General features: G+C 38.2%; 1 protein-coding gene across 2 annotated transcripts; it reads left to right on the top strand.

The window, feature by feature from the left end:
- Nucleotides 1–1992: 1992 nt before the first annotated feature.
- Nucleotides 1993–120053, top strand: rngtt (RNA guanylyltransferase and 5'-phosphatase). 2 transcript variants are annotated; one of them, XM_081378856.1, is made up of 16 exons: nt 1993–2355; nt 3469–3578; nt 3662–3765; nt 4497–4585; nt 21487–21562; nt 30861–31113; nt 31258–31367; nt 32587–32688; nt 40145–40280; nt 43203–43274; nt 58629–58793; nt 68843–68911; nt 99082–99182; nt 111226–111292; nt 117465–117588; nt 118685–120053. In XM_081378856.1, the coding sequence occupies exons 1-16, from the start codon at nt 2292–2294 to the stop codon at nt 118837–118839; spliced, it is 1797 nt and encodes a 598-aa protein (XP_081234982.1). In that variant the 5' UTR covers nt 1993–2291; the 3' UTR covers nt 118840–120053. The 2 variants fall into 2 exon arrangements, 1 of the variants encoding a protein (XP_081234982.1); XR_014031089.1 differs by lacking the exons at nt 117465–117588; nt 118685–120053 and adding an exon at nt 111986–112307 and having other exon boundaries at nt 1997–2355; nt 111226–111668.
- The last annotated feature ends 2673 nt before the right edge of the window (nt 120054–122726 follow it).

Genomic DNA, 122726 nt, shown 5'->3' with positions numbered 1-122726 from the left:
AAGTATTTTACTGTTATTTGTCAACAAGATTCAACAAGACATTTTCACCCAATGTTTAGATCTGTTGTGGTATTTATGCAAATTAGCACATAGGCCTACATAATTAGATTATGCACCGTTTGTCCATGTTAACAAACAACTACAAAAAACTTGTAATACATTTTTTGTTTGTCTTGATGTAAGTAATCAACTCAGTAATTTTCATGGTGATATCTAAAGGTTAAATTTTTTACCCTATTCACGTAAAGCCTGTTTTATACAGGCTTTACGTGAGTATAACGAGGCCTTAAAGGCCTCATTATACTTCTGCGTCGGACCTACGCCGGAGCCTATACGCCGTAGGCAACGTGTTGGTTTTAATTTATACTTCTGTGTCGTTGTCCGCGTTGACGCGCACCTAGGGAGCATGTGAAACCCCGAGGGAGGGGTTCTGGCAGACCAATCACCGCGCTTGTGTCCGCGTAGAATTGACGCGTTGTTACATTTTTGGAGAGGTGCACGTCAGGGTACGCCGTAGGGTACGCGCGCTACACAAAGCCTACGACGTAGCTACGGCGGCAGTTCGACGCAGAAGTATAAAACAGGCTTTAGAAGAAGAATGAATAGGCGTAGGCTATGAATGGCTATATTTGGGTATTTTTTGAAACTTTCCCCTAATGGGAATATTCTGGGCTTTTTTTTCCTTACTCAGGCAATATTGAGGATACAAAATCAGTTGAGTTTGCTTCAAATGTCAGAGGAGTGTTTTAAATTGGCTGAGCAGCTTTTATGGTGGCTCAATAGTAACATATATATATATATATATTTATGTATAAAATACAGGCATATTTATAAATATCCACATTAGTAAAGTGCATATAGATATATGAGAAGGGCCAACAGGGCGTTGGGGTAAGATAATATTTTTTTTTTCTAAACAAATATCTCAGCACTTTTGATGAATGGCTCTGGCTTGTCATTTCATCTGAATATCAACATTAGTGAGATCTAGTCAGCCGAAATCGTTCTGAAGTTAATTGATCTAATTTTGTGTCTCTTGAAAAGAGGCATCATGTTGAATATCAAAGTTTTTTTTGTGTCTATTTGTTCATGAGAAATTTGGGGACACATTGATTTGCATTTGTGGAGTAAAAGTTGTAGCTTTTATTTTGAAGTAAAAAATATAAAATTAGACCCTTGGGGTAAGATGGGCCACTCATAGGCCACCCAAGTGGCATAGTGTTTTTAAATTGAATAATCATTGTAATCAATGGGGTTATTATTCAGTACACTGAATATAAATAATTCACATATTTCCATGAATTAAATGTATATGTCAGACATCTTTGCTTTCATTAAATATGTGAAATCAGTAAATTTGCATTCATAGTGTTGCTATTATTACATATCTTTAATTAAAAATGGTCAATTAAATAAATAATATTCATATGCTTATATAAGTCACAGCATAATTTTACCTTTCAGATGAATCTATTTAACTGGGATTCTGCATCGGTTACTCAATTATTATCAACTCATTTGTGAAAATAAAATGTATAGAGTAGTTGATTTAGTAATTTACATTAATAGCACTTTAAATATATATATAAATATTAATAAGAATTATATTAAAAGTAATTTATACATGCGGTAAAAGTTTATCCAGGTAGGGACCATCTTATCCCTCTTTTAATATTTGACATTGTGTGCTTTAACAACTAAATTAGACTCTCTCTATCTATCTATCTATCTATCTATCTATCTATCTATCTATCTATCTATCTATCTATCTATCTATCTATCTATCTATCTATCTATCTATCTATCTATCTATCTATCTATCTGTATGTTCGTATATCTATCTATCTATCTATCTATCTATCTATCTATCTATCTATCTATCTATCTATCTATCTATCTATCTATCTATCTATCTATCTATCTATCTATCTATCTATCTATCTATCTATCTATCTATCTATCTATCTATCTGGAGGTGTAGCGCCCCCTGCTGCCCGCCTGGAGTCACTGCTGTCGGTTGTAGATGCAAGTAACGCACAGAACTGCGGGACAGTGAGCGTGGGGAATATTACGGTTTACTTCTGAACAGGATTTGGGAAGCGCTCGCCTCATGGAGCTCATCTCATGAAAGTTATCCTTTCTACCGCACGGAGCTCTTGATACAGCGGGTTAACGACAACAGCACTGGGAGTGTGTGTCAAAGGCCCAGGCAGCGGCTCACAGAAGCTCCTCCAGCCCGCCCGACAGGCTTGAGCCCCGGGGCAGCTGAACGCGGAGTCCCGCTCGAGAGCATGGCTCAAACCGGAGCGCCTCCTCGGTGGAGGAATTGTCCCAGAAGAGGACAACCTGTGGCTGGTGAGCATATACCAGACTGTTGTCAACAAAGCTGCTCTGCTAATCCGCACTCAGTCTCATTAATGCAATGGTTTAGTTTCTTAGAGTTATGCTATCATGGAGAGCATGAACGCACTCAATCACTGAACTGTGCGACTGCAGCTTCAGTGAAACCAGATTAAACTGCTTTCAGTCTAACAGAAAGCTACCGTTAGCCTGTGCTTGGTTATAGCACTGACCAGTGCACTGCGTCGTTTGCCCAAATTAACCAATGATAACTTTGCCTAAATTAACTAATAATGACTTAGTTTGCGTGTGTTTTAAAATGGGAGCGTATACGACGTCAAGATATATACTAGGGCCACTCTAAACTTGTTTGTTGGGTCTGTTTTTTTAAATGGAGTGGCTAGCCAGATTAGCTCGCTACACGCAGATCAACACAATTTACGTCACTGGACAAGAAAGAGGCGGGAGCTGCGTGTTCGAATTCTACTACGGCGAGGGCTTGAATCATGAATATTAATCACGCAATGTTACGTTTGGCCTCCTGATTCGCTGAGAGCCAGACGTCGGCGGGATTGTAACGAATCGCACTATGGTGTAGGACTTACTTGACCTCTATGTACGCTATGGCTTAATTAATATTAAAGAGATAAGACTTCAACTTGTAGTGTTTTGCACAGCAGCGGTTCCTAACCTATTTGGTCAGCTGAACAGTTACAAAAAATATTTAAATGGATGTATTCCCTGGTATTTCATGCAGTGTTCTTACTTTTCCTTGAACATTTATGCTTATGGTTATTTTTTTGGGCATCCATCAGAGGAAAGTATTAAACTTAAAGGGAAAGTTCACTTAAAAATGAACACAAAAGAAGATATTTTTAAGAATATTTGATGTTAATGGACCACATAGACTTACATAGTAGGAAAAAAACCTCTGTGTTCAGCAGAAGAAAGAAACTCATACATATTCCTTTAAATGCGCTATATGTCATGAATATTATTATTAATACCATGGTATTACCGCCCGACACCAACATTCTGTTGTCAAGTACTTTCTGTAAAGATTTCACTGAACCAAGCCATCATCGTGAGTGTCATGACGTGAACTTGTGTGATGATTTCTCTCTTTAGGTAAATTTCTGCCCATGAAAACCATGCTTGGACCTCGGTATGATGATAAAGTGCCCGAGGAGAACCGGTTTCATCCCAGCATGCTGTCCAACTATCTCAAAAGCTTGAAGGTACATGAAGGTTCCTCTTAAACGCATCTGTAATGCTCTTGTTCTGACTGAGCTGTGTTGATGTGATGCTCACCTGTCCGCAGGTGAAGATGGGTTTGCTGGTGGACCTGACCAACACCAGCCGCTTCTATGATCGAGCCGAGATCGAAAAAGAAGGAATCAAATACGTCAAACTTTCCTGTAAAGGGTACGTGAACCTCAGCATATGAATACTGTGTTTATTTGTCCCTTGCATCTGAAATGTAACAGTGCATAAGAGAAGATCCCAGCATGCATGTATACATTTAAGAAATATTTGCATGTATAATCTGTATATTTATATATGATTTAATATAATTTAATAATAGTTTTTTTCTTAAATATATAAATGCATGCATGCATACAAAATAATTTTACACAGTACACACCCACATATATAATGTAAACACAAACTTTTATTTTGGACGCGATTACTCGTTTCACAGCCCTAATATATAAGTTATTAACCAAAACATGGCATCTAGTTAACATATTCAAATCACAAAAAAGTTATTGGGTTACAAACTGTAAACTTCAACTAAGTCACAAATTTGTCTTGTTTGTGTTTTTTTTTAACAACCAAAATAATATAAAATAAAATAATATAATTTGTAAACTTATTTTTTTGATAGAATGAAATGTTAAAATATAATACAAAACAACAGTGTTTTTAAACAGAATTAGAAGTTTTATTATAATTAAATTGTATAATGAATTAGCATGAAAGCGTGTGCGTGCTCAGACTGCCTTTTCGTTTTAATCTTAGTATGAATAGACCATCAGGTGTCACTTTTATTCTGTGTGAACATGGGTCAATGGATGTGTGTGTGCCACTGTAGCTGACATGCTAGTGTTGATCTGTCATGCTAAAATCATGTTGTGTGTGTGTGTCTCATTCAGCCACGGTGAATGCCCCACAGCAGAGACTACAGAGATGTTCATCAGACTGTGTGAACACTTCATAGAGAAGACGCCCACCGAGCTCATCGGTAAGACCAGCCGGCTCAGCTTTGACACTTTTGCTTGATTTTGTTTTTGCAAACCCTTATTCCAACAATTACACTGTGTACTATCTAGTCCCGACGCAACATGCAGTTCTTCTTGCTGAAAGTACTGTCAGTCATCTATATATGACTTTTATGCTGATTTCCAGTGTCTGAGAGTTATGTTTCTCACTTGAGGAACAGACTGCAGTTTATTTTAAAGTGCCCTTATTATGTGATCTTTCATGCAGTGTGTAATACAGCTGTTTGTACACATAAACGGTCTGCAAAGTTTTAAAGATCAAAGTGCAGATAAATGGAGTTCCCAGAAGAAAGCCGTGATTCTGACCTGCCTGAAATGAGTCGTCAGCATTACTATTTCCAGTCTTACTTCTTGCTTGAACCTACATTCAAACACTGTAGTTGTAGCTGAGGCTTGAAAGAGTTTGTTTTGTTTTGTTCTGTTCATATCCAAAGGATGAGATTGATATTGGTAAAACCATTGCCATAGTTACTGTTCATATCACTGTATCAAGTGCTGAGGAAGATCTGGAGCTGAAATTCAGATATGGTAAAGGGCATTTGTTTTCCGACATGGGCTGTTAGCGGTTTACCAGTCACAACAGACTGGACCATCTGACCAATCAGAGCAGAGTAGACCAATCACAACAGGCTGGGTCATGTGACCAATCACAACAGACTGGACCATCTGACCAATCAGAGCAGAGTAGACCAATCACAACAGACTGGATCATGTGACCAATCAGAGCAGAGTAGACCAATCACAACAGACTGGATCATGTGACCAATCAGAGCAGAGTAGACCAATCACAACAGACTGGATCATCTGACCAATCAGAGCAGAGTAGACCAATCACAACAGACTGGGCCGTCTGACCAATCAGAGCAGAGTAGACCAATCACAACAGACTGGATCATGTGACCAATCAGAGCAGAGTAGACCAATCACAACAGACTGGATCATGTGACCAATCAGAGCAGAGTAGGCCATTCACAACAGACTGGACCATCTGACCAATCAGAGCAGAGTAGACCAATCACAACAGACTGGACCGTCTGACCAATCAGAGCAGAGTAGACCGATCACAACAGACTGGATCATGTGACCAATCAGAGCAGAGTAGACCAATCACAACAGACTGGACCATCTGACCAATCAGAGCAGAGTAGACCAATCACAACAGACTGGATCATGTGACCAATCAGAGCAGAGTAGACCAATCACAACAGACTGGATCATGTGACCAATCAGAGCAGAGTAGACCAATCACAACAGACTGGGCCATCTGACCAATCAGAGCAGAGTAGACCAATCACAACAGACTGGATCATGTGACCAATCAGAGCAGAGTAGACCAATCACAACAGACTGGGCCATCTGACCAATCAGAGCAGAGTAGACCAATCACAACAGACTGGACCGTCTGACCAATCAGAGCAGAGTAGACCAATCACAACAGACTGGATCATGTGACCAATCAGAGCAGAGTAGACCAATCACAACAGACTGGGCCATCTGACCAATCAGAGCAGAGTAGACCAATCACAACAGACTGGGCCATCTGACCAATCAGAGCAGAGTAGACCAATCACAACAGACTGGACCGTCTGACCAATCAGAGCAGAGTAGACCAATCACAACAGACTGGGCCATCTGACCAATCAGAGCAGAGTAGACCAATCACAACAGACTGGACCGTCTGACCAATCAGAGCAGAGTAGACCAATCACAACAGACTGGACCGTCTGACCAATCAGAGCAGAGTAGACCAATCACAACAGACTGGGTCATCTGACCAATCAGAGCAGAGTAGACCAATCACAACAGACTGGATCATGTGACCAATCAGAGCAGAGTAGACCAATCACAACAGACTGGGCCATCTGACCAATCAGAGCAGAGTAGACCAATCACAACAGACTGGACCGTCTGACCAATCAGAGCAGAGTAGACCAATCACAACAGACTGGATCATGTGACCAATCAGAGCAGAGTAGACCAATCACAACAGACTGGACCATCTGACCAATCAGAGCAGAGTAGACCAATCACAACAGACTGGATCATGTGACCAATCAGAGCAGAGTAGACCAATCACAACAGACTGGATCATGTGACCAATCAGAGCAGAGTAGACCAATCACAACAGACTGGGCCATCTGACCAATCAGAGCAGAGTAGACCAATCACAACAGACTGGACCGTCTGACCAATCAGAGCAGAGTAGACCAATCACAACAGACTGGGTCATCTGACCAATCAGAGCAGAGTAGACCAATCACAACAGACTGGATCATGTGACCAATCAGAGCAGAGTAGACCAATCACAACAGACTGGACCGTCTGACCAATCAGAGCAGAGTAGACCAATCACAACAGACTGGACCGTCTGACCAATCAGAGCAGAGTAGACCAATCACAACAGACTGGGTCATCTGACCAATCAGAGCAGAGTAGACCAATCACAACAGACTGGATCATGTGACCAATCAGAGCAGAGTAGACCAATCACAACAGACTGGGCCATCTGACCAATCAGAGCAGAGTAGACCAATCACAACAGACTGGACCGTCTGACCAATCAGAGCAGAGTAGACCAATCACAACAGACTGGGTCATCTGACCAATCAGAGCAGAGTAGACCAATCACAACAGACTGGATCATGTGACCAATCAGAGCAGAGTAGACCAATCACAACAGACTGGACCGTCTGACCAATCAGAGCAGAGTAGACCAATCACAACAGACTGGACCGTCTGACCAATCAGAGCAGAGTAGACCAATCACAACAGACTGGGTCATCTGACCAATCAGAGCAGAGTAGACCAATCACAACAGACTGGATCATGTGACCAATCAGAGCAGAGTAGACCAATCACAACAGACTGGGCCATCTGACCAATCAGAGCAGAGTAGACCAATCACAACAGACTGGACCGTCTGACCAATCAGAGCAGAGTAGACCAATCACAACAGACTGGATCATGTGACCAATCAGAGCAGAGTAGACCAATCACAACAGACTGGACCATCTGACCAATCAGAGCAGAGTAGACCAATCACAACAGACTGGATCATGTGACCAATCAGAGCAGAGTAGACCAATCACAACAGACTGGATCATGTGACCAATCAGAGCAGAGTAGACCAATCACAACAGACTGGGCCATCTGACCAATCAGAGCAGAGTAGACCAATCACAACAGACTGGATCATGTGACCAATCAGAGCAGAGTAGACCAATCACAACAGACTGGGCCATCTGACCAATCAGAGCAGAGTAGACCAATCACAACAGACTGGACCGTCTGACCAATCAGAGCAGAGTAGACCAATCACAACAGACTGGGTCATCTGACCAATCAGAGCAGAGTAGACCAATCACAACAGACTGGATCATGTGACCAATCAGAGCAGAGTAGACCAATCACAACAGACTGGGCCATCTGACCAATCAGAGCAGAGTAGACCAATCACAACAGACTGGACCGTCTGACCAATCAGAGCAGAGTAGACCAATCACAACAGACTGGATCATGTGACCAATCAGAGCAGAGTAGACCAATCACAACAGACTGGATCATGTGACCAATCAGAGCAGAGTAGACCAATCACAACAGACTGGACCGTCTGACCAATCAGAGCAGAGTAGACCAATCACAACAGACTGGGTCTTCTGACCAATCAGAGCAGAGTAGACCAATGACATTTATTGTAGGAGACACTATAGTTTGACAGTAAAGGCCACTGGTTCAGGGTGTGTAATAATTTAATGTGCGTGTCGAAGTGTGAATGACATTTTAGAGTTACTGAAAGTGAAAAGGCTGTGCTAACCAACACATTTAAAGCCAGCCGGAATATATTTATTATTTAATATTTAACAGAAATAGAGAATGACAGTAAAATTACATTACATGTAATGCTTAAATATGTGAAAGATCCAGTCGAGTGATAACAGTCACTCATAATGACCTGATGAATGAGGCATCATGGGAGATCAGTGACAGATGCAGACGTTATTGAACTCTATGAATAATTATCTTCAGTGCTTATGTGCAGAAATGACTGCGGTGAGATATGAAGTACAGATGTGGCGGAGTGAGACATCTCAGGCGTTCATATTCACAGTGACTGCCAATAACAAGCAGAAGTCACAAAATCAGATGAAAAATGACTAATTACTCATTAGATGCTTTACTAAGTTTGGGGTCGGTGAAGTTTTTAATGTTTTTGAAGTCTCTTCTGCTCATCTATGCGATCAAAAAAGCAGTAAAGTTCAGTAATACTGTTACAATTTTAAAGAAATGTTTATTTTTTATGTGGATATATTTTAAAATGTCATTTATTCCTGTGAATTTCAGGATCATTACTCCAGTCTTCAGTGTCACATGATCCTTCTAATATGAGGATTTAATGCCCAAGACACATTTCTGATTATTGCTGATTCATATTTCTGTGGAAACCATTTTTTTTCAGGATTCTTTGATGAATAGAAGGTTCAAATGAACAGCATTTATTTGAAATAGAAATAGTCTGAAACATGTCTTTTTGATCAATTTAATGTGAAAAAAATCTTGCTGACCCCAAACATTAGTTTAAATCCAGATATATCAGTACAAATATAATAATGATAATATAAAGTTTACTTTGGGTTTGTGATTGTGCACACTGAGCTCGTCCTGTTGGAGGCGCTCTTGAGTCGCTCAGATCCTGCTGAACGAGATGAGGCTGAGAAAGGACCATTATGAAAGTCATTGTTATCGCCACGGCAACAGTGTGATTGACACTGCAGGGATCATGGGCAGCAGAGGAACACATGTGAACTCTTATTGATTATTCATCAGGTAAATTAGCTACACTTACAGCACGGGACATGATGTATTTAACCCGGAATATTCATTATTCATCAAAGCACTCTAGATAATTATTCACTTTAAACAGGCACAAAATAACACAATCCTGTTGACTTTCACCGAAGGTCTCACGAGTCGATGAAAACACAATAATTATTAATTAATTTGAATGTAACGTTAAAATAAATAAGCGGGCTGCACAATTAATCTAAATTAAACTGAAATGTATGTGTGATGTAATATCGGATTGTGATATCAAAGCAAAGGTTGCGCTGTATGTTTCAGTGTGTGTTTTACAGGCGCGTGCTCAGCATATAATGGTGTGTTTTCAGATCAGCGCTGTTTCTGCAAGCGCTGTGAGTGTGAGTTTAACTAACACACATCTGGGAACATCAGGTTCTCTTACTTTTTCACATTTCCAACATGAAATATTTACAGCATTTCAGCCAAATTTTCCAAATTACAAGATTTGAATCATAATTTGTAGTGTTGGTAGGCTCTCGTAAAGATTGATCACCCTTGAAAGTAAGTGTCCATAAGCGGTAGAGTCTTTGTTGTGTGTGTGTGGATGTTTCATTGCAATAGCAACACAAGACATTTTCATATGAAATGATATGACGAAATAATAACAAAAACATTATGACCAAACACAGGTGAAGCGAATATCATCTAACATATAAACCGTATCGTATACTTAGGCTTCTTCAAGATTGCCACTCTTTGTCTAGTTTCCAGCTCTGCTCACTCTGGACGTTTGCAATCAAGATGCATCATGGGATGCTTTTAAATCAGAAATGGCGCCCGGCTTTTCTTCCCTATTGACGTATACCAAGTGAAACAGCTTAACAGGGGGAAAGGGACACACGGGACATGACTTGATTTCGTCCATTGAGAACTGATTGTATTTTGATGTGATGAGGTGCAGTTACCAGTGACATCATGCCAGTGATAAGCTGCATTAGTGCAGCGCTGTATGCGGCACTGCTCACACACACGTCAAACCAAGCAGCGAACCCAATGCAGAATTCACGATTGCGTAGATTCCTGTTCAAATGAACTGGTTTTGACTGAAATCTCACTGTGAATGTGACTGGATCCTGGAGGGGAGGGACTGGCATCAATCTCGGATGAATGTATTGCCCAGCCGTTGTACGCATCATCAGAGAAGAGATGTCATTGCGAGGGGGCGGACATTATTTATGCTTTATTATGAGGGCGTAATAATCAGTTATGATAAACACTGCAGTATTCCAGTTGTTAAAAAGTAAGAATTGTCAATTTTGATTTTGTTGTTAACTTGTTACTAAACCATATGGTCCATTCTCATTAAAAAAAATATATACACTACCGTTCAAAAGTTTGGGGTCAGTAAGATTTTTAATGTTTTTAAAAGAAGTATCTTCTGTTCACCAAGGCTGCATTTATTTGATTAAAAATACAAAAATAGTAATATTGCGAAATATTATTCTACTGTAAATCAGCTGTTTTCTATGTGAATTTACAGTCAAGTGTAATTTATTCCTGTGATATGATGACTTGATGCTCAAGAAACATTTATGGTTATTATCATTGTTGAAAACAGTTTTTTACATTTTTATTTCATGATGCCATGATAAATAGAAAGTTCAGAAGAACAGCATTTATCTGAAATCTAAAGCTTTTGTAACATTAAACACTACCCTTCATAAGTTTGGGGTCAGTAAGAATTTAAATTTTATTTTTGGGGGAAAGAAATAAAATAAATCAATACTTTTATTCATCAAGGATGAGTTAAACTGATCAAAAGTTACAGTAAAGACATTTATAATGTTAGAAAATATTCTATTTTAAATAAATGCTGTTCTTTTGAACTTTCCATTCATCAAAGAATTTTGAAAAAAAATTGTACACAACAGTTTTCATAATAATAATGTTTCTTGAGCATCAAATCATCATATTAGAGTGATTTCTGAAGGATCATGTGACACTGAAGACTGGAGTAATGATGCTGAACATTCAGTTTTGATCACAAGAATAAATTACAGTTTAAAATGTATTAAAATAGAAAACAGTCATTTTAAATTGTCATAATATTTCACAATATTACTGTTTTTTTTATTGTTTATCAAATAAATGCAGCCTTGGTGAGCAGAAGAGACTTCTTTTAAAAACATTAAAAGTCTTACTGACCCAAACTTTTGAACAGTAGTGTATATATAAATTGTAGTTTTGAAACTATTTTCAGGCATATAAGCGTTTATATCTGGAAGTTTTTAAATCCGCCATGAAAAGGAAGTTGCGCGAGTCTTTTCGTTCCCAATCGTGTCGGATACGGAAACAGCTTCTGGAACAAGAACAAATGTGGGCGGGGCTTGGTTTTGAATGTTGGGAATTGATTGGATGGTTGTGGTTTGCTATAGAGCTGGTAAGTCCCGCCCATCCGTAAAACCCCAAGTGGACCTCTAGGTTGAAAATCGTCAATGCAAGTGAATGGGAGAAAATAATTATTTTCTGGTCCCGTTTGAATTGTGCCATGAATTGAACATATGTTGTCTGTGAATTTTTTATATAACTTTTCATGTTACGAGTTTGACAGTATATGGTATGATTCTTCGGCTAGCAGTTGTGGAAAAGACATAACGAGAAAGACTACATGTCGCCTATGTGACGTCACCCCATAAAGTTGACTTACCCGTGGTTTTCGCCAACATCAACGATTTTGTCCTCTCCCTGAAAGAAGGCGGTGAAGTGCACCAAAGACACAGCCATGTTTAGCGGGATCCGTGAGCTAGTGTCCGTGTGCTAGTGGTGTTGACGTTTCAAACGCGTCGAAAGCAGCGAGTAATTGTAGTCCACAAAGTGCTCTCACACAAAGTCTAACCGTATCAAACTTCTACCCGCTAAATTCTAGCATTCTTTACACGAAAAGTTATATAAAATTTTCACAGACAACATATCGTCCCCTTGGAATTATAAAGTTCTATCTGACATTTTTGTCAAAATTGAGTTATTCACATATTCTTATTCTGTGATAACTTATTTACATTATGTGATGTTTTTTTTTAAGTTGTGTACATTTTGGGACTTTTTATTGAAAAAACAAAAAGGTTCTATCTACAAAGTCGAACTCTAACTTGGCTCTATAAGGTTCTATCTGCGTGAGCCAATCAGCACTTCGAATGGACAGAAGAGGACCAATCAAAAAATGAGTCATAGAGAGTACAAGTCTGTGTTTTAAAAAACGAGTCACAGAGAGTATTATAGTTCTGTGTTTTAAAAAATGAGTTTTTGAGACCTTGAAAAAATGAAAAAAATTGACCTTTTTTGTGATTATATAGTCAGTGAATCATTTTTCAATGATTATTAAACTTTATGAATTAATTTGCTGATGCATGTCTGTTTTCTTGCAGTTTTTAAAGTCTTAAAATGTCTTAATTTTTACAATATTAAGCCTTAAAGGTGAAATAGTCAATTTAATTGATGGGGTCTTAATTACAACAATAAACATTAGCATGTTATTTCAGCCATACTGATGTCTGGAAAGCCATTTTACCTGGCCCACTTTAGGTGGAATAAAGTCCTGCTCAGATTTATTACAGTAGCTGCTTTTTGTCTAAACAAAAGAAAGATTAAAGTAACAATTTCTGCAATAATGTGTTTAATTACCCACCAAATTGGTACCAAAAATTAACATCTGCACTGGACAAAATATTTAGACCTACCTTGCTTAATTTGAAATGTCCTAAATACATGGAAGTGCTAAAAATATGAAATAAATGTCATAGAAAAGATCAAATTTTACTTTCTAACACATGTTGAGACATTGTTACAACATTAATAATTTTATATTTAGTGTTCAAATAATGTTTTGGCAGATAGAACCTTATAATTCTAAGCGAAAAGTGTTTTTTTAGAATTAGAAGGTTCTATCTGCATTTGACCCATTCCAAAAATCCCCATTTACAAATTTGAGAGGATTTTGATATTGTATATTTAGAATACATTTAGGGTCCCTGTTATTTTCATGTTTGAAAGAAACTTGTTCCCCATATACATTTTCCTATATGTAATGCAAAAACTTTGAAGCTCAATATCTCAAAACTGCTCAGAACGCAGATAGAACCTTATAATTCCAAGGGGACGATATGTTCACATTCATGGCACAATTCAAACGGGACCAGAAAATAATTATTTTCTCCCATTCACTTGCATTGACGATTTTTCAACCTAGAGGTCCAGCGGGGATTAGCGGAAGGGGCGGGACTTACCAGCTCTATTGGTGGATGTCATATAAGTGACAGGTTATTGCTCCGCCCTCGTCTTCAAAGAAGAAATTAGATGCTGCAAGAGGGAGGGGAAGATATTTTAGTTAAAGATTATGAGTGAATTTAACACAACAATGATGTGCACGGATAAATCATTTAGAATAAACACTATAAAAAAATAAGAAATGCCAGTTTAGATTTCATGCTGACTTTAAGCTGGTGAGAAGCGTGCAGACGCGTGTGTGTTTGCGGATTAGCAGAGGTAATTATTCTCCATGATCATTCCTCGATGATGTGAGCTGCGTGATGAATGAACTTCAGGTAGTTTATTCTCAGGAAAGCAAAGGTTTTTTCATGTCTGGCGTGGTTTCATCAGTTGTAGGAAGGTGTATGTATGTAAAATTGTCACATGACTTGTGAGGCTGTGGGAGTGTGAAGCGTAACGCTGGCGAAGAGTAGCGAGCGCTTCAGTTTTCAGCACTTCTCTTCAATGAGAAATGAAGACTTCCATCCAGGAGAAATGTTCTGTACGGACTCCCACTTTATTAGGTGTCTTTAACTACTTTGAACTACAGTGTACATATTGTGTCCATGTTGTATTGCTAAACACTTATGCTGCTAATGAGATGAGATTATTAGATGTAATTACAGAAATTAATTACATGCAGGTATATTTAAAAAAATATATAATATTTAAAAATATATATACAATGTAAAAACATGTACATGATAAAACATTTATCAGCAAATGATTAATTTAAATGTTAGTACACAGTCAAGAGTAAAGACACTCAATTATCTTTATTGTTGTACTTTTTTTTGTTTGCCATTGATTTACATTTAAACCGTTGTTTTTGTTTTGTTTTATGCTCTCATTGCTTTTACACAAACAGCAGAAACCACAAAAACCGCTCAACCTTGCACAGTTTTTATATTGTTTGAAGATGCAAGCGGTTCACACACACAACTTGACTCTGGCTTAAGGCACCCACACACTACAAGATTTAGGACCGATTTCTCATTTTCTCCCCTTCCGACTATTCTAGGTAACGTCCTGATAATCTCGTTGGTTCTGTGGATTATCTCATCAGATTTTCCTCTGGTGTGTGAGGTGTGTTTAGAGTGATTGAGTCTGCTCAGAAGAACGTCGGAGTTATTATTTTCAATAAAACATATTCAACATGTTTAATATTTACTATCAGAAATCCTGTTGTGTGTGAGGAACCTTGAGGACGAATGCGCTCCTACAGATTGTCACGTGAAACGAAACAATACCCAATCAAAGCGAGCTGACTGAAGCATAACACAACATCATCCAACTTTAGTATAGTATAGTTTAGTATAGAAACTGTTTATGCTGCCTATGAGAAGGTTGTGATGTGTAACACACCTTACTGCTTTTCCACACGGCCACACCTTTTCTGTTTTTTACAGAAAAGACAAACCTGCTAACTGGTTATCTGCAAGCTATTTTACCATGTACGGCGATTGTAAATGGTTTAACGTATATGTAATTTGACTAGAGATGCACTGATGTATCGGACGCTGATATTTATCGGCAGATTTTTGATCAGTTGGCATATTGGCTATAACATGAAAAAGGCCAAACGGATGGTTTAGGAAGGCACTGAGTTGTATAATGTCTGTTGCATAATCTAACGTTTTTCTGTGGGTAAGATAATTAAATCCTTGCTAAAACAAAATGAAATATGTACAAAATACAGCAGGGCTCGACAATAAAGACAATAAAGCCTGGTGCCGGCGTGAACAATGCTTGGTACAATTGACAGAGCTCTCACTGTCCCGATCGGGCTGCATCTTCACGTTTTTCCATTGCACATGTTTTTAAGCCTTGTCAATTTAAATGTTTAAAAGCAAGAAGAGAACTCAATTCCACTCGCTGTGTGAGAAGTGTTTGGCGCACTGATCCAAAGAGACCAACCAGAAAGCAGCGTTTTAGCACAAATACTGAATCGAGTTCTCTTTCACTTCTTCTAAGTCACACACAGTTCATCCACGGGTTCTTTGGGAATCTGTGCAGGGATGTCTTGCCCTGGCAACTAAAAACCCACTTCTTTGGTGACACTGACTTCCCTAAAGCCGAGCACAGCACTGTGATGATGGGCGAACTGCTTTCCGCTCTCTCGCTCTGGTCTACGGGCGCGCCCGCGCTCTTCCGGGAGAAGTGCCCTTAGGACCCGTATAAGGAAATTCCGCCCCATCTGACGTCACACATGCCCATACTCGAAAAAAACTTTCCGAAACTTGTGACAAACCGGAAGGAGCATTTTTGGCACAGAAATACTCCTTCAAACTTACAATTTAATTTTTGAAACTTTGTCCATGTTTAGCATGGGAATCCAACTCTTTAACAGTGTAAAAAACTCAGTATGCATGAAATAGCATTTCACCCCCCCTTTAAGTAAACAGCTGAGAAATAAAGCGCATGTGTAACAGTATATTGGTTCCGTGCAGCTCTTAAAGTGACATCAGCCTAATATTCCTGCAGCTGTCTGTGTTTTAATGTTAATTCAAACAACAAAAGGCAAAAAATTGCTCACTACTAAATAACTTAATAATAACTTTTTCTTTTTTTTGTAATCAGTAATGCACATAAGGGTGTTTTGTGTTACATTTTAGTTAATGTTTATTGCATTATTTTATTGCAGTGTGTCACCCTGACACGTACATGAGTATTCGCCATGTTTTATGGACAGGCTACTTATGATGAATTATCATGAGGCTTTTATATTCGTCGGTAATTTAGGGAATGAACTTGCGCTCCCGGGGGCGGTTCAGTGAAAAGAGGAGGTGTGTTTTGGCGCAAACATTCCCTGGTGCTATTTTGCAGTTTCAGAAAACAATTCCGCCACTGACCAGGAAAAACCGAGTCTAAAGTCAGTGGCGCGTTGCGCATGTTATTAATATGCTATTTTAAGGGCGCATGCTTGGCCATTAATGTAGCGTGTGCACAACGCACACACACTTTGCTTCTCTACTCTACACAGACGCAGCAGTTTTCATTTTTAGAAAACCATACATTATTACAAGGAAAAATATTACCACACGAGGGAAATCACTGTTGTGTCCATGAAGATGTGAAAAAATAGGCATAAATCTAGCTTACACATTTACTCAAATTATTATACGCCTGTTTAACCGAAGCTAATCTGGGTGTGTTTCTCCATCCCCAATGTCACTTCTCTGTGTTTTACGGCCCTGGCGAGAACGTCGGTCTCCTCTGCTGTGAACCGCTCCTGGCAAATCCGCCGTTATAATAGCAACCCGCCATGGAACAAGCGCGCCTGCTCTTAAAGGGAATGTGAGATGAGGCTCTGATTGGTTTATTTCACGTTACGCCCAAACCACACCTATGAGTAATGAAGCTACTAAGTCATTTATCCCGCCGGTATAATAGCAACAGAGATCCACCCACAAAGTTACTTGTGTTTCGCGCTTGATACTTGCGTTTCAGATCGTTAAAATAGGGCCCAATATCACTTAATGAAATATATGGTTAGAAGTTGTAAAATATGCAGATACCAATAAATAAGGAATACCTGAAACAGTATTTATTGCTCTGGGTTTCTGGGCACCGCAGATGCCTGTTTTTACTCTTAAAACGATGCGTCTTTCACAGTCCAGGTGATGAATCTGACCTCAGTGCTGCAGCTAATGGCAGATCACTGTTGCTTCAACCCTTTCAGAGCGTTTCTGTTGTGTTTGGGAGTCTTCTCAGACCTCACCGTGATGCTGTAAGCGAAAACCCTCTCGGTAGATGTTCAAGTGTATAAATAACACAGTAAATCCCTACAAAGACGCCCATCAAAGCCCAGACATCAATGGAGTCGAGCATCTGTGGAGTGGCTTAGACTTCGCTGTTTGCATCAGTGTGGTCTGAAAGTTTTTTGTTAAATCACTATCTAGTGTCTGGGACAGCTGTGGGGTTTGATATGAAATCACACTGACGAGTGTGTGGCATTTGCCGTGTGATGAAATCTTTATTTTTCTATTGCCAGAGGATATAATCCCAGAAATACCAATACAGCTGCACCCATGTGACAGCGCTTCGATAAGAAATCTCATTTGGTGATACTTCGTCGAGTCATTGTAAGTGTAAATATGATGTTCATGTGAAGGCAGGCTGATCAAGAACTAATAGATGTTACGCTTGGTTGAATCTGTTCATTTTGCCATCATTTGACATTTGGCAAGCGTCCATTTTGGAGAAAAGAAAATACTTCCTGTTTTTGCCTATGATTTACTAATAAAGACACTTTATCAAGGTCTGTAGATAATATGTGAAATTCTTTTCCACTTGTACAGATGAAAGGACAGTTTCACTCCCAGGGGAATGAGAGATGGTGTATGTCTTATTGGAAACGTTTCATCAGGGCACATTATTATGTTATTATTCGTAATATTTCATCAAAATGTAATAACTCGCGCCACCTCTGAAACGACTCTTATTTTCATCTAACCTTTCCTAGACTGTGCTGGCTATTGGTTAGTCGAACACAGATGCAGGACAGTATATGTAAACCCTTTTCTGTGTTAGGGATCATCTGAGTTTGTCTCTGTTTTAGCACTTGTTTAGTTCTGTGACCTCAGTTGTTTCCATGTGTTTTCATTAGTTGATCACCAGTTGCTGTTATTTTCATTGATTGGTTTGTCTATTTAAACTCTGAGTTTCCTGTAGTTTAGCAGTTCTCATCGAGTTAGGTTTGGTTGTTTAGTTCCTGTGTTTTCTGAATACCTTGAGTTCTGTCTGCTGCGATTAGATCCGTTTCATTAACTATACTGCAACCCCACCGTGACATTACGTTGATTTCTGCATAAATTAATCATAATTCTTATTTTTTTTTTTTTTTGAGTCACAACATTAGACTAAGATCATATGCTCAAACAATACACAAGCATTGTTTTTACATCCTTATTGAACACACCCTTGTACACATTCACAATGCATATTGGGGAAAAATACTCTAACATTCAAAAGTTTCAGTAACATTTTTTACATTTTTTGAAAGCCAACGTCAGCAAGGCTGCATTTATTTGATCAAAAATACAGTAAAAACTGTACATTCTGAAAAATTATTACAATTTAGAATAGTTATATTCTATGTGGATATATTGTAAAATGTAATTTATTCCTGTGATCAAATCTGTATTTTCAGCATCATTACTCCAGTCTTCAGTGTCACATGATCCTTCAGAAATCATTCTGATATGATGATTTGATGCTCAAGAAACATTTCTCATTATTATCAGTGTTGAATATAGTTGTGCTGCTTCATATTTCTGTCGAAACAATGATACTTTTACTTTTTTAGGATTCTTTGATGAATAGAAAGAACATTATAACATTGTAACATTATATAAGTCTTTACTCTCACTTTAGTATTTCATTAACTTTTAGTATTAACTAAAACATCCCCAAACTTTTTGGACGGTAGTGTATGTGAACCTTCAGATTTAATAAACGGTTGATAGCAATAACCTCCGCCAAACATGTCCTGTAGTTGCTGCTCAGACCTTCACAGCCGGTCCCCTGTTTTATTGCAGACCTTATCACCAAAGCCGGGCGGAGGCCAGGAGTCTCTGACCTTTTCAAGAGTCCCTCCATCGCATGCAGTGCCTTGACAAATGCTACACACTAACAGAACAACACAGTATGAGCCATCTGATGTTATATTTGGTTTTCCCCCGGTAATAGAGAAGGGAGTTGAGAAGCCTGGCTGTCTCAAATGTTGCACCTAGGGTTATTATAGTTAACTAAAATAAATGATTTTGTGGGCAGTAGTAGCTACACACTGCGTCGTCATCTTTTTTGACTTTTTTACTACGGTTGGCAACCTGCATTAAGCCCCCAATATACATAAAATCGAAGAATGAACTGGTGTGAAAACACTTCGAACTAAATCAGGCCTAAACGAAGTTTGTTTGAAGTTTTTTTTTTTTTTTTGGAGTTCGAATTTGTCAAAGCAAACTTAAACCCCTTTGAATTACCATTGGTCAGTGGTGATGATGATGTAATTGGTGGGCGTGGCTCTGTGACTCCGCCTCTTTTGAGATGTAAATCTTCTCCGGTTGATGTCTTCTGTTTGGTCCGTCGAGCTCAGACCTGAGTGATAACGTGAACATACTGGAGAGCCGCTTTATAGGAGAGACTAAAGTTTTAATTATAATTGAAAGCAACACTGACCCTGTTTTTTTAATGTTTAATACTGTAAAGCTTCTTATTCTAAGCAATCTATTGTATAAAGTGCTAAATAATAAATGTGATTTGACTGGAGTACCGAATTTCTATGATCAGATGCTTTCTTAAAGGAACACTCCGACTTTTTGGGACTTTAGCTTATTCACAGTATCCCCCAGAGTTAGATAAGTCCATACATACCTTTTTAATTTCTGTGCGTTCTGTAAGTGTTATTTGACGCACACACCGCTAGCCTAGCTTAGCACAAAGACTGGATGTAAATGGATAAGGTAGCATACTAATCCGTAGGAGCACAGCTACTTGGGCGGAGTGGCTACTTTGTTTACGGAACCATCAACAGGGCGTCTCGTGTGCTGCGCTAATCACTCCGCCCAAGTAGCTGTGCTCCTACGCCTAGTGAGAATATAGTTCCCAGTATTTATACGATTAAAAATGGTCTCTGTCTCATATAGCCTTGTTATTTGTACACGCTGTGACTATACAGATCACAACATGTAAATAGGAAAATGTTTGCATTATTTTGTCACTTATTGGGATTAGTATGCTACCTTATCCATTTACATCCAGTCTTTGTGCTAAGCTAGGCTAGCGGTGGGTGCGTCAAATAACACTTACAGAACGCACAGAAATGAAAAAGGTATGTATGGACTTATCTAACTCTGGGGGATACTGTGAATAAGCTAAAGTCCCAAAAAGTCGGAGTGTTCCTTTAACTGCTGTTTTCTCACTGATGTCATATTTGTTGGGTTTATTGTATTATTGAGAGTAAAGTGCTCAGTACATAATCACATATTCATCTAAATGCCGCTCTTAGCAGAGTAGGATAGGTGTTGGGATGTTTGCTAACTGTATATCGCTGAATTTTTCCCCCAAAGTTAAGAATGAAAAATAATTTCTCTGTAACTATATAGGGATCTTTAAGATGTCATACCGCCACCTACTGTGTAGGAGTAACTGGCGCTGGATTAATTACAATATCATTGTATATTTAGTGTTAATACAATATCAGTATTGAACTTTTTTAATATATCAGTCAGTGCCAATATATTGTGATGCCCCTACTATGTTCATGTGCATTAGATGGATGGCTATGGCCTTTGCATCTCACTGTTTTTCATTGCTATGTTGGATCAGTACCCTGTCACAAAAATGGCAAACTCAAAACAAAAGGCCAGCTCTATGAAAGAAGCGCTCGTAAAGCCCGTCTCTCGCCACATCCCTCTGATGACTGTAATTATCTTAATAAGTTCACAGCTATTTTCAAGCTGCGGCTGGCTTGAGCAGAGTTCAGCACTCAGTGCTGCATATTTAATATGTGTATCAATGAAGAGGAGAGCAGTCCTCCCAGAATGAAGGGCTTTGTTTTGTCATCAATTACCACTGCATCTTTCCAAAGGCCAGTGTCTCGATCCGCCCATGCACACAGACTGCATAAATAACCAAAAATGATGATATTGATTCCAGTAAAGGAGGAAAATCGTTCATGTGCCCAGAAATGATTGGTCTGGCAGGTGGGTGGTCTGTGTGACGCAGTTTTAAGTCACTTGTTGTGTTCTGTCTCCCGCAGGCGTTCACTGCACACATGGCTTCAACCGCACGGGCTTCTTAATATGTGCCTACCTGGTGGAGAAAATGGACTGGAGGTTAGAAAACACACACGAGCACTCACCCAATGAACACACACGAGAAGCACTCACCAATGAACACACACGAGTACTCACCAATGAACACACACGAGAAGCACTCACCAATGAACACACACGAGTACTCACCAATGAACACACACGAGCACTCACCAATGAACACACACGAGTACTCACCAATGAACATACACGAGCACTCACCCAATGAACACACACGAGCACTCACCAATGAACACACACGAGTACTCACCAATGAACACACACGAGCACTCACCCAATGAACACACACGAGTACTCACCAATGAACACACACGAGTACTCACCAATGAACACACACGAGCACTCACCAATGAACACACACGAGCACTCACCCAATGAACACACACGAGAAGCACTCACCAATGAACACACACGAGCACTCATTTAATGAACACACACGAGAAGCACTCACCAATGAACACACACGAGTACTCACCAATGAACACACACGAGCACTCACCAATGAACACACACGAGTACTCACCAATGAACACACACGAGCACTCACCCAATGAACACACACGAGTACTCGCCAATGAACACACACGAGCACTCACCCAATGAACACACACGAGCACTCACCCAATGAACACACACGAGCACTCACCAATGAACACACACGAGCACTCACCAATGAACACACACGAGCACTCACCAATGAACACACACGAGCACTCACCCAATGAACACACACGAGCACTCACCCAATGAACACACACGAGCACTCACCAATGAACACACACGAGCACTCACCAATGAACACACACGAGCAGCACTCACCAATGAACACACACGAGAAGCACTCACCAATGAACACACACGAGCACTCACCAATGAACACACACGAGCACTCACCAATGAACACACACGAGCACTCACCAATGAACACACACGAGCACTCACCAATGAACACACACGAGCACTCACCAATGAACACACAAGCACTCACCAATGAACACACACGAGCACTCACCAATGAACACACACGAGCACTCACCAATGAACACACATGAGAAGCACTCACCAATGAACACACACGAGCACTCACCAATAAACACACACAAGCACTCACCAATGAACACACATGAGAAGCACTCACCAGTGAACACACACGAACACTCACCAATGAGCACACACGAGCACTCACACACGAGCACTCACCAATAAACACACACAAGCACTCACCAATGAACACACATGAGAAGCACTCACCAGTGAACACACACGAACACTCACCAATGAACACACACGAGAAGCACCCATGAACACACACGAGTACTCACCCATGAACACACACGAGTACTCACCCATGAACACACACAAGCACTCACCCAGTGAACACACACGAGCACTCTCCAATGAACACACACGAGTACTCACCCATGAACACACACGAGTACTCACCATTGAACACACACGAGTACTCACCATTGAACACACACGAGTACTCACCAATGAACACACACGAGTACTCACCAATGAACACACACGAGTACTCACCAATGAACACACGTAGACTGGCCACTAAATGAACCTTTTTTGGTGACCAGCCACAGTAGCCGGAGGATACCAAGCCAAGCAAACCTAAAAATAGCTCTTTTTGCACACACATCAATTACCTAAAATATCACTCATTACAAAATAAATTAAAATATTTGGTTACACTTTATTTTAAGGTGTTACTGTTATATATTTAAGTACTGAGTAAATATTAAGTAACTGCATGTACTTACTATAGGGTTAGGGTAGGATTAGGGTTTGGTTGAGGGTTAGTTGCATGTAATTATGCATAATTTACTGTTATTACTATGGTAAGTACATGTAACATATGTAACAAGGACACTGTAAAATAAAGTTCTACCAAATAAATGAATACTCTCATCAGTGAATTATTTGACAGACTAATTTAAACTGTAACTAAAAGAACAGATTCATTAGGATGATTTGTTTGTGCATCAGACTTCATGCTGTGTGTTTGTCTTTCTGTGCAGCCCACGAGGACTTCATGATAGAAAGACATTTTCTTGCTACTATTTTTTTCTCTCGTCACATTTAATACAGACTGCAAACTTACAAATCACACAAAATATAATTTACTCATGTCTATGCACTAAAATGTAAGGTTAAACCTGCCACAGCCTAATAAGTACCCACATTTGTCTGGTGCTAGATGATAATTTCAACTATTTGAAGTTTGGGGTCATTTAAGATTTAAAAATAAATAAATAAATACTTTTATTCAGCAAGCACACTTTAAATGATTGAAAGTGTTAGACATTTTTAATGTTACAAATGATTTCTATTAATGCTGCTCTTTAATAATAAACTTTCTATACATTAAATAATCCTGAAAGACAAATAAAAAACAGTCACGGTTTCCACAGAAATATGACCTGTTTTCAACACTGATAATAATCACAAATGTTTCTTGAGCATCAAATCATCATATTATCATGATTTCTGAAGGATCATGTGACACTGAAGACTGGAGTAATGATGCTGAAAATACAGCTTTACTCTCACAGGAATAAATTACATTTTAAAATAATGTAATTAATGGATTAATGCTTTAAAATATTGTAAAAAATATGGACTTGGTGAGCATAAGGCCGTGTGTCCACCAAAGTGTTTTTTCACACGGCTGGCGTATTTTTTCAATTGTTTTCAATGGGAGCGCCACGTTTTTAAAACGCCAAGAGCGTAACGAGGCGCTGAGCGTTTTTTTCACGCTGAAGCGCTGGGCGTACAGGTCGCCGAGAGTTGAAGAATGTTCAACTTTGGGTAAAACTCAGCGCTCATCACTGCCACCCAACCGTCCAATCACAGTGGAGGAGGGGCGGGACTAATACCACACCGACCAACCGCCACATTCACATTCAACGTCAACAGACGACAACAACACGCATAATAACGGACCAAAATCATTTAAAACAAGAGCCAGAGAAAAAATGTTACATTGTATCGACATTTTAATATAGAATCAACACAGAAACAAAATATGTGTGAAATGAGACACTAGTAACACTTTCGCGGATATTCTGTATCATAACAAGCAAAGCGTCTCAACCATAGACATTAAAAGAAATGGACACAGCGACCCCATTGGATTCAACAGAGAAAAGTGAAGTCAATTAAAAGCACTTCTTCCTGATGGCTGAGCAACTGCGCAGACTCAAACTGAGCTTGACGACGTAGATGTGACATGAGCAACCCGTCTGTCTTCTAGTAGCTGTGCCGAGAGAAATCTGAATCATTCCCTTCCGAATCTCGCAGAGACGGAGAGTGTGAGTAGGAGGCGTCCATGAGCTGGAGCAGGAGCAACTTTTGCTATGTATTCTGATTAATTACTTTGTCATTTTGCCTCCACGTCCCCCCGATCGCCCGCGAGCTTCTCCTCCTGTCCATACGGTAATCTCTCTACTGTGCGACAGAGAGTCGCGTGGTTATGACGCAATCGTTAGCCTATTTTTACAAAAACTGCTTCTACGGGGCCGTAACGTAAGATACAAGGTAATGGAGCCTTTTATACATTTTCATGTTTCTTTAGAAATAAATAATGGACAAATGGAGTCTTTAAACGCCTCAGATGTAAAGTTATTCGCTGTCAAAGTGACGCCAAAATGAATGGGAGTCAATGGAATGCTAACAACAGGAGATGGTCTGCTAATCAATGGCGGCCCAGGGGAAGCTTCAGTTTCGGCTGAAAGATTACCCCCTTGGTCTCAACTGAAAAAAAAAAACGCTCTCAAGCGCCCATAGCTAGGCGTTTACAGCAGAGCGCCTAGCGTTTTCAGCTGGCTAAAAGCGCTTTGGTGGACACACAAGAATTTTTTTTTCAAAAACATTAAAAGTATGTAGTGCATATGTTAAAATATGGTTATTTTTGCTTCTTTATGTTATATAAGCACATCGTAATCTCTGGTATATGAGCTCTGCGAGCGGTCTCAAGGAAACACTCAGAGTGTGTTCTGGACACAGCAATAACACGGCTGGGTCTGTCTCATCCCGAGGCAGCGCTTGCAAGCCAATGCTTGGTCCCTAAAGGGGGTTGTGGGAACTTCGGGCACGTCCCCGGCCCGGGGTCTCAGGATCAGGTGAGAGTATGCCAGACCAAACTCAAGGCGTAACCGTCTCTGAGGACGCCATGTGACCCAGGAGCCGTCTTCAGGGAGTTCAGCATCGACTGAGTGTGCTCGTTCCTGAGATCCGCTGTCACATTGACATATCCTGGGAAAAGAGATGTTCTGCACTGGGGAGAGTTTGCTCTTCTCCCAGTCGACCTGAAGCCCTAAACGGCTGAGGTGCCTGAGCACCAGGGGCCTCGTATATAAAACTTAATCTAGATTTCATCCTAAAAGTGTGTGTACACAAGATTCAGATTTATAAAAGCATGCGTACGCCAGAACCTGCACAGAATTCCCTTTATAAAGCCCAGTCAGCGGAAGATTGTGCGTACATGCGAAATATCATTTCCATATGCAGCTGTGTGGCTGGTAACTCTATGATGATTGAAATCATTCAATTACCTTAAGAATTACTTAACAAACTGCAAAATCATATTTTCTAATACATTTATTTTGCGCTTTTGTCATCTGCGGGACAGTTCTGCACGCTTGCGAATCCTATCATTAACAAAGTGTAGACACAAAGTAAATAAGATATTCATCGCAGTGTAGACAACTAGGAACTTTTTGAGATCATGAACTGAGATAAGTGACAGCTTTTTGAGTGATTGTAAAGTGTTTTTTGAACGTTTTCTAGGCTAAATATAATCCGTTCAGAATTTAAATAGAAGTCGACACATAACGGTAATTGATATGATAATTGATATTAGTACGTTATCAGCTATTAATGGTGCTAATGTGACGTTTGCCATCTCAGAATCAGACCGCTGCCTTGTGCCTTCGAAAAATCAACGTCCTTAAAAATAATAATAGGAAAAGCCCCGCCGTTTTTTTGCGTTTTGCGGTGCGGACCTTGTAAACATGTAAAGTCAATAGTTACGTTTACATGGACACTTTTTTTCATGGTCAATTACAGAAAGCGCCAATTAAAAACACGTAGGCCTAAAGCATCGTTTGTTCTTCATTTTGTTATTCTAACTCTCAAAACGCACAAATGCAAAAAATAAATATGATATTGCCCAATGTAATTGCATTTGATCACACATCATGGCAAAATTTAAAAACTTCCAAAGTCGAAAGTAGAAACATCCCGGGTTGACTTCTTTGCTTATAACAAATCATCTCAATATCAACAAACTCTTCATGCTGGATAAAACAGAAGTGCTCTCGTCCCTGTTATTTGTCAACTCCCATTGATCATCGTGAGGCGTGATCAGAGTCGGTCTGATATCATTCCCCCTTACAATCAGAGTCACTCTTTAAGCTTAGAAATTGTGTGTTCATTTTTCAGAAGAAATTGCTGAAGAGATCAGAAAAACTGTGCTGACGTCTTTCACTGTGGAAGAAGTTAAAAGTCATTTCCAAGTCTCCGAGTCTGAGTTGTAATCTCTAAATGAAAAGGCTTGGAACAGTAGTCTGCCTTGGAGACATCTGCTGAAATTTCAATGAGTGCGCATTAAAAAAACATGTGAAGAAGTGAAGGCTTTACCTCTGTCACCTTCGGTCAGTGTTCGTGACCGCACGGTCGGAGGGACAGGGCTAAAATCCCGAGAGGACAGCAGAGCAGAAGATAAAACAGTGCTAGCAAATACAATCTGACTTACTCTAAAAATGTTTTTTTTTTTTTTTTTTTTTTTTTATGGTTTAATTTAGATTTGAGAGGGAAATACTCAAACTGTTTTTCTGTCTCATCAGGAGCACAGACTCAGTTTTGTTCATGGCTGCGAGTTCATAAACGAAGGCTTGGCTCATGAATATGAATTATGTTGCACACAGTGTTTGCTCTTTTGCTTGATTAGCTGACAGGCATGATTTGGAAAGAAGGCTTGGCCCATGAATATGAATTCCTTGTGACTGGACGCTTTGGGAAGTTTGCTAACCGATCAACATGACCTAATTAATATTCATGAACTAAGCAGTCTGCCAGTCAAATAGCAACAGACTAAAGTACTTGAAGGAGACGTGTTGGATTTGTACGCTTCTTAAACCCTGATGCTGAGATAGATAGGGACTAACTAGGTCCCTCACAGCAGTGCAGTGAAGAACATTGAGCTTGACAAACTGCCTTCACTTGCAGGTTTGTGAAGATTTACACATAATGTGTGTGAAGGCCAGCATGTTGAAGTCATCTCGAGTCTTCAGGCGTAGAGTCATCTTCATTGTGTTTCTCTCACTGGAGCTTTCAATGCGTCTCTGAAAAGTGTTCGAGAAATGACATTGATTTGATTAGTTTTGAGCATATATATATATCAGGGTTCCCACGGGTCATGGAATTTCTGGAATGTCATGGAATTTGAAAAGGTCTATTCCAGACATTGAAAGTCAGGGAATTTTATATATTTTTTGTCCAAGTCATGGAATATCAGGGAATTTAGTTTGTTGCTTTAAATTTTAGTTTCCATTTATCAAAATGTAATTTTTCTATAACGATTTTTTTATCGCGCTGTTTCACACATCTTTCTACGGAGCCCCTGAGGGGACCTATGCAAAAATAATAATACGGACTTTGATTTGATTGTCTGCTATATATTTGCTTCTCATTTATTAAATACAGGCTATTGGTTGATGAAAAATATATTAAAATTAAGATACAATTTATAGAAAACGAAATACACTTTAAAGAAAGGCTTTCTACAAAACAGAACAGCTCGGTGTTCCGCAAAACAGCAGCCTGTTTTGCCGTTCATTATAGGTCATGGAAATTCATCTTTTTAGTCAGTGAAAGTCAGGGAAAAGTCAGGGAATTTGACATTTGGTTTAGAGTGGGAACCCTGATATATATATATATATATATATATATATATAAGCCCTCACCGTTGACCACATCTCTCATCGCATGTGTGTATAAGGTTGTGGACTGCGCAGAAAATATGCCAAATGCAAATATTAAAATGAAATGAATCGTGCAAAGATAGCGAAATAAATGTTAAAAAGTGCCAGTATGGATGGGCTGCATGAAAAGCCCTCATCTTTCGACACCATGAGCAAAAGCGTGCAATGATGCAGAATACATTAAACACAGCTCGACTCGCCACAGTGATGTTGTTTGGCCATTTATGAACCGCTGAGAGCATGAAACTATTAAGATTTGAGAGACATTCAGCTTCATATCATTTTAATTGCTAGACATATTATTGTGCATATGCACTAATGCATGTAAATATTATTTAAGTGTTTGAGCTTTAGCATATATTTTTTTTTAAACATTTTTTTTTTTTTTTTACTTTTGTATGATAATCAGTTTCAGTAAAGTTTCGGGTTGCCACTGGATCCATGTTTTGGTCCTGGAGCAAACGTTGTTGGTCAAGAGCACTTCTGTTTACTCTGGTGTTTTTAAGTCCCGCCTCTTCCACACCTGGTGTGGCTCATCGATACCTCATTATGTTCAGTCAGGCATGCTAGTAGAAAGGGCTGTGTTGTCTCGAGGAAAGAATTTAATTGTTCGAATTTTATCGTATTGCCATGTGTTTGTTTTCCCCCAGTAAGTGAAGACATACTGCTGTAACTCAAAGATATGATGCTGGCTCCTCTTATCTCATAATAACTGACGCATTAATAACATTTATTAGTGGGTGATTCTGCACTAATCGTGTAAAGATGAGATCAAAATTCAGGGGTACTGCTCACCAAGGCATTCATTTGATCATAAATTAATTAAAAACTGATATTGAAGTAATATTGTGATTGTGTACAATGCAAAATAATGATTTTCTATTGTAATATATTTGTAATTTATTCCTGTGAGAGTAAAGCTGTATTTTCAGCATCATTACTCCAGTCTTCAGTGTCACATGATCCTTCAGAAATCACTCTAATATGATGATTTGATGCTCAAGAAACATTTATGATTATTATTAGTGTTGAAAACAGTTGCGCTGCTTCATATTTCTGTGAAAACACTTTTTTAGTATTCTTTGATGAATAGAAAGTTTAAAAAACAACATTTATATGAAATATATATTGTTTTGGAATGTTGTAATGTCTTTACTATCACTTTTGATCAATTTAATGTGCCCTTGATGAAGTAAAGTATTAAATCTTACTGACCCCAAACTTTTGAATGATAATGTAAGTAATTGTTGTAATATATTAAAGTATATGTGATCTAAAGAAATATTTAGTTTTAAATTAAGAAAAAGTAGTTAATAGTTAATAAATAGAAACTTTAAAATAAAATAAAAAGTTTATTAAAAGCGTATCATTTCACAGTCACAACACAGAATACAGTCACTGCTTGCCATGTCACGTCAACTATTTATTTATTTATTAAAAAATAAATAAAAAATATACAATGAAATACATATATATTTATGATAACATGGACATGGTTAGCAACTTTACATTTCTAGAGCTATAAAAATGCCACCCAGCACTTAGAAATTAATTTAGAGATCTGACCAGTGGCATTTTTTTTAATTGATTGGTAGATGGAAATGAAAGGTAAAAGTTCACTTTTTCTTTTAATGCAGTGTAAAAGTTGCTTTTAAACATGATTGGTAGATTGATACATTTAACATCATGAATGAAATGAGAATCTTTTTTTGAATTTGTTTATTTTATTACATTTTTTTTTTTAAATAATTAATATATTAATAATCAGAGCAATTGCAGTATATGAATTAGGGATGCACAAGATTTTGGCCACCATATCGGTATCGGCCGATATATGTTCATTTTTAATGTTATCTTTTTAGGCCCGATAAGAAAATTTGGCCGATATATTATAACTGATAAATAATGCATTTTTCCTTCAGCTGAGACACTTCAGATGCGCACTGTTCAACATGATGGTTTTGAACTGATGGAAATATGATTGGAATCACTAAAAAAAAAGGAAAATACAGTAAAGCGCAACATGTGCAGCGCAAGTCTGTCATATAGGCTACATACATTTATAATGAGAACATTATAATCGTGTGATTGGGACTTAAGACTTTTGTTTGTGTAATCAGGCTCTCAGAAATGATATACAAATTTGGGTTACGGCTGATCGGCCAATATATTGGTTATCGAATATAACGAGTTATCGGTATCAGCCAAAATGTTCTTACAAGTGCATCCCTAGTATGGATGTATGTAGTATTGCAGTGAGTGTATCCTGAAGGACGGGCGTGATGTGTGTTTCCTCTCGTCAGTGTGGAGGCGGCTGTGGCGGCGTTCGCTCAGGCTCGGTCCCCGGGCATCTATAAAGGAGACTACCTGAAGGAGCTCTTCCGGCGCTATGGGGATGTGGAGGACGCCCCGGCCGCCCCCGCTCTGCCCGAGTGGTGCTTCGATGACGAGGAGGATGGAGATGGGGATGACGACGGGAATGCCAGCGCTCAGGGGTCCGAGCCCAGCTCCTCTCACTCCAGTCAGGGCAAGAAGAAGAAAGAACGACTAAAAGTGGTGCGGGAAACTCATTTCAGCTCATGCTTTCAATGTCCTGAAGGAATATCCCTGGCCCGTTACAGCACGGCTCATCTGGGAAAGTAGTGATAAGTGTGCGTTTAGTGTGCACACGTGACTGTTGTCTGTGTGTGTGTGTTTCAGGGCGCTGTGTTTCTGGAGGGGGTGACAGTCAAAGGCGTCTCTCAAGTCACGTCACAGCCCAAGCTCGGCTCCATCCAGCGCAAATGTCAGGAGTTCTCCGAGTGGGACAAGTGAGTGTGTGTGTGTGTGTGTGTGTGTGTGTGTGTGTGTGTGTGTTTTACACCCCGCAGATGTTCACTAGCTCTGAGCCCGTGTCACTGACATGTCAAGTACTCCAAAGTGTCAGACGGTGAGGACTGGGAATGTGAATTGGGTACAAAATAAGGGAAATGCTTTACAATAAGGTTCATTAGTTAACATGAATGCATTGACGTCACTTTCCCGCGGGAACACACTCCCTCAGCGGGACTGAGTGGCAGAAGAGCTGCTGCGTGACTGGATTTAACAGGGGAAACTGCGAAAACACCAGTAAAACAAACCATTATCAGTTTAAACTTAAGGCTGGACTCGATATAGTGTTCCTTACAACTTCCAGTTCGAGAGATCGAGTGATATTGACATGCAGCCGGGAATCGTGTTTCCTGATGTTTATATGAGCCTGATTTAGATGCCGGGGAAATAAATAAAGCAAATTTGCCTGTGAATGCTTTATATAAATACAATATTGGTCTAAACCCGGGCGATCATTTATATAAATGTTAAGTCTCATCATATCGTCTAGCCCTAAAGCAAAGTTTTTGTCAGTGTTTATTTAAAAACATTTGAATTATGCAGAATTTAATTGATGAGTTGTCTATACAATATATAAGAATACAATATATAGGGTATTTTACCCTTAAATTCAGCATTTTAACACAAAAATCCACTTTCGCTGCCTGGATCCAGTTGTTTTTGTGAATTGAAATGATCGATTTGCTTCTCTGTTCTGTAGCTTTCGTCAGTCTGTAAAAATATACCTCAGATTTCTTGTCAAATCTATAGTTGTACAGTCAATCGCAAAGCTCTTTCCCGTTTTAGATGTGTTTCGTGTGTTTTTTGCTGCATTCATCTCTTTGCCACTCAGTGTGTGTTTTTTTAAGTGAAATATGCATGGATGAATTGTAAATCAATAACATGCATTTAGAAAATAGATAGAGTGAGTTTTCATATCCTGCCAACTCTGACATAGTCCGAAGCACATGACATTTGTGCCTTTAAGCGCCTAATAATTAACTGGAAACATATTTGTAGCCTATTAATGGAGTGTGTCTCAGCTGAGTTCTGCCTTGTGTTTATATCCTGATAAAGCGACAGCCATGATTACTTTCATTGATGAGTGGAGATCAATTAAAACCACCCAGCAATGTGTCTCATTATAATAAAAAAAATGTTTATGTGCTTGCCTGTCAGATCCGGGTTTCCTGGTGCTCAGCCCGTATCGATGGACCGCAGGAACATTCGTCTGTTGGAGAAGAACGCTTATAAAGTCAGCTGGAAAGCGGACGGCACGCGGTGAGTCCAGCGACTGAAGTGGTGCTGTTCTGAGCACACGCTATGCTAGCACATCAACACAAACGCTCTTAGCTACATGCTCCACAACGTCAAGATTTCACTAGAAAAACAAGCAAAGAGAACTGAAAGAGGGCAATTAAACAACTTTTGTAGCAATTTATCTCTTGAAATCCTAAAGTATTTTCATGAAGTTACTCGTAATTGTTGTTTTTTGTCTTCTCTGACCCTTGCTTTTTTTTGTTTATGGTTAATTCATCTTGTATTTTGGATTTCAGTTTTTATTGAAATGGTTTGAATGATGCATTACTGATTTTACAACGGTTGGTTTAAAATATGAATGCGACTGTTGAAAAGTTTGAGGTCAGTAAGATTAAAAAAACATACTTTTATTCATCAAGGACGCATTCAATTCAAAAGTGACAGTAAAGACATTTAAAATGTTACAAAAGATTTCTATTTCAATTAAATGCTGACCTTTTAAACTTTCTTTTCATCGAATAATCCTAAAAAAAATGTAAGCAGCATAACCGTTTTCAACATCTGAAGGATCATGTGACTGAAGACTGAGTAATGATGCTGAATATTCAGCTTTGATCACTGGAATAAATTACACTTTAAAATATATTTGAACAGACATTTTAAATTGTAATAATATTTCACAATATTACAGTTGTCACTGAATTTTTGAGCAAGCCTAGGTGAGCATAGGAGGAGGCCATGGAGGTAAAATAATGCCCAAATGTTTTTTAAAGTTTCCATTACATAAGAGGCTTCTTTCAAAAACATGAAAAAAAAGAAGTGTACTAACCCCAACGTTTTAAGTTTATTATAATTAATATTAATACTCTCTCCTGTCTAATGCACTGATTGCCAGAAGTCAGGCCTAGAGGAGGTTCATTTAATCAGGCCATACAACATTCTTTGAGGGGTTTTTTTGGCGCCATTTTTTTTTTTTTTTTTTTTTTACAAAATGCTAGTTTTTGTCTTTGAAATAGTTAGCGATAATACCATTGATGCCTATACTAGTACATTGAATGTTTTTTTCATTGTTCTTTTGATGTTGAATCACCCCTTCAAATGATCTCCAGTATAATTGTGTCGTGCAGTTTCTATAATGTTGGCGTAGGGCCGTTTAATGACGCTACAGGTCGTTGTATGGCAGCTCTGCTTGAGCTTGTCTGCTGTAATGATGTGAGCTGTCTCTCTCCACTCCCGCTGGCTCATGCCCTCAAACGTCTGCGTGAACATCATTAAACACTCATCCATAGGACGGATCTGCTCAGATGCACCACGGTTGGCACCTTGCAGAATGTTTTATGCCATGGCAGCAGCGAATGAGCTGGTTTGGTGTGTCATAGGGATCCAAAATTAGCTGAAAGTTGAGCAGAACATCCGTGGCTCTTTGATAGAAAAACACTTGGCTCCGTCACTGAGACATTCAAAAGGCGCAGCTGATCTCTTTAACTGGAGATCCGTTCTAACAAGCCCATTATCCTGTGCTTTGGCCACTGATGCGTTTGCTCTGGGGACGTCCAGCAAAGCCCTCTGTAATAATGACCAAACGAGAGGATATTAAAGCTCAAGCTCAAGTCAAGACAGGGATTGATTTTTTTAAGAAGGGCTGCATGATTGTTTTTTGATACTGGTGCTAATATATCCAACCACTTTTCACTTTGGCATGCAATGTAAAGAATTGCTCTGGTAAAATACTGGCAGTAGAGTCGCCAGCAATATACTGTAATTCTACGGTATGATTACTGTGAAATTGCTTTACAGCTTATTACCGTAAAAACGAAATACAGTACTTTTTCAGTATCTTTTATTTTACAGTAAAATACTGGCAAAATACGGCAGAAATATGCTGTAATTCTACGGTATGAATACTGTGAAATTGCTTTAAAGCTTATTACCGTAAAAAACGAAATACAGTTCTTTTTCAGTATCTTTTATTTTACAGTAAAATACTGGCAAAATACGCCAGCAATATACTGTAATTCTACGGTATGAATACTGTGAAATTGCTTTACAGCTTATTACGGTAAAAACGAAATACAGTACTTTTTCAGTATCTTTTATTTTACAGTAAAATACTGGCAAAATACGCCAGCAATATACTGTTATTCTACGGTATGAATACTGTGAAACTGCTTTACAGCTTATTACGGTAAAAACGAAATACAGTACTTTCCAATATTTTTTTATTTTACAGTAAAATACTGGCAGCAGAGACGCCAGCAATATACTGTAATTATATAGCTATTATATTGCTTTACAGCTTATTACCGTTAAAACGAAAACATGCAACACATTTCTGTGATTATTTTAATTTACAATACACTCTAAAAAATGGTGAGGTAAAAAACAACCCAATTTGAGTCATTTTAGCAACACAGCTCTAGGTCAAATAGGGAAACCCAAAATAGGTTGGAAACTAAAATCACACAGAAAAATTCTACAGTAAAAAGACAACAGTAATAGGCTAATAAAAACGTGAACATTTGTTTATAGGCAAGAATAACCAAAAATGGACAAAAATATAATAAAATCAACGTGAACATTTGAAAGAAAAAGTGCAGAAAAGAATACAAACTCAAACTCTGTTGTATAGCTAATACAGTTAAACGAAATTGCAAAAGTTTAGTAATCAGCAATGTTTAAGAACAGATTTGACCAGTTATTTAGTTTATTATCTCTCGCCAACGAGCACTTGACGGCCAAAACCATCAGGAATACACAGTGTGAAAGCCTTAATAAACACTGCCATTTGGGAATAAATTATGTGAATCAATAGGATTTTTCCCTCTCCGTTTAATGCGTTTATAATCACTCACTTCCCTCTCAAATGCTATTCCGGCTCGTTCAGTTCCTCATCAGTCACCGTTCGAGTCATTTGGACGTGAGAGAAAACACTCCAACCAAAATCTCAAGTTTTTAAGAACGCTGCAGCCAGTCTCAAATAAATAAATACATTTTCCACGTATATTCCTGTCATGAGCATCCACAAACACCGATAGGAAGACTTGAACTCAAGCTCCTGTGAAAGTTCAGCACCATTATGTTTGCTTCAAAAATGCACCAGCCCACAATGCATTGGGTTCTAGAGTACAAATCCGTAATACATAAATACAGTAGATCAGTGTTGAAAATGGGCTGTAAATAAACAGCAGTTGCTTACCGTGAAAAATATTACCCAGAATGCATTGTTTTCTACAGCACATTAATGTTTAATGGAAACAGTGTTACTGTCAGAATTTGGCCTTTTTTACCGAGCAGTTGTTTACAGTGTGTGTGCAGACATTGTAAGCATTTGAGAGAAGACAAAGTCTAAAGTGTTCCCATTCAGTTGGTATGATTCGTGACTGGGATATTGCACTCTCGCATAATTCCCTGAAGACACCTTCATTGACATCTAAAAGGCCAATAGCGCATAATGACGCGGACAGGCGCGCTGAATATAAATTTGATGGCATGTGATCTTTAGCTCCTCACTGCACTCTGAGAACACCATCCTGCCACATTCACAAGACAAGCACTGCTTAACGGCTCGTGGCAGTCATCGTGTCACTGACAAAAGTCAAAAAGAAGACGTTTCTTAGCTTTGTTTTTGCAGATTTAATTACTTCTTTAATGAAAGGGTTTCTACCCTATTTGATATCTTGCTTTTGGAAATGTGAAAAGCATACTCATGAGCACAGTCCAGTGAGTCTGGGAATTTTCCCCACCAGAATGGCTCTTTTGACTTTACATTAGCACTTTGTCGACAGCTCTGTTGGCCATGATATGCTAATGGCGAAGTTCGTTTTCGTTCTTGGGTCAAAATTAGTTAAAGGGATAGTTCACCCAAAAATTAAAATTCTATCATTTGCTCACCCTCAAGTTGTTCCAAACCTGTATATATTTCTTTCTTCTGCTGAACATGTGGGTAACCAAACAGTTTATGGGTTTGACCATTGACTGTTTGGTTACCCATATTCTTCAAAATATCTTCTTTTGTGTTCAGCAGAAGAAAGACATTCATACAGGGTTGGAACAACTTGAGGGTGAGTAAATGATAGAATTTTAATTTTTTGAGTGAACTATCATTTTAAGTTAAAGCAGTATATGTTAGCGAACATTAGCGCTGTCCACGCTGCTAAGAGCCACATTTAGATGAATACACATAATAATCAAATAAACGGAACAAAAATGACAGTGGTGAGAAAAGCATCTGATTGTAGCGATGTGGATATGTTTGCACCAGCTTTGCAATTTGACGCTCCATTCAAGTTACATATCGAGCATTTTATACAATATATTGCTTTAAAACAAGCAGCTTTGAATTTAAAATTACAAATTCAATTGCTACTATAATGCAGCGCGGTCATGTTTTTACTCTTGGACATTTGACCTCGATGGACTGAACAGAAGTCCATTTCCACCTCAAAGAAGGCGGAGCCTCAGAGCCACACCCACCTATTACATCATCACCATTGACCCAATGGTGGGTTGAAGATGTTTGCCAGACTCCGTCAAGCTGTTTTAAACTTCAAACGCACTGATTTTTGTTCGAAATTACGTCACGCCAGTTCTTTGTTTCATTTCAGGGCCTTTAAGCAGAGAAATTGAATAAATTGTTGCCTAGTAGTGCAACAAGTAAGAACATGGTACGTTAATGTACCCGTAAGTCCACAGACTTTGATATATATATGACAACTCATGTCTTTCTGAGTGCTGGTGATCATGACTTCCCAACATTGATTTGGAAAGCCTAACCTTCTGCCAGCTTGTCAAGAATCCAGATACCAGCTCCAGGTATATCTGGTGGCTGTTTCAGCCTGACGTGAGGGTTTCCATCGCCTAAGACCAACCCACTCGACATCCATTTTCTTAAAGGTGCATGTGGTCTTAAGGTGTGGTTACATTCTCCATTTTCAGTGAATTTTCTCAATCGCAGTGAAGTCGTTTCAATAGAAATCCATGCAATCTGTAATTTTGCTTGAGGACGAAAAGTTTTCCCGATGTAGATTTCATCTCTGGTTCAGGTTAGTCACATGAATGTGCCGCGTTGACCAATACGAAGCCGCTTGGTTTGAAAGTGTCTTCACTGAGAGCTGTGCTTCACACATCCCCACACTATTGACCTTAGTCTAGACTTTCTAAGTCAGTGGTTCTGTCGTGGTACGATGGTACTGGAAGAGCCTCTGTTTGAGCCTAAAGAATCTTTGAAAGTAAGGATTTATCACGCAAACCTTTCCTCTGCTCACATTGGCTTCATCCCAGCAGCTGTGAGTCCATCTTTCATGCATTCAGTTTGCATCAGTTATTTTACTTCTTGATGCAGCTTATATCCCTAAACTCGTGTGCCTCTCTTTTGAGAAGGACCTCCTTTTGCTTTGTGTCCTGTTTGTATTTTGGTTTTAAATCTTACCTTTATCATCTATGCTGGAAACATGTCTGAAAAGAACACCCCTGCAGTGATTGCTCAGTTTCACTTGACTAAACCTCACCTGACTCTTTTTTTTTTCTTTGTTCAATTATACCTATTATGACAAGTGTTTATCTTAATTTTTCTGATGGAAGTGAAGCCCATGAAACAAGGCATTGTTGTTAATCACCGCAGCTCATCAGTTCCTGCAGTGCCACTGGGATGCGTGTTCTCAATCAGGGCTTCTCTTTCTTAGTTGATCATTTCTGCTCATTAACACAGAAGAACTGATACATTTGTCCAGACTTGTTTCCGTCTCGTTCTTTCTCGTGTTGTAGCTACAAAATCTTCTGTTTTTTTTTAAACAGTTTGTTACTGTTATGTCCCCAATGTATTTGCTGGTCTATACGCCAAACCATTTTGCATCACCATTAATCAAAAGTTTGATTTTCACTTTTTAACGCTTTGGCCTAGAAATATAAATCCCTTTGAAACATCACTGAGCAATATGAACGTCATATTGACAGGTTGAAATGTTTCTTTTAATTATGCTTCTTACAAATCTTCTCCAGTTTTTACCAAAATTAGAAGTACCGTCACACAGAAATTACCATATAAACTTTTTGCTACTGTTCCAAATTCACTCCTACAGAACCCTAACAAGGACAGCAAAAACAGAAACAGTCTATCGTAATGAAACTTGGTAGGCGTCACTGGTCTGATCTAGGGATGCATGGTGTATAGACATATAGGGCCCTATTTGAAACGTAAGTATCAAACGCGAAACGCAAATAACTTTGTGGGTGGATCTCGGGCGCTGTTGCTATTATACCGGCGGGATAAATGACTCTTGCGCCCGACGCAAATCTAAAATGTGTTGGTCTGAAGTCGCTTCATTACTCATAGGTGTGGTTTGGGCGTAACGTGAAATAAACCAATCAGAGCGACATCTCACATTCCCTTTAAGAGCAGGAGCGCTTGTTCCATGGCGGGTTGCTATTATAACGGCGGATTTGCCAGGAGCGGTTCACAGCCGAGGAGACCGACGTTCTCGTCAGGGCCGTAAAACACAGAGAAGTGACATTGGGGATGGAGAAACACACCCAGATTAGCTTCGGTTAAACAGGCGTTTAATAATTTGGTTAAATGTGTAAGTTAGATTTATGCCTATTTTTTCACATCTTCATGGACACAACAGTGATTTCCCTCGTGTGGTAATATTTTTCCTTGTAATAGTGTATGATTTGCAAAAATGGGAACTGCTGCATCTGTGTAGAGTAGAGAAGCAAAGTGTGTGTGCGTTGTGCACACGCTACATTGATTATGGCCAAGCATGCGCCCTTAAAATAGCATCTGAACACGCCGCTGACTTTAGACTTGGTTTCTCCTGGTCAGTGGCGGAATTGTTTTCTAAACCAGCAAAATAGCACCAGGGAACGTTTGCGCCGGAACACGCCTCCTCTTTTCACTGCACCGCCCCCGGGAGCGCAAGTTCATTCCCTAATTTACCGACGTGCGTCTGTGTACAAAGTCAATTGCGCTGGGTGCAAGATAGGGCCCATAATTTATATCATGATATATCATGATCTTAGTATGATTATCAAATTTCTAAGGCTGCGAATAAATGAAACATATGCGCTGCAGGTTTCAGAGTGAAGCGCGGCACTGGGTCCTTTTACACGTGAGCGTCATCTTAATGATAGTTAACTAAAACCATACAATAACATTTTGTTTCTTATATTTCAGCCAATTTTGCAAGGAATGGCTAAAATAACAAAAAATATAAAACTGTTTAAAAAAAATTATATAATAAAAGTAATAAAAATGACAAAAACACAACTCCCTTTAACTAAACTTTAAATAAAATTAAAATGAGGACACAAAATAAAAAATAATAATATGAAATTAATTTTAAATAAACATTTAAATATGAATACAAATACAATAGTATCTACTGATGCTAAAATAACACTGGTGTGCACATGTAAAGTATTGTTATGGTCACTGAAAGGTTTTGAAGAAATCCTCACTCTGTCTCTTGTGTTTTTACAGGTACATGATGTTAATAGATGGAAAAAACGAAGTCTTTATGATTGACAGAGACAACTCGGTCTTTCACATAGCCAACCTGGAGTTTCCTTTCCGGAAGGATCTTCGCATCCACCTTTCCAACACGCTTCTGGATGGGGTGAGTTATTGCATGGTTTGAAAGCCTGATAATCGGGTTAGGAAGAGAGGATCTACTCTATTCCCATACTTAATGGATGCCTACAGGTTTGGCTTACATGAGAGGGTCAAAAATAAGCCAGTGTTGTGAGTTAATTCTTAAATGTTAAAGAGGATCGTGCTCTCAAAGCATTTATTAGCTCGCTCAAAACATCATGCACAGCACTGGAGAAATAGCAAGCGTGGGAAAGGTTCAATTAAACAAGTCTTGATCCAGGTTTGACTTTTAATTTGTTTCAAGTTGTGTTGCACCACTTAAAGGGATATTTCCCTCAAAAATAAAAATTACCCCATGATTTATTCACCCTCAAGCCATCCTTGGTGTATATGACTTTCTTATTTCAGACAAATACAATCGGAAATATATATAAAAAATATCCTGGATCTTTGTAATGGTAGTGAATGGCAGTCCTGATTCTGAAGTCCAAAAAAGTGCATCCATCGATCATAAAAGTAATCCATACGACTCCAATGGGTTAATAAAGGCCTTCTGAAGCGAAGCGTTTGTGCAAGAAAAATATCAAATATATATATCAAATATATTATATATTATATTATTTGATATTATATATCAAATAATATCATATTATCAACTAAAATAACGGAAGAGTGACCTCTGACCCGACCCCATGACGTAATGACGAACGTGTAAGCGCAGAGGATGGAGCAAAACAAAACACCGGAGGATTTATGATGGATAGATGGACTTTCCATTCACTACCATTATAATGCTTGGAAGAGCAATGCTGTTTTTTTTTTTATATAACTCTGTGTTCGTCTGGAAGAAGAAGGTCATACACTCCTAGGGTGGCTTGAGGGTGAGTAAACCATGAGGTGATTTTGCTTCATGTAACTAACAGTAAAAATAAGTTTCCATTGAAATACGATACTTAATCATGAAATAACATAAAAGGTATTTTTATGTCAATTATGTTCAGAAACTTAATTTGAAATGAACAAGGAGCAACAAATAAATACTGATTTAAAAAACAAACAAACATAAGAAATGGCATTTATTTATTATGACCAATATTATTTGACACGCACAACGGACCTTTGCACACAGTGGCACACTCTTTAGATCGGTTTCGTTTTGAAGAGCCGCAAGTCATTTATTAACATAATGTTCTCTCTCTTAAAAGGTAAGCAAGTGTAAATGTCAGCATTATCATATATGTCCAAAGGATTGAAGTCTGTCTGGTAAAACAAGAGCTTATCGATGCGTCTGTCTGCTATTTTATTCCAACCGTTACTCCTGATTGGAGGCTTAGTTTAAACTTAATTGAAACATAGCTCTACGTGTAATGGTGCAACACAAAAATATTTAGTAGTGCGTCAGTTGTAACTTTGTTCCCCTTTACATGGCAACTAAGCTTAGTTGTAAGGCCTGGACTGATCAAGCAGGATGAGAAGTGTCGCATGTATCACTAACCATAACCTAACCCTACCCATACGTTACCCTTAAAATCATAGGGAAATGATGTGATATCACTGATGTAGAAGCACATAACCCTGAACTTGATATAAACTGTAAACTTGTCCCTCACATCTGATTGGTTGATGTGAATGTTGATCCAGGAACATGTTGCACTTGGTGAGATCCTGCTCTGCTCGACCGTCTAGTGTAACGCTCATCTCCTCGTCTCGTTCCCGTGTGTGCAAAACATGTCCTCTAATGTACCAGCAATCCTTGTCTCCACTGAGATGAGTCGCCTAATCCAGCTTTTTAATATTTCATGTTCTTTTTTATTTATTATAAATATATTTATCTGATCTCAGAGGCCTGACACCACACCTGCTTTACTCAGTCTGCCACGATTCATTTTACTGTCCAATTAGGCTTTTTATTTCTCATTTAAAGCTCAGCCGCAGGAAGTTCAGGGTAACCCCTAACTGTGATTTAAATCTAAGTTTAAAGTAATGGAACAACAGGTTTTAGTTAATTGAAGTTTAATCAATTTTAAGTTAATTAGGTTTATGGTAAAAAAAAAACAAGATTACAATGAGGGTTTCATCTAAACCTGATTTTAATTATTAGATAAATCACGATTTAATCTATGTTTAAAATCAGTCCTAAGATTATTACAGCTGTGTATATATGCGAAAACATCAATTACTTCACATTTTGAAAATAAATTACTTTAAATGTTGAAGCTCCAGAGGTCTGAGAACAGGAGTGAAAAATGTTTTGGCAAGCTATTTCAGTAGAAATGAATGTGCTCAAATAACAGCGATTTCACAAACGTGATGTGGAAAACAAAGAAACAGAAGAACGGTTTGTTCACGCCAAGATTGACACGAATATCTGATAGACTGAACAAATAAGGAATTGAAGCCGGTACAGTGCATTCCTCTAATGAATCCCCAGACAGCTTCAGCTGACTACAGGAGCGCAGAAGAAACGTCACTCTCGGTTCACCATTAAAACTGTAAGAATCTGCAGCATGAGTCTATACTCCCAACCTTATATGAAGTGATCCCATGCTTCAGACTGTGTGTGTCCAGTGCAGTCTAGTCTGTTTTTCTTTCATAAAAGTGTGTAAAGGTCACTGATCAACTTTGACACAGATCGGTGTTGACTGTTTTCATTATTTATGATTATTGATTACTCTTCTGCAGCACTAATCATAACTTTGCTTTGTGTTACATTTTTGAAAACCCAAATCTTTTCTTTGCATGGTTTAAAAAAAAAAAAAAAAAACAGATCTCAGACCCCAGATTTGGACCCCACATATTAACCAAACAATACTTTGAGCTTTCAATCTAAATATCTTCATTTTGAGAGTTTATTCAAAACCACATTGTTACATCATGTTGATTTTCATTGGCTGGATTTATGGGCAGTATATATGCATTTCTTATTGTCTTTTTTTTTTTTTTGCAGGAGATGATAATCGACAAAGTGAACGGCCAGCCCGTCCCACGCTATCTCATCTACGACATCATTAAATTTACCGTGAGTGCCTTTCAACAACAAAGACAAAAACACTGTCCTGTTTGTTCTTTATTTAATTAATAATTACTGCTGGCAGTGGACCTAATGCAAAATGACAATGAGCAAGAACAGAGGTGTCTCACCCAGCAATTAAATCTGGCGTTGTTTACTGACCATCATGCTTTTCCAAACCTGTGTGAAACACTAAAGGAAAGGTTTAGTGTAAGATACTGTCAGCTCCAAAAAGGACAAAAAGCACCATAAAAATATAAAAGTATCATAAAAGTAGTTAATACGGCTACTTTATTTCTTCTTCGTTGTAGCTCTCAGATTTAATTAGCAAGTAGATTACATTAAAAAATGGCACCTTTAGACACGGCAGCCTTGAATTTATTGATAATCTTCTTCCTCTCAGCCAAATTATGGTTGTATGGCTTCATAATACTTGAAATATAGCACATAAATCAACTAGACTGCATAAATATTTGTGTTTATGCTCAGAAGAAAGAAAGTCATATAGGCCATGAAACGGCATGCAGCCAATTTTACCTCTAGAATGTGTTTTCTTCATGAAATGGAATATTTCTCAAAAAAAAAAACTGCTTGGTGACATCAAGCGAAAAGGAAATCAGTTGAAGTAAGTTAGATTTGTAGAGCACTTTTCACAACACGTACTGTTTCAGAGGAGCTTTAAAGTAGGATTTTCTATGAATGTTTTCTCCCTAAATCGAAGCTGTGCAGAGTTTATCATTTTTTTATTATGAATCTGACGGCAAACAAACCAGCTGTAGGAATCCGTTCCCCCATTCCCATTATGAGAGGTGTTGATGTAGTGGCTTAAAAAAAGGCTGATTACATTTTTTGTGTGGATGGAGCATAACTGCCATCAGTGTAAAGAATAATTTTGGGAGTTTTTCCCTTTTATTATGATAGGACAGTATGGGATCAAGAAAAAATCCACGATTCAGTTTAAACTCTGAGATTTATCCTATTTTTTCCCTCTGTGAAATAGCATGCAGTGCTAAATCATTCACAGTAAGACCAGGAATGTGTATTAGGATAGAAAATAGAGTCCGTTTTGATTTCATATTGACTGGATGTCTATAAATTGTGTAGTTCAGTTCATTTTAGGTTATAATTGACATTCATCTTAGTTTTGACTGGGAGAGAGTATATCAAAGAGTATATCTTAGCATGGTCTTGCATCATTTTCTTCTCCTCGCAGTGCAGTACGCATTAAATAAATCCAGGCAATCATCTGTTATACACGGTGTGCATTTGAGACAGGACGCTTGGATTCGTCTTGCTTGGTTACCGTACCGAAAGGATAATTTTTCCAAAAATGCAACGCTGATCCTTCATTTTTAAGATTGATGCCACAGGCAACCCGTGGATAAATATAGACGGCACATTAATTGAGCTTGTCCAGTGATGCTTGGGAAGACTAATAATTAATTCAGTTATAGTGCTCGTGTATGCATTAAGCACGTGTCATCAACTTTATTTATTATGTTTTCATTTAAAATATGAGTACATTAAAGACTAATGCAGATATGTCTCTTAAAATATGCTTTTTTTCGAGCACTGCTGGAGATTCTTGAGTGTGTTGCGTTCTGCAGTGGTCGAGTGTGTTGTGGATGGGTTATTGAACTAGAAATCCTCTTCTCTTACTCCTCTGCAACAGAGGCTTTGCGAAATTCTGTTTTAGCCTTTTTGAGTTTCAAATGTTAAAAATAGGTGATGGTTATATGTCCATAACATTTATTTATAAACACGCAACCGTTCAAGCTTTTGGGGTTGGTAAGATTTTTTTAATGTTTTTTATTGCTCACCTTAATAAACAAGTCAAAGGCGACAGTGTACTTTGTCTTTTCAGTTATGAAATGAATGTGTTGAATCATATTCATATTGTTTTAGGAAGATACGTAAATTTGCCAATAACAGAAACTTAAAAGCATACAACTTGGATGCTAGATGGTGCTATGTTTTGTTTTGTTTTATTTGCACTATGGGGTTATTTTAGAGATAGTCTTCACAATAGCAAAAGTTTGACCGTACCAGCGACCGTATGTAACCGGTGAGCTCTCCGGTTATGATGATGCAGGCTGGTGTATCCTCCTTCACCCTTGCATAACATTAGACACAATCTTGTTGTGTTATGAATGAGTTTGCTGGCAGCTTTTTTTATTGTAGCCTAATGGTGAGTGAAAGTTTTCTAGCATCACAGTGCGCAGCTGGCTTGCAGTGCAGACACAGTTTGACTGCATTTGTGTGTCAAAATAACATTTATTTAGCAAATTCATGTTCAGAAATATGCAAGAATGTGATTCTTTAAACACAAAATATCAGAATATTTTGCTGTATCGACCCTCCCCACAGTAAAAACAGTAATATGCACTAAAATGCAGCAAATTGATATCAACTTTGAGCCTGAGTTATACAAAAACGATTTGAGAAATAATGATTTTGTCAGCATGGTCTGGTGATGATCCATGTCAAATTTGGTGAAGATCGAACAAACCATCTAGGAGTTGTTAGAAAAGGTAGTTTATGGACACAACTCAAAATGGCGGACAGACAAAATGGCCGACCGTTGAAAAACCAAGGAATAGAAAGAGATGAGATTTATGGATGAAATTCAAAAAAAGTAAATTGTAAATGTGTTGACCACTAAATTGCGGCAGCTCTAATACAGGTAGCTTCAAGGGCTGGTGCCAAAGACACACATCACGTTTATCAATAATACACCAAAGCATTTGTAAAATACAGCATTTTACTATACAATTCAAAATGGCAGACTCCATTACTGCAGAAAACAGCTAACATGGCTGGAAAACAAATGACCTGTGGTAGAGTAAAACCAAGCGACATCCTGCAAAAGAGATTCAATCCCATAAACCCCCATGTTAAAATGCCCGACTTTACAGCAGAAATAAATATGTTTACAGCCTGGTACAAAAAGTGGTTTTGGTCTATATTGCTAATTTTGTCTTTCATTAAAACTGTGATGGGGGTGAATTTTTTTTACAACTCATCCGTTTAAATTATATGAAGCTTTAAAGTTCTGCATAATTAAGTGACAGGTGGATTGCCACTAATGTCACTTCTAGCCGTTTGTCTGCTGTCTGTTAGCGTCAGCTAATCCTGCCTTTTTGCCCATTTCTGTTTTCCGGGAATGACGCGCTTCACTTTGGGCTTCAAAAATGCTCTTCAGAAACCTACAGGTGACATCACGGACACTACGTCCATGTTTTTTTACAGTCTCTAGGTAAAACCAATAACAAAACCAGACAAAACACATGAGTAAAAGATTCCAAAGACTAGACTAGACTAACCGGCAACGGAAAGCATGAGAAGGGAAACAAAATGAACCAGCACAGAAAACAAAAGGGGAGTACATAGAAAAGGAAATGAGGAGAGTAACAACGGTGGATAGAGGGGGCAAATGAACTAATAATCAGGTAACAAGAAAAGACGGGGTCAAGACAATAGACAACGGAGCACATGGTACATAGAAACAAACAAAACAAAGCCATGTGCTCACACATAACATGACACGAGAGCACAGCCAATAAGAGCTCTCACCCACACAAAACATGACAACGGTGAAAAACACAGAAAACACTCAACTGTGCGCTCCCAACAAAAGACAAAACATGGACCATGAATGTCCAAACCCCGACACTGAACCGAAAGCAAACTATAGACAATGTGGAGACTTTGGCAAGGTCAAGCTCCACTAAATTTCACTTGTAAGATATAACCACATCACTGTATGATATAGCTTTTAAGGAGAATAGCCCCTGTAGTGTGAAGAGTTAAGCTTGTCCTCTTGGACGTGTGGCATATGGTATGAAAACAAAGGATTGTGGCGTTACTCTTTCCTTGGCCAAGACGTCCTGTCGTTCATGTGAATCCTCATGCTGTGTTCTGGCCTGTTGCAGGTCTGCTTCTCTTGTGTGTACCGGTTGGGCTTGGCAGGCGATACGTTACCCCTGCCTTCTCATGAATCAGTGTTTCCAAAAATACAGTTGCATCTTGATAGGAGGGATCTTGAGGGATAGTGGATTTGTTCTCACACATCATTTTGATAGTCTTGTAATACACCAGGTTGCATTGACAAAACTGGCATTTATATGTGCAGATTCGACTTCTGTTAAATGTCTCTGTGACTTTCCGCCTTCCCAGACGGCATTTTAAGGAATCACAATCATGCGTCACAAAGCCGGTTCCAAAAGTTAAACAACATAATTATGCCGTTTTCCGAGCAGGGCTGTTATCTCTGAGGAAGGAAAGGAAGCAGTGGCATCTCAGAAAAATTCAAATGAGGAAATAATTGACACTACAAAAAAGCAAATTTAAAAAATAAGACGTGTGTAAAGCAGCTATTTTTCAACAGCAGATAAAGTTGCAGAGGAAAGCTGCGTCTCGTTTTCCTCTCTTGAGCTCATTGCGTTCTCTTTGAGGTCCTATAACTGACATGAATATGAGGGTGGAGCGGCAAAATCCAGGAGAGAAGTTACTTGAGAGGAAGCGATGCCTGGATTCTTCCGATGACTGGCTGTTGGCCCTGTCATTGTGTCAGTCGAGTGATGGCAGCCGTGATCATGTGTGCCTAAAAGCCTTCAAAAAATCCTAAAAATATGAAGCAGCGCAACTGTTTTCAACATTGATAATAATCATAAATGTTTCTTGATCATCAAGTCATCATGTTAGAATGATTTCTGAAGGATCATGTGACACTGAAGACTGGAGTAATGATGCTGAAAATACAGCGTTGATCACAGGAATAAATGTTATAGTTATTTTTAATTGTAATAATATTTCATAATATTTCACAATAATTACTTGATTGAATAAATGCAGCCTTGGTGGGTAGAAGAGAAAATCTTCAAAATGTTAAATATATATTGTACTCAAATATTGTTCTGTGAAGGGCATTCATAAGTGATATTTTAGTCTTCTTATTTTTTATTTTATAAAATTTTATTAGATGGGACAATGATGAAGCGAGAGGAAACTGGGTGGAAACTGACCCTGACTCAAAGTCGAGTTATCTGCACAATGCACATAAACAATATCATACAGTGGATCAGAGTATGTGAATCACCACAACTGTAATGATAGCTTTTAAATTTACACAGGTTTAAACTTATAGCACATTAGCCTATAGAAATACATAGGGTCCATTCACACATTCAAAAACATGAAACAGGGAAGTTAAATGCGCTATTTTAAAAGTTCAACCTCTTTTAATTTGACACAGCATTTTAAAAATGCAAAGATGCTGCAAAAGATGCGAAACACAAGCGTAACAGAGAAAGGTGTTTGTCTAGGACACGTTTACCTAGAAAACAATGGGGAAAATTGTGTTGTGTGTGAAACGGCTCTGGATCGAGGAAATTCATACTTCTGTTTTATGTAGCAGCATTTAATTGTTAAACAATACAGCCAAAGACATTAGTAATGATTAAAAAATGATTGATGTTTAAAAAAAAAAAATGTAATCCAATCTTTCCCTGTTATGGCAAAGCAGCCATTACTCCAGTCTCTTAAGAAAACATTGTATAATCTCACCCTTAAAATATGCTAATGTGGTGCTGTGCTGCTTCATATCTGATCAAGAGGAGGAAGAAAAACTGAATTTATTTGATATAGTCATTTGTAATCAGTCTATGATTTGAATCTGTTTAATGCAACCCTGAAGAATTGGTTTCTTTAAAAACTATTTCAGTTATTCTAAACTTCAACAGATAGAATATATGGAAAATATTAAAATAGAGAAAGTTAGAGTAAATTAGAGATCCAGTGTCATGAATATAACTAACATGTCAAATCCAGTGATGACTAGATTAGTCCTCATTGTAAGAAAACAGTATCATGTAAACACTCTTTCCATTATTATTTGCCGTCAGATTTGCGTTTGGACCGGACTGGAATTGTTCAACACTTCCACCATCTTAGATTGAGATGCATCTTATTAGACGGCTAGCGAGGCAGACGCACAGCATCAGCTTTCGGCCGTGTTTTGCCATCTGGCATCTAATCTTGTAAAGCCCAGAGATACTTTCGTTTCTGGTGTTCAAACACAACGTCTTTGCCTTTCGAACACACCACATGGCACTGAACACCCCTCATCCTACTGTATGATAAGCGACTGGCTTTAGAAGAAGAAACCGAGGAAAAAGCTGATTTGGGAGGCACATTTTAGATTTCTGTTAATAGTAGAGGGGTCTCGAGTGGTAAATGCACTCAGTGCGTCAGCACCACTAAATGCACCAAAGCTCCCCGGGGCCCTGATGTTCTGCTTCATTTGGCAGTCTCTGGCCCAGAAATACCGAATGAACTGCACTTATTCTAAAATACCGAAGCTCTTTGTGTTTTCTTGATGATTTAGGCTTAAAGTTTCCTACCGGTTCTTACTCTCCATTCCTGTTGTGATGATTTGTGGCTTCTGGGATGTAGAAGAAATGAAAGTTAATAGTCCTGTCTTTTATTTTCCTTATTACACTCCTGGATGGATTGTGCCTGCTGTTAGTGTTATTTTCACGCACTGTTGGTGTTGTTTTATCCCCTGGTTCACTAAAGGAAATATGCAAATGAAGTAACAGTGCAAACACGCCCATGAAATTAGTGCCGAATGTAAATTTCACAACATAATTCCTCTTAGCAGACTAACACAGCTGACAGTTTGATGTTCCTGTGAGGCTTTCAGTTCTTCTACACCTCAGATGTATTGAAGAAGATCAGTGAGATCATGTGTGGATGATCCCAGTGTATGGTTTCCAGCAAAATGCTCCTCTATTAGATGGTCTCTGCTGTGCCAGAACTGTGGTTGTTTGATATATGTGTTTGCTTGGCTCTGCAAAGATATCATCAGATAATGTCATCTGAGACCTACTTTTACTGCTGTTTACAACTAATCAAAATAGACCATTTCTATTTTGACCATGACCATTTTGTTTGTCTCTCTTATCCGACACAATCAGTTCAGTTCACGGAGCGATCTGAATCAGGAGTTAGATGAGGAAGACATGTTCACACTGTCAGTCCAAATCCCAATATTTATGATTCCAATAGGAATATAGGGGTGTTACGATACCCTCATGTCACGATTCGATACATATCACAATACTGAACTCACGATACGATATTATCGCGATACTCCAAGATATATGGTAAAAAAATACACTGTTGATTAAAATGCTAAATTTGATTTTACATTGTGGGTGTAAATGAATAAGCTTGGACCCAATGCACAGGACAATAGAGACACCAGAATAACAATATTTATGATTCTGAAGCTGAAAATACTGAATTATTTTAGACGAATATGCTTGAACTCTGTCACAGACTAGATATATTTAAAATAGTGTAGGCCACTTTTTACTGAAAACAAGACATTTGGCATTATCAGGACACACAAATATTCCCCCATTGCATTATTATACATTATATTCAACATTATATATTGTAGTTTAATGTAGTACTGACACTAAAGCTCTGTAAACTTGATTTTTTTCACACACTAATTTTCATTTTTGGTACATTATACACAATACAGATCACTATCCACGATACATATTGATGCATTTTTGTATTTCGATATATTGTGACACGATATATTGTTACACCCCTAAAATCTGATCTAAATTATTGACTGTCCACATTGTGTATCGCAACTGTTCAGATCCGATTTGTGTGTCCCGACTCGAGGCGCTCTTTCATTTTCTGAAATATCTGCACTGGTTTTTATGGTAATGATGAAAGTCACACAAAACACACTAAATCCGATCAGAGCAGTCAGACTGAAATTGATTTCCAGAAATACAATTTGAATAGGATTTCAAACCACATATGAATGTAGCTCGAAAAGGGTTTGTAAATATCGCATTCGTAAGAATTTTTGCTGTTCACACTTTTTCAATTAGATTTGCACGAAAATCAGATTTGGACTGATAGACTGAACATGGTAGGTTTACAGGACAGGATTGAAAACCACAGGATTATTTAAATGTACTTTTAATTCACTTACTGCCATGTGAAGCTTTATTATTACTTAAGAGTCAGTGATTTCAACAAACCACTAACCTTATGTATTAAGCGTAAGGTAACTTGTCTCACATCATTCATTAAAAATAGTAAAGTGCACTAGTGTAGGGTAGGAGGAGGGTGAGTTCTTAATGCATAAATTAGTGTCATTTTGAACAATTATGCCAAAACATTGGAACATATTATAAAGGGTTTGACCATGTTTATGTGGGTTGGGTGTAACGACAAATGCAAATACTTTATTGAAGGAAGCAGCAGCTTTATGTTTGGAGCAGGACCAGTGTTAACGTTCACAGATTTGTTTTTCTAGTCATAGGTTGTTGTTTTTTATATATATATAAAGGTCCACATTTTCTTGTCAGCATTTTGTCAAGTCATAATCATTTTAGACAATTTTACTCAATTCTGCCAAATTTTTAAGAAAGTAATATTTTAGTCAGCAAAAATATTAAACTGTAATAGAAATACTGTAACAAAAAAATAGTGGCTATATACACTTCTATTCAAGGTTTGGGGTCAGTAATATTTTTTTTTAATGAAATAATAATAATAGTATTCAGGAAGGACATCATTTTGACCAAAAGTGACCATAAATACTTTTACAATGTTACAAAAAAAAATCTGTTTCAAATAAATGTTGTTCTTTTAAATATTATTTTCATCAGATAATCATGGTTTCAACAAAAATATGAAGCAGCACAACTGTTTTCAACATTGATAATAATCAGAAATGTTTCTTGATGTTTCAAATCATCATATATGATTTGTGAAGGATCATGTGACACTGAAGACTGGAGTAATGATGCTGAATATTCAGCTTTGATCACAGGAATATATGACTTTCAAAAATCTATTACAATTCAAAACAGTTATTTTATATTATTAAAATTTTTCACAGAGTTTTTACTGTTTTTTTTTTATCTAATAAATGGAACCTGGGAAGAGACTATTTTCAAAACCATTAAAAAAAATCATACAGACCTCAAACTTTGGAACGATAGTGAATGTCATTTAAAGATAATGTATATATTTTTCAAAAACAGCTTTGCCATAGCTTATAAGTGCTTTTTTATACAGTGCTTTATTTGTTGCCTCAAGCACGCCTGTAGAGCTGTGTCTGCGGACGTGAATCTCACATTCAATTGTGCGTTTGTTGAGAGATTTGTGCTGTAACTTTTCCAAGTGATTAGATTTATTTTTCTCCTGCCAGATTGTAACATGGGGGGATAAAAACCTAGACTTCAGACTGAAGGAGTTGCTTCAGCCATATCCAGAAAGCAGAACATCATAAAGAGCTAGTGCAGAAAACATCCAACAACACCTCAGTAACCATGCAGAAATGCCCTAGTCGTGTCATTGAAAAGCACCACTGTCAAAGTCCCCCTGTGGTCAATAATTGTATCCCTTAAAACTCATCTTTGATCACCAAAATGACATATTTAAAAGTTCTTTCCTTGAAAAAAAAATTATGCATGCCTTAAAAGCTTGAATGTAACTCGACACCCTTGCCTCATTTAGTATTCGCGGTTATATGAATATGAAAAAAAAAATGAATTTATGAAAAAAAAATTATGAAGAAATGAGCCCCGCCTCCACTCACTCACTCAGCTCAGAGATCCACTGGTTGACGATCACACGTTGATCTGATTGGTTACAAGGTAGTTTGTGATGTCAGAAACACCAGCGATTTCAAAGCGTGTGTTTGAGACTGTCTTTGGTTCTCTGCAGTTTTAAGGAGAAAATACTCAGCAATGGTGAATTTACTTATGAATTTGCACATGGTTTGTATTAAAGCACTTTAAAACACCACATATAAACAACACTAAAAGCTTGATTTTCACCACAGGGGGACTTTAAGACAGCAGTTGTTAACATCTACTGTTAATTCTCCTTGTTTGAGAAATAAAATGTTTTCTCTTGTCGGTTGTATGTGTTATGATTGGATTTAACCAAATGCTCAGTATGGCACTTCAGAGCTCTGGCCAGACGCCCAACAGACCAAACCACCGCGAGTCCTCAGTCATTCTCTCAGATCTGGCAGATCCGCCGTATGGCCATTCCTGTTACACGTCCTTTGAATATTTGCTCAGAAACACATTTAGCACACTGAACGACATATACACCAGAATAGTTGATTTGTCCACACTCACAGGATACAGGTCTGTGTGTTTCCTTTGGAGATGAGAGAGTGACAGTCTGCTGCAGATTCTGGCCTTGTGGAGCTCAAGGCTTGTTGTTTCTGCCACAGAGTCATGGTTCACGGAGATGAACATGACGTTTCTGTTATTTCTGACATTTAGCAGATCTCTGGTAAGAGTCCGTCCCATCCCTGTAGGTGAACTTTAACCTCAGTTTGACACATCTGGCATATAGTGTCATGACCTATTAAATGAGCATCTTTATGTAACCAATGCACCTGTCATTCTTTCTTCTGCTGACATTAAGCCAATTCCCAATCTGAGCCCATTCCCAATCTGAGCCCATTCCCAATCTGAGCCCATTCCCAATCTGAGCCCATTCCCAATCTGAGCCAATTCCCAATCTGAGCCCATTCCCAATCTGAGCCAATTCCCAATCTGAGCCAATTCCCAATCTGAGCCCATTCCCAATCTGAGCCCATTCCCAATCTGAGCCAATTCCCAATCTGAGCCCATTCCCAATCTGAGCCAATTCCCAATCTGAGCCCATTCCCAATCTGAGCCAATTCCCAATCTGAGCCCATTCCCAATCTGAGCCAATTCCCAATCTGAGCCCATTCCCAATCTGAGCCAATTCCACAAATTTCCATTGGGGCAGAAAATCGACTCCAAGTTTTCGTAACAATGTATTTTTTTTAAATGTTCTCAAAAAGCATGTTATTCGTAAACAAATACTGCAGTGTGACATTTGTTTGTCACAAAATCATTTACATTGTCATTGGAAACAGAGGAAATGGGAATGGAAGTGCTAGTTGTCTTTAATGTTGACATTTCTGCTTATCTAATATGATTCACCTTTGAATCTTATTGGGTTAAATTGCTTTTTCTCATAATGTTTCCATTATTCTGCCAGGCTCTGGATTTATAGAAGCTTTGGTATATTTGTTGATGTGGAATGTGTACGTCTGGAGAGTCTCGAATATAGACGAGCGTTTTATTCCTCAGTTTGAGTCTGAGAGTTGCCGCAGAGAGTCAGGCTGCGGTGCGTCTGCTCCTGTGATAGGGAACTGGGAAATTGGAAAATTGCAAATAAGATGTAAAATTTATGGTGGCTGGTTTTGGAAGATATCTGCTGCTAAATTATATCTCGCTCTTTGGCGTCTCTCCGTCTACTCTCATCTCTTCCCCAAAAACCTACCTTTTATGTTTATATCTGTGGACACCTATTACAAGGGAAACATTTACAGATTGAGGAGAAATCACTTTGGTAACACTTTCTATGAAGACCATACTTATAATGAATTATAGCTCCATTTACACTTATTTATAAAGACTCATTAAGACCTATACTGCATTATAAGAACAGTTATAGTTACATTTATATTATTTTTAGAATTACTTATAAGTCATTAATTTGGTTTTTCAATGTGCATGTTCATAATCCATACACTGATTTATAAGTATGAATTAGTCGGTCGTATGATTCCATGAATTTAATTATAAAATGCAATCTGCATTGCTTTTCTATTATAGTTACAATTACTTTTTAGTCATTCAGATTTATATCTGTCAAATAAGTGACAGAGTGAATATATATTGTTATTATTAGCTGTGTTGTGTTCTTATACATACTTATTGTGAATGATAAATTACCTCTAATGCAAACTTTAGCCATTAGATACATAATTGATTACTAATTTGTACAGCAAACAAGTGTCTCTGGAACTATTTTATAACTGATCATTTATAAGTCAGTGTATAGTGGATTATGAGCATGCACACTAAAAAAGCAAATGCATAACTATAGGCTACCTGTTCTTATAATGCAGTGTAGGTCTTGATGAGTCTTTATAAATATATTTATAGAATAGTAATACTTATAAATAAGTATAAATGGGACTAAAATTCATCATAAGCATGGGCTTCATAGAAAGTGTTATCATCACTTGGTGCATCATAAAACATGCAGGATTTGCATGGATCATTTGCAGGATATACAGAGTTAAATACAGAGTTAAATGAGTCACTTGTTCCATTACAAAGTGACCCGAGAGAAGCTTCCTAAAGAGATAAGAGTGTTGTCCGTGTGTAATACACGAGTCTACACCAGGATGAATGGGTTCAGGGTCGGGAACTGGTCAGATGTTCTGTTCCACTGGACGTGTCTTCTATAGATCGCTTCAAATCCATTTGATTAACCGAATCTCAGCCTTTTTTGCGGCATTAAGTGATGAGGTGAAGCTTTGGTTTAGTCGCGGTGACGTGAATGGGATCCCATCGGAGCGCTGCGATGTGTCCGAGACCGGAGAGCGTTATGTGGAGATGTTTCCATGGAGACGGCTGGCTCATTCGTGATGGGAAGAGAGAGAGCTGGATTATATCCAGAGCTCCTGATGCACGGATACACACGGCGTCTGTTCCTTCAACACGTTCCCTGATCGCACTTGAAAGGAACATATCAAGATAAATCCAATTTCCCCTGATCTTTTCAAATACAAGGTTTTTGAGCACTGTAGACATGACGTTTAAGCTCCCCGGTTCACCCAGAGACCTACACACTAAAGACAGTTTGACATTTTAAGTTTGATGTTAAGAAATGGGGGAAAATCCGTTATGAGGGTTTGTACAGTGACAGGTCATTTTGAAACCAAGTGGGAATACAGCAAATTGTGATCCCAAACTGTGAAATTGTCATTGGTCATCTAATGCCTATATCAAAGTTTGCGACTTTTGAAATCAATGGATTTGCAGGTTTGTCACTCAGTGTCCTCTTAGAAGAGACATCTTTGCCATTTGTTTGTCCACGCTGACAGCGAAAATGCCATGTGAAGTGTTTGTGTTTCCATTCAAAGTTACGAATGTAAAATTGGACTATTGCATAAAACATTTGCAAATAAAGGACAGTTTCCATCCCATGTGTTCAAGAGAACAAAATCGTCACTTCCTGGGAAATTGGCACAAAATATCTGTAATAAAAATGGAAGTTGCCGCATTTGGGGAAGAAACTGTGGCTTTTTTTTCTTTTCAAATGAATTGTATCCCAGAGCTTCAGACTAATAAACGCCGTCATGTTCTCTTGCGTTCGGATGTTTGGGAACACAATCGTGTGAGACGTTTCTGGGAGGAATTAAACCAAATCATTCTGATCACAGACTGTGACTCCGGCGTTTCAGAGCCACTAAACCAACATTTGAAACGCTTATCATGCTTATCTTATCAGATACAAAAATGATCCACCTAATTTTTTATGCACATTTGGAATTGGTGTTTCCATCCATTTTTATTTTTATTTATTTATAATGTGATATACCACATTGCACATAAAAACATTGGTGGATGTAAACATAGCTTGTGTCTGGGGCTGGATTCACTGAAAATCTTGTTAAGAAGTTAAGAAATTTCTAAAATGTATTTTTAAGGTTCCCTGAAGTCAATAATTGTATCCCATAAAACTCATGTTTTATCACCAGAATTACATATTTAAACTCTTTTTTTTTTCTTTTTTTTTTCAGTGAAAAAAATTTCTTCACACTGTAAAAAAATTTAAGCTTGAAAAAAAAAAAAAAAAAATCTTAGTCCTAATTTCCCCTAACTTTTTCTTTTTGACTCAACTTTTGTAAATAACAGTTATACGAACTGAAAATAAGTTGTCTGTGATACAAAAAAAACGTTTAGTTGAGTCAACTTGACATTATTTGTTTTCTGGAGAGGTGCAACTATTCTGTAACAAATCTTTTGTAGTTAAGTCGATTCAACATTTTTTGTCAGCAATTAAAATGTTATGTTTTCATTACTTGGCCCGCCCGACCCGCGGATTATGAGCTGCCATCAGATTAATAAATCATAATAAGTGCGCACACCATTTGCCCCTCAGCTTTCTGACGAGAGTTGGTTGCCTCTCTAGTTTTCCTGAGCACATACTCTCCTGTGTGCTGAGCGCTGCTCAAAATTATACTGTAACAATTAAAACATTAAAAACAAGACTTTTTTTAGAGTTGTTTCTGAATTTCGAGTTCAGCAACAAGTCACATCACGCATGATCATCGTTCACATTATCGTTCATTGGTGAATCAGACAGGAAAAGAAAGTTCAACACTCTTAATTGAGCAATAAAAACAAAACAAAAAATGAAACACACATGTGATGTTTATTTAAAGTTACTTTTGCTTATTAGTCTGGTTGAACAGGATCATCGAAGGTCAGCAGCAAAGACTTAATAAAGTGATATTAAATACATAAAGTATATTTGTATTCTTTAAGATATTAATTGCTGCAGGTTTGCATAATATTCTGAGTTTGCATGTGAGGGATGCTGAAGTGAGATTAGTCTATATCTACAATACCATCATGTTCACTCAGCGCACACAACACCTCTGCACTTACTCACGATTTCTCTCAGCATGGGGACAGGAGAGCTGTTAGTCATTACATGGGAAAACATATTTAAAAAGTAACATGTTGTACATTGCATTACTTTACTAGTTACTTGGGAAAAGTAATCTGATTACGTAACTCACGTTACTTGTAATGTGTTACCCAACACTGGTCAGATTACTCATGCTTCTCCCTTGTTATAGTGAATCATTTTATTCATAAGAATTGTTTGTGAATCCATGTCCTGTCACTTGTTATTTTCCTTGGTCGTGGCTAGTTAAGACGTGACAGTTGTCTCATGCCTGTTTAGTACATGATGTAAGCTGCAAAAACATCTCGTCCTGAAATTTGTCATCGTAACCACATGTACACAGGACTCATTCAGTATTAAGCAACATAGGCCACACTGTAATGAACTACACACAGAGGTTAGCTAATTATAATCCAGGTGTCATGTACATCTCAAAGGTGCAGGACAGAAACACAAAACAGTGTAAGAAGGTTGTGAAAACTTAAGTGCGAGAAACCTTGACTAACACAACTGTAGAATCAGATACCTTTCAAAAGTAGTCGTCAAATATATAGATGAGTAATAGTGTTATTCAAGCACAAGGCTGAATAACTGACACGTTGACGTAAAATCGGGGTTACAGGGTTACATCTTGTTATCTTCTGGCATTGCAAATTACAACTGGAAAAGCCAAACTGGATTAATCATCTTATTAATTGATTTATTTTAAGTGTGGAGCTAGTCATGTGGAATCTGTTGAGTCTGCTTGTGTGAGCTGTGACTGTGTGATGTGTTTTTCAGGGTCAGCCTGTGGGTCAGTGTGACTTTAACAGACGTCTGCTGTGCATCGAGAAGGAGATCATCTCCCCACGGTTCGAGAAAATGAAGCTGGGACAGATTGATAAAGCCAGCGAGCCCTTCAGCGTCAGGAATAAGCCTTTCTTCGACATCCACGCTGCACGCAAGGTATTCATGCCGAATAGGGTGGTCCTTATCAAGCCCAATTTGACTTTTTTGCAAAATGTTAGTGTCTTAACCTCTTAAACTGTTCCTTTTAACTTCAAAATTAGAAATATGCAAAAATGTTGACAAAAACAATATATTTAGAGGTAGCTCAATCATGTGGAAAATTGCCTATGTTGAGCTGTTCGGCGTTATTGTGATATGCAAGTAATATTAAAAGTTGCTGCAAATGAACTACATTTTATTAAAATCAGAGCAACACTGACATGACAACAATGACAGCAATCTCAAAAAAGCACAAAGTTTTCAACAATCCCTCATTTCTGATGCTCAGCAGCCAGCGTTGACTTTTTGCAGTCTGGAAAGATCCGTCGGTGATCTTCCAGCACATGAAGGAGAAACTGCAATTGTTCTTCAGAGTGTGTGAGATAGCCATTCTTGAATCAGAGCCACTCCTCTCTCGGCGTGATCATTGACTACTTTCATTGCATGTATGGTCGCCTGTGCCTCCTGATAATCTGCTTGATTCGGCCAAAGTTTTGGGTCAATTTCAAGGAACGTAATGTCATTTTTTAAACCAAAAAATGTGCTCTAAACCCAAACAATAACCAAGGTGATCATCAATAGAAATATTGATTCCACCAGGAAAGGTAAATCTGCTAAACCGGGTCATGGATGGATTAATTTGGATTTAGTTTCTACAATAAGTAAACTGAGATGTGTATCTAAAATACATATTTAGGAATATATGGTGCATTAGATGCTTTTATGGAGATTTTTTTGGAATTTTACTAGCCAGGTACAATACCAAATCAAATGATCTGTTTTTACGAAAATCATCAAAATCTCAGAAAGTTTAAAGCTATTGAGCTACCAGTAATTATTATGTTACTGCCATGAAAATTGGCATGCTGTATTTTCTTATATAAAGGAACAATTTGAAGGGCATGACAATTGGAGACTTTAAAAATAAGGACCACCCTAATGCCGAACCGTCTGTGCCGGCTGTGTGTAGTGAAAGGGCATGTGAAGACCACTTAAGAGTCCATGGTTGAAAACATATACTATAAGGTTATTCACATTAGTAACCTCTTTAAACTAGCATCCTGTCTGCACTTCTCATGCAGTTCTCCGTTGCTACAGTCGCTTTGTGAAACCGTGTTCTCTGTGAATCTGCTTTGAATCCATTTGTGAGGTAAAACACACTGTAGCCTTGCAGTGCAAAGGTAATGTTCAATGAAAGCGTCTCTCTGATGCTCTCTCAGAAGTTATCTGAAACTTTTGAAGGTCGCAGCTCAGAAAACACAGAATAATCAAATGAATAGCAGCACCTGTTACACCTGTCTGAAGCGCTTGTCTGGGTATTCCTCTGGTGTAATGGTTAGGTTCTTCTGGCAGGGCTGTGTCCGGTGTACTAAAGACGGTAGGGGTGTGAACCGACACTGGTCTCACGGTTCGGTTCGATTGCGGTTATCATGTCATTGATTCGGTTTAATTCGATATCGCAATGCACCGCATCCTCAATTTTCAATTTTATTTCAAAATTGATGTTTGCGCGCGCATGTGTGTGCGTGTGTTCCTGTTTGGGAAGTCGCAGTGACAGAAACAGTGACGTTCCAGTTCAAGTTTCAAGGGAGTAAAGCTTGTTTATGCCATTAAGAAAAGGAAAATCTGTCAAATAAATTTTGTTTTAAAGAAATGTTCATTTAAAAGCAGCGCTCATTAATCAGTGCATTATGTTACCATTAAAGATGAGCGCATCAACCGTCGCCGAATCCGCTGTTGAAGGTGATGATCATCCATTTGTGACCCTGGATCACAAAACCAGTCTCGAGTCGCACTGGTATATTTGTGGCAATAGCCAACAATACATTGTATGGGTCAAAATTATGGATTTTTCTTTTATGCCAAAAATCATTAGGATATAAAGTAAAGATCATGTTCCATGAAGATATTTTGTAAATTTCCTACCGTAAATATATAAAACATTTATTTTTGTGAGTGTTCGGGTGAGTGACGACAAATGGCGTCAGAAAAGCGTCAATACATTATAATCGTTTATGGTCTATTACTGAACCGATACCGAATCGTCCTCGTTCTGCATCGTAGAAACGATTAATTTCGACACCCCTAAAAGACGGTATTCTCTTCAAACGTTAGTCTGGCTGGGACATTCACCACACAGACAGCTCTCAAGTTGCAGACAATTGACAACAAATTGCAATATATTCTGTATTCTGCCCGTTTTAGTCCATTTAAACGTCCATCCTCGTTCTCGGACCGACAGCTCTTTGTCTGGTTCTGGATGTGGGCCTTGAGGAGACTAGTTCTGGTGATGGTCTTCAGGGGCTCTGTTATTGATCTGGGTCTGGTTTTGACTTCAACTTTAATTGACAACTCGGCTATTGAACATTTCCACCCTCATTGCCCAGGAGAAAAGATTCAGACATTTAACACACACATATGTCGGTCCCCTATACGAGAACTGGCTGATAAATGATCGATATTTATCAGAAAATAAATCCACAATATTGATGATAAACTTTTGAGACGTATTCGATGCAATATCTAGACGTTCAGGTGCATGTTCTGCGTGTCTCAGTTTGGTCGACTGCACCAAAAAACACACGTGACGCTTGTGTAGTTTCATATGAACACACTCTTTATCTGCAGAGCTACTTCACCAGCATTTCACCTTTCAGTTGATTGTCAGATACACACACAAACTCAAAGGTTGCTACAATTCAGTTTAATTTGAAAAAAAAAAAATGACAGAAATATATTGTTGTACAGTTAATTGTACTTCTCAAGTAAAAATAATAATTGCTTGTAAATGTCACAATTATATTCAAATAAACGCCACATAACACATTGAATTAAATGTTAAATTTTGAAGTAGAAAGACTGAAATTGGATTATCTTTTTCATTTACTACTTTGAAAAGTGCAGTATTCATGTTCTCTTGTGCAGCTTATTTGGCCAAATAAATGCAATTACATTTTAAAAGACTGATTGCATTGTTGAAGTTTTATGAATTCATTTCTTTAGACCCCATTTTCATCTGCAGAGGCACTTCACCCGCATTTCACCATTCAATTTGAGAAAAACTCTCAGATACACACAGAAACTCAAAGGTCTTCACTACAACTCAGTTTAATTTAAGAAGAAATGACAGACATATATTACTGCAGTAAATTGTTCTTCTCAAAGTAATAATAAAAATTGCTTGTAAATTTCAAATCAATTCAAATAAACGCCACATAACACATTGAATTAAATGTTCAATTTTAAAGTAGCAAGACCGAGTACTTTCTAATCTTACCAATAATCTTTTTCATTTACAACTTTGAAGAGTTTTTGCAGTGAACATGTTTTTGTTTATTCTGCTGAATAAATGCAATTACATTTTAAAAGACTGCTTGCATTGTTGAAGTTTTATGAATTCATTTCTTCTTTTTGATGATACATTTGTATTATATTATAAAGCACAGAATGCAGAAAAATAGAGTAATGTCAGATTTAAAAGGAAGCTTATTCTGTGGAGTTTGCGTGTAAACATGAGTTATGGTTATATTCATTCTCTTTTTTAAAATGTATTTATTGAACTTTTAAAAAGAAAACCCTGTTACATGACATTTACTTATAACATTAATAATGAAAAGTAAATAAATAATAAACATAAAAAAGTGAAAAAGAAAAGAAAAAATACACAAGGTTAAAATAAATACGCACTTCAGTAATTACACCACATACCAGTACATTATCTTCCTTCAAGCAAATATGTGTCAGTAAGTGTCCACTTATTGTCGAAAAAAACAATAATGCCTTTTTCCTGCTTTCTTACAAAGGCCTTACAGTTCAATATTAGGAACATCAGACAATTATCCGAGCGTTCCTGCTCATGTCTATGAGGGATAAGTGGATCATTTTCTGTGAAATTAACATGAGAAATTTCCTGCAAGAAGAGATTCTCACCCGATGATCGCAATAGCCGCTCTGTGGCCACATTTCATTCTCTGTTCATTGTTCATCATGAATACGTCTGGTTCCTCTGTGCCCGAACACTTGCTGGATGTGTGTGTGTGTCTCGGCTTTGTCTTGTTCGGGGTCTGATCTGAAGATGAAGTCTTTCGGGATGAAGTCATAATGACAGACTGTTGAGAAACTGAGAGAGTGTCATTGTTGGAGTCCACAGCCGTATGATGTGCGGATAAGAAATGGAAAACAGAGGAAGATTCCCATCAGTAATACTGCGGACTACACTCAGGATCAAAGAGCTTTTGTCCAGGAGGTCATCCGTTCATACACTCTCGATTCCCTCAGATACGAAGCCTCCATCATCCATGCCACTTCTTCCCCCCTCAGCAGAAATGTGCAGGACACGTTACATTCACTCTGCTGAAATCTAGGTCATAAATATAGCAGCTTGTGCATAACAATCCTCTGTGGTCAGTGTGATATGAATACATGATGAAGAAATGAAATGCTCACTGTTTTGAAAGCTTGAGAGGCGCAAATGCAAACATCTCTACGTTTAATTGTACGTTCAGTTGCAGATCCAAAACGACCTACATTTGGTTGCAAATTATTTGTGCATTAGTGAATTGATTTATGGTATTTCTCATCCATTTATACGATTATCTGACAAGCGCAAGTGCTTGCCATTGTGTGCTTTTGACATTTTTCCACCATTGTATATGTGGCATTAAAGCCCTGCCAGCACAAACAATGCTTTTTTCATAAAAATACAATTTATTGCGGCAAAACCCATCTGTGCGCTAGACACAAATATCCTGTCACTAATTGAGTTATAATTATTGCATATTTATGTGCATCCTGTCACCGTGAACTGGCCTATCAATCATCCTGTCAAGGTTAAAAATCTTTCCTGTCAACATCCTGACACTTCTCTCTCTCTCTGTCCTTCACCCAGTATTCCTCTTTAATTTCATTGATTTTCAGCCACTAGACAATGCTCTTCCTACCTCTGTTCTGACATTCTCTTAAGAGAAAAGGCATTTTTACTCTCAACCATTAAACTCATGTGGCATTTAAACACAATTAAAAACTGATGAAGCAATGTCAGAAAGGAGAGCGTTGCAGATCCGAGGAGATAAAGCTTAATTCTTTCACAGGAAATACACTTTTATTCATTTTGATTTAATGATTTAAAGATGCCCTCTATATGACGGGATGGATGGGGGGTTCAAACAAATCAAACGAAACGTGTAACATCAAATAATGAGATTTATTTCAAATTACATGTTTTTATAATAACACATATTCTAATTCACCGGTCTTTAAAACAGTTACATAAGGGAGTTTTTTTAGTTACACTTTATTTTAAGGTGTTATTGTTACAGTGTAATTCTATATTTAAGTACTGAGTAAATATTATTTTACAACATGTACTTAGGGTAGGGTTGAGGGTTAGTTGCATGTAATTATGCATAATTTACTGTTATTACTATGGTAAGTACATGTAACATATGTAACAAGGACACTGTAAAATAAAGTGTTACCGTTTTTTTTTTACTCTCTGTACTTCTTAACTAACTTACCTGTAGTTAACATCCAGCTTAATGTTGCTATATATTTATATCTTTAAAAATAATTACTATATTTATGGAGTAAAAAGTTGCCTCCTATAGTTTTAGTGGTCCATCAAACCCTTCAGCGCTCCTGCATTGATGTAGAATCCTTATATCAAGTCACACGATTGGCTTCTGCTGTTGTTAAACACATGATTGTCACAATTAAACACATAACAGCCCCACAAAAAAATAAAAATATACTGTTTGTATCAGGGGTGAGGCCAAAAATATTTAAGTGGGGTGGGCCTTCATAAAACAGGGTGGGCAAGGCGTAAAGGATGAAAACTGCAGTTTCAAGTTCAAAGTTTCCAAACAGCAACAACCTATAAATAAATTACAACGTAAAAAAGTCCACTTATTTCAACTTAAAAACGTAAGTTCGGTTGCTGCTTTAAATGAGGTATAATCAAATTGGCTGTAAAAGTCATTTCACTGATGTCAATTATATTAAAAGTTCAAAAATCTAGTTGAATCTTGTATAACTTAAATTTCAAATTTAAATGACTTAAATTATTTTAATGAGTTAAAGTAATGTAAAAACATAACTTAATGATCATATCATTTTTTACAGTGCATGACAAACACAATAAAATGGCTCTTCCTGTTTTATTTTTAAGTATGTCAGTATGAACATTATATGAATTATGTGTGTACTTACCTTTACATGTTCTCCTGCAATATTAGTCTGATCCGGCAGGACTTGCGGTTGAAAACAGTGATGATCTCATCATAATCAAGTGTCTCTGTCAAGAATCACTGGGATTCATTGCTAGACTGGGTTTCTTAGCAGTACAATTTGGATATCCAATTTAGGCTTTTTAAAATATCAGCTGATTGATATTGGCTTCACCATCTACAAATTCAACTCCACAAACGCGCAAATCTTACTATCACAAATTTTACAACAGTGCGTCGTAAAGACGGGACTAACAGAAACTGACGAATCATATTTAACAGTTCATATAAGACAAATGTATGATATGCACGTATAGGGAGAGGGAAAACTAGGAAATCGCCCGCAATTGACCATGGAATCTTGCATTTAATCATTCTTTTAACTAAATCAATAAAGTTATAGTGTGATAATAAGACATTTCACAATTATAGCTGCAATTCTGGTTTGTAGTTCTGAAGGGATGGTTGAAAGAAAGAACGAAACAACAAATGAACGAACAACGAAACAATATAACAAACAATAACGAAACAAAAATGAAACGAAATGACAAAAGAAACTAAATAACAAAAGAAAGAACAAACAAAATAATAAAAGAAAGAATTAAACAACAAAAGAACAAAAATGAAAGAACATGAAAAATAACACAAATGAAAACAATAAGCAATGAAACAATAAGAAAAAGAGAACAAAACAAAATAACAATAATAATGAAAAGGAAGAAAATAATGAACGAGACCAAAATGAACAAAAGGGAAATGAAAAAATTACAAAAAAGGAATAATTGTAATTATTTTAGTAAATAATAGTGGTCCTGAATCCACCACTAACACTTTGGCTGGACACATGTGAAATGGGACTGTTAAAATTAAATGCTACCCAAATCATATCGAAGGAACAAATGAAGAAAGAAAAATAGAAATAAAAAGGAAGAGAAGAAAGAAAGAGGAGTGTGTCTCAGACTCGTCCCACACGTTTGCAGCGCTCAAGGCCAACCTTTCATCTCACACGCCACTCGGAAACAGTTTAGCGGGAGTTAATGATCTCATTAAGTGCTGATGTCCTCATTAAACAGGGTGGGATGTGGAAACGGGCCTCTTACCTGAGCAGACTGTGTGAAGACTGCATGTAGAGGAGCTTTGAGGACGCGGTGTGTGAGGCATGACTGCAGGCTCACTGACTGACCAGAATCTCAATACGCCGTCCAAGCCTCTTTCAGCAGCAGAGCGGACGTGTCTCAGAGACATTAAAGGAGGAAATAAGGCAGCTAATGTGGAGTGGAGGGTCGTGCTTGATCTCTGTGTGCGGTGCTGAAATAACACAGTCCCTGTGGATTATGGGTAAGGTCGTGGAGAAACACAGATTATGGGTAATGAAAGAAGTCGAGGGTTTTTCTATTGAAGCAGTGTGATATCAGGGTGGGAGACCTTGTCTGAGTCGTGAAGCCAAGATGGACGACACAGATCCGCTTAAACTCAGACAGGCTCAAGGTCTTGAAACATTTATGAGAAAGGAATTCGTTTACGGCAGCCGCTCTATAGACAGGGTCACGCTAATGAAAACGCCAAATCCCAGAGCTCTGCCGCCTTCTCACACTGTTGTTTCTGTCGTTTCTCCACACTTCCCCTTTATAATGCATTGTTTACATATGATATTGGACGGCATTTCTCAAGGATGTTCTGCAAAGTCAATATGAAATCAAATTGGACTCTTGTTTACTTTATTATAGTGTTTCTGTTGTTACTGTTGATGCATCAGTGCAGATTAAACAATGCCCGTCTTTGTATCAGATCCCAATTGATTCCCAATGGATCAAATAGTCCTTGCCTACATTTTTCGTTGAATTTTTTTAGGAACATTTAAAGCAGGGTTTCTCAAGGGCCACTGTCCTGCACAGTTTAGCTCCAACCCTGATCAAACACACCTAGCTGTGAGTTTCTAGTGATCCTAAAGACATTGATTAGCTTGCTCAGGTGTGTTTGATCAGGGTTGGAGCTAAACTGTGCAGGACAGCGGCCCTCCAGGACCGAGTTTGAGAAACCCTGATTTAAAGGGTTCATTCACCCAAAATGCTGTCGTCCTATAAGTCGTACTCGCCCTCATGTCATTGCAAACCCATAAGACTTTCGTTCATCTTCTTAGCAAAAGTTATCATTCTTTTGATGAAACCTAAGATTCTTGTCCCTGCGTTGAAAGTTCACTCTCCCAAAACTTTGACACTTCAAGATGTTGTTTGACAGTTCATAAAGGGATGGTAAATGATCGCTTTATATAATGAACAGATTTGATTTAGGCTTTTATTCACATATAAACATTGATAAACACATACATAAAGCACTCAAGGATGGTAAACAGAAGCTCAGTCGTACTTGCTTGACACATGAGAACAAACCTCAATAGTTCCTGCACATCAAACAATCTCATTACAGCTTCCTATTTGATGTGCTCTATGGGAATTGACCAATGTTCATTATATAAAGTGATTGTCTCTCTTCAGAAGAATTGGTTAGACTTGAGAAGACTTAAACCGCTTGATTCAAATGGATTACTTTTACAATCTCTTTACGAACTTTTTGAAGTGTCAATTTTGGTGAATTGGACATTCAACGGAGGGACAGCAAATCTGTGTTTCGAAGATGAACGAAGATCTAATGGTTTTGGAAAGACATGATGGTGAGTGAATGATAACAGAATGGTCATTTTGGGGTGAACTTTCCCTTTAAAGGGGTGGTTGATTATGATTTCACTTTTCTAACTTTAGTTAGTGTGTAATGTTGCTGTTTGTGCATAAACAACATCTGCAAAGTTACAAAGTTCAAAGCAAATGGAGATATTTGCTTTTAAAGAAATCATTTTTTAAGGACTACAACAAACGGCTGGTAGAGACTTCAAGAGCTTCCTCCCGGGTTAGTGACATCACTAACCCTAGAATTTACATAAACCCCGCCCCCGGAACACGATTTATAGATTATCATGACAGAATATGCTAATCAATGACTAGAAGATAACTACACATAAGCTACATAAATTCATCAACTAACCATTCAGAAATATTGTCTTGAGCCTGACTCCGGTTTTGAACATAAACATTGACATTTTCAGTGCATGTCTGTGTGAGTGCGAGCTCTTGAAGCTCCGCCCCCTGTGCCGGGAGCAGCAGCTCATTTGCATTTAAAGGGACAGGCACAAAAACGGTGTGTTTTTGCTCACCCTCAAAAAGCAACAACTTTTACATGCTATATTAAAAATATCTGTGTGGTATTTTGAGCTAAACCTTCACATACACACTCTGGGGACATCAGAGACTTATTTTACATCATGTGAAAAGGGCATTATACCACCGCTTTAAGCCTCTGAATTTACATACTGTCCTGCCATTGGTCGTTCAGACAGAGAGCCACACCCTTCCTCTAACAAAACAATATAATGTTATAATAGTGCCAGGGTTTTTTATTTGCAAACACATGAAAACATACATTTTTGGATGTTAAAATAATCTGACATATGTTGATTTCCTCTAAACGACTCAACATGTGTTAAAGCAGTCTGACATGTCAACTCCTGGCTCAGTGGTGTGAGTTTGGGACTGTGCTACATCTTTTTCCCGCAAACAAAGGCAGATGGAGAGAGTGTTTGAGAAATCTGTTTTGGAAACGTTACTTTTTTTTACTGTTTATTTTCAGCCATGTCTTGTCCTCTGTCCAAGAGATTGTCTCTGCCCGCAGGCTACATGTTTTTTATGCCAAAAACACATTATATATTCTCATTGTCCTCTTTGTCCGCAGCTCCTGGAGGGCAGTTTCACCTCGCAGGTCAGCCATGAAGTTGACGGTCTTATCTTCCAGCCTATAGGGGTGAGTCTGACACCAAAACACACACACTGGATGTAACTTTACCTGCAGTGAGAGAGAGAGAGTAAATAAGAGGGTTTGTTTTATGTTCATTCAGAAACATAAGTAATAATCCATCAACTATGCTGTATTATACAGTGTGTATGGGCACGAATGCCATCAAGCTGCAAACTAAACTGATTTTTAAACTAATCAATCAAATCTTGAGAAAGTTCTAAGCCAAAGACAGGCTTTTTGCTTTGCTTGAAAAAAAACATGAATTATGAATGCACAAATATCATAAACATAAGTGTCATGTGTAACTGCTACACCAGGACTTATATATATGCTCCTCTATATCATATTTGATACACAAGTTTCTAAAGCCTCAATTAACAACATGATCAAATTAAAGCAATATTTTTAGTATAACTGTAAATCATCCACCTTCAGCGTGTGGTTTACTTCTCTTTTTAAACATATATTTAAATAGTTTTATTGTTATTTCAACATGAACACTTACTGGACTGAAGCAACTTTGGTTTACTTGATTATCCGTGCATCATTTTTTTAGATGTATCAAATATGATCCTTTAACGTAAGGTTTATTTGTTCATCTCTCAATCATTGTATTAAATGTTTTAAAACTACAGAGCTTTGTTCATAAAACTAAGCATTTAAATATCTTACTAAGACATGTTATTGGCAGATATAGAGTGACAGCTGATATTTACATGCCTTTTATGTAAGTAGTCTGCTGTTATCTGCTATTAAGTAGTTTGTACTGTTGTAAAGATCTCATTGATTTACATTAGTATTTGTCCATATGAATATCAGCAACTGCATCAAATTTCATATTTAAAAAAAAATGTAGGTGTTTTTCTTCCTCGAGTATGCGTTACATATTCTTACTATTACTATCATACTATGTGAGCCATAAAAGCCTGATCTATTAATTATCAACAAAAAACACTGTCCTATTAAAAAAAAAGATGTATTTCAAACTATTATATTATGCTTTTTGAGAAAACAAAGATATTGCAGGTGCACATTTACATTTATTTAACAAATACAATTTTAGCCTAAATTTCTTCTAGAATGACTGGTTGTAAGTCTTGTGTGCATTCTAGCTTTCCTAAGTTATAACATTTAAATGGGGAGGGGGGACTCACAGAATATTGAGACTGAGATATTTACTTACAAGAAACATGATGCTCAATCAAATAATAAATGATAATAAACCCATACTCCGATTGTTCATCTTTCTATAACTGGGCTGTGCAGGCATTTAAAAAAAAAATCAATTCCTATAGCCAAACCCCCGAACGTTTGAACTCTCAGAAGAAAGCCCATGATGCCCACATTAGAATTCACCAGGCATGTGACTTTAAAAACAGATAATCTATGGTCGCAGACAAATTCATAAAAACAAAAGCAGGACCCAGGGGGATAAAGGCAGGAGAGATTCACTGCAGGTGTGCCGGATTCAAAGCAGAAGCTCGACATCAATGTGCCTTTGACAGATTAGAAACACAACAGAAGAGAGAGGCGCTTTCAGCTGCAGAAATCACGCAAATACTCATCAAAAAAGGAAATATCTAAAAATAATCCAATATTGTTCAGTCTTTATGCAAATGCAAGGTAAAGGTCATACACATACACTCCACATCCCTGTGTGACAACCGATCAATCACATCAATATATTTAAAAGTGGGCTTCAGAAGCCCTGTATTTACACAGTGTAATGTATTTTCTCTGCTGACATCTCTCATTGCTGCTCTTGTCGTCTTAATGTTGGAGAACGTGCACATTAGCCAGGTGTGGTGTAATATTTCCAATCTTGTATTCAGCCTATCCTCATTTCCACATGTCCTCCAGCTCCTCGTATTGAGAGAGAGAATCACGTGACCCTGAATCCAGCATAATGTACAACAATGAGATCAGCCCTGAGACAGTCAGTCCACATGACCTTTTCCAGAGAGCAGGAGAGGAAACACGAGGCTTTGTACTGGTTACACACCTGACGAACATGCTTTGTGGGATATCTTTTTTTTAATTCATTGTTGTGATTAACTGTGATTTTAATTCAATAAATACTGTCCTGAGGTCAGCCTGAGTATTTCCAGTGAAAGTGAAAGGATGGAAACTGGAGGAATCTCATAAACACTCACAGTGCACATTACACAAATAAAAAGTATATTTTATATATAATAATTATAATATATAGCTTTAATCACAGGAATAATTTTGAAAATATAAATATAAAACAGTATTTTTGATTTGTAATATGTCACAGTATTACAGGTTTTTTTTTGTATTTTGATCAAATAAATAATAATTATTTAAAAAAATCTTACCGACCCCCAAAACTTTTGAACGGTAGTCTATATTTTGCAAGAAAAATAAAAAGCCCAAATAAATATTTCACATATGGCCTTCTAAAGACAATTAAAAGTAAATCTCATTCATACACAGTGGGATTCTTATAACTGTAATATAATTATTTTTTGTTAATATACATAAATTAAATGCTGCCATATCCATACTTAGCAGGGATGCTTAATAATTCAGCATCCTTCCTGCAGGATCCAACCTAAACCCAGCACTCCTGAACCAGGCGATCAAGGTTGTGGGACTCATTAATATTATGCAGACAGGAGTGTTGCAGACTTACATTTTAAATAATGGCCAGTCTATTTTCATTCTGTCTTATCTGCAAATTCAGGGGAGAAATATGCTTAGCTGTGTGGCCAAGACAAATTTTTCATTTTAATATTTGTGAATCATACAATAGATATGAAAGTAGGTCATTAAAAATGAGTGCTAGAATCTACAAACGCAACCGCTGCTCATGCACTGAAGTACAAAGTGAGGAACATAATGTACAGATACAGAGATAGTTACTTTGTTGAGCTTGGAATTAAATTCCAGAGATGTACAGTACTGTGCAAAAGTCTTAGGCATGTTAATACCCCCCCCCCACACACACACACACACACACACACAAAAAGGTTTTAAGTCAGTTATTTATATCTTTTGCTGTAGTGTGTTAGTAGGAAATATCAGTTTACATTTCCAAACATTCTTTTTGCCGTTAATTGTAATAATCCAGTGAGATTTGTGTATGCACAAGGAGTCTGACAACAGCCGGTATGATCTGATCTCACCATCATCGAGTCCGTCTGTGATTACATGAAGAAACTGAGACAGACTAAATCCAGAAGAACTGCGGGAACGTCTCCGAGACGCTCCGAGACGAGGTTTCTTCAAGCGTCTCGGAGACGTTCCCGCAGTTCTTCTGGATTTAGTCTCTCTCAGTTTCTTCATGTAATCACAGACGGACTCGATGATGGTGAGATCAGATCATACCGGCTGTTGTCAGACTCCTTGTGCATACACAAATCTCACTGGATTATTACAATTAATGGAAAAAAAAATGTTTGGAAATGTAAACTGTTATTTCCTACTGACACACTACAGCAAAAGATATAAATAACTGACTTAAAACCATTTTTTTGTGGGGGATAGTAACATGCCTAAGACTTTTGCACAGTACTGTAGATTCTCAAATAACATTCTTACAAATACAGTAACATCATGTTTTTGTGTTGGGCTGGGAGCATTAGTTTTAAATTTTATTCTTTAATATGGCATCAAAGTTAACCATCTGTTGGTCCATATGTATTAGTAGTAGGTTCAACTTCAAATCGTGCAGCTTATTAACCCGGACGTTTTCCATAATGTGTCAGTAAGACTGTGTCAAAAAGTGGGATTCGATCTGTCAAGGCAGTTTATATAGAGTAAGACATCAATAGCGCAAAGGCTATTTTATGCTCTACAAAAGGTTCTGTGGCAATTATAAAAAGGACAGAGGAGTCCTGCCTCTGGAAATGTTAAATGACTTTGGCACAATGTTGTTGATCAGCCCTGCAGCTTCTGGATTTTTATAGAACAAACCAACCCAAATCTCTTTAGCATTTCAAAAAGACAGGCCCATTCAACCCTTTCTAAAGCCCTTGTGTGCATCCGCTGATAGCACAGCGTGTCAGACTCCCTCTTTGATGCTGAACAATATCCCGTCCTTCTGGTCATTCCTTTTTAGGTAATATAGAAGTATTATAGATGCAAGTCTTCCTGACACAATTTGAAGCCTCTCGGGTTTCGGTACCAGGCAACTTAACTTCGCTGCCCCCTAAGACACCTTTATTTTGCCCAATTCTGAGGGTGCTGTTACATTTACCTTTGTTCAGTGAGATTCAGCCGTCTCAATAGGAGTCGCATTCAAGGTCGTTCGACTTTCAATGTGTGCGAATTCGCCTCGTTGACCAATATGAAACTGCTGAGTTTGGAAGTGACCTCGTCTTTTGTGCATCGTTGCACTATTGATAATGGACAATGAACCAATGGATAGAATCCCAGTTTATCTAAGTAAAAAAATACATCCAGGACGAAGAACGAAGCGAAATCTCCTGTTTCCTGTATTGAATCCAATGTGCTTTCTCTCCGTGTCGAACCATTGAAATCAGTCAGTATGTGTTTGCTCACCTGTTAGAGCATGGCGCCTGCAACGTCAAGGTCATGGGTTCAATCCCCAGGGATCACACACAATGGAAAAATGTATACTTTAATGTGCACTGACGCTTTGGATAAAAGCATCTGCCGAATGCTTGGATGTAAATGTCCATTTCACGAAGGACGCTGTGTTATCAAGAGACAATAGCTGGCTTTCCATTCCACAATGTTCCACATTTGGTTTGTGCCTTTACGATAATTCGGGAATACAAAAACACTGAGCTTTTTCATCCGCATCCCCCTGATGAAGCAGCTGATTGACCTCCTTGATTTCTCTGGGGAGATATGTATTTGCTGTATTAGAGCGATTAAACATTGGTTTTAAAAGCTGCAGGAGGGACATGTAGTGCAATAGCTCACGTAACGATGGCTCAAATACATCACCGTCATGTAGCTCCGCCCCTTTTCAGCGCTGCGCTCGTTATCTTTTGACTTCCGGTCTGTATTTTCACAGCGATTTTGCGTTTATTAATGAACGGCTCGTTTTAAAATCTTCCCGGTCGACTGGCATTTGTTAAGTCATCTGCTGTAAACATCACAGTCCTCATGATAACTTTCGTTAACTTTACATTAAGTAAATCCACTTCAAAAGCCAATTACTCCTGGACAGCAGCGCCATAGAAATATACAGAGCGACCACAAAAACGGAAGTTCAAAGACAATATTCTAAAGATGGCGGCGCCCTCGTTTCTCTGGCGCATACGGTCTATACCTGGACTCAAAAAAAAATTGTGTCTAAAAATAAGATTTATGTATTTGAATTGCATAACAAATTCCCATGCATTTGGATTACATAGTTTTAACATAAACCAATCAATAATCTGAATGTGATTCATATTTTTAAGTCATATCTAAATGAAACAGATAAGATTTCTGTAATTGTATTAATAAACTGAATGTGATTTATATTTGTCAGTCGTATGTAAATGAAACAGGGAAGATTTATGTAATAGTACACAGAAAAATGCCCATGTCTTCCATCTTCCGGCACATGGTCTTCCTGTTGTCGAATGCGCATGCGTCGCGTCTGAACGCGTTGTTGTCTTTGGAGTTCTATCGATTTGATTTATAATTCTTGATTTTACTCTTTAAACTTACTTACAACAAACATTTTCTACTTTTCCTCACTGAGAAGCACTACTGCTCAAACCTCATAGTTACAACGCGGACTGTTGAGCAGACGTGTCTCAAGCCTGTTAGTGATTCTACGCTGGATACTCTTATAGGTTACTCCCGGGGATCACGGCTGAACGCGTCTTCTCAACACTCACTTACAAACATTTTTCACCTATCGTGCGTCTACTCTACACCCGCACCACTTAAAAGACGGATTATATCTAAGACGCTTGTCAGAAATTAGTATTAATTGATAGCATCACTGGTAGTGTCGTTGCTAACTTACTGTCCATCTGTTAAAATGGCGAATATATCAGATGCAAGTAGTCTACCTTTTGGTGCAGGTGAGGACACATTTGAGCTGCACGCGGTACAGTCTGAGCTGGAAGCTGTTGAGAAACAGATCCACGACCTTTTAGTGAGACAGGCCGAGCTGAGAGACCGGCGTTTGGCTCTTGAAACATCACGCGCTGATGCTCACAAATCAGAGATTAATGTTACTAACCCGCTGACTCCGACCTCGTCTACTCCATGCGTTACTCGGCATCGGTCCCGAGCGCCAAGGTCGCGATCAGCCATGGTCTCGTTCACTCCGGCTCCAACACGCCACCACGAAGCCTGGATATTTCCGCAGCGGAAGACGCGAGTCAGGTCTAGACCAAGACCCTCTCCGACCCTCCCGGTTTTCGAGTTATCCACACAAAACCGCTTCTCCCCTCTTCGCGAAACAGAACGCGATGCTGTGATCATCGGTGATTCCATTGTTCGGCACGTCCATGCTACATCAGGTAAAAATAAGGTGCACAGTCACTGCTTTCCTGGTGCTCGTGTTTCTGAAATCGCTGCTCGCGTTCCCGAGATTCTGAACGATAACGAGCGCGTCGGAACTTTGGTATTGCACGCGGGAGTGAACGACATCAGGCTGCGCCAGACGGAAGTTCTGAAGAAAGACTTCAGGAATCTGATCGATACGGTACGCAGCACATCGCCTGATATAACGATCATTGTGTCAGGACCGCTTCCCACGTACCGTCTAGGACATGACAAGTTTAGTAGATTATTCGCGCTAAATGAATGGTTAACGTCATGGTGCAATGAGCAGAAACTGCTCTTTGTAAATAATTGGAATCTGTTTTGGGAGCGTCCTAGGCTATACCGTGCTGATGGCTTACACCCAAACAGATTCGGATCGGATCTTCTGTCAGATAACATCTCAAAAATGTTAAATACCTTTTGACTAGTAACCAAAAGTCCAAATCATAGTCTCTGCTGCACCAATTTAACTGATATAAATACTAGTGTAGAACATTGCATAGAAACTGTGTCTATTCCTCGTTTAGTGAGATCAAATAATAAATCTACTGCAGGATCTAGGAAAAATCTAATTGTTATTAAAACAGAAAATGTTGCTATTAGTAAACAAAAACAATTTCTAAAGCTAGGTCTTTTAAACATTAGATCACTCACACCTAAGGCAGTTATTGTAAATGAAATAGTCACAGATAATAGCATAGATGTACTTTGCCTTACTGAAACCTGGCTTAAACCAAATGATTATTTCGGTCTAAATGAGTCTACTCCATCAGGATACTCCTATAAGCACGAGCCCCGTCTGATTGGTCGTGGCGGCGGTATTGCAACTATCTATAGAGATATTCTCAATGTTACTCAGAAAACGGGTTATAAGTTTATTTCATTTGAAGTACTTGTACTAAATGTTACGCTCTTAGATGCTAGAAAAACATCCCTATTATCTTTAGCCTTGGCTACCGTATATAGACCACCAGGGCCTTACGCTGATTTCCTAAAAGAATTTGCAAATTTTCTCTCAGATCTATTGGTCAATGTCGATAAAATATTAATTGTTGGAGATTTTAACATACACGTAGATAATCAAAATGATACGTTAGGGGCTGCGTTTATAGACTTATTAAACTCCTTTGGGGTTAAGCAAAACGTTACCGGACCAACTCATCGTTTTAATCATACACTCGATTTAATTATATCACATGGAACCGATCCAACCGATTTAGATATCATTCCGCAAAGTGATGATGTAACTGACCATTACATGGTAACTTGCATATTACGTACCCCGGTAATATATCATGCTGCGCCGCGTTATCGATTAGGCAGAACAATCCTTCCATCCACCATAGATAATTTTTCAAATTGCTTATCGGATCTGTCTCAGCTGCTGCCTGAACCTAAACAAACAGATGAACTAGAGGAACTAACCAGCACTATGAGCACCGTTCTCTCTGGAAAATGGGATATTGTTGCACCTATGAGACTAAAAAAGGTCAGAGAGAAAATTAAAGCACCATGGTACAACAATACTACTCGTGTTCTAAAGAGAGAAACCCGTAATTTAGAGCGTAAATGGAAACAAACTAATTTAGAGGTTTTTAGAATCGCTTGGAAAGACAGTACGTCACGCTATAAAAAGGCCCTAAAAGCGGCCAGGGCTGAGCATCTCCGCAAACTAATAGAAAATAACCAAAACAATCCTAGGTTCTTATTTAACACCGTGGCGAGACTAACAAATAAACAGATGTCTCCTGAACAAAATATTCCATTACAGTTTAGTAGTAATGATTTCATGAATTTTTTCACTGAGAAAATAGAAAACATCAGATCCACAATTGTAAACGTTCAATCTTCAATCGCGCCTTATAATTCAGCCTCGATTATCACCCCGCAAGAACAATTACAGTGCTTTACAACTATAGAACAAAAAGAGTTAAATAAATTTATAATTTCCTCTAAAACAACAACATGTTTATTAGATCCCATACCAACTAAACTATTGAAAGAAGTGTTACCTATAGTGGAAGAGCCTCTCCTCAATATTATTAACTCGTCTTTATCTTTAGGTCATGTTCCAAGAACATTTAAATTGGCAGTTATAAAACCTCTCATTAAGAAACCACAATTAGACCCAAATAACCTAGCAAATTATAGACCCATTTCAAATCTTCCTTTTATGTCCAAAATATTAGAAAAAGTTGTGTCTGCCCAACTGGGCTCTTTCTTGCAAGAAAATGACACCTATGAAAAGTTTCAGTCTGGGTTCAGGCCGCACCATAGCACTGAAACTGCGCTCGTTAAAATCACAAATGATTTACTCTTAGCTTCTGACCAAGGCTGTATCTCAATACTAGTTTTACTTGATCTTAGTGCTGCGTTCGATACTATAGATCACACAATACTCTTAGATCGGCTACAAAACTATACCGGTGTTCAAGGACAAGCATTAAGCTGGTTCAGATCATACCTATCTGAACGCTACCATTTTGTCTATTTAAACGGAGAAAAATCGATCATAACTCCAGTAAACTATGGAGTGCCGCAAGGATCTGTGTTAGGCCCTCTATTATTCTCAATATATATGCTGCCACTTGGAAATATTATAAGGAAACATGGAATTAGTTTCCATTGTTATGCTGATGACACTCAACTATATATTTCATCACGGCCGGATGAAAACGCTAAATTATCCAAATTGACAGAGTGTGTTAAAGATATAAAAGATTGGATGACGCACAATTTTCTTTTATTAAATCCAGATAAGACAGAGGTAATACTTATCGGTTCAAAAAACCGCCCACAAAACCTCTTACAATACAACTTTAACATAGTAGGGTGTCCTGTTACTTTATCCTCTACAGTAAAAGACCTGGGTGTTATATTAGATTGTAACTTGTCTTTTGAAAATCATATTTCATATGTTACAAAAACAGCATTTTTTCACCTTAGAAATATTGCTAAATTACGTAACATGCTATCTGTTTCTGATGCAGAAAAGCTAGTTCATGCATTCATGACCTCGAGACTAGATTACTGTAATGCTTTATTAGCTGGTTGTCCTGCATCCTCAATAAACAAGCTACAGTTAGTCCAAAATGCCGCCGCTAGAGTTCTTACTAGATCAAGAAAGTTTGACCATATAACACCAATTTTATCATCACTACATTGGTTACCTATAAAGTTCCGTATTAATTACAAGGTATTGCTACTGACTTATAAAGCCCTAAACGGCTTAGCTCCAGTTTATTTAACGGATCTTCTATCGCCCTATAATCCATCGCGCTCTTTAAGATCACTAAATTCGAGGCTTCTGGTCATACCTAGGATATCCAGATCCACCAAAGGAGGGAGAGCATTTTCACATTTAGCACCAAAAATCTCGAATAGCCTTCCGGATACTGTTCGTTGCTCAGATTCGCTCTCCCAGTTTAAAACTAGATTAAAGACGCATCTCTTCAGCCAGGCATTCATATAATATTTTAATCTTACAGTTAAATCCGGTCTCTACTTCATAAACGCCAGAGGAGAACTGGCCCCCGACTGAGCCTGGGTTCTCCCAAGGTTTTTTTTTTCTCCATTAGGTCACCTAATGGAGTTTTTCGGTTCCTTGCCACTGTTGCCTTTGGCTTGCTCAGTTGGGAGTTTTTCGGTTCCTTGCCACTGTTGCCTTTGGCTTGCTCAGTTGGGGATGCTTAAATTGATTAATCGATTCACCAGTGCTATTGATCTGCATTACCAAACGTGGATGTTTTACACCGGAAACAAACACTGATGTACTATTTTATTTAATACTGTGAAGCTGCTTTGATACAATCTGTATTGTAAAAAGCGCTATATAAATAAAGTTGACTTGACTTGACTTGACATGTTAAATTAACACTGCTCAGTGTTCATATGTGTGCACACTACAGAGTTAAAGCGGTGTTGAAGTTAATGAGATGATTAACTGATGATTGAGCATTAATTATGAACACCTGCTGTTAACAAGCAGAATGAACAGCCACGCTCAAAACAGTTCTGGCGGGTTGTGGAGACTCACTTTAATGGAGGACATTAGTGCAGCTCTGATTGGTGGAATTTTCTGTACAGCATCATGGGTAATGTAGTGTTTGTACATAATCCATTTTTGCCAAGTGCATCACATTTTTAATGCAAATTTCAATGCGAGTTTATTCGCATTTCAAGCATTTCCATTCAGGATTTCTTATGTGCACTTTCCTGATATGGAAACCCGGATGAAGCAGTTTCCCTTGCGTTTGGAACAGGGGCCGGTTTCACAAAGCTAATTTAGACCGGTCTATAGTGTTAGACAAGTCTAAAATTTGCTCATCGACTAGTCTAATGCAAGTTAGACCGTTTCACAAAAATAAAGTCAAGTCATCTTCATTTATATAGCGCTTTTAACAATGTAGATTGTTTCAAAGCGGCTTTACAGTGATAAACATATAATTTAAGGTAACAGAGATTGTTTTGGCTTTATAGCGGTTCTCTAATAAAGTTATTTTCCAGCTAAAGTTAGTTTAGATTGATTCGCTTCCGTCGCAACGATCATTAGTTATTAAATTAGAGACCACTAAGACGACACCGTTCTCTCTACACAGACTTTAAACGCAAACCTGTGAGAAATGCTGATGGCGTTCACATGCGCATTAAGAATTGGTTCTATAGTTATGTGTGTTTGATTATATGTGCGCAGGTTTAAACTGGTCTTTACTTATACATTTTGATACAGAATTTTATTTTGTCACTTCGGGGTAGGTACGCGAAACGAATTTCCCGGAAACGCTTTATCTGTAGAGTGGTAAAGGGATCCTCCATAGGGAGAGTCTAGTTGGCACTTCAGCACTGCGTTGGATCAGGTCCAGGCGAAGGTACTTCGTCAGATCTGGATACGGCCTGGATCCGGCAGGCTGCGGGAAAACCTTGGGATAAACAAAGACACTAAAATTAGCGGAGACACCATTCTTCTTATGATGCAACGAGTACATCAGGATTTATGGGAAGTGTTGCCGGTTCCAGCTGATCTAATCTATGCAGCCTAACATTGAATAGAAGTCTATAATGTGTTAAGTGTATGCTAGGTCAAAGAGATGTGTCTTTAATCTAGCTTTGAACAGGGTGTGTCTGCTTCCCGGACGATGGTAGGAAGACTGTTCCAGAGTTTTGGTGCTAAATAGGAAAAGGATCTACCGCCAGCAGTCGATTTTGATATTCTAGGTATTATCAACTGGCCGGAATTTTGAGATCGCAATAGACGTGATGGACTATAATGCGTTAAGAGCTCGCTCAAGTACTGCGGAGCTAAACCATTTAGTGCTTTGTGAGTAATCAGCAATATTTTGAAATGTATGTGATGTTTGAATTTATGCGATGTTTTACTGACTTTATTTAGACCAAAAAAATTAGACACCTTAAATTAGGCTAACTTAAGTCTAAGACTGTTATCTTGGCAAACAGCAGTAACAATTATTTACATTACAAACAGCCAAAAGAAAAGGGAAAATGGCTCATAATTTAAACATTTCTTCTTGTTACTACATTCTCCGCTAAATTTCCCAAGTAAAATGTCCTTGTAACTGTTACACTCCTCCAACAAACACATATTATCCGCTGGGGTAAACTGCACTGAGCGGTTGAATGCGCTTACTCGATCCGCCATGTTTTTTGTTTTGAAAAGTGTCTTATTTTACCCAGAATGCATTGCAGTGTAGTCCTACTTAAGATAGTCAGAGTCTTAAGTGCTTTGTGCAACGGTCTGATTTAGATGTCTATCTGAAGTCTGACTATCTGCTATATCTAAGCCATAGTCAAAGTCTATCTTTGTGAAACCGGACTTTGTATCTACATTAAAAAAGGCCAACAGAGTGAGTGTTTCTTCATTTTGTGTTGACTTTTCCTGGGTTTGGCAATATTAGGGCTTCTCATAGCAGGGAGGAACACCCAGTTTCTTGTAGATCTCAACAAGAAGGCAGTGTAATTTGTCAGGTGCAAAAACAATCCTCCTGCTTTATCCCCTTGCTCATACAATGATTGTTTTTGTTTCAGTAAATTTTAGCAGCAGCTCTATTTGCCAACAACTTATTATATTGTGTTATAAAAAAGTTTCTTGAGAGCATCTGCAAAGCCATTCATTTTCTGAGAAATGCAATTTTACTGTTCAATATTGCACTAGAAAAGTGTTGTTGTTTGTCAAGACCACTTTTGTAAACCTTGAATTCCCCCATTTTATACAGACAAGTTTCTGATGTGTTAATCTTAACGTCTTTCTGGCAGGTGTAGTTTTACAGAGGAGGCCGGCTTATCACATAAATACCAAATAACTGGAAACAAGCCATTGTCAAAGTGACAAAGTATATATGTGTCATGGCCGGAAATGTTCTCAGTTGGCCACACATGTAGTTTGGACCTTGCAAAGTGTGACATTTGCAATGTGTCAAAACTAAATTGCTCCCATTATAATGAACGAAGCTGTCTACTCTCAAACACACAGAAAGACAATGGGAAAGTGACAGCTGTGTTTACAGAGAGTTTATAATAACCCCTCCACACACCAGCCAATCACACATCTCTGCTTCTCGTGCGATTGATGACATTTTCAGGGAAACTTTTACACACACACACACACACACACCACCCCCTGATAAACAAGCAAAACTAAGTCTGTTTTGATCTTTCTACCTTTGATGTGTGCCAGGTTACTTCACATCACCTGAGCTGCTCTTACACACACCAGCACACACACACCCGCACACACACACCAGCACACCCAGCACACACACACCAGCACATCCGACACACACCTGCACATCCAACACACACCCGGACATCCAACACACACCAGCACACACACACCAACACACACCAGCACATCTAACACACACCCGCACATCCAACACACACCAGCACACACACACCAACACACACCAGCACATCTAACACACACCCGCACATCCAACACACACCCGCACATCCAACACACACCAGCACATCTAACACACACCAGGTGTTTCAGCATCTTTAATGTCTGGAAAGGAAACACACATGTAGTGCAGATCACAACACGTTTAATAAGAGGCGATTGAATTCGTTCATTGCCTTGTTTATTAGAAGGATGAAGGATGAAATCTACTTAATGAATTAAACAACTTTACATTTCACCAATGCCAAATAATCTTTACCAAAAAAACCCAAATAACTATTTAGTCATGGTTTTCATTCAGCTGTGACAGAACTGAGTCGAATCCTCATGGAATAATTCAAGTCCTGCCTTGCCCAGTTTTGTCACTGAGTGTCCTGATATCCGTCACTCTAGGGAAGCATCATGGGTCTGCGAATGCGGTTTCAGATTGACTTTAATACTTATCATGAGAACAGTGTCACAGGATGTTTGTAGAAACAGCACTTCACACGGGGTCAAGGTTTCATTGAGCTTTTAAAATGAAAGCAAAAATACTATAAAATTAGTGTCGTGATGAAAATTCATGAACATGCCCTCCTTGTTTGTTTGATGAAAACTGTATTTCAGATAAATAACTGAATTACGCGATCAGACGACCGGGCCGGTTCTCCAGTGTGCATAAGGAAATTGCCCTGTGGTAATTTAATATCTGTGACAGAGATAGATGCGCGTAATATCAGCTTTTGCCTGTGGCGATTGAAATCACTCACTATTGAGGTTACGGCTCTGCTGGCTTTGTGCTGACCTGTGACCTGTCATTTATTCACACGCTCTTCTTATCAAAATCTGTCATTAAGAGCCATGTTAGCAAGGGAAACATATTCACTATGAAATGTTTCTGTCAAGGGTTTGTCAAACGCATCTCTTAATCTTCACAAACAGATATTCCTCTATTATTCCAGCATGCATTTCTGCTCAGTTTATAAACCTACTAATCAGTGTGTTGTCTGAAAGACTAATGGAGTAGTGTGTGTTAAGGAAGACATACAAAATGAGGCCAGTTTAGGGCCATGTGTGTACAGACATTGTGCCATACAGTGTATGGATATTAATTATATCTGTTCAGCAGCCATTTTTGCACAATAGTCAGTAACACTTTACAATAAGATTCCATTAGTTATCTACAATATCTAACATGAACTCACATTGAAAAGTAATTCTAAAGCATTTATTAATCTTAATTAATGTTTATTTCAACATTTACTGATATATTATTAAAATTGAAGTTGTATCTGTCAGGGCTGCTCTATAGTTAACTAAACATTAGCTGACGAGAAAAGGCTTAGTCGAGCAAGTTTTGATTAGACAGTCTCAGAACAAAAACTCCACAGGAACTGCAGAAGTCATGCAGTTTCTGACGGACAGATTGTTAACACGGCTGGTCCATGTGGTAATTATGTCAAGCAGGAAATCCAAACGTTCACCTTTCATTCATCATCCTCAAACATGCCGTATCATTTGAAACAAAGGAGTATCCCAACGGCAGAATAAAAATATTCATGATTCTGAAGCTGAAAATACAGAATTATTTCAGACAAATATGCTTGAACTCTGTCACCGACTAGATATATTTAAAATAGTGTTGGCCACTTTTTAACTGGTAACATAAGACATTTGGCATTATCAGGACACACAAATATTCCCCCATTGCATTATTATACATTATATTCAACATTATATATTGTAGTTTAATGTAGTACTGACACTAAAACTCTGTAAACTTGAATTTTTTCACGCAGTAATTTTCATTTTGGAATTATACACAATACAGATCACTATCCACAAATATTCCAATATAATTATACATTATATTTAACATTATATATAGTCCACACTATACATGTGAACTATACACAATACATATTGTTGCATTTTACTGCATGACGTTTAATTTAACATGCGTTTCTCTCTATATGCGCATCCACTATACGCTGTCAGCTGACACTGACTCAGAAAACACTTGCTTATTCATTATGTTCAGATGTTAAAATGTCAAATGCGAAATGACGGCGTTTCCATTAACTGATGTTATGTGACTAAAACATTTTTCCTCTCGCGATAAATAAAATCATTCCAAAAATCATGGCAACGGACGTTGGTAGGTTTATGTACTAGGCTATATCCCAGCCACCGCACTAGCCATTATTATTCATCGAAGGAGACGTATGTGTGTTTTCCAAGCATTAATGGTAAGGAGCGACCCTTATTATGCTTGTGAGCGGCTCATATGAGGAGTTTCTGGGTGTTTCTCCCTCAGATCTGCTTAGAGGTCTTGATTGTGGCATTTATTTGAGGTTTAGAATCCAGTATTCCTGTAATTCTTCTGTCTATTATGAATTTAATAAAGAGCTCAGTCTCGTATTCTGTCTAAACACACCGCTTCATCTACGTCAGGTGACTGTAAATGCGCATTTCCATTGCAGTTTTGCGAAATATTTCTTGTTCGAATAGCCTGAAAACCACGTCATGCGAGCGTAAAAACTTTTTTTGCGATAAATGGGAGTTTTTGCGAAATTGACGTGTTTCCATTGGGCGTATTTTCAATTTGCCATTTCAATTTGCGCAATTTGAAGGGTAATGGAAACGCGGCTACTGTTGCCAGTTCACTGCTCCAATCTTTATGTGTGCGCTTGTACTTTCTATTTTAAAGCCTTATTATTATGGTTTAGTATTTCCCTGTAATGTAGAACAATGTTACATATAATATTCTTTCTCAGCCCTGAAACTAAAACCATTTTCTAATTCCACCCCCCATTATATATTTAAGTCATTAAATTAATATTGATGTCCAACGGTAAGTATCCTGACATTTGTAGGTTATGAATTTGTTCAGAAAGTTCTGCTTTGAAGTGTGTAGTGGCTGTGCTTTTACAGGGTTCAATTTAAAGTCTTAGTAATCTTGGTAATGTTGCATTTTAAAGGCCCATTGTGGAAGCTCGCCCACGCAGCACTGGTTTTCTTCTTAAGATTGCTAACAGCAGACCTTTATCATTGCGCTTTCAAAACAAGTTAACCGTACATTATGGGCAATCTTTTTATTCTATCATTTTGATAACAACTAAAGCTACAAATATGTTAACATTGTCTTAAAAGACGTCACATCACGAGGATCACAAAGCTTCCTCACCAATCCAAAAAGAGCATTTATTGAAATGAAACTGCAAAAAATGACTCCTGAGCTTTAATGTCAGATATCAGAACCCATCAACACAACCGTTAGAGCATTTCCATGTCAATGATGCCTATCTCATGACTCTTAACTTGCCGAGGTAATAAAGGGGAGTTAGAGTAGATGGTAGTATTCCTAAACATCAGAAGCGCTAACAATAAGAGAGCTTTCATTGTTCCTATCCGCTCTGCAGATCCTTTGGAAGAGTCCCAGTGTTAGAAAGTTGGGATAGGTTAAGTTCATTTTGAACATGATTCCTGTTTATTTCAGTCAAATCATAATTGTTGGAGCAGCACATTTTACTGAATATGAATATGACCCCTTTCACTAACTAAATAAACTGAGTAGGCGATATCTATCACTATAGAGTAGTAGGTTGTTGGGTGAGTAGTCAGCTGTCCGAACTGTCCAAGCCTAAGTAAATCCTAGAAACCATGATGTCATGGGTCTCAGAAAGCTTTTGGGAAACTCTCCCTTGTCCCATTCCCTTTACAGGCCTATTGATTACTCTGAATTGTGTTGTTTTCGGAGGATCGTTCTGTCCTGTCAGCTTGCTCCTGGTGGTTTTGTGTCTTTAGCACCAGAAGGAGACTCGGTCAGGCTGTGTCCTGACCAGCCGTGATGAGCAACAGAACATTTTGTTCAGGCACTTCTGCGAAATCCTAGTCCTCCAAAATCTGACTCTGCATAACTATCTTTTACACATCAACTGTGTTCTCGTTGGCTGAGATTCTGGCATGTCATGCAGCATGTCCACTTTCAAGCCGATGACTTTATGCTGAAAGATAAGTCAGGGCACGATTTCAGAACTGTTCATTTCTGAGACAGATGGTGAGATTAATCTAGACAGTCTTCCACACATTTGTCAATGTCCATCCATTAATTATCAGATGGAAATGGAAGCTGAAGACCTTTTGTATAAAGGAGAAGTAAGAGTTTGCCGTGGTTGAAAGCATGTGGACGCTAACAGACAAAACCGTACAGCAGCATCATGCATTACAAAGAAGTGAAAAGCTCCAGGTAAACAGGTTAGTCTGCCATGAAGGAATGCTAACAGGGTCGCGCTTGTTTCCATGGTGACGCTTCAGGTTTGTGTTGCGCTCTTGATTGATTTTCACCCCTGCATTCATTGCGTTTGACTCCATCAAGGACTAACGATGCTCTGCTTTTGAGATCTTTGTGTGTCGACCACATGACTGAATAACTGTGCGACTCAATGACTTGATTTGATTAAAGAGACACAAAATCTAACTGATTTTCAAAATGTTTTGACAAGCCCATAAGAAGATCTGCGGCAGCGACAGGCCGACCTTGCTCTGTCGTGCTTTAATACAATACGGTGTTCAAATGCTAAACCTCAAGGCATTTGAGCCGCGGCAGTAACTCAATCCCCATAAAAGCGTTGTTGTTCCAGACGCCTTTCACTCTCAGCAAATATGAGTTACATTTTCAGGGCTGACAATCTTCTGCATAACTCAAGTGCTTTCAAAATAATTCAAAATATTAAAAAGCTTTTGATTTATCTTCTGCTGAGTGTGTTTTTATCCTTGACTGTAAAAGTTTTTGAAAGTTCTTTAAACATAACCTCAGTTTGACCCTTTACTAAGCCCAGCGGGACTGAGTGGCAGAAGAGCTGCTGCGTGACTGGATTTAATAGGGGAAACTGCCAAACCACTGGAAAACAAACCATTATCAGTTTAAACTTAAAGGGTACATAACATGCACAGTTTCACCTAATCTCATGGTAATCTTGAGTACCTATATAGTAGTAGTGCATCCTTAATATCTCCAAAAAGTGTTTAGTTTTATTATAATTTTAAAAGAAAAATACAGCTTTCCGATTCTCTCCGGAAAAAGCCGAGGTCCTGGAGGCGGAGCTATAGAGTCTAGCGGTAGTGCTGATTTCCAGCAAAAGACAGAAATCTGATCCAGTTGTACTTACATGACTGGGGTCTTTTATCACTGGGACCGCTCCACGTTTTAATAGCAAACGATTTGCAAATCCAGCGTCGAGGCCTTGTTAATAAAACATTCGTCACTGAAATGACCAGAACACATAACCGCACTTCCTACACTCTGTTGCTGCCCGGGAAAAACAAACTGCATCCACTGTTCCTGTAACACTGGGTTCTTTGGAAAGCTGAACACGGTAAGCTTTCCCTCACATCCAAATACACACTTTTTTGGAGACATTCTTGAACAAATCCTATGCAGCGCTGGCGCCGATGATTTCCTGTTGAAGCGCGTTGATGTGCGCGGTCTCACTCTCCTTTGGTCGACGTGTGCGCGGGCGCGCTTTTCCGGGAGAAATGCTCATATAAGGAGTTCCACTCTGATCTACGTCATTAGATCCACGATCGAAAAAAAACCAGCCGAAACTTGTACCAACCCGGAAGTAAGATTTTCGGCACAGAAATTTAGCATGAGAATCCATCTCTTTAACAGTGTAAACAACTCTGAATACATGAAACACCATTGTACCCCCCCTTTAAGGCTTTTTTTGGCAGTGTTTATTTAAAAAACATTGAACTATGCAGAATTTAATTGATGAGTTGTCCATACTAGGGCTTTGACTTTTGCCCAAAAATCATATTCGAAGTTCGTTTGTTTATTCATATTAATATTCGAATATTTATTAATAATATTTTGACCATTAAAATGCCTTCAGTAAGACCTATATTGGTATCAAACTTAAGTTGTATATGTTCTGTCCACCAGAGGGCAGTGTATCAGTCAATGTCAATAGGCAGGCAATGATGACTTTGTCCTTACTTGTGATTTTTCCCTGTTTCTTTAGTAACCCAAAATAGCGCCACACGTTGCTTTTCAAATTGTCAGGACTGTAGATTTCGAACTCCTCGTCAGGCGTGGTTGTTGTAGGCGTTGGCGCGACCATTGTTTTGGTATACAAAATAGGCGCTTACCAAGACGCTAACATCACCTACCAGAGCCCAGCTGACCAATAATAGCCTTGCTAATGAGCTCGCGATTCACAACTTCACCAGCCGTGAAAAAGCCTCGGAATCTGAATTGAAGACAATGTTTACAAGCAAACACATTTATGAAAAATAATGCCCATAACATGTTCGAATATTAAAGGATGCCTAATATTCCTTCGAATATCTTCTTTTTTTATATATATTCGAATTATATTTAAATGATGTTCGGAGTCAAAGCCCTAGTCCATACAATATATAACAATACAATATATAGGGTATTTTACCCCTAAATTCAGCATATTAACACAAATATCCACTTTCGCTGCCTAGATCCAGTTGTTTCTATGAATTGAAATGATCGATTTGCTTCTCTGTTCTGCAGCTTTCGTCAGTCTGTAAAAATATACCTCAGATTTCTTGTCAAATCTACAGTTGTACAGTCAATCGCAAAGCTCTTTCCTGTTTTAGAAGTGTTTGGCTGAAAACCAATGCTGTCGCTCAGTCTCTTTGCCACTCACTTGACGTCACGCGCATATCCACTATAGTGACCCTTGAATACACAGAGGATACATTGCAATTCCCCCCCCCCCCCCTCTTTAAATCTTATAAGTGCACGCCATGTATTAAACTTTGTATCAGGCCTCATTCCCAAATAGTCTTTAATCAGTTAAAGCACTACATTTGGTCTAAGGAAAATTACTGTTAATAACTATAATAATATTAAATAACTGTGAATAAACTGGATAATAGCAGTAATTTGTCAGTGGAAAGAGCATCATGCCCTCCTTCTTGCTGAGAAACCGACATCAAAGTTGTCATCTTGTGGCGTGTTGATGATGTGGTTCACATATATACTCCATAAGCACATCATCACTTCCTCTTTCATCATCTCACCTCATGCTGGGAGTCTGCAGTGGGGTGAGCAAAGCTATTAGGATTTTTTATTTTGAGAGCATTTCTGTATTCCTGCAACCTGTTAGATAGTGACTGTACCTTGGAGAGTGGTGTGCTCTCTGGGCTCTTCGCTTCCAGCTTTTGACAGCATTACGGCTCTGTTCTGGGTTGAGCCTGTTTTTTCCAAAGTGGACCTTTCCAGTCCTGGAAATATATGCATATAATAAGATTGAGAATCTAAAAACAATATTGCGGTGTACCTGTATTTCCAGCCAGGTACCCAGCTCAACTGGAACTTGAGATATTCATGGGATTTGATGCTAATTTTGACCAAAGGTTGTCGAGCCCTCTTCCCAAAATGAAAGAAACCTAGTTTATAGCAGGAATGTGCAAAATGCACTAGGTTTTGGTTAGTATGCACCCTGCCAACTACAGTAGTCAACATTTGAAGTGGATTAAAAAAGTTCATCAAAGTTGTCCTAAGACAAGAACAGGTATTGGTCAAAATTCATGTATAACTTTGATGAAAGGTTTTGAGCCACTCATCAAGTTTTTGAGCCTTTTCATCACATAATTCATCAAAGTTATATACAAATTTTGAACAATACCTGTTCTTGTCTTAGGACAACTTTGATGAACTTTTTTAATCCACTTCAAATGTTGACTACTGTAGTTGGCAGGGTGCATACTAACCAAAACCTAGTGCATTTTGCACATTCCTGCTATAAACTAGGTTTCTTTCATTTTGGGAAGAGTGCTAGACAACTTTTGGCCTAACTACTGTAGATCAGAGGTGGCACTTTCTGGTGTTAAAGTTTCTACAGATGCTGTATTTGCTGTTCATCCAGGAGAAAGTGCCTGTGAACATAGACCAGTTGTAGATGTGGAACAGAGAAACAATAATTTGGACTGTCACAATGAGGCTTCATTCTTGTCTGAAGAATAGATTAAAAGCCACCTTTTCAAAGGATGGGCTTTGAAACGAAAGAAGCAGCTGCTGTCATGCATTTACATTTAATAATTTAGCAGTCACTTTTATCCAAAAGAACTTAATAATGAGGAGAGCAACCGAAGCAATTAAATCAACAATCGGGCAACAATATACAAGTCCCAGTTAGACCAGCACAGTACACATAGCATGATTTAAAAAAAAAAATAGATAGAATAGAAATAGAATAGTAAGTGTTAATATTAACGGGTCAATTGAGTACGGAAAAGATGCATCTTTAGCCGATTCTTGAAAGTGGCCAAAGCTGCTCGAGTTGAGTTAGGCCAGCAGGGAACAGTACCGGTAAAAGTTTGTGAAACTGATTGCAAACTATTCACCTTCTCCCGCTCTCTACCAATACAAGATCAGAGATGTTCGAATGTGGAATGCAGACCAGGCTGCGCACAAATGAAACAACAGGGTTTATTCAGAAGTTCTCTGACCCCAGCCCAGTCATGTCCTTGTGAAGATGTTAAAATACTGTACCTACTGTTACTCATACTCTGGATCTCAGATGTACAGTACTTTTAATATAGTGGAACTGAAACACTGGTTTGCCATGGAAAATCTACTATGGCATGATCCACAGTCTTTCAGTTAAAGACCCGTATTTACACTTCCCCATTGAGTTTCAATACCAGTGTTTCCTTCGCTTTCATTTCAAACGCAAGACGTTTTCAGATACAGATTATCTTAAGGAGGAGGGGGGGGGGGTGGTTTGAGAGGGTCTGATTATAATTTAACCAACAGTAATTCTGGATTGCGTCCACCAACAAGTAAATAGGAAATAAGCGAATCAGAACACTGCGCGCCAAACCAGCAGTATGTGCGCAAGCGTGAACCTCTAGTGTTTCTGTCTCACTCTGGATCTGCCACTGCATCACATTTCTCTCTGCGTGGCGTGGAGTGTCCGTTTTTATGTCGGCTCTCATGTTAACTGGTTAGAGCTTGTGTTAGAGCACAATGCCTGCGTGACACACACACTTCACGAGCCGCGCCGAAACCGCGTGCTAGAAATAGAACTGCAACCGACGCCTATTTTTCACGCGACACGCAAGAGTGTTGGAAGTTTTCCGACAACATATAAGGCGCAAATACATATTAATAAATTACATTTTGATGCTTGAAAGTCTCTCAGTTTTGACAAATGCATATATAATTGTAATTTAAAAAATAGGCCTAATTATCGATTTTCAAATATTGCCCCTGTCAATAGGCCTACAGAACGAAATATTCTGTAGCCTATTTTGCCGTCAATACTGCCGACGTTGTCTTTGCTGTATCAGGCTATATATATTATGTTTAACATCCAAATGTAGATGGTCTGTCGGCGCACAGAGCCACGCAGTCGCAGACAGCACGTGAAGTTCGTGAACACCGAATTCCCTTTTCTTTCTTATCTATTTGTGTTTGAACAGACATGTGCACGAAAAAATAAGCCAGTGTCCGTCTCAACGAGTTTCCAAAAATCACGTTTTGTCAAAAGATAAACTGTATTAATACTTAATACAGTTAATTTACCTGAAAAACATAAAGCACTGCTTTATTTCTCGTGTATTTGTGTTTTATTGTATTTATATTTGTATTTTGTTTATTATTTTCTATGCAGATGCACTAGGCCTACCCTACACAATTACCCCAATCATCCTAGAATTATTAATTCTTTACAAAAAGAGCTATTCAAATCATCAGGTGAAATTGTTTTCAGGAAGTAGCAGTAAAGCAAGAAGTAGAAGTGCAAGATAGTTTTTCTAAATTTCATTTGACTCTATGTGCCTATAGGGGTGGGTTGGGAATGGTGGCAATGTAGTATCTGGATATTTGCCGCGGGACGGGGGCTTCGATTACCTCTCTCTTTTTTGACCATACATGTGTTTGCACCCCTGATCTTTGGCTTCAGGAGTGTTTAAGAGAAACGTGCAGTCAGCTCTATCTTCCCTGAAGCACAAAGGCGATTCCTATACTTCTGTACTCAGCAGTTGACAGACAATATGTGACGCCTCCATACCTGATGTCACAAATCTGGGTTTATACTCAATCGTGACAAGCAGGTCTTTTGCAAACTATCTAGTATATCTGTTTCAGTTTGACCAACAGCATGTCGGCTTCTCTCATGACTGTCACAGCGCAGTGTATTTGACGCACAACAGCTCTGGTGCTGCCAGTCAAGCTTGTCTCAGTAAAATAAATCACGCTGTGAAGTTTTGTCTTAGAGGCATTATAGCTTCAGCAACACCTGTGGTCAGGCTGGGCATGTTACATCTATGCTGTTTCAGCTCTGACTTACTGGCAGACAGCTGTCAGTCAAGGCATTAGTGAGAGTGACGGACTGGGAAGTCTCTGTTTAATTAAACTCCTTTACCGTAATTCCTTAACAGTTTGTGTTTGTCCCTTTGAGCCATTAACTGAGGAGAGAGTAATTGATTTTCCTTATTATTTTCTTTTTTATTGGCTATCGCCTGCAAGATGTGTTGGTGAAATACATGCTGCCTACAGTGGGGTCAGGGGAACCTACGAGTGAAACTGTGGCCGGATCCGTTTTTACATTGTAAATGGGCGTACTATTTTGGCAGCATTTGAGTGTCTCATGTCGCCTAAAGAGCTACTATATGTACATGCCATGGTGGAAAACTGACCAACTGTTTGCGTGTTTTAGTGACTGTTGCGAGGGAACCGCCCTGTCAAGAAGCAGGCCTGCTCATTAGGTAACTTAAGTAACTATTTCGCCATATTTTGTCAGAATTTTGTACGTCGCAACTTGAAATTCCATGTGTGTAATTTTATAGATTAAATGTGCTTTCTGCACTAAGCAGTTCTTCTGGAGTGATGATGGGGATTGTTAACCAAGTACATGACACTTACGATGATGAAGAATGATCACGAGGAAAGTGTATTTATAATGCATAACAGGTCTTAAAGGTGCAGTATGTAAGATTGACTATGCTAGTGGTTGAAATAGGTACTGCAGTCCAAATTCTAAATATTGGAGAGGGTTGTTCCTCCCTCCTCTCCTCCTCAGACACTCACGCGGGTTGCCAGTTTGAGAACACGCAATGAACAATGAAAGGCGAGATCGGTGAGGTCAACTTTATGGTACTTTATGGTATTTTACTTGAAGTCAGGCCAACTTTATGGTAATGAGCTATGAAGCGGTTCTGTAAACGTTGGTTCCGACCACATTAGTTCCCAATCAAAATGGAGGAGAGGTTGATCATGTGAATTTGATAAGGCGGCGCGCAGCACTATTTATAGGCAACCTTTTTTGCGCTAGAATGCTTGTTTTTCAGGGTGAATGCAAATTAGACTAGCACTTAACCATGAACACAAAAGACACACCACATAAATGGCTTTTAATTGGATTATTTAGTTAGCAAACGTCACTATAATTGTTAAGTTCTTTCCATTGACCAATTTCTTTCCCATTTAAAAGATTTCATGAGGTTAACTTATACCCTACTTGTGGTCAGTCTGCACAAATAACGATCAACATGCTTGTTTGCTTTGCGGCCCCATTAAATAAAGTTAATAAAAAGACCAAGCATTCGAGATCATTCGAAGTATGTGAACTTAAATGTTTCCTAATTAAATATCTGCAAACATATTGTGGCATTTTTGTGCTTTAGTCCAGTCAAAAAGTTACATAAAGCACCTTTAAGTGCAAAGCTGTTTTTCCATATGCTGTTGTTAATTAAATCAGAAGTTTGCTTTATCATTGCGTTCAATCTCATTTGGTGACTGATGATTCGTCAGTTTGTTAACCCTTAATTACAACTGCTGATTCATAATAACTGATCACGCTTGTTTCTTGATGATAATATAAAAGCCATTTACTTTATTATAAGAAGGGGTTATATATTGTCTTGAATTACAGTTCTCCTAGTCACTTCAGGAAACGATGCTGGTATAGACAGAGCGCTTTAAGGCGAGTCTCCAGGGTTAGCAATAAAAGCGTAATGCTACGGTAAACTTGGGTGGAGACGAGGCTTTTTTTTAATGTATGTCAGTTAAGGAGAGCCTTCAGCACTGAATAAACTGATTTTGTGAGGAAAGAGCTTATCATTTAATGAATCGACAGTCTGTATTCAACATGCTTGCCAATAAACAGTCTTTGGCATTTACAACAAAAATTGCTTTTTTAATAAGAGACGACACAAAGAGTTTTGCGACAGGTAGTCAGTTTACGACGTCTCTCATTCATTTCTGTGGTATCCGCAAACATTGGTTGACTCTCATACAATGACAACAGTTGAATTAAGTCAAGGCTATAATGTCAGGTAAGTCAGTAGTGCCCTCTGCTGGCCTGGAGCCACAGAAATAGAAAGCTGGTTAAATTAATGTTCTGGGATCAGTGCAAGTTAACTCTATTGACATTTGTGACATAATGTTGATGAAAGAAAAAAAATCCCGCTTGTCCCTCTAAAAAACTAAAAGAAAGAAAGTAATTTCTGATTTTCAATGAGAAGTTATTGAGGCCAGTCCGACAAACAATATGAGTGTTAACATTATTTTTGTGGATTTTTGTACCTAAAATAACACAAAACAATTATGACATAAACAGCTTTACAGCTGTTTTAACAAAATTTGTGCTCGTAAATCCTCAAAAAAAAAAAAAAAAAAAGTAGTCACTCTTTAAGTTGCTAAATTGTATTTTTTGTGTGTCTGGAATTCTGTATTTATCAGAATGAATCAGCATTATCCATTTTATAAAGTTGTTTTCAGGCTGATTAGAAATGTAATGCCCGCATGTTTGCTGTTATTACAAGAAGTTACTGGTTGTGCAAAGTGGTTTTATTCTCCTGAGCTGATGCTCTTACAGTTCATGAACTGGTGTTTGTATCCTCTCTTCATCATTACGGTCGCCGCTGGGAAACAGCTTTGATTATTGCAGTGGGAAAGTGAGAAGGTTGTTTAGATACTGTGACCCGTAACAACTGTACTTTCATCCCCAATCTTTCCCTGAGCCGTTCGCATGTAGCAGTCCTGCTGGCTCAAAGCGTGTTTCCTGGCAACGCATCGGTTTCAACGCCTCATTTTTGCCTTCCCACTCTTCGGTTTCTCCAGATTTGATTCATCACGTCCAGAATGTTGACATGAATGTATAGTGAATGTTCTCATAGTCACATGCCAAATATACACGCACATACATGTTTTTACATTGTACTTACATAAAAAAAAAAAGCAAAAAGTGCTTTTGTATTGTATGTAATTACAGCTGTAATTAATTAATGTAATTGCATTTATAATTACACTATTACACCTCACCAACACTTAAAGGAACACTCCACCGTTTTTTGAAATAGGGCTTATTCACCTTCTTTCCTACATTTAGATAGGTGGGCAAATGCATTTTTGTCTCAGTGCATGCATTGTTTTAGTTTGACAGGGTCGGCACTAGCTTAGCTTAGCATAATGAATGGAATCCTTTGTTGCCAGCTAGCATGTCCTGAGTAAAAGTGATATAAAAATAAAAAAAACCCCACCTAATTACTTCTTGTGGCCTGCGTATTCACAACAAGTACAAATAGCGATGCAGATTAACACTAGGCGATTTCCTAGGCAGATATTGACTTATATATTAAGGACTATATTAGGGGGAAGCACAGGCGAAGCACTGCTACTTGGGCGTGATATCTCTGCGCCCAAGTAGCAGTGCTTCGCCTGTGCTTCCCCCTAATATAGTCCCAAGTCAATATCTGCATAGGAAATCGCCTAGTGTTTATCTGCATCGCTATTTGTACTTGTTGTAGGCCACAAGAAGTAATTAGGTGGGTTTTTTAATTTTTTTATATCACTTTTACTCAGGACATGCTAGCTGGCAACAAAGGATTCCATTCATTATGCTAAGCTAAGCTAGCGCCGACCCTGTCAAACTAAAACAATGCATGCACTGAGACAAAAATGCATTTGCCCACCTATCTAAATGTAGGAAAGAAGGTGAATAAGCCCTATTTCAAAAAACGGTGGAGTGTTCCTTTATACCAACCCATACCCCCAAACTTGTGCCTAAACTCACCCGTGTCCCACCTCAACAGCAGCAAAAGTGTATTGCAATAAAGCACAATATGTACATTGACTATTATGTGCATTCATCAAAAATAAGTAAAAAGACACCTGGGACTGGAAAACTTGTTTAAGTCTCTTTGCAGCTTACCGCAGTGTAAGGATCTTTGGATAGAAGCGTCTGCTAAATGAAGGACTGTAATTTAAATGTAAATGTAAACATGAATGCGAATGAGTTCTGGTCGCCGGATTAAAGCCCGCACATCCTGATTGCCTGGTCTTTGCGAATGGGAAAAACCTTGATCTCAAGGGTTTGTAATGACAGAATTTACAGGATTATTGAGTAGCTGAAAGACAAAACATTAGCTTAAGACACCGAAATATATAAAGTGCTTTAAATGTATAGTAATAAGATAATAACTTTTTTTTATAGCGCGTTTCTGAAAAAACAGTCGACTGATTCAAACCTACAGCTTTGTTAATTTGAGTACAGCTAGCAATGACTACATATTAGAAAGACAACGTGTTGTCTTGTTATTAAAAAAAAACATAATTTCTGTGTTGATTGTTCATAAAATTTTTTAATTGCTGTTTTCAATTAAGTGAGACATGAGTTCACTTCAGTTTTATTAGTTCAGAGACACAGACATAACGTCATCTAAAGCCCCCCAGATCTAATGCTGTTGTTTTGAGGCAATACTATTACATGGTTACATGTGCACATTTATACTGAAAGACAGCATATATATGTGTGGCTGTATAATGTCACGCTCACATGTTGGCTGCAGATCCTCATGTACATTGTACAGAGAGCAAGTCTCCCTCAAGACAGAACTGCTGCTTTATTAGAGCTCTATTAACCCCGTCACATCTCATTTACATCTCGTCAAATGTTTACTGATCGGTCTAGATGCGCTAACCCTCTGTACACTTGTGTAGCCCACCAGGCTTACACCAGATAACTCAGATCTAGAAAGATGGACAGGACATATTGTAGCAGTAAACAATGTAAAGACAGGGCTAAATTTCTCAGCATAACGTAACTATCTCCGTCAGCAAAATGGCTCTGTTACAAAACTTGCACACACTGTACTTTTGTCATACTTCACAATCTCTTAAAGAGATAGGTGACCCAAAAATCCTCACCCTCATGTTGTTACAAATGGACTTTCAATGGAGGGACTTAAATCTCTAAGGTTTCATTAAAAATATCTTCATGTGTGATAGGATTTGAACGACATGAGGGGGGAAAAATGAAGACAGAATTTTCATTTTTGGGTGAAACAAATTTCTTAGGTGGAAAAAAAAACCCAACTATGTGTTTTTCAGATCGCTTGATGCATTACATTCTACGTAATGTACATATAAAGATGCATGTGCCGCTTCCTACAGTAGATTTGTGTGTTTAATGACCTTTTCACACCAAATAAAACTAAACAAAAATGTGTAACGAATAACAGAAGATCTGCCGGCCTTTGAACACACCTTAACCCTTTAATGCCTGACATATGAAATCATAGTGAGAACTTGAAGATTAAACAATGGAAGTGGAATGATTTCTGTAGATTATAAGATTGTTTTTATAAATATTTAGTGAAATTAACTGTCGATGGTTACCAAGTTTTGAAAACTACAAAACATTCATACTTCATTATGATTCATCATATAAATATCAACCTTATAATGTAATATAAAACTCCTGTTTAAACTTTAATATATATATATTTTTTTTTACATATTGAGTTATACAAAATAACAACTGTGGTACACATGATTGCCTTCCTGAGATGGAAATACAACAATTTACAATAAAAAGACGATTTTAAGAAGATTCTGGTCACTGTGGAAGTGCGCTGAACATGTGACAGATTTTATAACATTTTTAACAGTTTATTGAACTGTAGACAAGTTTGCATATGTGTTTTTTGTTGCGTATCATGTTTGATACATCAGGCTTTTATGGCTCGTATAGTATGAGAATGAGGAGACAAAACCCCTCAGTTTTATTCAGAGGCCAAAACTGAGCAAATTCTGATGCTTGTCATGTAAATCTGTGAGATTTTACAGCAGTATAGCAGATAAAATACATGTAAATATCAGCTGTCACTCTATATCTGCCAATAACATGTCTTTGTGAGATATTTAAATGCTTAGTTTTATGATCAAAGTGCTGTTGTTTTGTGTTTCTTTGCTTTTTTTGTGAGAGGGGGAAACATAATGCAATGCAGTACATTGAGAGATAAACAAATAAACGTTCCTCATAAGACTGATAATCGATTTGATCAATTCTGTATGGATAATCGAGGAATGCTAAGTTTCTGCAGTCCAGTAAGTGTTCATGTTGAAATATCACAATATCAAAGTAATTCTTACGTCTACTTGATAAAAATCAGTAAAGAGACAAGTGAAGCACGAGCTGAAGGGGAACGCTAAACTGAAACTGTCGATCGACTACAGAAGGTTAGAGGCCTGTGTGTTAAATACGAGACAGTCGTCTTCATGGGGTTATTAACATGTTGCCTACATAGGAAACTCATGGTTTGGAAATAGTTGATAAAAATGTTGGTTATGAAGTCAATATATGTGGCTGTTTTGTTTTTCGGGAGGGAATTTGTGATGCGCTGCTGTTGATAATATGTAACACAACTTTTCTTTATAGATAATAAAGGAGTGATGTTTTTTTCCCCTCTGCATTGTTTGGTTTATGTCATAAAGTGAGTTGGTCTGTGCTTGTGGTTTTCCCTGTAGAAATATAAGCCGGGCAGATGTGATGACATCCTGAAGTGGAAGCCGCCCAGCCACAACTCCGTCGACTTCAGACTCAAGATCACCAAAGTCGGCGGCGAGGGGTGAGTCACCGTCGCCATGGCAACTGCATTCACTACACGCCAATCAATGCCAAACATCACAACACATCCGTACAACCTTCCCACAACTCGCACGGAGACGTCCAGGCCACGCGTGTATTTCTGGAGGATTTCTCATGTGTGCTGTCTTTGTCTCTGTGATGTGTGGAGCAATTATGAAAGCCACACGCAGGCGGTTAGCGTTAGCAACTTTTCGAGTCGCCACTTTTGGGAACATAATATGTGCCAAAGTGTGATTTGTGAGGCCCGTTCCTGAACAGACTGGTGACTTTGATAATGTGCGGCTTGACATTTCTCTCATAAAGTGTGAGTTCTCTAGCGTTCCTCTTTTACGCTTCTCTCGGTCCATCTGTCCAGACTCCAGGCATTACTGTCCTCAAATGAGCTTATCTTTAAAAAGCAGGCGATCCAGAGGAAGAGCGCTGACGCTTCTGCACAAACAAAGCCACTGGTTTTGTTTCCTCGTGTGTAAATCCTGTGAAGAACTTGTCCAGCTTATATTTCACTCCAAAAATCTAAAGAAAAAACAACAACAAATTTTGCGGTAGAATGAGTTTTTTATTTCCCACAAATGCACGACACTGTAATTCTGAAATAACAATATATTTATATTTTGATTTACAAGCTGATTTTGAAGTGCCTCTATTATACCATTTTAAAGGTTCCTAATTTTGTTTTGGAGTCTCTTACAACACTTTTTCAATGACTCTCATACAACGCAATGGATGAATCAGTCTCTCTAAACCCCTTCTTTCTGTGAGTCTACTCTGCTCTGATTGGTCAGATGACCCAGTCTGTTGTGATTGGTCTACTCTGCTCTGATTGGTCAGATGATTCAGTCTGTTGTGATCGGTCTACTCTGCTCTGATTGGTCAGATGATCCAGTCTGTTGTGATCGGTCTACTCTGCTCTGATTGGTCAGATGACCCAGTCTGTTGTGATTGGCCTACTCTGCTCTGATTGGTCAGATGACCTAGTCTGTTGTGATTGGTCTACTCTGCTCTGATTGGTCAGATGATCCAGTCTGTTGTGATTGGCCTACTCTGATCTGATTGGTCAGATGATTCAGTCTGTTGTAATTGGTCGACTCTGCTCTGATTGGTCAGATGACCCAGTCTGTTGTGATTGGTCTACTCTGCTCTGATTGGTCAGATGACCCAGTCTGTTGTGATTGGTCTACTCTGCTCTGATTGGTCAGATGATCCAGTCTGTTGTGATTGGTCTACTCTTCTCTGATTGGTCAGATGATCCAGTCTGTTGTGATTGGTCTACTCTGCTCTGATTGGTCAGATGACCCAGTCTGTTGTGATTGGTCGACTCTGCTCTGATTGGTCAGATGATACAGTCTGTTGTGATTGGTCTACTCTGCTCTGATTGGTCAGATGACCCATTCTGTTGTGATTGGTCTACTCTGCTCTGATTGGTCAGATGACCCAGTCTGTTGTGATTGGTCTACTCTGCTCTGATTGGTCAGATGATCCAGTCTGTTGTGATTGGTCAGATGGCCCTGTCTGTTGTGATTGGTCAGATGGCCCTGTCTGTTGTGATTGGTCGACTCTGCTCTGATTGGTCAGATGATCCAGTCTGTTGTGATTGGTCTACTCTGCTCTGATTGGTCCGATGACCCAGTCTGTTGTGATTGGTCGACTCTGCTCTGATTGGTCCGATGACCCAGTCTGTTGTGATTGGTCTACTCTGCTCTGATTGGTCCGCTGACCCAGTCTGTTGTGATTGGTCGACTCTGCTCTGATTGGTCAGATGATCCAGTCTGTTGTGATTGGTCTACTCTGCTCTGATTGGTCAGATGATCCAGTCTGTTGTGATTGGTCTACTCTGCTCTGATTGGTCAGAGTAGTAAGAACGACAGATAATCTGCATTAATAGACAGTTTTAGGTAATAGTGGGTCACAGCTGATTAGCAGAGGTATTTCAGTAAGACAGTAATAATGTGAGTTAGCCAGTTAGCCGGAAACGTACATAATATAAAACACTAAACTAGTATTCTGAACACCTGGTAGAAAATATAAACATCTATAATTAAACATACTTACAGGTTTTGATTTTGAGGAGCAAGTTGGTCCAAATTAAGTTGGAACTTTCCATCTTTAATGGAAAAGCATTTTGTAAATCTCAAAATCCATTTTTAATGGATAAGCATTTTGTAAATCTCATTTAGATCAGTCGTCAGAAGGTTTTCCTGCTGTTGTATCGCTGTGGTCATTTCAACTGACTCTTCACATCCTCATCCATTAGAAGTCTTTACAAAGAGAAATTAGCTTTTTCAGTGCAGAAAACAGTGTCTTCTCGACATGAACACAACATGAACCAGCTGCGGTGTCCGAGGGTCAAGGCAGACGTTGTTAGCGGGCAGCCAACGAAGACCATAGGCGAGCATTATGCTAATGTGTTACCGCGTTACGTATGCAGGTCACAGAAATGAGACTGACATTCCTGACGACTCGTATTGGCGGTTCAGAGTCGATTCTTTCTTTTGGTAGACAATAACTTTGTTTATACTACAGGGCCGTTGAATGCTTGAATCTGATTGGTTGACGAACGTTCTAAGGTGTGCATTATTTTCAGGGAAACGCACAGCTAAAGTAGTTCCAGGCAGGTCTTGACCGCATTACAGTTCCATATCACTTCGCGTAGTTAACGGTAATAACGGAAAATAGGATACAATTCATAACAAGAAAAAGCATTTAGCCGCATGCGCTTGATCTGGAATTTTTAATGTCTAGCTTCACAATCAATGGAACATGCAGTTTAATTTTAATAAATAAAGTACATAGTCCTATCTATAATCAATAGAAAATTAAACTGAATATAGGCTAAATAAATGGATAGTCCAGCAGCACAGATTATTATTGCAGATAATATAACAAATAAATAATTATTGATAGGCCTTACTTGTTAAAAGGGCTTTGTGTTTAATTTATTTGGATAATCTGTCATCTGTCAATAATAGAAAAAAAAAGAGAATGAATTCGAATTAATTAAAAGGAATTGAATTAATAAATAAATAATAATATTGATGCACATGCTTTTCTGTCTCATTATTGCAACATCTCTCTCTCTAATAACTGCATTAATTACTGGGGACACACTTTAAGGCCAGTTATGAATGTAATTTGATACGTATGACTGATCATCATGCCCAAACGCGTCTTCAGCGCGTTCAGACCGTGTTGAAAGCGGTTCAAAGTCGGTGTTTAAAATATGCTGCGATGAAAACAATCAGAGAATGTGTCCGCTAGTCGTGTGTCCCAGCATTAGTCTGCTATCAGTGGCTCAAACCTCCGTTACTAACTCTAAAATGACGTTTTGGAATTAGCAACGGAGGCATTGGTTTAGATGCGTAAGAAATTAGTCCTACATACAAGAGCGTTTTAATGACAAAAACTTTACAAACGTCTTGAAATACATAATCTGAACAATGTTTCGAGGTGTGGTAACTGTAGTATAAGCGGAATAATACTCCGCTTCGCGTCGTGACCGCATTACCACCTCGGGTGTGCATTATTTTTCTAATAATTCAACGGCCTGTCGTCAATTATTCCTTACTTATCGTGCACTTTTGACTTTACAACTTTGCAGACCGTTTACATTCACAAACAGCTCTATTACACACTGCATGAAAGGTAATATTCGCAAAACCATAATAGGGGCACAACATTTTTATTGAAGTAATGGGAATCTTATAATCATTAACAATGAGCGTTACAAGCAAACTCAAAGTAAGAGATCTGGATGCAGTGCAGTGGTGGGGAAATGTAATATATATATATATTTTTAAACTTCTGCTAAATTAATAAATGTAAATGTAAACTTAACTAGAACTTGTTTTCATGAGGTTCATTCATATATTGTAATGCTTGTTTGTGTTTTGGTATTGGAATGGAATAATCCTTGCATGTGATGTTCTGCCTTGAGGAAGGTACACTAAGCAGTGCAGTGGACTGGAACAGATCACCGGGGTCTCGGGACATGCTTTAGAAACCAGGCTTGACATCACCAACTGTCCATAATTAAGATATTATTATGGCATTAATTAAGACATTGCTGCAGGCAAATTCGGAACAGTTCAAGGAACGAAAACCATAAACAACAAAATGATTTCCAGAATGTTAGAGAAACAATATTCATTTCCGTCAACCGTGATAAATTTTCATGGCATCATTTCATGCTTAAAAATCCCCACTTCCAATTTCTCTCATGCCTCCCTTGTCTCTCCCAAAGCAATAACACCATAATCCACAGCAAAATAACTATTTTTATGATAAGTTTTTTCTTGCCCATAGGAGCCTGTTTTAAGGAAGCTTAATTTTGTCTTTGAAATAACATTTTTGAAGCTTATTGATGGTAATTTGTCTAGTGTGTAACAGAATTTCACATTAAGCTTTGCAGTTATAAAGAAAAGGTTTATTTATAATCTTAAAGATAAGAAAATGCTGTCTGCGGATAGGACACTAAATCCAGAATCTAAATGCAAACTGCAAGTTTTTAAACTAAGCAGCATGTACTGTAAATACTGTATGCACCGAACGCAGAGAACCTCAGCGGCCATTTGCTGTGTTACTTTGCCAAATGTTTAAATAGAAAAGCAATAAAAAATGTATGCAGTATAATGCAAAAGCATGCTCTGTGTGCTTTCCATCATGCTCTCTCAGTCTGAGGTTAAGAGTTCACCTGTCCAACACCACCTGTCCAGACCAGGAATGAGATGATGTCAAACATCAATCTTATTTTTACACTTTTGTCGAGTTTAGATGCCTTAAGATTTGCATCTGTGTATTCAAGGATATAGCTTTTATTTAAAAAGAATGTTATTATGCTTTCTTTTATTTCACATTAACCATCTGGATAGGAGGCTAGAACTTAAAATGCTGTTTCTGCTCAAACACACCAGAAATGTAGTTTCTAAACCCTGAGGCAAATGCACAGTTGTTACTGTATACTCAGTGTCCCGCCCCCACACTCTTCTCATTGGTCTGTTGGCGTAAAAACTGACATGGATGCCCTGCGCATTATTAAAAGACAAGCCATTTTATAAACTCCAAAAAAAAAGAAAACAGCAAGAAGCTATGGGGAAAGACGTTCGTCTGACGCATGTATACGTAAAGCAAAACTTAAAAATAGATCAGACAGAACGCATGAATGGAGTCTTGACTCTTGGGGCAAAGATGGATTTATAAGGCAGCTTGCAAAAGTGTTTCAAACTAGAAAATATCTTTGCTGTTATAAAATACAAATAATGGTAACACTTTAGTTTTTGAGTCCAATTCTCACTATTAACCAGTTGCTTATTAGCATGCATATTACTAGGATGGTAGTTCTTATAAAGCACATATTAATGCTTTATTCTGCGTGACCATATTCTATATCCACCCACTACCTAAACTTAACAACTACCTTACTAACTATTAATAAGCAGTAATTAGGAGTTTATTGAGGCAAAAGTCGTTGTTAATAGTGAGAATTGGACCCTAATCTAAAGCGTGACCAAAATAATAATAATGATGATAAGAGTCATGTAAGCGAACTGAATAGCCACTGGTAATTATTTATTTATTTACTTATTTTTATTTAACCAGGAAATAAAAGTCTTGAGATTTAAAATCTCCAAGCCAAGACAGAGGCACCACTCTTAATAAAAAAATATTTGAACATAAACAAATACATTATTTTACATATACAGTACAACATGTACACATATCACTCAAACCTATTACAATCAGGTAAATCCAAAAACCAAATCATTTCAAATATACATAAATTAATTTAGAGAGACCGACTCTTTAAAGCATAATTCATCTGAACTGGTTCCAATCAAACGGAGCAGTATAACTAAACACCCTTTGACTAGGGTTGGGTATCGATTCCGATTCCAATTCCTTGTTTCGATTCCGGTTCCGATTCTTTTAAGAGGCAGGGTCAAAAAAGTTTAGATAAATTTTAATTCTATGAACTTTACTATGAATTTCTCACAGGGCTGTTTTCAACTACAATATAAATATCAAATCTATTTTAAACAATTTTTTTTTAGGATATTTTAAATGAGCTAGCTAACCAACGGTCTTTCTGAAGGAAATAGTCTGACCTTCTCCATCAATTGCTATTTTCACAGCTAAAATGGGCTATCAGGTAAAATAGGCTAAATAAGGTCGTTTACACTCATGTGTAAATGTGTTTTCATGAATTTTTTATTTTTTTACGTTCGCCGGCATCGCGCGCAGTTTTCAAACGGACGAGCAGAGGATGAGAGAATATGGTTGTAACTTGCAAGATACCGAAGAATAAGAAAACATCATATAAGTACGTTTTTAAGGTTTAACGTCAGGGTTGTTTGCTCTGAATACATTTTATGAGACGCTGTGAGTTAATAAGGGAACTCACACATCGTCTCATAAAATGTATCGGTTCGCAGTTTAGCATAACAATCCATATACGCTTACACCTGTGCTAGTAATACACGCATTTACCATGCCGTGTGTACGTTACAGTTTAACTAATGTGGGGAAGTAGGCTACAGCTGTCAGTGTTCAGCGAGTTAACATTTGGCAGTTTGAAATCGATTAGGTAGTTACTTCAGTTCAGAATAGGGCTAGAAATGATCAAATTGGTAACTTAGACAGTGGTTTCTTCTTCCGGTTGGCGGACTGAATCGAAACTAGGAATCGAAATTTAAACTTTTGAACGATTCCGGGAAAATTCGCAAAGCTAGTCCCGGTTCCAATCGATACTCGATACCCAAGCCTACCTTTGACCTATACGTGTATGGACTTTTCAGGATAATTATAAAAACAAGAGTTCTTTACACCTTATTGAATGGTATAGTGCTGTGAATAAGAGGGAAGCAAACCCAGAAGCATTTTATAAATAAATAAATGTGACAACGCAGGCCATCCAACCCGAGACTACAGTAAACAATAATGGTAATGGCTTTTGCATTAGTAATAAACCTTAATGCTTCATGATAAACAGAGTCCAGCACCTGTAAGCAACGCTTAGGCACAGCATATAAATAACATCACAATAATCCAACACTGACAAGAAAGTAGCAGCTCCTCCTCGCTTCACAAGAAAGACTTAGGCTAACTCCAAAGAAAAAGCCCAATTTCAACTTGATTCTGATGACCAATAACTGCATCATTAGGATTTTACCCAGTGGATAATTTGCTCTAAGCTTTGATTAAAGGAGAACTCCGGTCAATTTTAACATTGAGCTCATTTTTTTGTAAATTTGGAGTGCTGTCAATACAGAGAACAACGAAAGGAATCACTCACATTAGCTGGGCACTTGTAATGACACATCAAGGATGTTAAGAGGCTAAAAGCAGGTTTAAAGCTTGCCCCATTGAAGTCAACAGGGTGCAAATTTAAAAAAAGAAGATAACACGGTGTAGGCAACACCGATTTTTTTCGTTGTTCTCTGTATTGACAGCACTCCAAATGTACAAAAAAATTAGCTCAATGTTAAAATTGACCGGAGTTCTCCTTTAACATGTTTAAGTTTTTCCAAGCTTTTTTCTTTTCTTTCCTTTTTGTCCAGCGTGTATGTTAATATATATATATATATATATATATATATATATATATATATATATATATATATATATATATATTGAGAAAGCCAATGGACAGTGTGTGTCGAGGAAGCCTCACAGAGTCCTGTCTTTCCCACAGCAGATGTGCCAGCGAGCAATGAGGTTATTAGCGGGGTTACTTCCCTGCCAGGAAACTGAGAAAGATGACATCTCCACTCTCCTCCCACACACACAGATCTCTCTCTCTCTTTATCTGTGAGTGTTTTTCCCTCTCACCATGCCCTCTATATTTGCAGAGAGCTTTGAAATGAGATGGGTAAAATAACACAAGAACCCCTGATTCTTTGCGTAGACGGCACTGAAGGTAATGAGAGCACCTTGGGTTCATTTGGTACAATTTTTAAGGAAATGAATTTGTGTGTTTTGAAAACAGATAAACATTTCATTAGTCTAGCTGCTCCACAAACACGCTTCGTGTGTTTTAAAATCAGCACAAAGAATTCTTTCAGAGCATGTCTCAATGGTCTAGTAGACTTTAAAAAGTCTTTGTTGCCTCAAAACCTGAAAGGGTAAAGTAAACTCAAACCTTCTCCTGTTGAATTTACAGACTCTGTAATGTAAAAAGGAGCTAAACTTTGAGTCTTTTGAGTTTATGCTATACATGCGAGAACTACAGCAGTGACATCTCCACTGACCTTATATTTCTACAGTAAAAAAGCTGAGTTTCCAGTTCAGTTTCAGTGGAGAAAGGGAATTCTGCAAGACTGCTAGAACCACACATTGCAAAACATCAGAAGATATTATATTTTCCGTATGTCATTGACCAAGCAGAGAAGATTTTGTTCACAACCATTCAAACTTTTAGTACTGAGCTATTTGGTGTTTTCAAGTTCTTCCAAAGGCTTTCTATGACAAGACATCAGGACTTTTCTGTCACACGGCTAAAGTTGAAACATGCCAACACTCTAACACTCTCCTTTGGAGTCCTGGACTTGTTAAAAGGTGAAATATCGTCCCATTTTCAGCTTGGCTACCCTCCATTCTCCATTCTCTGACAAGGATCCCATGCAGACTGTACTTGTCTGACTTGTCCATTTTGCAAGAGACTGGGCAATTTAGACTATTTGACTTTTTTCCAATTTATTTATTCATAACTTTAATTCACCTTTACTATCATAAACATCTGTTTTTAATTTCTGTTAAAAAAAAATCAGGATGGTACAACTGTCCTGATATATTGAGGGGGAGATGAATTACAAGTCTTAAATTCATTGAAAAGGCAACCTTAAAGGTGCAGTGAGTGATTTTTGAGAGAGAGCCAATCAGCAGTAGGGGGCGTGTCCACTCATTATGGGAGGAGAGAGAGTGAGCCAATCAGCCGTAGGGGGTGTGTCCACTCATGATGGGAGGAGAGAGAGTGAGCCAATCAGCCGTAGGGGGCGTATCCACTCATTCTGGGAGGAGAGAGAGTGAGCCAATCAGCAGTAGGGGGCGTGTCCACTCATTATGGGAGGAGAGAGAGTGAGCCAATCAGATGGCTTTAGATGGCTAAGAGACATTGCGAAAGAGAAAAGCTCAGAGGAATATCATTGGAAAAAGAAGGGTTATGATCAGGCAAGAGCTTTAGGACCCGTGTTAATATTAGAAAAGCTTTCCAGCGCTGTTGAGACTGAAGCAGGAAGGCATGACAACAGGTTGATACTGGTTCTGAGTCGAACTCTTGCTTGTACATACTCTGTTAATTTTTTGTGCTTCCTTGTTGTTCATTTGTTCATAATCCAAGCATTATTTTGCTTTGCTTTTGCTATGATAAAAGAGTCATTTGCAGTGCTCGTTCGTGCATTTTGGATGAAGGGAGGGGCGTGTTTGTTTGGGTTGATTTCAAATATCAACAATGTTCAACAATGATTCTCAGAAATCGCTTACTGCACCTTTAAGTAGTTTACCATAATCTTCTAGTATTACTTTGAAATATATATTAACAAAACTGCTCATTCATGTTTCAAAAACATTTGTTTTCCTATTAAAAGTCATGTGTTGCATGTGGTGTAGAAAAAAACCCATAGATATAGTGAGGAAACCTGTAGACCCTCATGACTGTGTGTCAAGGTCAATAAATCTCTTAATATTTCAGATTATTTGATGTGTTTATGACAAGGTTACTTCGTGTTATATAATGTCCTTGGGTGCCATTCCCAAAGCTTAATGAAATTATTCATTTTTTAGGAAATAGTGATTCAAATCTAAGATGAATTATACTGAGTACATTCACGAAATCATTAAATTTAAACTGTTTGTTTATTTACTTTTTGAGGAAACCATACGAACCCAACTTGAATACAGAGAGTACATTCATAAGAACTTGGTATGTGTTTTGAACAGGTTTTCTCCTTTTCTTTATTGAGGACGCTCTTATTTGTCCTCATGCAAATGAGCGGTAACACACTACAGCAATGACCAATGATATTGCAGAGTGATCTGGCGACTGATAGGGTTGGAGACCATGGTAACCGTTTAATCACTGTCAGTGTGAACAGGACTTTACGTTTGTGATCCGGCAGTTTCACAGATTGACACACAGTCATCCAGTTCATCCAGTCTGTTGATGTCAGTGTTTCATGAACACATTTCCTCTGAAACATTATCATCAAGTGAAAAAGACAACCAGATACTCCTAAATGATTTCTTTTATTGAGCAGTCAACAGATGGTTGAGCTTGATGGTCTTAATTATTATAGGAAGAGAGAAATGCACATTTCAGCAGTTCACAGATTGCTACACCATTTCTGGAAACAGTAATGACACACCAGTGTGAAGCACACCTGCTGAAAGAGGCCGAGGACGTCAAACACACACACACACACACACACCAGCCGGATGAGCCTTTGTGGACAATCAGTCGCTGATGTTGAGGTCTGGTTCACACTGAAGTTGATTTCCAATGGCCATGTAAACAACTACGTTGAGTTTCATTATTTGACAAGAAGCCGTGAGGTGATCTGCATTTCAAAGGGACAAAACAAGCGCTCGGTAACAGAGGCTAAAAACAGTCTCGGTGTTTCGGGATGCTCCAAATATACCGCACCATTAGCTTGACTGGCAGGCAGCTCTTTTGCCCTCAGTGTCAGGGTTTGGATCCGGTCTCCTCCCCGTTGATTTACTACTATTTTGGATGGTAACACATTTTAGTGGGCGTGTGCGTGTGAACAGCTGGGACCATTATAGACCGCCGGTGATGAGAGGACAGGCCTGCAGAGTCCTACAGGCTGTTTGTGGGGAAATTAAAGACAAAGAAAACACTTGCAATGATCATTTATTCTAATTCTGAATCCATTTCCGATCATCATTTATTCATTTTTCAGTCAGATGAATCTTTAGAGTAGATTGTCAGCTTTCAAATGAGATGTCAGCTATGATGTGGTCATTCAGTTGATGTTTATTATGGCTGTTCAATATGCAGATTAATATTGGCTGAGAAAAGCCCCCAAATGAGGATAATTCAAAGATATTACATATGTGATTGTGGTATACGGACATTAAAAGACTTATTTTGTTGTATTTTTTATCATTGATCATTTGACTATTTTTCCCCCCGTCCAAATATGGGTCAGGGAGGCAAAAGTAGTCCAGCTGTTGAATGAATTGATCTGTGTGTGTTTGTTAATATACAAAGCTAAATGTTAATATTCTCACCAATATTTAAAATGCTGCAAAGTTTTCAATTTCATTTCAATTTTGTTCTTTCGAACTGTATATTTAACAAAGAATCCTGAAAAAGAAGTATCATGCTTTCCACTAAATATTAGGCAGCAGGAATGTTTTTTATCATTGATAATAATAGTAATAATAATCAGAAATGTTTTCAGCTTTGATCACAGGAGTAAATTACATTTTACAATATATTACAATAGAAAACAGTTATTTTTTTTATTAAATATTATTTCACAATTTTGTTTTCTTGAGGAAAAAAAAAAGGTTTATTGCATTTTTGATCAATTAAATGAAATGTGAGATGACCTACATAGGTCTGGAGCGGGGCGGGTGTGTTAAATGCGTTCTTTTTTTTCTTAACTAAATAATTAAATGAACACATTAAATCAACATTTATTTATTTGCTGTCATTCAGTGCATTCATTTCAGTGACTCGATGCGGCCAGTGCTACATTTATCGTCATCCCATTCAAAGTCATTTTCAATGTTGATGTTAAAATCCTTGTCCTCAAAAACACTCTCTTCCGAACATTCCCACTGATATCACAAAGCCCTCGGCGTCTTTGTATTTGGGAACCTTATCCCGACTGTGAAAGTCCAGGCACTTATTATGAAGCCCAGATAATTACATGGCAGTGTCGAAGGATATCCTCCTTAGCAAGAGCTGCTATTATTTCCCAGAGTTACGCTGTCTTGGGGAATATCACAATGCTTGCTTGTCCGGATGTGAAATTTAATTTAGATCTTTATTTTGTCTCTTTCTCCAGGCTGATCCCGCAGATGGTGGGTCTCCTGTACGTGGGGAGCTATGACATGCCCTTTGCACAAATGAAGGTGAGAGAAACATTGGTTTGCTTCTTTGATAATTCCTCCTGTCAGCGTTCCCACCGCAAGTACAGGCGCTGCTAAAGATAGTCGTGTCGTTTTCAAGTGTTCTTTACATGATGTGCTTTTAATTAATCGAGTCAGACAGGTGAACATCGTGTCACACACGAGGTCTTTACTGAAACACTGATCTGCCCACTTAAACAGCAGCTTTTTTGAAGATGCATCACATATATCCTTAGAGGAGCTGGTAATCCCAGAATGCACTGCGGCAAGCTTAGTAAAAGATGGAACATATTCTTGTAGTAAGCCTATTCTTGGTTCACCCAAAAATGAACATTTCAAACCCGTAAGACTTTGGTTAATCTTCGAAACACAAATGAAGGTCTTTTTAATTAAACCTGAGAGGTTTCTGTCCCTCCATTGAAAGTCAAGTTAACCAAAACTTAGAAGATCCACAAAATACGATCACATTACATGATGGACAGATTCAATTTAGGCTTTTATTTACATCTTAACAAGGATACACAGTGTTCATCAGATTTTGTAAACATGGAAACTTGTGCATGTCCCTCATTGGTTCTTGCGCATCACAAGACTGATTAAACCACTTAATTTATTATTGACTCATTTTTATGATGCCTTTATGACCTTTTGGATCGTCTAAGTTTTGGTTACCTGGACTATCAAATGGAGGGACAGAAACCTTTCAGGTTTAATTGAAAAGACCTTAATTTGTGTTTCTAAAGTCTTATGGGTTTGGAAGTGAGTAAAGGATTTTCAGAGTTTTCTTTTTTTGGGTAAACTAACCCTTTAAACCTCATGAACAAGTTCTTAAGCCGTTAGCTACTGGAAACACTTCATTTAATTAGCTGATTTAGTGATGGTTTTTAAGATTTTTGCTCAACCCATATTCAAGGAGCACACATTAAAAGAGCTGGTACAAGGGGTGAAGAAGTACTTTTAGAAGTACTTTCAGAGGATTCAGAATATCTTATAAGTCATTGTGGTTTCTCTAGAAATGAAAAAAAGAAGAAAAAAAAGGTTGTTGTCAACTCAAAAATGTGAACCTTTATAGGGATCTTAGTGTAATAGTTATGTATTTGTATATTGTAATCATTTTACCCTTTGCATTAACCTGTCCAAGGACTACAGATGAAAATTAGACATATTTTACTGTATTTCCCATGAATAATAAATAAAAAGGAGAGAGAGGGATGGAAGATGAAGTGAGAGAAGCACTGATTATGAAAGCATTCGTTTAGTGTAGAAGTGTCGAGGATTATTTCACCTATTTGCATGTTTTTATAGTTGTTGAATTACAGTTAACAACATGCTAACGCCAACTCTATTAGAATCAGTTGTGAGTTGATTCTCCCATAAACTTTAACTTAACATTAAGACCATTATATATGTTCACAAACCAAATATTGTCTCAAATCCAAGTCTACTTTCTTTTTTGAAAATAGTGTTTTTTTTTCTTCACCTGGCAAGAAACCCATTAAACAACATTTTTAATTTTTTTTTATTGTCTCTAAAATGCACACTTAATAGTAAATGAATGGGTAACTATGGTAACTGGTATTTGTTCATTCATAACTGATTTGTTTCCTTCTCTCTAAACCACGTACGATGTGCAGCTGACTGTGTCTCTACCTTCTTTTAACATTTATTAAATTATTTTTTTTTATTTAGAATGCATGTGTATAGAAATTTCCACAGACGGACGGGCAGTTTTTATAGACTAGGACATGAAAGCAGTTATTGGTGTTGTAGGAAAACAACAGACAAGAGGCCACATAATGTCCACTCAGTCAATCAAGCTGCAAGAATATACTAATGCTTTGGAAATGAATCAAATTTGTAGACTAATCATAGCTCTTAAAGTACATACATGTCATTTCATATTATTGAAAAAGTGTGTTTTTATTTCACGTGTGTAAACGTGACCACAATTTCTATTAGTTGTGGCTGGCTGCATTGTCCACTGATCCTGACGAATAATTGTTTCACAGTTTGAGCGAAATAATCAAGCAAAAAGAGTGACAACACGTTATATTTTTCCTTGTGAGCTGTGGGTAAAGAGACTCTGCGGAAGAAATGATGATGAACAGAATACACCAAGATATCTAAGTTAGCACGTAGCATCCTTAACATTCAACACACACGATAGCCCTGTTCTGGCGGTAATTGTTTCTCATGGGGTCGTATAGTATTTTCAACATGTACAGGGGCTAGTCTGTGATTTATTGGCGTCAGAATCCAGAATATCAGTGTTTTCTCCCACCACCTAAACAAAAATCCCCGGACGAATCACCTACAGTTTTTTTGACAAACACCAAGGTTTACAACACAGATTTAATTGCTGTCTGAATCTCTGTGTTTACAAGAAGAGATCAATTGAAAATTCACTGTTTAAATCCTTTTTGACCACTGCTGACCACCGTACGATAACTGTTGCGCTCCACTGTAATTTGGATGCATTTTAAATATCTAGCCTACACTTTTATTTCTGAAAAGCTAGAAAGTATTTACAAGAACAATATTTCATCACCGCTCAAAGGAGCATGTAAACATTTGAAATGGGCCGTTATTATGGCAGCAAATATATACCTTAAAAATATAAACCAATATTTACCTTATATAAATAAGAGGCTGTATTAACTTTATTTCCGCTAATATCCACGTTTTTAAAAGATTTTGAGATAAAATACAAGACTTGTATACACTTGTAAACTTGCTCCTCCATCATGGATCTGAATGAATGAGTTTTATCACTGAGGTGAATTGCTAATTTATTTTTGTCCACATGAGAAACAATTACTGTCCAAATAGGGCTTTAGGGGCCGTTTACACCGATTTCAACTAAAAACGTGAAACTTTTTATGTGTTTTGGCCGTTCGTTTACACGACAACAGCGTTTTGGGAGCCTGAAAACGTAAAGTTCAAAGTGCAATTGATGATGACGTCATGCACATGCGTATTACGTGTTCAGTCTGTAGTGTTTCATCGCCATCTACTGGTCTGGCAGCAGAATACAGCGTTTTTAGTCGTTTTCGCGGATCCGTGTGAATGGGGATCATTTTGACAATGGTGTCGCCTGTTCATTGAAAAGCTTCTCAGTTTTAAGCGTATCATTGTCGTGTAAACGTACCCTTAGACTGACATTCAACAATCAATTTTTAAGGACAGAGCTGCAGCCAACACCATATGATTTACTCATGCAGCGGTGCATGCTGGGAACAGCCCTGTTTAACACCTATTAAATGAACTTATTTGTGCCTTTATTGTACATTTAATGTGCAGTTGTACATTGTGTTGTATAATACAAGCAAATATCGTTTATAAATGCTAAAGAAATATTCATTGTATTCAGATTTCACTCAATAATGAAATCTGAGAGGAGGCAGAGAATAGAGGTCCACTTTCTTCCACCACGGTCCTCCCTGTTGGGGATTTCTGGCCTCGCCACTGAAACGGGCGCATAATCATGCATGAAAAAAAGTGCACAAAAGACTCCTTATCCGAGTTGTGGCACCCAGTTTCAAGAAAATAGCCTTTTCTCTTTGTTATGCATAGAGTTTTGTTCATGAGTCCAAGTCAAGTCTGATGCAGAGAATCCCAAATAATTTGATTTCCACAAGACTGAGCAAATCTGAACTGAAGTTGCAGTTGCATCACGAATGGACCTGCTATTTAAAGAGATCGTTTTAACAATCTTGTCACAGTTATTGGTTCTCTTAAAAAGGGGTATACGAACCATATCAAAATGCTTGACTCATGAATATTAATTATGTGATAGTCACACCTGATTGGTTGGTGAATAGGCAGTAGTCGTAGTATTAGCATGTTGTCGATGCAACCGTGTTTTGTCTGCACTCTTAAAATGTAATGATGATTTGCCAAAATGTGGTTGGAGGAGCTGTGATGCCCCCGACTGTTACTTTGATTAAATTGATTTACTTTTGTATTGTCGACTCTGTACTATCATTACAAACCACGAAGGTGTTTGGCAGGCTTTAGCTGTGATGGAGTGGATTCGGCTGCTTTCGGCAGCGTGTGGTGTGTGTAAATGCCTGCCAGGACTTCTAGAGGGTGACCGGGGTGTCATGATGGTCCCATCCAAAACTAACGGGAGCATCATGTTCTGTGCCAGACGAAAGCCGAACAACATCCCTGGATCTCTGCCACCGTTGTGTGGGGTGTGAAAGCGTGCACTGAATCTTTGGCCAGACGCCTCTATTATATTTGGCTCTGTTAAGCCGAGCCGGAGACTGTTAAGTTGCCCGTGTTTGCGTTCTCTCAGCGACGGCAAGGCAGGACGTGTCTGATGCGAGAAAAGGTACCGTACCACCAAAGGTTAACCGATCTTTGAGTATTGTTGCGTGTGAATGTCAGTCCTGAAATGTTCAGCTTCCCCTCTGTGCTCACAGATGCCCTTCACTGTTGGATGGTGAGGATATTTACTCATCCCATCATGCCAACAGGCCCAGAAGGGGGCGGCTTTACTGCCAGCTCACGTCCTCCTCCACACACCAACCTGCCACGCTTTACTGAGGATCGAGTCTCTTTATCTTTGAGATATTCCTTTCTCTCGCTTACTTGGGCCAAACACGCTCCTGTTTTCTGAAGGCCTTTGTGAAACTGTCATGTATTGAGACATCTGTGTTGTGGCAGTAATTACACATCACGCGTCGGCCGTTACTTTACAACCTACAAAAAGTGTCAACAATTTGTTTGGTGGTTAGCAGGCGAGCTGCAGAGACGGAGAGATTGGAGATTTGTGTCCGTCCCGTTTTCGTGTCCCGACACTGATTCCCTCTCCTCCTGAATCATCTCTTGTAGTGGTCAACAAGTAAACTTTTTTAACAGATGCGATACAACTTAATGAAGTCAAATAAAGCACTTATTTTACACAAAATTCACTGTTGAAAACCAGACAAACAAAGCTGTCAAAAGACTTTGTATCAAGATGGAATTAATCCAGGGGTGTCCAAACCTGCACCTGGAGGTCCGACATCCTGCAAAGCTTGACTCAACTTCCTGAAAGCGTCTTGTGATCCCGAAGCCCTTGATTAGCTGGTTCAGGTGTGTTTAAAGGGCTGGTATAATGCCCTTTTCATAAGATGTAAAATAAGTCTCTGATGTCGCCTGTGTGTGTGCGTGCGCGTGTGTGCGTGCGCGTGTGTGCGCGTGTGTGCGTGTGTGTGTGTGTGTGTGTGTGTGTGTGTGTGTGTGTGTGTGTGTGTGTGTGTGTGTGTGTGTGTGAAATCATGTGATACCCCACAGATATTTTTTTTATATGCTAAAATTGTCACTTGTGTTGAGGGTGAGCGTTTTTGTGTGTGTCCCTTTAAATGCAAATGAGCTGCTGCTCCCGGCACAGAGGGCGGAGCTTCAAGAGCGTGTGTGTGTTAGTAGCTTCGATTACCTCACACAGACACGCACAAGTGACGTTTCTGTATGGTTAGTTGATGAACGTATGTTGCTGATGTGGAGTTAACTATCTTCATCTCATTGATTAGCATATTTCCTGTTGTCTCTAGTCGTTTGTTGTAGTCCTTAAAGGAGAACTCCGGTCAATTTTAACATTGAGCTCATTTTTGTGTAAATTTGGAGTGCTGTCAGAACAGAGAATTTTAAAAAGAGGATAACACGGTGTAGGGAACACCGATTTTTGTCGTTGTTCTCTGTATTGACAGCACTCCAAATGTACAATAAAATGAGCTCAATGTTAAAACTGACCGGAGTTCTCCTTTAATAAGCGATTTCTGTAAAAGAGAATCTCTCTTTGCTTTGAACTTTGAGCGTTGTAACTTTGCAGATGTTGTTTATGCTCAAACAGCAACATTACACACTAACTAATGTTAGAAAAGTGAAATCATAATCAACCACCCCTTTAATTGCTGTTGAAGCTAAACTGTAAACCGTAGCGCTTCAGGAGGAGGATGTGTTAATCGGGGGTTTCGGCTAATGCCATCTTCTCAAAGGCTTGGGTGAAAAAACGGTTTTATTAATCTCTCTACTTTCACTTTGAATAAAATTACAAAAAAAAATTATTATTAATGCAATAAAATATGAACTCTTCAACAATGTGGTTTGTATATGTTTACAAGAATGCTTTTCGGTTTGAATGATGCAACTGTGTAATCTCTTTCTCAAAATTGTTTTTTTGCTCCAGATATCAAAGGACCTGAAACAGTATGATAATAAAATAATCGAGTGCACGTTCGTCAATAACACCTGGGTGTTCATGCGGCAGAGGATTGACAAGAGCTTCCCCAACTCATATGACACAGCCATGGGTAAGATCCACATGTGTTAAACTATAGCCAGAGTCTGTGTCGGTGACTAGATGAGACCATACTCTTAGGGCTAGAAGTACAGTCAAAACTAAATGTATTCAGACATTTTCAACATTTCTCACATTATCACAGTTTATTCGCTATAGTTTAGAAAATGGTAATAAAATATGACAAGAATCAGTTGACATTTGACTGGTTTTGTCCGTCCTTCTGTTAGACTGTCTCACACATGATAAGGTTGAATATCTGTCAGCTGTTAAATTTAACTACGCAATTAGATAAAACCAGTTTAGCTCAACCAATTACCAAGCAATGCTTCATTTTGTTCAGTCTGTGGTGTAAAAAGATCACATTAGCAATTAATGAAAACACATGGTCAGGTCAAAGTGTCTGAATAATTTTTGGTCCCAAATTCTTATTAGTTTTACTGGTAGTCACTGTATGAAGAATTTTTGGGTATAATATGTCACAGTTTACTTTATTTTGCTCTCCTCACTTACATAAATGAACTATAGTGTCCTGCACCCACTAGTAAAACAATATCAAAAATGATATCTGGTGTCTGAATAATTTTTGGTTTGACTGTATATACTCGCAAGCCATGCAATATAACAGAGTTGGATGTAATGTCTGCACCATTAAACCAAAGGTTATTATTCCTATAGACCTTATGTAGCTCCGCCCCTTTTCAGCGCTGCCCTCGTTGTCTTTTGACTTCCGGTCTGTATTTTCACAGCGATCTTGTGTGTTTATTAATGAACGGCTTGTTTTAAAATCTTCCCAGTCTACTGACTTTTGTTAAGTCATCTGCTTTAAACATGTTAACAACTTTCGTTAACTTTACGTTAAGTAAATCCACTTCAAAAGCGAATTTCTCCTGGACAGCAGCGCCATAGAGATAAACAGAGCGACCGCAAAACCGGAAGTTAAAAGACAATATTCTAAAGATGGCGGTGCCCTCGTTTCTCTGGCGCATACGGTCTGTAGCTAGCTATGAACAGGTTGACAACTCCACTTGCTCAGCGAGATTCTATGAGGTAAGCTGAAGACCCAGGATGGGTTTATTGTTCTCACCTGTGTCCTGTTGTCCTCGCAGCCGTGTGCAACAGCATCCAACACCCCGTCACGAAGGAGATTCTCTTCGAGTTCCTGGACCGGTGCGCTCAGATGCAGTCCCGCAAGCACCCGGCCGACTCCGAGCTGATGCCCCCCCCGCCCCCGAAGAGAGGGAACCACAGCATCCCGCAGTAGCGCAGTGTCATCCCGCGGGACACAACTCAAGCCGTTTGATATTTTTTTATTCCCGAAATGTTCCGCATCTCTGCCGGTCCGCGCCGCAAGAGGAGAGACTCCTGCAGAGCGCTGTGTTTTTTGGCCTGACTTCTTGATGATGTTGACGATCTATTTAAAGACACTGTTGAGAGAGCTTGTTTCAACATTGAGTGCCGAGGCACGTTCTTATTTAAAAGAATAAAAATTCAAATGAATTGCATTGTTTTTCTTTTTTATGTTCTGTATTTGTTACAGGCGCTCTGCATTCTTTGGTTCTGCAGCTGCTTTTTTTACTGAACAGAACAGTAAAGTGTGCTTGATTGTCTAGATTCAGACCTGAAACACTGAAAACACTGTGGAAATCTCACCAGACCTGTAACTCTAAGTACTGATCAGTAAAGCATACGATCATGAGTGTTTTGTATGTCATTTTGCTCATTTGAAAATGTCGCCTCAACCCTTTTTTCTCAGGTTTTGTTTCTTAAATAATGCCAGGAGTTTTTAAGTTTTCCTGGATGTTTTGGCTCGTTGTTTTGGAGGAAAAAAAAATATTAAAGCAATAAATCCCAAAATAAAGATTGCCAGCTGCCAATACCTTCACATACAATGCATTACATACAGCGGATTGATACAAGATGTTCCTGCTCAGTCAGAAATGATATATAGCCTCAGTTGAAATTCAAACAACTGATTGAAACCAGTTGTATCTCGTGTCCGTATTGATTCTAGGTCGTATGATACGAGATCATTGGATTTGTCGCAATTCTTGTTTTTCTCGTTTATAAGGATGTGTGAACATCTCAGTGGGTTGTCACTCGTAATTGAACTGTCACAGCTAAAGTTGATGGCATTCTCTATTGCTCTCACACGTCTCATCTAGTGTTTACAATATTGAAACCTGGTGTGCAAAGAGCAGATCCACACGTCTGAGAAGAGCCGACATTATCCCCGTCTCTGGAGGAGTGAGTCACACCTGACATTCATAAGACAAATGAAGAAACGCGACACTATGAGGCTGTGTTGAGCTCATCTGCATACTCAAGTGATTAGACCGTGATTGCAGCACATATTGCACTTCTGATGGATTTATGATGCTGCTGAAGACGAGCGGCATCTGGGTGATATCGAGTAATGCAGAGCGTAGTCCTTCATGAAATCAAAACTGACCCTATTAATAAATGTCTCTGGTCATTAATAAACGTCTCTGGTCATTTTCATCAAAGGGCAAAAATCTTCGTAGACTTTGTAATGTAATAACTTCTTTATGTCCTTGATACAGTGTGATTACACTGAGAAATATTCAACAACATCTACTTAGTTTATGATAAGGGTTTGGTTTAAGGTTAGTTGCTTGTCATTTTGCATAATTTACTGTTATTACTATAGCAAGTACATGTAACAAGGACATTGTAACATGAAATGTTACTGTAATTATTACACAATAGCCAAATATCTACTGTATTCAGCCGTTATTTTAGGCCGCTGTTGAAAAACTACAATTTTGACAATAATTATTGCAGTAATAGCAGATAACAATAGATTCAACACTGTGATATGAGGAGAATCCCTTTTTAATAAACTTGACCTTCAGTCACGTGACAAATCCTGGCTTTGAAAAATGAAGGACATAAATCAGCAGATGTAAGCTGATACCTTCAGAATGCCATTGGTAATTCAAAGCATACGTTTTTTCCTCATTAAATCATCTAACTAAAACATATAAAACATTCTGTCTTTCAGAAGTTATCATATTTTATTTATATTAGTTTCACTAAATAATTAGGGATTGCAAAAAATAAATAAAACGCAAATAAAGGGGTTCATGTTTGACAAATTTGGATCCAAAGACGTTTCTGGTAAATATTCAAGTCTAAGTTCTGAACAATGTCCATGTGTGCTTCTTTCATTCAAGTGCAAATCCATGTTCAGTAGCCCGAGGTCGCGACTTTCAAAGACTCACAGCAAACTCCCACACCACAACATCAGCTGAAGATGGAGGAATAGATGCAGTCAGTGACAAGAGGAGGGCGAAACCGGCGCTCGCGGGCATGGCTCTCGAAGAGAAGTTTGCCTGTGACGTTTAGTTTATTTTCTCGAAAGTATGAGTCAGAACAATTTAAATTTAAAGCAGGCGTTGAAAAGCGTTGAACACAACACTGGCTAACTGCAAATGAGATATTTGAAGATGGTTGAGATAGTGTCGTTTGTGAAACGTTGTGTGACAATGATTGTCATGGATGAGTCTGATAAGATGTTCATGATGTGAATCCAAGTGCAGAAAAGAAGTCGTCTTCCAAACAGAAGAAGCTTCCGGTTACACTTTAAGGTGTTCTTATTACAGTGTAATTATACATTCTGAGCTATATTAATCACCAACATGTATAGGCTACTTACTATAGGGTTAAGGACACTGTAATATAAAGTGTTATCAACTGAACTCAACAGGAGACATTCTTGAAAATGTCCTGCTTTTAGAAGTAGGTCATCATTCACTGGCATCAAATGAGAAGCAGGATGTTTTTATATTATCTGAAAATAATCTTCTATATCATCTGAAATAAAAAGAAGCATTTGCATGATTACAAAATGAAAAAATTAGTCAGAGATGTTTAAATTGCATCTAATATTGCTTTCATTTGTAATGCTGAAAGGTTGAGTTGAGCCCATTGCATTGTGGGATACCCAGACATTACATACACTCTCAGAAAGAAAAAGGTTAAATGTGGATCTATATAAAACTCTCTGGGTTCTTGACTCAATTTTAAATAACATTTTATGCCAAAAAGGATCTTTGTAAGGAGAAATGCCTCAAATGACTGCATAATACTCTCATGTTTAAAAAAAAAAAAAAAAAAAAACAATTCAAGTGATAAATATGAATTATGAGCTTAATTCATAAAATGCAATTAAAATTAAAAATCAACTAAAATCCATAAAATTATCCATGACGGGAACCTCTACAAGGTTCTATATATATGCTAGATGCTTATCCGCATAAGCACATTATGCATGTTGCTAAAATAATGCCTGCATAATGCACAGCTCTTTTAAGTCTCAGGGTGTATTACAGTGGATGAGAACGCTTGCCTTGAGCTCTCCAATAAAAACCCCATCATGCACTGTGGCTGAGCAGCTCAAGGTCACAGACGTCTCTGTCCTCACATCTCCATAGACACTTGAACACTGATGTCAATGTTTCATGCGCTCAGAGTCAGGTCATATCTGGCATCCTTAAAAAATTATGAAACGGGGAATCCTCGAACACATTTGTGACTCATATGTTATCTTTGCTTGTGGATTGTGCGCATATGTGTGTGTAGCCATAAACTGTCTCAGGGATCACACTTTAGATATTGAAATATCACTAAACTATCTTTTGTTTTGCTATTGTTATTATTGTCAAGTACTGTATTAAATGTGTTTGTATTTAAGGATACTAAGGGCCAGATTTACAGATTTACAGCCCTTAGTTTAGCTTAAGCCTTTAGCTTTAGATTTACTGAAGACACACAGTGAAAAATGAGCTCTGAAAAGCATGAACAGGGTTATTCTTGTTCTGTTTGATCTGTGTTCTTTAATTTGTGTGTCGTCAGTAGATTCACTTGCCGAACTTTCCACTCACATCTCTTCACGGAATCGCGCTCTTGCGCTAATTTGCCCTGTTTAGTAAATCTGGCCCTCCTTTAAGTGCCATTTAGCAAAATCAGCCATTTTGATGACCTCCAAAGACATGTTAGCCAACTCTTTAAGGTTGTAAACTTTGAGGGGTTTGAATATTCGGCACAGCCCAGTAAGAACCTGCTGGTAGATGCCAGAATTACACCATCTGGCTGCAAACGCATCTTTCTCCTTTGACATTTAAAAAT

This window comes from Scardinius erythrophthalmus, assembly GCF_964197995.2.
Source record: "Scardinius erythrophthalmus genome assembly, chromosome: 11".
In the NCBI taxonomy this organism is placed as follows: domain Eukaryota; kingdom Metazoa; phylum Chordata; class Actinopteri; order Cypriniformes; family Leuciscidae; genus Scardinius; species Scardinius erythrophthalmus.
Note: the sequence above shows the minus strand (reverse complement) of the source record. Positions and strands in the feature narration are given on the sequence as shown.

Excerpts from the sequence above, each read along its gene's own strand:
- rngtt (XM_081378856.1), top strand. The coding sequence starts at position 2,292 with ATGGCTCAAACCGGAGCGCCTCCTCGGTGGAGGAATTGTCCCAGAAGA. Across the intron at positions 43,275-58,628 it reads ACGACATCATTAAATTTACC|GGTCAGCCTGTGGGTCAGTG; the intron begins GTGAGTGCCTTT and ends TGTGTTTTTCAG. Across the intron at positions 58,794-68,842 it reads ACATCCACGCTGCACGCAAG|CTCCTGGAGGGCAGTTTCAC; the intron begins GTATTCATGCCG and ends CTTTGTCCGCAG.